At 46.2% G+C, this 144,179-nt stretch overlaps 1 protein-coding gene across 1 annotated transcript; it reads left to right on the top strand.

Annotated features, from left to right (window-relative positions):
- Positions 1 to 58,722: 58,722 nt before the first annotated feature.
- Positions 58,723 to 133,788, top strand: LOC132085299 (zinc metalloproteinase-disintegrin-like NaMP). The gene is made up of 24 exons (XM_059490675.1): positions 58,723 to 59,005; positions 105,144 to 105,244; positions 105,830 to 105,906; positions 107,359 to 107,437; positions 109,019 to 109,095; positions 109,595 to 109,790; positions 110,234 to 110,296; positions 111,316 to 111,387; positions 112,012 to 112,181; positions 113,593 to 113,677; positions 115,788 to 115,918; positions 118,245 to 118,422; positions 119,983 to 120,072; positions 121,278 to 121,473; positions 124,181 to 124,283; positions 125,242 to 125,398; positions 126,001 to 126,081; positions 126,600 to 126,678; positions 129,288 to 129,378; positions 129,706 to 129,805; positions 131,347 to 131,409; positions 131,640 to 131,717; positions 132,543 to 132,605; positions 132,919 to 133,788. The coding sequence occupies exons 1-24, from the start codon at positions 58,723 to 58,725 to the stop codon at positions 132,949 to 132,951; spliced, it is 2,646 nt and encodes an 881-aa protein (XP_059346658.1). The 3' UTR covers positions 132,952 to 133,788.
- Positions 133,789 to 144,179: the final 10,391 nt, after the last annotated feature.

Genomic DNA, 144,179 nt, shown 5'->3' with positions numbered 1-144,179 from the left:
CACCCTGCGAATATTTTATTATTACACCATTCAAACCTGTGTGACTTTCACGTTCTCATACAAAGCTGGCAACTTGCTCCAGGGGTCAAAATCAAATCCCCAGGTGCTCTGGGCAGCATTCCAGGGTCTCCAAGCCCCCTGACAGGGTCCTGGGCAACTCTGGACACCCAGAGGGATGCACTGAGTTCCGACACACGGGAAGCACTCCAGGATTTCCAGGGATCAAACCTGGCAGTGTGGAGGCCCTGGCCCGCAGCCAGCCGCCCTCGCAGCCCGCCGGACCAGCTCCCCGGCAGGTGCACATTAAACCCGACCACAGAATTCCATCCCCTCCTCCTCCTCTGCCTCCCGCCATGGCTGCGGCGCGTCCCCGCACGCTGCCGGGCTGCGATTCCCCATCCCGGGGCTGGGAGCCGGCAGCAGCTGCAATTACCCGCCAGGAGAACAGCAAAGTGAGGGAGAGGCCGAGCAGAACCTTTTAATTTGCTTAGCCCAGGTGAACAACCCCGGCTGCGCCGGGGCAGGGGTGTCAGAACTTGTTCCAAAAGGCAGGATGCAATTTCGGAGTTACCTGGGAGTCTGCCCCGACAGAGCCGCTTGGATCTGGCTACAGGCTCCATAAACCTGGCAGAAAACTGCTGCAAATCTGATTATTGCAGGGATTTAATAGCTCAGCTTTGTGTGCAGGAAGTCGTGGTGGGTTTGGCTGTGTCACAGAGGAGCTGCGATTGTTTAATGCCTGATGTGAGGTGGCAATTATTGACAGGACAATTGTTTAATGTCTGATATAAGGTGGGAATTATTGACAGGACAATTATGTAATGCCCGATGTCAGGTGGCAATTTTTGACAGGATGATTGTTTAATGCCAATATAAGGTGGAAATTATTGACAGGACAATTATTTAATGCCCGATGTCAGGTGGCAATTTTTGACAGGATGATTGTTTAATGCCAATATAAGGTGGGAATTATAGACAGGACAATTGTTTAATGTCTGATAGAAGGTGGGAATTATTGACAGGACAATTGTTTAATGCCCAATGTAAGGGGGCAATTATTGACAGGACAAGGGGAAATGGCCTCAGGTTATGCCAGGGCTGGACATCAGCAGGAATTCCCTCCTGGAAAGGGCTGTTAAATATAGGAAAGAGTTGCCCAGGGAGGTTTGCAGTCCCCATCCCAACTGGTTGTGGCACTCAGAGCTCTGGGCTGGGTCAGTCACAGCTTGGACTTGATGATCCTGGAGGGCTTTTCCAACTTTAATGATTCTGTGAACTTTTGTCTTCTGCTGAACTTGAATTGCCAACATAAATGAAGGCAAAATAAAAGATTTTTCATATTATTGTGATTGGTTTGCATTGCACAATTTGATTTTTTTCAAATAACAGGAATCCCACATTTCAGCCTCTTTTTGCTGGGCTTGTTCTGCATCTTGTAGCTGCAGAGTCTGATGAAAAGTGATTGCTAATAATAACCTGGAATTACTCATAATCCTGGGCTGGAAATCCCAGTGCCTGCTGCAATGGGATTTTGATTCAAACCAAATGTGCCTCGTGGATGAGACACATCGAGAACTTCCAGCACTCAGCTCCTGCTACACCAGGCACTGAAAACACTCCGAAAAGGGAAAAGTCCTTCAAAGGCACTGCTGGGAGTTTTGCCAAACACGGGGATCACTGCCTTGGGTGGGTTTGTCTCTTAAAATGGACTCAGAGGGCTTGTAATGCTTCCCTGCAGCAGGTAGAGCAGCCAGCCCCATTCCCATTCCCATTTCCTGCCTCATCCCCATCCCCATTCCCATTCCCAGCTCCATTCCCAACCCCATCTTCAGCCCTATTCCCTGCCCCATTCCTATTCCCATTCCCTGCCCCATTTCCTCATTCCCAGTCCTATTACCTCATTCCCATCTCCATTCCCATTCCCTGCCCCATTCCCAGCTCCATCTCCAGCCCCATTCCCATTCCTTGCCCCATTCCCTCATTCCCAGCCCTATTCCCTCATTCCCTGCCCTATTCCCTGCCCCATTTCCAGCCCCATCCCCAGCCCCATTCCCTCATTCCTAACCCCATCCCCATTCCTTGCCCCATGTCCTCATTCCCAGTCTTATTCCCTCATTCCCAGCCCCACTTCCTCATTCCCAGCCCCATTTCCTCATTCCCATCCCCATCCCCATTCCTATTCTCAGCCCCATTCCCTCATTCCCAGCCCCATTGCCATTCCCAGCCCCATTCCAGACCCCATTATCTCCTTCTCTGCCCCATTCCCTGCCCCATTCCCATTCCCTGCTCCACTCCCTTATTCCCTGCCCCGTTCCCAGCCCCAGGGCAGTGCCCAAGGGGAGGATCAGGACCAGGATGTGCCCTGTGGGGGTGGGGAATTGGCATTTCCAGGGCGGGAAAAGGCTTTGGAACTCACCCCACCCCCAGCTGGGGATTTTGGGGACAGAACTCCAGGATTTGAGTGCAGGGACAGAGCTGCTCACCCAGAGGAAAAGCAGGAAAAAAGATTAAAAGAGGAAGGAAAACCCCCAAAATCTCAGAGCGGTGGGGTGGGAGTCCCAGCAGCTCCAAAGTCTCCAGCAGGGAGATCCCAACCCCAAATTTGAGGTTGACGGATGGGAATGGGAGTAGGAATGGGAATGAGGCAGGAAATGGGGCTTGGAATGGGAATGAGAAGGGGAATGGAGATGGGAATGAGGCAGGAAGTGGGGCGGGGAATGGGAACAGGGATGGGGCTGGAATGGGGCAGGAAATGGGGCTTGGAATAGGGCAGGGAATGGGACTGGGAATGGGGCAAGGAATGGGACTGGGATTGGGAATGGGAACGGGGCTTGGAGTGGGAATGAGAAGGGGAATGAGAAGGGGAATGGAGATGGGAATGAGGCAGGAAATGGGGCTGGGAATGGGAACAGGGATGGGGCTGGAATGGGGCAGGGAAGGAGACTGGGAATGGGAATTGGGCTGGGAATGGGAATGGGGAGGGTGCAGGGAATGGGATTGGGAATGAGGCAGGAAATGGAGCTTGGAATGGGACAGGATCTCCAGGGACTCCCCCATGCACAGGGGACACCCCCAGAGGAGTTTCCAGCCCCTCAAATCCCGGAATTCCCCTCCCTGCTCCCAAGCACTCCTGCAATTTATCTCGGGAGCTTCTTGCAAAGGCTTGCCTGGAGCAGAGCAGGATCCCTCACCCTGCAGAACAAAGATCCCCCATGAATATGGAGATCCTGCCTCCCCCGCAGCCGCCCCGGAGTGGATTTGGGGCGGATTTGCCGGAGCTGGAGCAGCCTGGCAGCGCTGACAGCTGCGGGATCGCTGTTGGGATCGCTGTGATTCCCAAAGGTTAAAATAAACCCGGCCGTTCCCTCCGGCTGCCGGGCATTGCTCCGCGGGATCCACGGAACGGGCCCGGGAGAGGAATTCCCTGCTCTGTGTGCTGAGGGATGGGAATGGGAATGGGGATAGGGATGGGGATGGGATGGGGATGGGGATGGGAATGGGGATGGGAATGGGGATGGGGATGGGAATGGGAATGGGAATGGGATGGGATGGGAATGGGGATGGGATGGGATGGGAATGGGAATGGGAATGGGATTGGGGATGGGGCAGGGAATGGGAATGGGAATGGGATTGGGGATGGGGCAGGGAATGGGAATGGGGATGGGATTGGGGATGGGGATGGAAATGGGGATGGGGATGGGATGGGATGGGATGGGATGGGATGGGAATGGGATGGGAATGGGATGGGGATGGGGATGGGAATGGGAATGGGGATAGGAATGGGAATGGGATTGGGGATGGGGCAGGGAATGAGGCTGGGAATGGGGCAGGGAATGGGGATGGGAATGGGGCAGGGAATGGGGCAGGGAATGGGGATGGGAATGGGGCAGGGAATGGGGCAGGGAATGGGGCAAGGAATGGGGCAGGGAATGGGGCAGGGAATGAGGGATCCACTGGCACCAGCCACGGAAGAGGAATTCCCTGCTCTGTGTGCTGCTGGATGGGCTGGAATGGAGATGGGGATGGGAATGAGAAGGGGAATGGGAGTCAGAATGGGAATGGGGCAGGGAATAGGACTTGGTATGGGAATGGGAATGAAAAAGGGAATGGGGAATGGGAATGGGGATGGGGCCAGGAATGGGGCAGGGAATGGGAATGGGGATGGGGATGGGGCTGGAAATGGGAATGGAAATGAGAACAGGAATCGGAGTGGGAATAGGGATGGGAATGGGAATGGGGATGGGAATGGGAATGGGGATGGGGATGGGAATGGGGATGGGGATGGGGATGGGGATGGGAATGGGAATGGGGATGGGAATGGGGATGGGAATGGGGATGGGGATGGGGCTGGCTCCCCCACCTGCTGCAGGGAAGGACCAAACACCTTCGCTGTCTTTCCTGCTGTGGGAGCTGTGGGAGGATCCTTGGGAGGAGCTGGCTCCTCTCCACAGGCAGGGAGGAGCTTTCCCAGGTGGGGAATGGGGCAGGATTTGGGATTCTAAACAGCAGAGCAGCTCTCTAAAAAGACATTTTTAAAAAGAGGGAAAGAAATTAAAAAAAAAAAAAAAAGAAAAAAAGAAAGAATGGCACAGCAACCTCCTCACTCCACTCCTGAGAAAGTCCCTTCAAACTTTCCCAGCCTTGCTGGGATTTGTTTGCCAAGCAGGCCAATTTGTGGTTTTTAATTTTATTGAAGTAACAACTCACAGATCCTAAGGTTGGTATATTAAATACTCTCGTTGCTGAGCTGACAAAAAGCTGTTTAAGATGAGAATCCTTCTATCCCTGTGATTTTTCAGAAGATGGAATGATAATTCTCAGGGAATATTAATTGCCAAGGCCTAAATAACAGTGAGGTAAGAGGGGCTGAGTGAGTAGGGCATAATTAAAATATATCAGAGGAAATGGGAAAACTGCTGTGCAAGAGGGGGATGGAATCCCAGAACTGCACAGGCTGAAGATCCCTGGAATTCATTTGGTCTCCTGGGTTTTGGGATAATCAGGGAGCTTCTTGTCCCAGTCCCCATCCCAAAATATCCCCATGTGCCCCCAGCAAGAGCACAGACTGGGGAGTTTTAGAGGAGAATCAAGGAAGTTTTTTGTATGAAAATCCCAGTGAAATCCCAGTGAGGCCTGAGGATTTCAGCTTTTCCATTTTCCATCTGCAGTTCCTTAGTGTGTAACTCTGTGACAGAGGAGCAATGCCATGGCTGAGTCTCTCAATTAAAAGCAAATATCCTGTGTAGATGTTAGGAGAAGTTTTATAGATTTATAGTTATAAAATATAGTGATATATATATATATATATATATATATATATATATATATATATATATATATATATATATATATGTATATATATATAATGTTTATATATATAATGTTTATATATATACACACATAAATAAATTATATATAATATATATATATGGTTATACATATATAACTATAGTTATATATATAACTATATATAAATATAACCATATTTATAACTATATATATAACTATATATATAAATATAACCATATATATATTATATATAACTATATATATATAAATATAACCATATATATATATTATATATAACTATATATATGGTTATATTTTATATAACAGTGTCTGATGAATATAATATATATTTTAATAGTTATATTGTCATAATATTAGAATAATATAAGATTATAATATATATTATAATGATATAATAATATAATATTACAATATTATATGCCCACTCTGGGCAGACAAAACAATTCCTCTCCAGGATTTCAGCTTTTCTATTTCCCATCTCTCTGTAACCCTGCAGTTCTTTAGGGCATAACTCTGAACTCCACACCCAGTGTGAGCTGCTGCTCTCCCATTTTGGGGCAGACACAACAATTCCTCTGCAGGCCTGGGAATCAAGGACACCTCACTGCCTCAGGGCCCAGAGATGGGAGCAAAAGGGAGTTGGGGGCAGCAAACTTGGGGTCAATGACTTCATTACCTGCAGCTGTAATTGGAAAATTAACCCCAATATGGAAATGGATCAAACTTTTATAAAAGTGTGAAACCCGTCACCCATTTTGGGTGCAGGCCCTGAGTGGCTTTGTCAGCCCTAAATGTACCTGAAGGCCCGTCAATGAATAGAAATGCTTTAATTAATGAATTAATTCCCTTAATTTTGTCTGGCCTTTTCATTTTTGTCTTCCTCTGGCCAGGAATAGCTGGGAACTGCTCGTTCCCAACCCTGCTCTGCTCCCATCTGCTGCTCTGGGTGCTGCACCCTGAGCACGGGGCCCCTCTGTGTTGTCTGGCTGAAATTCCACGGGTTCCAGGTTGATTTATGTCCTTTTAATCCCCCCTTTTTCTCCCTGCTCCCTCTTTTTGATCCAAACTGAAATAAAATAGAGGAGGAAAAGGTGTGCAGGAATATCTGAGAGCCTCATGCAGGAAGAAGAGCAGGGAAAAGCTGATTTTTAGCTTAGTCAGAAGGGCTGTTCCAATTCATTTATTAGGAAAAGAGGCAGAAAAAGAAAAGAGGCAGGAAAAGTGTTCCCAAAGCAGCCACAGGAGAGGTCTGGGGATGGGAGTGAAGGAAAGAACCTGAAATCCTGGGAGGGGATCAAACCAAAGGGAAAAGGAGAAACGACACTGGGAGTGACAAAGGATCTGAGCTGTCCTCTCCCTCCAAGGACATTTCCTGAGGGGATTTTGGATATTTTCTGTGTTTCTTGAGGGGATTTTGAACATTTTCTGTCCTTCCTGAGGGGATTTTGGACATTTTCTGTGCTTCCCAAGGGAATTTTCACCCCCAGCTGTTTTCTGACAGCTCTAGGGTTCACATCTTTTAAAGCAGGATTTTCCTTTTCTGTGTGTTCCAGATTGCAAGGCAAGACATATTCTATTATCAACTGTATAGCAGATTGTCTTTTGTCAGGTGGGCTTTTTCCTTATCTCTCTTTGAGTGACCACACCCACTCCTCCCTCTGGGGAGACATCTGCTGATAAGAGGCCACTGAATGTCACTGCATGGCTGATAAGAACTACAGCATCCCATTGGGAGATGTGAGCCCAGAGGGAGGAGCCAAGCATTCCTGCCTGGATATAATCTGGAGATTCTGGAACACCAGCCAAGCATTCCTGCCTGGATATAATCTGGGGATTCTGGAACACCAGCCAAGCATTCCTGCCTGGATATAATCTGGAGATTCTGGAACACCAGCCAAGCATTCCTGCCTGGATATAATCTGGAGATTCTGGAACACCAGCCAAGCATTCCTGCCTGGATATAATCTGGAGATTCTGGAACACCAGCCAAGCATTCCTGCCTGGATATAATCTGGAGATTCTGGAACACCAGCACGGCTTCTGCACTGGATTTCCCAGAGGAGCAGCAGCTGCCTCTGCCCCTGGATCTCCAGAGGAGACTCCACCCTTGTCCAGGATCCCTGCTCCAGCAGAACCAGCCCTGACACTGCAGGAGGGCTGAGCCACAATTCCAATGGGACTGCTGCCAACACCCTGACCCACAGGGTGTCAGGCTGGGTTCTGGCTCTGGCAGGGTTGGTTTAGTTCACTGCATTGTTTATTTTATCCTTTTATTTTCTTCCCTATTAAAGAACTGTTATCCCTGCTCCCATATTTTTTGCCTGAGAGCCTCTTAATTTAAAATTTATAACAATTTGGAGGGATGGTTTACATTTTCCATTTCAGGGCAGGCTCCTGCCTTCCTTAGCAGACACCTGGCTTTCCAAACCAAGACACTGTGTTATTCCCCAAAAGCAGCAGCAGGGAAGATTTTCCAGAGCAGAATTTCAAATGCTCCAATGGTGTTGAGGCAAATGGGTGAAGTTTTTGGGAGCCTGGAAAGGGAAAGGAGAAGAGGTGGGATAAGAGCAGCAGTCACAGGATCCTGGAATGCTTTGGGTGGGAAGGTGGAGAGTCTCAACTGCTTTTTGCCAGGGTTGGGATTCAATCACGGGATAGAATTTCTTATCAGTTCTTATCTCTGTCACAGCATCACAAACCCTGAGTTCTGCAGCACTTCTCTCTAACAAGATAAAAAATGGAGCCCTGTCGCTCTCTCTCCAAGGCCTTTTAAGGATAAACTGTCCAATTAAGAGATGAAACCAAAATTATTTTTTACTTTTAACCCCATAACCAAACCATCTGTGCCCCACAATGTGAACTTTTAATCCAATTACACAAACCCACCCAAACGAACTGGGAACACCTTCGGGGTGTCAGATTGGTAGAAAAGAACCCCAAAATCACTCAATTTAAACCTAAAGCACCTGCCCTGGATACCAGAGACTCCATGGAGGAAGAAGTGGGAAGGGGGACATCCAACATCCCAGTTGTGGGAACAGCTTCCCCCGGGATTCCCAGCAGCCACAGATCTGTGGGAATCCAGCCTTTGTTACTCCCTGTGCTCAAGGAAATTCCCATTCCTGCCCCAGGAAGGAGCTGCTTCCTGCCAGCTGCCTTCCCACAGGGACTGGGGGTGTTTGGGGTCCTTGGAGCCTCCAGAGCTCCCTGAGTGCTCCCTCCAGGTCTGAATATTCCAGGGCTCCCTGAAATATATATTATTTATTTATTTATTTATTTATTATTATTATTTATTATTTATTATTTATTATTTAATATTTAATATGACTAATTTGTCTTTCTGGTGATGTTTAAAACAGGCTGGACAGTGCCTGAGGAAGCTGGGAACCAACCTGTGCCACAAAGGATGGGCTGATGGATTTTAGCATCAATTTGTCCTCTCAATCCACCTCAGCTTTTGGTGAGTTGGTTTGGAAATTCTTTCTCTCCCCCCGGTTAAACCCAGCCCTTCACTGCAGAAACCCCTGGCAAGGCTTGGAGATCTCAGCTGCTGCAGCAGAGAATTATCAAAAGGAAATTATTATTTGGAAAATATATTGGGAAATATCGTTATTTATATATATATTTATGTATATTTATTCCAATATATATATATATTGGAAAAATATATAATAATTATATAATTATTTGGGAAATATATTATTATTAAATTATATTATTATAGTATTATTATAGTATATTATTATTGCATTATATCAAATTATATTATATTATGTTATTTTATATTATAATGTTATATTACATTATATTATATTACATTATATTATATTATATTATATTATATTATATTATATTATATTATATTATATTATATTATATTATATTATATTATATTATATTATATTATATTATATTATAATATTATTTGGTGGTTTGATAATTATTGGGAATTATCAAACCACCAAATCCACCTCAAATTGAGGGAATTTCTCCCCAGGGGCCACTGGAGTAGCTACCGACCCAAAGAATTGACTCTGGAAAAGTTCTGACACTCCTACAGCAGGAAATTCCTGATTTTTCAGCTTTTCCCATGGAGAACTCCTCATATATGGGGATTTCCAGCTGTTATTTCCAGGGATTTCAGAGCTGGGAACCTCTGGCTCACCAGAGAGAGAAAAGGGCCTGGAATAATGACTGAAAATTGCTCAGATCTTCTCCAAAGAAAAATTTCCACTTGGAAATGCTTGCCAAGGTCTGGATTGGGGGTAGCAAACATCTCCTGGAGCTGCAGGATGAAGGCTGGCTAATTAACAGCGCTTAATTGCTGCCTGGAGGAATTGTGGGTACAGAAATGTAATTAAAGAGTCCAATCGAGAGGAATGGTGGATTTTCCCCTCTGGGGCAGGTAGGATTTCGGGATCACTCTTGGAATAGCAGTGAACAGCGAGTGGGGGAGGCAGGGAAATCGAGGCAGGAAGCTTTGGAGAATGCTCTGCCTCCAAAAATAGCCCCGGGTTTGGTTATTTCAGGGTACAGAGCCAGCAGGCAGCACAATCTGCACAATCACCCATCCCTCCAGCCGGAGGCAGCGGCTCCGGGAGATAAAGGGCAAATTTGGGCAAGGATGGGAGGAATGCGGGGCTGGGAAACAGGGAAAGGGCCTGGTTCAGGCACAAAATCCCATAAAATATCCCGAGGGACAGTGGGAACAGCCTGGGGCAGCTCCAAACCCTCAGGGATATCCTGGGGCAGCTCCAAACCCTCAGGGATATCCTGGGGCAACTCCAAACCCTCAGGGATATCCTGGGGCAACTCCAAACCCTCAGGGATATCCTGGGACAGCTCCAAATCCCTGGGAATATCCTGGGGCAGCTCTGATCCCCCAGGAACAGCCTTGGGCAGCTCCAAACCCTCAGGGATATCCTGGGGCAGCTCCAAACCCTCAGGAATATCCTGGGGCAGCTCTGATCTGCTGGAAATATCCTGGGGCAACTCCAAACCTCTGGGAACGACCTGGGGCAGCTCCAAACACCCAGGAACAGCCTGGGGCAGCTCCAAACCCTCAGGGATATCCTGGGGCAACTCCAAACCCTCAGGGATATCCTGGGGCAGCTCCAAACCCTCAGGAATATCCTGGGGCAACTCCAAACCCTCAGGGATATCCTGGGACAGCTCCAAACCCTCAGGGATATCCTGGGGCAGCTCCAAACCCTCAGGGATATCCTGGGGCAGATCCAAACCCTCAGGGATATCCTGGGACAGCTCCAAATCCCTGGGAATATCCTGGGGCAGCTCTGATCCCCCAGGAACAGCCTTGGGCAGCTCCAAACCCTCAGGGATATCCTGGGGCAGCTCCAAATCCCTGGAAACAAGAAGCTCTGGACCAGGCTGGGAATTTCTGGTGAAAAAAGCCCCAAATCCAATTTTTCCTGCACTTTCTGATGGAAGTGCCTCGAAGCCTCTTTGGGATGTGTCAGAGCCCAGACATTTGTCTGACAAATTCCTGGTGAACAAGGCACACGAAGATGGAACTCGAGGTATGTGCAAGGCTATTTATGTTTGTCCCTTTGCAAATTACTTCAGGTGAAGTTTCCTCTTTAAGAAATTCTGATTTTTTTTTAGGTGCCTGCAAGAAAATTCCCAACTCCCAAAAAGCCTCTCAGTTCCCAGGTTCTGCTGGGTAAATCCAGCCTTTCTCACAAATTACCCTGAAAATGCATTTTCAGTGGATTTTGCCTCCAAGAGCTCATTTTTTAACCAAAAAAGGCCTGACCAGGAGGTGCTGCTTTGAGATTTCCACGAAATCAAGGCATTCAGAACATGAAAATTAATCTCTCAAGCATTAATATTCCCTTCTAATTAAGAGATTACAGAAACACACCTCAGCTATGGGGTATGGGCAGCACAAATTCCTGCTGAACACGCAGGAAAATGGGATTTTCACTGACTTTCAGGCCAAAAAATTTCAGTTTCAGTTCAGTTTTCAGTTCAGTTTCGCTTCAGTTTTCCATCTTTAGTTCTGAAGAGGATAAACCCAACACCAGTTAATCTCAAGCACCCAGTGGAAAATTGGGGTGAACTCAGGGGATTTTCACCTTCCATCCCTCAGTTAATGACATCACCCAAACCTTTTCCAATGGGAGTGTCTGTCCTTGATGGCCAGCTCCAATGGGATGGGATGAGGATCCAGGACAGGCAGCCTGAACCCAGCAAGTGAATCCAAATCCTTTCCAGAGGGGTCACCGCAACCTCAGAGCCCCATTCCTGGTCCTTTCCATTGAATTGCTGCATCCCAGCCCTTCCAGGGCAGGAACAGCTCCTTGGGATCCCAATTCCTGCTCTGCTTCCCCCCAGGTCCTCGTGGTGATGCCTGAGGATTTCAGCTTTTCTATTTTCCATCTATTTTTAATTCTGCAGTGTATAACTTTATCAATCCTTAGTGCATAACTCTGAGCTCCATATCCATGTGAGCTGCTCCTCTCCCATTTGGGGCAGACACAAAACAATTCCTCTCCAGGATTTCAGCTTTTCTGTTTTCCATCCATCTGTAATCCTGCAGTGTATAACTTTATCAATCTTTAGCGTATAATAATCTATAGCGTATAAACTCCAAGTTCAATGTCAGCTCCTGCTTTCCCATTTGGGGCAGACACAACAATTCCTGTCCAGGATTTCAGCTTTTCTGTTTTCCATCTCTCTGTAATCCTGCAGTTCTTTAGGGCATAACTCTGAACTCCACACCCAGTGTGAGCTGCTGCTCTCCCATTCGGGGCAGACACAACAATTCCTCTGCAGGCCTGGGAACCAAGGACACCTCACTGCCTCAGGGCCCAGAGATTGGAACAAAAGGGAGTTGGGGGCAGCAAACTTGGGGCAAATGACTTCATGACCTGCAGCTGTAATTAGATTAACCCCAATATGGAAATGGGCCAAACCTATAAAAGTGTGAAACCTGTGAGTCCATTTTGGGCGCAGCTCCTGGGAGGCTTTGTCAGCCCTAAATGTACCTGAAGGCCCTTCAATAAATAGAAATGCTTTTTATTTTATTAATTTAGTCTGGTCTCTGTTTTCAGGCAGCCCCCAAAGCCATCAGTGGCAGCTCTGTGGAGCTCCAGCGGCTTCAGCCTTATCAGCCCCAAAGGTGATGTGATAACAGCCTGGGGGTCTCTGCAGCCTCACACATTTTCCTCTTGGAGCAGCTCTCCCAGAGGAGCTGTGGCTGCCCCTGTGATGCCTTGGGAAGGTTGACCTGGAACAGAGGCTGGACGGAGCTAAAGAATAAAGCAGAGATTTATTAAAAGGATCTCAATGAGATCCACCTTGGGCAACACAGGAGCCCAGCCAGGGCTGCACCCAAAATGAACCAAAATGGTCACAAAATGAACCCAAGATGAATGAAAATGGTCACAAAATGAACCAAAATGGTCCCAAAATGGATGAGGTCACAGGGTCTCTCACTTTTATGAGTTCTGCTCCATTTGCACCTTGTAGTTCATTGTCCAATTCCAGCTTTGGCCCATGCAGCCCCATCCTCATTGTTTTTCTCTCTTCAGTCCATGGTGTTTGTGCTCCTGGGCCTGAGATTTGGTCCTTTGTCCCCAGCTAGAGCAGGAATTATTTTGTCTCCCTGCTCTGTGCACAGAGCTTGCCATCCCATAATACGAAGCCCAGACCCAAACATGAAAGCAGCTCAGAATGTGAAAAATACAAAATCTCAAACCTGAGGCATCCCCTGGATCCCTGGAAGTGTTGGACAGAGCTTGGAGCACCCTGGGATAGTGGAAGGTATCCCTGCCCATGGCATGGGTGGCACTGGATGAAGTTTAAAATCCCTTCCAACCCAGCCCATTCCAGGATCCTGTGACAGGACCAGCCCCTCCCAGCAGCACTTTTGTCCCACAGCAGCCAAAATTCTGTCCTGTGTCAGCAGAGCCATGGGGAGCCACAGCCACTGCTGCAGTTCAAAGCCTTTCCCGGGAGCAGGGCCAGGAACATCCCACATTGAAAGCACACACTCGATACGAGCACCCTGATCAGCTCCAGCTCCAGCTCTGCACATCCTGGCTGGTTAAACAAATAAAATCTGTCCAGAGAGTCCGTGGGGCTCCTTCCTGAGGGCCCCGCTCAGCCGGTCACTCACCCCGGGCCTGCTCGGCTCCGGTGTCACTGCAACAACACAGCCTGCGGTGGTTTGTGTTGGAAGGGACATAAAACTCACCCAGTGCCACCCCTGCCAGGGCAGGGACACCTCCCACTGCCCCAGGGTGCTCCAAACTCATCTTGGACCCTTCAGGGATCCAGGGGCAGCCACAGCTCCCTGGGAATTCCATCCCAGCCCCTTCCCATGCTCATTCCATCCCAATATCCCACCCAAATCTCCCCTTTTCCAGTGGGAGCCATTCCCTGTGTCCTGTCCCTCCATCCTTGTCCCCATCCCCTCTCCAGCTCTCCTGGAGCCCCTTCAGGCCCTGGAGGGGCTCTGAGCTCTCCCTGGATCCTTCTCCTCTCCAGGTAAGCACCCCCAGCTCCTCCCTCTCAGCTCTCCACAGCTTCTGGATTTTCCCTTCCCCAGTGAAACAGAAACCACCACAGTAACTCAGCAGATCCTCCTCTCCATGAAAAATCCCATTTTTTCCAGAGGCCTCTGATCCCCCACAGTGACTGCACAGGCTCAGCCACCAGAGCTGATCCCACCAGAACCCAAATTCCACTCCAGCCTTGTCCTGCTGGGATCCCTGCAGCTCTACAGGACATCCCTCACCTCCAGGAGCTCCCCCAGCAGCAAACACAGGGTTTGTAACAAAGCACAGGAATTTAGAACCGGAATATTATGGAAATGAGCTCAGACAGGAGGGGGGAGCCCTGCAAAGTCAGGATTTTGTTACAATCAACTGGGCCTTGGAAATGCTGGAATTTAACACCGCAGAACTGAGATTATCAAGCAGGGCCTCAGTCCAGGCTGTGCCATCAGCACCTGGGAGTCTGGGAGGGCGAGGAGGCTGCCACAGAATTCCTAAAAATACAAAGAAAGACACAAGAAGCCGTGGCTGCCCCATCTCTGGCAGTGCCCAAGGCGAGGCTGGAGCCACCTGGGACGGTGGGAGGTGTCCCTGCCATGGCAGGGCTGGGGTGGGATGAGCTTCAAGGTCCCTTCCCACCCAAACCGTTCCAGGACTTTCTGGAACTTTCAGGACTTTCTCCGTGAGCAGCAGCCGGGGTTGAAGATGCCCCGAGCCGCTCACTGCCGGGCACAGCAGCAGCTCCAGCGGGGCTGGGAGCGCCCTCCCCTTCCCAAACCCCGGGCAGGGATCGGCAATGGAGCGAGCCCGTTCCTCCCAATAGATGGCAGCAATGCCTGGAGGAGACCGGCACTGCTCCAGCCCCGCTGCGCCCGGCGCAGGTGAGCCCCGGCCCTGGAGCATCCCTGGCATGCAGTGAGGGCTGGGATACACTGCCCGACCACGGAACATCCCTGGGATGCTCTGCTCGACCTTGGAACAGCCCTGGGATGCAGAGAGGGCTGGGATGTGCTTCCCGGAGCCTTTGGAGCATCCCTGGGATGCAGTGAGGGTTCAGATGCCCTGCCCACAGCCCTTGGAGCATCCCTGGGATGGGCTCCCTGACTTTGGAACATCCCTGGGATGCAGCGAGAGTTTGGATGCTGCTTCCAACAGCCTTTAGAGCCTCCCTGGGATGCAGCGAGGGCTGGGATTTGCTTCCCGGAGCCTTTGGAACGTCCCTTGGATGTGCTGCCCTCCCCCTTTGGAGCATCCCTGGGATGCCCTCCCCGCCCTCTGAACATCCTGGGATGCGCTGCCCGCGGCCTCTGGAGCATCCCTGGGATCTCAGCAGCCCCTCCTGGAGCATCCCTGGGATCTCAGCAGCCCCTCCCGGAGCTGCCCTGCTCCCTGCCCGGCTCTCCGTGCCCTGGAGCCGCTGCTCCCTCCCCCGAGCCTCCCCTGGCTCTGTCCTGCCTGGAGCAGGAGCAGCGCTGGGTTCTCAGCAATCACCCCAGCCCAGGAGAGGAGGATTGGTTTGGTGTGCTCTGAGTATCATCCTGGCCCAGGAGAGGTTTGGTTGTGTTTGGTTTTGTTTGGTTTTGTTGGGTTTTGTTGGGTTTTGTTTAGTTTTGTTGGGTTTTGTTTGGCTTTCTTTGGTTTTGCTTGGCTTTCTTTGGTTTTGCTTGGTTTTCTTTGGTTTTCTTTGGTTTTCTTTGGTTTTGTTCCCCCGTGTCCCGAATCGAACCCTCCAGGACCTCATCACGCTTTTGGCAGCAGCCCAAGGAAGCAGGGATGAATTGAGTTATTGTATTTCCTGGGTTTTCCCCCTGTTTGGGGGGTGTGAGCCTGGTGAAATCCTAATCCCAATTTTCCACTCCTCCAGCTCTCCAAAAGCGCTTTTTCCTTTGGAAAAGGAAATTTTGCTGATGATTTCAAATGGTTTAAAGCCCAAAATGGACAAATCCCTGCAGAAGGAGCAGGAGAAAGGGGAGATGGGAAGAGTTCAGACATGTTTGGAGCCAGGAAACCGGGAAAATAAAAAAAATAACCAGTGAGAAATGCCCTTCCAAATCCAGGCCTCCTACTTTGTGAACACATTTAAGTAATGTTAATTGCAGTGCACCGCAGGATAAAGAGGCATTTGTAATTGATTCATCCATGTTTGCCATTTCCTAATTAAAGAGAAAAGAAACCCTAATTATCCTGCCTGTCCCAGTCATTAGGGAATGAGCAATTTTCCTGCTTTGCACACTGGGCTCCCCTTTTCTCCCTGTTACATAAAACCCTCGGCACACACAGGCCAGCCTCTACTCCTTAGGCATGGCCAGGCCTGGGCTCAGCAGCCCTCGGTGGGAGCAGAGCTCAGCCCCAGCCCCAAACCCTGCACAGATCACTGGGGGAACTTTACCAGCACCCCTAGAAAATAGGATTGGTGAAAAAGGTGAATTTGAGGGTTTCAATGGTTTTTTTTTGGGTTTGATGACCCTGGGTCTGTGAGCACCCCTCATTGAGCAGGGCAGGGCTGCAGAGCTCAGGCCCAGCTCCAAACCCTGCACAGGATCACTGGGGGAACTTTCCCAGCACCCCCTGGCAAATAGGATTGGTGAAAAAGATGAATTTTGGTGTTCAAATGGAGTTTTTTGGGCAGGTTTGATGTCCCTATAAGCACCCTGTGTGGGAGCAGGGCAGGGCTGCAGAGCTCAGCCCCAGCCCCAAACCCTGCACAGATCACTGGGAGAGTTTTCCCAGCACCCCCTGGAAAATAGGATTGGAGAAAAAGGTGAATTTTGGGGTTTAATGGTGTCACTGTGTAATGGGGTTGGTTGGTTGAAAAGGAAACGAGGAGATGGGAAAAGATAAAAAAATCCCTGTCAGGTGAAAGAGACAATACCTGAGCTGTGCTGGTTCCTTCAGCCCCACCTGAAGGGCAGAGGAGGCAGAGAGGAATTCCTCTCCCTAGCTCTGGACCTGGGCTCAGCCCGACTCTGCTGCAGCTCCAGATCCTCTGCAGAAGGACAAAGATCCACCCTGACCCTCAGGACTCTCTGGGTCTGGATTGAAGGCACTTGAGATGATAGTTCATGTTCAGACTCAAATGTTTATTATTTCTTATCAGTATTCCTTATCACAACCATGAGTTCTGCAACCTTTCATTAGAAGGCACAAAATGAGTGACTGTCTCTTGGTACAAGGTGTTTTAGGACTAAACCATCCAATTAAGAAAGGGCACCTAGATTATTTCCCCTTTAACCCAATAACTGATCTGAAGGAGCACACAATGCAGAATTTTCTGTCCAATTACAAAATGCCACCCAAACCCATGGAGAAGAAGAAGAAGCATGAAGAAGTGTCTTGGTTTGGAAAGCTGGGTGTCTGCTAAGGAAGGCAGGAGCCTGCCCTGAAATGGAAAATGTAAACCCTCCTGCTCCCTCCAAATTGTTATAAATTTTAAATTAAGGGCGAAAAATATGGGAGCAGGAATAATAGTTCTTTAATGGGGAAGAAAATAAAAGGATAAAATAAACAATGCAGTGAACTAAACCAGCCCTGCCAGAGTCAGAACCCAGCCTGACACCCTGTGGGTCAGGGTGTTGGCAGCAGTCCCATTGGAATTGTGGCTCAGCCCTCCTGCAGTGTCAGGGCTGGTTCTGCTGGAGCAGGGATCCTGGACAAGGGTGGAGTCTCCTCTGGAGATCCAGGGGCAGAGGCAGCTGCTGCTCCTCTGGGAAATCCAGTGGAGACGCTGTGCTGGTGTTCCAGAATCCCCAGATTATATCCAGGCAGGAATGCTTGGCTGGTGTTCCAGAATCCCCAGATTATATCCAGGCAGGAATGCTTGGCTGGTGTTCCAGAATCCCCAGATTATATCCAGGCAGGAATGCTTGGCTGGTGTTCCAGAATCCCCAGATTATATCCGGGCAGGAATGCTTGGCTGGTGTTCCAGAATCTCCAGATTATATCCAGGCAGGAATGCTTGGCTGGTGTTCCAGAATCTCCAGATTATATCCGGGCAGGAATGCTTGGCTGGTGTTCCAGAATCTCCAGATTATATCCAGGCAGGAATGCTTGGCTCCTCCCTCTGGGCTCCCATCTCCCAATGGGATGCTGTAGTTCTTATCAGCCATGCAGTGACATTCAGTGGCCTCTTATCAGCAGATGTCTCCCCAGAGGGAGGAGTGGGTGTGGAAGAGATAAGGAAAACTGCCCACTGAAGAGAAGCCAGCTGCCATGCAGATGGGGAATAGAACACAATTTGCTTGGCAATCCAGGACAAGAAACCCAGGACAGCGCCTTGTGCTCTCCATCTTGCTTCCACCCACAACACACTAAAAACTCCAAACCAATTTCTCACCCAGTGACACACCCACACCGCTCTCCATAATCTATTTCACACTTTTGTGGATTCCAGTCTATCTTGAAGTCCAGGAAACTTTCTCCATGAATGAGGGGCAACGTCAGATCTCCCCTGGAGGTCAGGGCACCCCAGAGCAGACACAGAAATATTCCCTGTGGTGCCCTGGGTTTCCACATGGGACTGCTCCTCATCCTGTGCCATTCTCTCTCCCCAGCCCAGGCCCCTGCAGATCCCCCTTTTCCTGGGGAAGGCATGGTGGGCCTGGAGGAGAAGTGAGAGAGGCCTGCTGTGACCGTGTTCACAGGGGTTTTCAGATTGGGGAAGAGATGAGGATCTGACTCCATGTTTCAGAAGGCTTGATTTATTATTTTATGATAAATATTACATTAAAACTATACTAAAAGAATAGAAGAAAAGGTTTCATCAGTTGGCTAGCTAAGAATAGAATAGGAAGGAATGATAACAAAGGCTTGTGGCTGGGACAGAGAGCCCGAGCCAGCTGACTGTGATTGGCCATTAATTAGAAACAATTAACATGGGCCGATCACAGATGCACCTGTTGCATTCCACAGCAGCAGATAATCATTGTTTACATTTTGTTCCTGAGGTCTCTCAGCTTCTCAGGAGGAAAAATCCTAAGGAAAGGATTTTTCATAAAAGATGTCTGTGACAGCCTGCGATGATGATGGAGTGAGGCAGGGAATAAGGTTTGGGTTGGAAAGGACCTTAAAACTCATCACATTTACCCCTGCCATGACAGGGACATCTCCCACCGTCCCAGATTATCCCAGCCTGGCCTTGGGCACTACCAGGGATCCAGGGGCAGCCACAGCTGCTCTGGGAATTCCATCCCAGTGCCCCCTTACCCTCACAACCAGGTATTCCTGCCCAACATCCCACCCAAATCTCCCCTTTTTCAGTGGGAGTCATTCCCTGTGTCCTGTCCCTCCATCCCTTGTCCCCAGTCCCTCTCCAGCTCTCCTGGATCCCCTTCAGGCCCTGGAATGTGCTGGAAGCTCTCCCTGGATCCTTCCCTTCCCCAGGTGAGCATTCCCAGCTCTCTCTGGATGCAGCTGAGCATTCCCAGCTCTCCCATTCCAGCCCCAGAGGGGCTCCAGCCCCGGAGCAGCTCCAGGAGCAGCCAGGTCTCTGCTCACTCCAAGGCTGGTACAAGCCAAGAGCTCAGGGAATTCATTCAGGACATTCCCTGCAGGCACAGCAGGCTCCCCTTTCCCCCAAAGGAGGCAGGAGGGAACATTTCCCTTTATCCTGGATTCTTATCCTGTGCCTGTGACAGGGCCCCAGCTGGGAAATCACACAGGGCCCCGATTTGCTCCAACACCCCTGGCACACGGGGCTGCACCTCACAGCAAAAATTCCCTCCAAAAAAAGCGAAACTGCACCACCCTGCACTGAAAAATGCGAGTTCAGGGCAGGTGAGGCCACTCCCGGCTGGATTCCAGTTCCTCTCCTGCTTCCTCAAGGAGCAGTTGGATCAGGATCAGCTGCTGAGAGGGGATGGAGCTGCTCACACCCCCAGAGCTCCTTCCACTGAGAGTTTTCCTTTATCCAAGCCATGAAATGAATCTGTTCTCAGAAATGTCCTGAGAAAGCAAAAATAAGGCAGAAAATGAAATAAAGACAATGTCAGCCCTTCATCCCCAATGCTGAGGAGTTTGGAGTGTGGTTTGAAATCTCCTGAAAGTTTGATTTTTTAAAGTAAAACTGATTTCCTTCATCAGGGTTTTGCCAGAGCTAGAAGTGTTGGGATTTTTGATTGAGATTCCTCCTTGTTCTGCCTGGGTTTGTTCCTGCTCCCAACAGGAGCTGCTGAATATGAGAGGATGCAGGAAAGAGGAGGGAAAAGATCAGAATTAATGCAGGTTTGATGGCTTGGAGGGAGAGCTGAGCTCTGAAACCCTCCTGTTGCTCACCAGCTGATTCATCCCTCATCCGACACCTCTGGGAATTCAGGAGGATCCAACACTGCTGGGAATTCAGGAGGATCCTGCACCTCTGGGAATTCAGGAGGATACTCCAGCATTGGGAATTCAGGAGGATCCAACACCCCTGGGAATTCAGGAGGATCCTGCACCTCTGGGAATTCAGGAGGATCCAACACCTCTGGGAATTCAGGAGGATCCTGCACCATTGGGAATTCAGGAGGATCCAACACTGCTGGGAATTCAGGAGGATCCTGCACCATTGGGAATTCAGGAGGATTTTCTCCTGCTGGGGCCTCCTGTTCCAACCCAGGCCCTGCCTTCCCTCCTGAGCAGGTGCAGCCCCAGCAGGAGCTGCTGTGATTCCCTTTCCAGGACCCTGGAATGCCATCAGGATCCTTGGAATGTCAATAAGACCCCTGGAATGTCACCAGGACCCATAAAATGTCACCAGGACTACTGGAATGCTGTCAGGATTCCTGGAATGTCACCAGGATCCCTGGAATGCCACCAAGACCCATAAAATGTCACCAGGACCCTGAACTGGCACCAGGATCCAAACTGAGGGAACTCCCACAGGTTCCCAAACCCCAAATCACTGTGAATGATCCACTTGGTTTAAAAAAGGAGCAAAGAAAGAGAGGAAATTCATCCCAGCTCATCCCAGCTCATCCCAACTCATCCCAGTTCAGTCCCAGCTCAGCTCAGTCCCAGTTCAGTCCCAGCTCAGCCCAGTTTTGTCCCAGTTCTGTCCCAGCTCATCCCAATTCTGTCCCAGCTCAGCCCAGTTCAGTCCCAGCTCAGTCCCAGTTCAGTCCCAGCTCAGCCCAGTTTTGTCCCAGTTCAGTCCCAGCTCAATCCCAGTTCAGTCCCAGCTCATCCCAGTTCAGTCCCAGCTCAATCCCAGTTCAGTCCCAGCTCATCCCAGCTCAGTCCCAGCTCATCCCAGTTCTGTCCCAGCTCAATCCCAGTTCAGTCCCAGCTCATCCCAGCTCATCCCAGTTCAGTCCCAGCTCATCCCAGTTCTGTCCCAGCTCAATCCCAGTTCAGTCCCAGCTCATCCCAGCTCATCCCAGTTCTGTCCCAGCTCAGCCCAGTTCAGTCCCAGCTCATCCCAGTTCAGTCCCAGCTCAATCCCAGCTCATCCCAGCTCATCCCAGTTCTGTCCCAGCTCAGCCCAGCTCATCCCAGTTCTGTCCCAGCTCAATCCCAGTTCAGTCCCAGCTCATCCCAGTTCAGTCCCAGCTCAATCCCAGCTCATCCCAGCTCATCCCAGTTCTGTCCCAGCTCAGCCCAGTTCAGTCCCAGCTCATCCCAGCTCAGTCCAGTTCAGCCCAGTTCAGTCCCAGCTCATCCCAGCTCAGTCCAGCTCAATCCCAGTTCAGTCCCAGCTCATCCCAGTTCTGTCCCAGTTCATCCCAGTTCAGTCCCAGCTCACCCCAGCTCATCCAGCTCAGCCTCAGCCCAGCTCAGCTCATCCCAGCTTTGATTATAGCTGAGTGTATCCAGTGCAGCTCCACTTTTCCAGCTCTAGCACAGGAAAATAAGATTGGAGAAAAATGATTTTTAGGGTTTAAATGGGGTTTTTGAGGGGGGTTTGATGTCCCTGAGTCTGTGAGCACCCCTCATTGAGCAGAGCAGGGCTGTAGAGCTCAGCCCCAAACCCTGCCCAGAAAACTGGGGGAGCTTTCCCAGCACTCCCTGGCAAATAGGATTGGTGAAAAAGGTTAATTTTGGGGTTTAAATGGGGTTTTTGGGAGGATTTTGATGTCCCTGAGTCTGTGAGCACCCCTCATTGAGCAGGGCAGGGCTGCAGAGCTCAGCCCCAAACCCTGCCCAGATCACTGGGGGAACTTTACCAGCACCCCCTGGAAAACAGGATTGGTGAAAAAGGTGAATTTTGGGGTTTAAATGGGGTTTTTTTTTGGAGGGTTTTGATGCCCCTGGGTCTGTGAGCACCCCTCAATGAGCAGGGCAGGGCTGCAGAGCTCAGCCCCAGCCCCAAACCCTGCCCAGATCACTGGGGGAGCTTTCCAGTGATTTTCTCCTGCAGCTTCTTCCTCCTCGTTTCTAACCAAAGCAGGACTCCTGGCCATGGCAGGGGCTGTGGAAAATGAAGGAATAAAGACAGAAAAGGTGCCAGTCAGCACTGAGGTTTCGGTGTTGGGTTGGAGTATCTGCATTTACAGGAGGATGCAGCAGCTGGGTTGAAGGAAAGGGCTGGAGATGCTTGGGGTTATTGGACATTTAGTGAGAAAAATGTGTATTTTATGATTGGCTTTTTGCAAGTATTCAAATGAATATTATATGTGTTATGATAGAAAGTGATGCTGCATTCATTTTCTTAAGTACTGTGTTAAATATAGTTTTACAACAAAATGTTAAAATAGAAACTATGCTATGTAAGATACTTTTTTTAAAGAAAGACTTGCAGCTAGATAGCAGCCACAGGACACCTGAATCTTTCAGAGAAAGAGAATTTATTGCTCCATTATCAGAAGAAATGAACTTCTTCCCACTTCACTCAGAAGCTGAATCCTAACCTGAGTGAGAAGAACTGCCCAGACAGAATCCTGTGTTTGAATGGAATTTATGCATCATGGATGAGGTGCATGAATATGCAACAGCCTGTTGTTTTTAAGGGTTAATCCTCTGTAAACGTGAGTCCTTTTTCGGGCTTATTTTGCCCAGAAAGAGGGACCCAGACTGTCTGTAACTCTTTGTTTTTATTGTCTTGTATTGTCCTAATCCAAATTTTCCAAATTATTATTCCTCTAATTTTATTACTATTTAATAACCATTTATTACTATTAAACTTTTAAAATTTAAAAAAAACCCAAGTAATTGGCGTTTTTCACATTTAGGTTTTATATTTAAAGAAAAAGGATTTAATTATCCTGTGTTTCTTCAAAGTGAAGTCACCAGCAGGGCAAGGGGTGAGGAGCTCAGCCCCGAGCCAGGCCTGGTCCCACCCCTGGGGTTATTTGTGTTGGATAATTAATCTCTGGGATTAATTGTGCCGGGTAATTAACGGAGCGCTCTGGAAATCGGGGCCCCTGTGTGTAAACAGCGATGGTGCCCCAGGAGCTTCACCTTTCGCTGACAACGGGACAGACAATGGGACAGACAACGGGACACACAATGGGCAATCAGCCTGGGACAGGGGCAGGGACAGCCAGGCCCACCCTGACTTCCCAGAGAGCACAAACTGTTCCCTGCCTCAGCCCGAGGCCCAGGGGGATCCAAACCCTCACTGCAAGATTCCTAATACTTCCCTGAGAGATCCAAACCCTCGCTTCAGAATTCCCAATCATTCCCAGGGTGATCCAAACCCTCACTGCAGGATTCTCAATTGCTCCCAGATCCAAACCCTCACTGCAGGATTCCTTATCTGCCTCCTGAGTGATCCAAACCCTCACTGCAGGATTCCAAATTTCCTTCCCAGAGTACCCTAAACCCTCACTGCATGATTCCCAATCACTCCCAGAGTGCTCCAAACCCTCATTGCAGGATTCCCAATTTCCTGCCCACAGTACCCCAAACCCTCAATTCAGGATTCCCAATCTTCCTCTCAGTGTGCTCCAAAGCCTCAGTCCAGAATTTCCTTCCCAGAGTACCCCAAACCTTCACTAATTTCCCTCCCAGGATGCTCCAAACCCTCATTTCAGGAGTCCCAATTTCCTTCTCAGTGATCCAAACTCTCAATTCAAGATTCCCAGTCCCTCCCAGGGTGATCCAAACCCTCAATCCAGAATTCCCAATCTCCCTCCCTGAGTACCCCAAACCCTCAATTCAGGATTCCAAATCCCTCCCTGAGTGATCTAAACCCTCACTGCAGGATTCCCAATCCCTCTGAAGTGATCCAAATCCTCACTGCAGGATTCACAATCCCTCCCTGAGTGATCCAAACCCTCAATTCAGGATTCCAAATCCCTCCCTGAGTGATTCAATCTCTCAATCCAGAATTCCCGATTTCCTTCCCTGAGTACTCCAAACCCTCACTGCCGGATTCCCAATCTCTCCCAGGGTGATCCAAACCCTCACCTCAGAATTGCCAGTCTCTCCCAGGGTTTTCCAAATCCTCACTGCAGGATTCCAAATCTCCTATTCAGAGTGATCCAAACCCTCACTTCAGGATTCCCAATCTCCCTCCTTCAGTGCTCCAAATCCTTGAATTCAGGATTCCCATTTGCTCCCAGAGTGACCCAAACCCTCAATCCAGAATTCCCAATTTCCTTCCCAGAGTATCCCAAGCCCTCACTTCAAAATTCCTTATCTCCCTCCCTGAGTGTTCCAAATCCTCACTGCAGGATTCCCATTCGCTCCCTGAGTGATTCAAACCCTCAATCCAGAATTCCCAATTTCCTTCCCTGAGTGATCCAAACCCTCACTGCAGGATTCCTAATCTCCCTCCCTGAGAACCCCAAACCCTCAGTTCAGGATTCCAAATCCCTCCCAGAATGATTCAAACTCTCAATCCAGAATTCCCAATTTCCTTCCCAGAGTACCCCAAACCCTCACTTCAAGATTCCCAATCTCCCTCCCAGTGCTGGCAGTGGCAGTCCCCAAGGCAGAGTGACACAGGGACATTCAGAGGGACACAGGGACAGGCACAGGACACCGGAACAGGCAGAGGGACACGGGGACAGGCAGAAGGACACAGGGACAGGCAGAGGGACACAGGGACAGGCACAGGGGCATGGGGATAGGCAGAGGGGCACAGGGACAGGCACAGGGACACGGGGACAGGCACAGGGACACCGGAACAGGCAGAGGGACACGGGGACAGGCAGAGGGACACAGGGACAGGCACAGGGGCATGGGCATAGGCAGAGGGGCACAGGGACAGGCAGAGGGACATGGGGACAGGCAGAAGGACACAGGGACAGGCAGAGGGTACTCTCTGTTCCCAGGTTTCATTCCCTGCTGTGCCACCCAACCTCCTGCACATCCCAAACCCTCAGCCTGTCTGTGTGGGGAGCGGGATTCCCTTCCCAGGCACCCATCTGGGGGTAAATGTGGGGCTGTTATTGCCTGCTCCTAATTAACCACTGGCTCCAGCAGGAGCTGGGACTGCAGGTGCCCCAAAAAGGCACCCCTGGGGGGACTGCAGGCACCCTAAAAAGGGATTCCTGAAGGGACGGCAGGCACCCCAAAAAAGGCATTTCTGGAGGGACCGTGGGCACCACAACGGGGGCACCTGTGAAGGGACTGCAGGCACCCTAAAAAGTCACATCTAGAGGGGCTGCAGGCACCTTAAAAAAGATCCTATGGAAAGACTGCAGGCACCCTGAAAAGGCACCTCTGGAGGCACTGCAGGCACCCTAAAAAAGCACTTCTGGAGGGACTGTGGCCACCCCAACAGGACATTTCTGCAGGGAATATAGACACCCCAACAGGGCACTTCTGGAGGTGCTGCCCTTGTGTGAATGAAGGTTTGGGATGGAAGGACTCGAGTCCATAAAGGAAAGCTCCTGAATTAGGATTTGGTTGCCCTCAGCATCCCCTTGCTGGGAAAGAACCGCTCCCAGCACGCACCAACCCCAAACCCAGAGTTTGAAAGGCTTTTCCATTTCCTCCACCTGCCCCGATGCGTTTTGCCCTCTGAGCTCCCGGGATGAACTCACCCGGGGAGCTGCAAAGGTTCCCAGACAAAGAAAGGCTCCTTCCCATTCCGGCTGACACAGAGAGCGCTCCCGTCACTGTGAGTCAGCCCCGGCCCCACCCGGCCCCGCAGCCTGGGGAGGGTCTCCTGCTTTGATGTCCTTGGCCAGAACGCGTCACCCTCCCCTGCACCTGAGAAAACATCCAGAAAACATCCCTCCCTCCTCTCTTCCTTTCCTTCCCTTCATCCCTTTGTGAAAAATGTGTATTTTATGACTGGCTTTTCACAGATATTAAAATGAATATTATATGTGTTATGTTAGAAATAGAAATATTATATGCGTATGTATATTAATTATATGTATATATATAAAATATAAGTGTATGTATATATATTTTATCTTTATAGACATATATCCATATATTTTATAATATAAAAAATATATGTATATATGTATGTATATAAAAATGAATATTATGTGTTATGTTAGAAATAGGAATATTATATGTATATGCATATGTATATGTATGTGTATGTGTATATATGTATATGTATATGTATATGTATGTGTATATGTATATGTATACGTATACGTATACGTATACGTATACGTATACGTATACGTATACGTATATGTATATGTATATGTATATGTATATGTATATGTATATGTATAAATATAAGTATATATAATATATATTTCATATATATAGACATATATCCATATATTTTAGAAGATATAAAATATATGTATATAAAAAAGAGTATTATATGTGTTATGTTAGAAAGTTATGCTGTATTAATTCTCTTCTCTCCTTCCCCTCTTCCCTTCCTTCCCTTCATCCCTTTGTGAAAAATGTGTATTTTATGACTGGCTTTTCACAGATATTAAAATGAATATTATATGTGTTATGTTAGAAATAGAAATATTATATGCGTATGTATATTAATTATATGTATATATATAAAATATAAGTGTATGTATATATATTTTATCTTTATAGACATATATCCATATATTTTATAATATAAAAATATATATATATATGTATGTATATAAAAATGAATATTATGTGTTATGTTAGAAATAGGAATATTATATGTATATGCATATGTATATGTATGTGTATGTATATATATGTATATGTATATGTATATGTATATGTATATGTATATGTATAAATATAAGTATATATAATATATATTTCATATATATAGACATATATCCGTATATTTTAGAAGATATAAAATATATGTATATAAAAAAGAGTATTATATGTGTTATGTTAGAAAGTTATGCTGTATTAATTCTCTTCTCTCCTTCCCCTCTTCCCTTCCTTCCCTTCATCCCTTTGTGAAAAATGCATGTTTTATGACTAGCTTTTCACAAATATTAAAATGAATATTATGTATGTTATGTGAGAAATAGGAACATTATATGCATATGTATATAAAATGTATATGTATATATATAAAATATAAGTGTATAAATAATATATTTTATATATATAGACATATATCCATATATTTTATAATATATAAAATATATGTATATAAAAATGAGTATTATATGTGGTTTGTTAGAAAGTTATGCTGTATTAATTCTCTTCTCTTCTTCCCATCTTCCCTTCCTTCCCTTCATCCCTTTGTGAAAAATGTGTAATATTAAAATGAATATTATATATGTTATGTTAGAAATATTAATATTATACGCATATAAAGTGTATATATATGTATGTATATATGTATAAAATAAATATTCATTTATATATATATTTATCAAATATATAATTAATAAAATATATAGAATTCATAATATATATATAATTCATAGACACATATCATTCATTTTCACATATATGTATATAAAAATGAATATTGTATGTGTTATGTTAGAAATAGGAATATTATATTTATATGTACATAAAATGTATATATATGTATATATATAGTATATGTTCATTTATATATGTATATATAAAATATGTTATTCATAATATATATAATTAATAAGATATAATTATTAAAAAGATATAATTCATTTATATATATATGTATATAAAAAGAATATTATATGTATTCTGTTACAAAGTTATGCTGTGTTAATTTTCTTAAGTACTGTGTTCAATATAGTTTTAGGTTATAACAAAATGTTAAAATAGAAACTATGGATGTGAGATATTTTTTAAAGAAAGGAATGAGGAACTTCCACCTAGTAGCAGCCACAGGACACCTAAATCTTTCAGAGAAAGAGAATTTATTGCTCCATTATCCGAAGAAACTTCTTCCCACCTCACTCACATCAGGATTCAGAGGAAGAAGCTGACACTGCCCAGCCAGAATCCTGTGTTTGAGTGGAATTTATGCATCATGGATGAGGTGTATGAATATGCAACGGGCTGTTGCTTTTAAGGGTTAATCCTCTTTTAACGTGGGTCGTTTTTGGGCTCATCCCAGAAAGAGGGACCCAGACTGTCTGTAACTCTTTGTTTCTATTGTCTAGTATTGTCCTAACCTCAATTGTTCAAATTTTTATTACTCTAATTTTATTACTATTTTATAAGCATTTTATTACTATTCAACTTTTAAAATTTTAAAAACATGCGATTGGCATTTTTCACAGCATGAGTGTGCAAAATATACTTGTGAAAGTGCTGCTTTACTACTCAAGTGCACATTCCAGACTATGTCTGTAAAGGAAGGCAAAAATATTTGCCACTGTCATCCTTAACATTTGCCTGTTATTTTCCTTAGATGGAATGTTCATTCTCTGATCATCAATTGTTTCTGTCAGACCAGGGTTATTTGTCTGTGAACCTGAAACTTCATTTGCAAGGTTAAATATACTTGAAATAAATAAAAGAAATTACTTGAATTATCTGCCATTCCAACACGAGGATCACCTTTCTGTTTTTCTGAATGCAGCATTAGGCTCACAGTGGTGGGAAAGGCTTGAGAAGAAACTTCTGGGAAATGCTGGTGTCTTCCAGCACAGAGGAATTGAGTGGAAAATTTCGGGAGCATTGTGTGGGAAATGAATTTGTAGAGAATTCTCAAAGTCTGACAGAAGGCTCCCACAGGTGTGTATTTGTATGGAAACTTTGAGATAAGAAATGTTATCAGCGCAGCACTGGATGGACTTAAGGTCCTTTCCCACCCAAAACATTCCAGGATTCTGTGGTGTGATTAATTCCATATTATAATTCCATGGTATGATTGATTCCATGCTATAATTCCATGCCATGATTCCATGTTATAATTCCATGGTGCGATTTATTCCATGCTGATTCCATGCTATAATTCCAAGTTGTAATTCAATGCTATAATTCCATGGTGTGATTAATTTCATGCTACAATTCCATGTTATAATTCCATGCTATAATTCCATGCCATGATTCCATGCCATAATTCCATGCTATAATTCCAAGCCATGATTCCATGGTGTGATTTATACCATGCTATAATTCCATGGTATAATTCCATGATATGATTCCATGGTATAATTCCATGGTGTGATTAATTCCATGCTACAATTCAATGCTATAATTCCATACTATAATTCCATGCTATAATTCCAAGACATGATTCCATGCTATAATTTCATGCCATGATTCCATGCCATAATTCCATGCTATAATTCCAAGACATGATTCCATGCTATAATTTCATGTCATGATTCCATGCTATAATTCCATGCTATAATTCCAAGACATGATTCCATGCTATAATTTCATGCCATGATTCCATGCCATGATTCCATGTCATAATTCCATGCTATAATTCCAAGACATGATTCCGCGGTGTGATTTATACCATGCTATAATTCAATGATATAATTCCATACTACAATTCCATGATGTGATTAATTCTATGCTATAATTCCTTTCTATGATTCTATGGTATGATTAATTCCATACTATAATTCCGTGTTATAATTCCATGCTATGATTCCATGCTATGATTCCATGGTATAATTCCATGGTGTGATTAATTCCATGCTATAATTCAACACTATAATTCCATGCTATGATTCCATGTTATAATTCCATGGTGTGATTAATTCCATGCCATAATTCCATGTTATAATTCCATGCTATAATTCCACGTAATAATTCCATGCCATAATTAATAATCCTCATCCGAGGATGAGGGAAGAGATGAGGATCTGACTCCATGTTTCAGAAGGCTTGATTTATTATTTTATGATATATATTATATTAAAACTGTATTAAAAGAATAGAAGAAAGGATTTCATCAGAGGGCTGGCTAAGAATAGAAAAAGAAGGAATGATAACAAAGGCTTGTGGCTGGGACAGAGTCCGAGCCAGCTGACTGTGATTGGCCATTAATTAGAAACAACCCCATGAGACCAATCCCAGATGCACCTGTTGCATTTCACAGCAGCAGATAATCATTGTTTGCATTTTGTTCCTGAGGCCTCCCAGCTTCTCAGGAGGAAAAATCCTAAGGAAAGGATTTTTCATAAAAGATGTCTGTGACAGTTCTTTCCGCTTCTCTCCAAGGAATCCTTCCTGACCCGGTTGTGGGGAGGGGCTGTGTGGGTTTGCTTTCTGGAGGGGCTCCCTTTGGGGGTTTTCTCCCAAATTTGCCTTAAACATCCTGGTTTAAACGTCCAACTCACCAGGGAGCATCCCTGGGACTGGGAATCCCTTGGAAGCCGCCACAGCTCCAGAGCCGCGATCAGCTCCAGCGGCCGTGGCCTCTGCTGCTCCCCAGCTGGGAAATCACTTCCAGGCAGCTGGGGCTGCCCTCACCCTGCTCCATTCCCGTCACCTCGCACGTCAGAGGCTGCTGGAGCTCTCTCTTCCCACTGCCAGCAGAGGTGGGGTCCGTGGGATGCAGAGCACCCGGCACTGACCCATCCCCACCCTCGGGGCTGAGCAGCCCCTGGCCCTGACCCTGCAGGGCAAGCAGGGGCTCCTCTGTTTGTCCAGGCACTCCTCTCTGTCTCCTGCTCTGCCTCTGCCTCCCAGGCCGATTGTCGTTTCTAATTTCTTGGCATCGCGCTCGGCGTGGGAAAATAAAGGAAAAGAGCAAAAAAACCCAAAACCCCGATGAAAAAGTTGCTTGGAGTTGGCTGGGTCCCAGCTCCCTGGCTGCAGGGATGAACAGCTCTGCCCGATCCAGGGCTTCTGAAAATCCCAAATCTGCTGCAGGAAAGGTCGCTGGAAGGGAGTGGGATCATCCAAGGCACCCTGAGGAAAGGCTGAACCTGAGGGTCCCATTTCCCACCTGGGGATTCCATTTCCACCTGGAGATCCCATTTCCTACCTGAGGATCCCATTTCTCACCTGGTGGGCAGCACTCTGAGGATCCCATTTTCCACCTGAGGGTCCCATTTCCTACCTGAGGATCCCATTTCCCACCTGGTGGGCAGCACCCTGGGGATCCCATTTCCACCTGGGGATCCCGTTTTCCACCTGAGGGTCCCATTTCCACCTGGGGATCCCGTTTTCCACCTGAGGGTCCCATTTCCACCTGGGGATCCCATTTTCCACCTGAGGGTCCCATTTCCCTCCTGGTGGGCAGCACCCTGGGGATCCCATTTCCCACCCTGGGGACCTCATTTTCCACCCAGGGATCCCATTTTCCACCTGAGGATTCCATTTCTCACCTGGGGCTCCCATTTCCCCCCTGAGCATTTCCCACTTAGTGGGCAGCACCCTGGAGATCCCATTTCCCACCCTGGGGATCCCATTTCCCACCTGAGGGTCCCATTTCCCACCTGGAGATCCCATTTTCTACCTGAGGATCCCATTTCCCACCTGGGGATTACATTGTCCACCTTGCGATCCAATTTCCCACCTGAGGATCCCATTTCCCACCTGAGCATTTCCCACCTAGTGGGCAGCACCCTGGGGATCCCATTTTCCACCTGGGGCTCCCATTTTCCACCTGAGGATCCCATTTCTACCTGGAGATCCCACTTCCTACCTGACAATCCCATTTCCCACCTGGTGGGCAGCACCCTGAGGGTCCCATTTCCCACCTGAGCATTTCCCACCTGGTGGGCAGCACCCCGAGGGTCCCATTTCCACCTGAGGGTCCCATTTTCAGGAAGCTGGGGATGGACTTTTCAGGTTGCTGCCTGAATCTGTTTGATAACCCAGGAGGTTCCTCCTCCCTGAGCAGCTGCAGCTGGAGCTGCCACACACAAACCCTGCTGTGGGGCTGGGATGGGGCAGAGTTTTCTATTCTCACATTTATTTATTTATCTTAGTAGGAAACCACTTCCACTGGGACTGGAAATGCAGGGTTTGGGTTTTTTAAAGATTTCCTTTCCAAAAGGAAAGAAGAAGAGCACAGGAATCAAATATTTCAGAGTTCCACACTGAGTGCAGTGCTTTGATGTGTGAGAATGATGTCCTGAGAATGAAACCACTTATCCACTGCTTTGGGGAGTTAAACCAGCAATCCTGGGAAAACAGAATGTGCCAGCAGCTCTACAAGGTCCCAAAAACTTCCAAAAATCTTCGAGGAGGGACAGGAGGGCTCTGGTGGGACAAGTGCTGTTTGCACTGTGCAAGAGGAACCCAAGCCTTTAATTTGGAATTAAATCCCCTGTGGCTGCTCCTGGATGTGGAACCCACTGTGTAAAACCCCAATCCCTCCCCTGGGAATGGGAATGTTTGCAATGGGAATGGAGGAAAGGGTTTGCTGAGTTAATGTTGTGATTTGTCTTTCAGAGGGAAATGGACCTGCTGGAATAAATCCAGAGGAGGCCACGGAGAGCTGGAGCCCCTCTGGAGTCAGGGAATGGAAAAATCTGGAATGGGAATTTTCTGGAATGGGAATATTTGGAGCCTGGGTGTGGGTCCAAGCGAGTGTGATGTGTTTGTCACCTGCAGAGGTGACCACGACACCTCCAGACAGAAACATTCCCAACCAGGAGAATTTTCATCCATCTCCCATTTCCTGCTCCCTTTCTCACCAATTACTTCTCCCTTGGTGCAGCTGAAATCCTGGAGTTTGTAAATCCCCTGGTGGCCTGAGGTGTGCTCCTGCCTGGAGTGATATCCCTGCAGAATTCCATCCCTGCTCAGGGAGCTGGAAGGAACCCCTCACATGAGGGAAGGAGTTAATTAGGACATCCAGAGCTGCTTTTAATCCTCCCCAGTGCAGAAAGCAGAATGTGTAATGGGAATTCTTTCATTTGGTTTGGTTTCCAAAGCTTGGCATGATGTTAGGAGAGCCATGCTGTCAGTGCCGTCCCAGAGTCCAAGAACATGTCATCCCCCCTCCAGCTGCTGAAACCAAACAATGTGTGCGGAAAGGGAGATGGATTGAGGGGATCATCTGGTAGGAGGCATCCACAGAGGGAATCTGGGAAGGAAATTCCCTGCAGGTGGGTTCTGGGGAGCTGAATGCACTGTTTTTCCAGAGCAGCCACCACAGGACAGAGCCCTTTCCCTGCTCCCTTTGGCCATTTCCCTGCTTCCTTTGAGATTCCCCTGCTCCATTTGGGCATTTCATTTCTCCTTGGGGCATTTCCCTGCTCCATTTGGACACTGTCATGCTCTCTTTGCACATTTTTCTGCTCCTTTGGCCATTTCCCTGTTCCCTTTGGACACTGCTCTGCTCCCTTTGCCCATTTCCCTGCTCCATCGGGGAATTTCCCCGCTCCCCTTGGACATTGCTGCTCTGCTCATTTGGGCATTTCCTTACACCATTTGGGCATTTCATTTGGGCATTTCCTTACACCATTTGGGCATTTCATTTCTCCCTTTGCCCATTTTCCCTGCTCCCTTTGGCCATTCCCCTGCTCTTTTTGGGAATTTCCCTGCTCCTTTTGGGCATTTCCCTGCTCCTTTTGGACATTTCCCCACTCCTATTGGGAATTTCCCTGCTCCATTTGGGCATTTCCCTGCTCCCTTTGAGATTCCCCGGCTCCATTTGGAGATTCCCCCACTCCACTTGGATATTCCCCTGCTCAATTTGAGATTCCCTTGCTCCCTCTGGGCATTTCCCTGCTCCCTTTTGACATTTCCTTTCTCCATTTGAGATTCCCCTGCTCCCTTTGGCCATTTCCCTGCTCCTTTTACCCATTTCCCTGCTCCATTTGGACATTTCCTTTCTCCATTTGGGCATTTCCCTGCTCCTTTTGGACATTTTCTCCTCCATTTGGGCATTTTCCTTCTCCCTTTGCCCATTTCCCTGCTCCCTTTGAGATTCCCCTGTTCCTTTTGGATATTTCCCTGCTCCATTTGAGATTCCCCTGCTCCCTCTGGGCATTTCTCTGCTCCCTTTGAACATTTCCCTGCTCCATTTGGACACTTCCCAACTATTTTTGGACATTTCCTTTCCCCATCTTGACATTTCCCTGCTCCATTTGGGATTTCCCAACTCCTTTGGACATTTCCCTGCTCCTTTTGGACATTTCCCCACTCCTATTGGGAATTTCATTGCTCCATTTGGGCATTTCCCTGCTCCCTTTGAGATTCCCCGGCTCCATTTGGAGATTCCCCTGCTCAATTTGAGATTCCCCTGCTCCCTTTTGACATTTCCTTTCTCCATTTGAGATTCCCCTGCTCCCTTTGCCCATTTCCCTGCTCCCTTTGCCCATTCCCCTGCTCCCTTTGCCCATTCCCCTGCTCCCTTTACCCATTCCCCTGCTCCCTTTACCCATTCCCCTGCTCCTTTTACCCATTTCCCTGCTCCCTTTTGACATTTCCTTCCTCCATTTGAGATTCCCCTGCTCCCTTTACCCATTTCCCTGCTCCCTTTACCCATTTCCCTGCTCCCTTTGAACATTTCCCTGCTCCCTTTTGATATTTCCTTCCTCCATTTGAGATCCCCCTGCTCCCTTTGCCCATTTCGCTGCTCCTTTTACCCATTTCCCTGCTCCATTTGGACATTTCCTTTCTCCATTTGAGATTCCCCTGCTCCCTTTGCCCATTTCGCTGCTCCTTTTACCCATTTCCCTGCTCCCTTTACCCATTTCCCTGCTCCCTTTGCCCATTCCCCTGCTCCCTTTGCCCATTTCCCTCCCTGGTGTGCCACGGGACCCTCCCCAGGTGCACCCTGCAGGCAGAGGCAGCTCTGTGCAGCTGCCCCGTGGCTCTGCTCAGAGATTTGAGCATTCCTGGTGCTCATTCCAGATCCTCTCCCATTCCAAACGTCCCCAAAACACCCAAACCTTGCAGGGAATGCCTGAACCTCGCACCCATCCCAAAAGTGCAGCTTTTCTGGCCCCTGCTCCTTTCACCTTCAGCACCCTGGGTATAAAAGCAGAGGAGAATTCCCTCCGTGCCCATTAATGCCCTTAACGAGCCCGTGTTAATTGCATTTGCTGCCGTTCTGTTTCAAGGCCCCACAATCTGGTCGCTCTTATTCCAATCAGGTTTCTGATTCTCCACACTTGGCTGCTGCTTTTCCACCCTGCAGCCTCAAAATCAGCATTAGCACCTTGGGAAGGACATTGAGGAGAATACAAACCCCCTCTCTCTAAATAAATCTGATTTAATAAATAAAACTGATTTATTCCCCCTCAGCAAAGCAGGCGAGCAAACCCTTTTCCCCCCAGTGCATTTGTGGTTTGGAATTTTCCTGCACCACTCACTTCCCTGCAAGGGTTAAATCTGAGCAGGGAGAACTCAAAACGCTGGGAATTATCCCAGCCATCCCTCCTTGCCTCAGTTTCCCCCTGACAAAGATCACTGGAGCTGCTGCTCTGGCAGTGACACCGGACTTGATGGAAGAAAATGCAATTAAAGGAGATCAGCTGCAATTAAGCAGGATCAAAACAGTTCCCCTCCCACTTAAACAAGCAAAGTAAGCCAATTTTTTTGTGCATGTGCCCATTTATCAGCTGTTTCCATGGCAACCCTTGTTGTCCTCCGTGCTGTGTCTCGTTTGTGTCATGGTAACACCCTGGAATCCTGGTCCCATTGTCCTGGGTTCCGTGCAAATGTTCACAAGGGAGACCTTTAATCTGCAGATCTCTCAGCTCCTCACTCCAGCTGACACAAGTTTATTGTGGGCACTGTTCTTTTGGTGCTTCAGCCCAGATAGGCTGAGCTTGCTCCTTCCTGGCTCCATCTCACTTGGGTTGGAGTGGAAGAATCAATATTTACTCAGCAATTTGTAGCCCTTGGACTGAACCGGTTTAAAAATCTCAGCTCCAGCAAAGTGCTGGAACTCCCTGGAGTGGAGTGAAGCTGTTCCTTCATCAGCAGAGACTTTGTGGGGATTTGACTTTGAAATGCTTCTTTTGGTGTTCAATTCCAGCAGTTCCAAGGCCCAGTTGATTGTAACAAAATCCTGACTTTGCAGGGCTCCCCCCTCCTGTCTGAGCTCATTTCCATAATATTCCGGTTCTAAATTCCTGTGCTTTGTTACAAACCCCGTGTTTGCTGCTGGGGGAGCTCCTGGAGGTGAGGGATGTCCTGTAGAGCTGCAGGGATCCCAGCAGGACAAGGCTGGAGTGGAATTTGGGTTCTGGTGGGATCAGCTCTGGTGGCTGAGCCTGTGCAGTCACTGTGGGGGATCAGAGGCCTCTGGAAAAAATGGGATTTTTCATGGAGAGGAGGATCTGCTGAGTTACTGTGGTGGTTTCTGTTTCACTGGGGAAGGGACCTGGTGGGGTAAATCCAGAGGAGACCATGGAGAGCTGAGATGGGGGAGCTGGGGGTGCTCACCTGGAAAGGAGAAGGATGCAGGAGAGCTCAGAGTCCCTTCAGGGCCTGAAGGGGCTCCAGGGGAGCTGGAGGGGGACTGGGGACAGGGGATGGAGGGACAGGACACAGGGAATGGCTCCCACTGAAAAAGGGGAGATTGGGTGGGATATGGGAATGAATGAGGGTGGGGAGGGACTGGAAAGGAATTCCCAGGGAGCTGTGGCTGCCCCTGGATCCCTGGCAGTGCCCAAGGCCAGGCTGGAGCCCCCTGGGACAATGGGAGCTGTCCCTGCCATGGCAGGGGTGGCTCTGGGTGACTTTTAGGTCCCTTCCAACCCAAACCATTGCAGAATTCCCTGGTTCTGGGGTGCCAAAGCCTCTCTGCAGAACTCCTGCAAGGCTGGGCTGGCATTCTTTGGAAAGAATATCTCCTGATTTATCCACCCAGCCCAGAATCCATGGCATAAACCCCCAGCAGCTTTCCTGGAGATGTCCCAGGCCCTGGAAGCCCCTGGGGCACCTGGGCAGTGCTGGGGCCATCGGTGCCTGCAGGAGGCTGATCTGCCCTGCATTTCCTGCAGATTAGCAGGGATTGAAGGCCATTGTTGGTTCCTGCTCTCCCAGTGAAATGAAATATCCCAACAGAGATTCAGGGCTGCTTTTGGTAATTAATGATCAGCAGAGCCCAGAAATAGCTCTGTGCTCCTGCTGCTGCTCTCATGTGGGGAACACAAAGCTTGGAGGAGTTCTCTGCCACACAGACTTTTCCCTGGTGAGGGTCTGATGCCTGAGGATTTCAGCTTTTCTATTTCCCATCTCTGTAATCCTGCAGTTCTTTAGGGCATAACTCTGAACTCCATACTCAGTGTGAGCTGCTGCTCTCCCATTTTGGGCAGACACAACAATTCCTCTCCAGGATTTCAGCTTTTCTATTTTCCATCTCTCTGTAATCCTGCTGTTTATGGGCATAACTCTGGGCATAAATCCAGTTTAGGGCATAACTCTGAACTCCATACTCAGTGTGAGCTGCTGCTCTCCCATTTTGGGGCAGACACAACAATTCCTCTGCAGGCCTGGGAACCAAGGACACCTCACTGCCTCAAGTCCCAGAAATTAAATAAAAGTGAGCTGGGGGCAGCAAACTTGGGGTGAATGATTTCATTACCTGCAGCTGTAATTAGATTAATCCAAATATGCAAATGGGCCAAATTTATAAAAGTGTGAAACTCATGAGTCCATTTTGGGTGGCCCTGGGGGGCTTTGTCTGCCCTAAATGTACCTGAAAACTCTTCAATAAATAGAAATACTTTTTATTTTATTAATTTTCTCTGGCCTCTGTTTTTAGACGGCCCCAAAATGCAGCAGGTTGAGCATCTCCCAGCTTGAAAACCACAAAGTTTTGCTGCCTGAGAGGGTGAGGCTGTGCAGGCCCAGGCCCTGGGCGGCCTCTGCTCTGTTTTTTGTTTGGCTCTGGTGTTGCAGAGGTTTCCTTAGCAACCCCTGTATCCTTTTACAAGTCATTGTTAGTGACACACATTGACGTGGGGATGCTAAAAACGATGGCACCCAATAAAAATAACCCCGGTGATGACCCCGTTTCCTTAAGCAAACAGCACCAGGATCCACCAGGATGGGCCACAGGGATTTCTCTCTGGAACAATGATGCCTCAGCCTCCAGCAGCACCAACAGGAGCTCGCAAAGGTCACGGGGAAAATCTTCCATCCTCTGCTCTCCGGGCCTAATCCCAGCTTTTACAGGCACAGGGCTGGCCAAGACAGAGGGAAATGCTCACTGGAATCCCAAAAAAAACCCTAAAATTCCCTAAAAAATCCTCTACAAATATGCCTACAAAAATCCCTAAAAAAATCCCTACAAAAATCCATTAAAAAAACTCTAAAACATCTCTACAAAAATCCCTAAAAAAAATCCCTACAAAAATCCCTAAAATATCCCTACAAAAATCCCTTAAAAATCTCTTTAAATAAAAACTAAAAAAAACCCCTAAAAATCCCTACAAAAATCCCTAAAAGCCAAAATCCAATTTCTTACATGGTGAAAATATCACTTTGTAGTTTAGTGATGGGAGGTGGTGGAGATCTGGGTCCTTTCCTCACCCAGATCCCTCCTGAGGGGCTGAAACTGAGGCAGGTTTGGATTAAATGAGGGAGGTTTGGGTTAAATGAGGCAGGTTTGGGTTAAATGAGGGAGATTTGGATTAAACGAGGGAGGTTTGGGTTAAATGAGGCAGGTTTGGATTAAATGAGGGAGATTTGGATTAAATGAGGCGGGTTTGGATTAAATGAAATGGGTTTGGATTAAACGAGGGAGGTTTGGATTAGATGAGGGAGGTTTGGATTAAATAAAATGGGTTTGGATTAGATGAGGCAGGTTTGGATTAATTGAGGGAGATTTGGATTAAATGAGGCAGGTTTGGATTAGATGAGGGAGATTTGAATTAAATTAGGTGGGTTTGGATTAGATGAGGTAGGTTTGGATTAATTGAGGGAGATTTGGATTAAATGAGGCAGGTTTGGATTAGATGAGGGAGATTTGAATTAAATTAGGTGGGTTTGGATTAGATGAGGTAGGTTTGGATTAAATGAAGCAGGTTTGGATAAATTGAGGGAGGTTTGGATTAGATGAGGCAGGTTTAGATTAAATGAGGCAGGTTTGGATTAAATGAAGCAGGTTTGGGTTCCCCCCACAGGGATGTTGACAGCTCCATGGAAACCCAAGGCAAACCCCTGGGTCAGTCCTTCTGCTGATTCTCTGCTCTGGAAGGGACTGGGTGCAGAATTCAGCTCTTCAATGGGGTAAAAACTGTAAATTTTCTTCACCAGCTCCATAAAACCAGGAAACTCTGGGATGGTTTGGGTGGGAAGGGACCCTAAAGCCCACCCAGGGCCATCTCTGCTCCCGAGGCAGGAGGGGACACCAGGAGCTGCTGGGATCAGTGAATCCATCAATGCTTTTGGGAGGACATTGACCAGAGGCAAAGGAAAAGAGGGAGCAGAGTCATTCTCCAATGTGGCTTTAATAGGAGGCTGATTTGTGTCTAAACAAGGGCAGAGGAGTCAAAGCTGGGCTGATACAGCCAGGCCTGGCCCTCACTGGTACCGGTGTGAGCTGGTTTGGGGCTGGCCTGCATCTCCTTTCCCCAGCTGACATACACTGCCATGGAATTTTGGAGCTTTTCCCATGGAAAATTATGACTTTTTATCAAAACCTGATTATTTTCCAGTTCATGATTATGATTTTTTTTTTCTTTTTGACAAGGGGTTGATGGCCTTTGTTTACAGATCAGCCTGGGTTTGCTGTTCTCTGGTGAAAACACGAAAACCTCGAGTCAGGCAGGCCTGGCGTGCGTGGTTTCAATTTAGTGTCAAAACTCCAGTTTATACAAGGAGATGAGAGAAGAAAGTATCAAAGGAATTTTCTCCCAGCCCCACAGCCTGGAATTCTCTGGTTTAACCCACACAGGGGTGAGGAAATGTTGGATTTGGAACCAGATCCAGGTGAGGGGAGCAGGCTGGGCCTTGTCACTTCCCCCTCTGAATCTGGGGGTTGGTTTGGGTTCATCCCAGCAGGAATTTCATCCAAGGAACAAAACCCCTCCACATCCAAAGAATCTGGGATTCACTGGGAGGGAGCTTTATCTGAATAAATTCTTTATAAGCTGCACACCGACACCAGGTCTGGGCGCAGAGGGAATGTCTGATTGTCTGAGCCCAGTCTCACCAGTGACTTCTGGCTGGAAACCAGTTCAAACCAGCAGGGTTTGTCTGAATTTTAACTCTAAAGCTGGAGGAGGACAGTGACTGTAACTTCTACATGGGAACAGAGCTCTTGAATTAAATTATTGCACCCTTGGGCTGAGATTGTTCCTTAATGAGAGAGAACCACTAACACTGCCAGGGCCAGCATTCCCTCTGATTCTGGGATCTGTGAGTATTCTGATCCAGACCTGGACATTTTGAGAGCCTGAGGTAGAAAATAAGCTGGCTTTGATAAACTCTTGAACTGAAAGAAAATATTCTTTCAAATACATCTGAAAAATGCAGGGAAGCCTTGGATGAAGAGTCAGGGAAAGATTGGAATGAAGCCTTTATTTGCTTTTCTTTCTCTGCTTTGTTTATTTTCCCTCTTTCTTCTTGCCCCCCCAGAGAAGAGACCTCAGTCCCACTTTGCAGTTTTGCTTTGTGACGTTGGCCATGGCCTTTCCCTGCTCCCAGCCTTCGTTTCCCAGGGATAAATGGGGATATTCAGAAAAAGCTGAGCCAGAGGGGAACTCCAGGTCAACTCCAGGCCCCTCTTCCAAAATGAGAGTGGTTTTGTCCCTGTCATTTCCAGAAGCATTTTCTGCTAGGCCTGTGCATTCCTGCTGGGGCTGGAATTTGCTCTGGAGAGGCAAAAATTCACTGTAAACTTCTGTGAAGTGGAGCTTCTTCTGAAAACTTTGTTTCTTTATTGCTGGGATGTTTTTTCCTCCTCTTGAGCCTGAGTCACTCCTGCTGCAGCACAAGCTTTGTGAGAGAGGCTGTGGCAGGGATTTGTTGACAGAATTTAAACACAGAATCTTGGAATTGCAGAATGGTTTGAGTTGGGAGGGACCTTAAATCCCATCCTTAAACCCCATCTTTAAATCCCATCCTTAAACCCCATCTTTAAATCCCATCCTTAAACACAAGCCCTGCCCTGGGCAGGGGCACCCCTCACTATCCCAGGTTGCTCCACCATGAAATAATTTGCAAACATTTGGAGGAAGCCGTATCCCAGATCCTGGTATTAGAATTCAAGTTATTTCCATCAAAAGGCAGCTCAAAGTGCTAAGTTTGATGGATTTGAGTGCCCAGCCCCAAAACTGGACACCCAACCCTAAAGCAAGAGGGGATTATGGACTGGTGGCATCTCAGGAACACAATCTCAACTGAACCTCAAGCTCTCCCTGAGCTGCCCATGAGGAGAAATTTGGATTTCTTCTACTTTAGTGCCAAATCACAATTTTTGAGCAGGAAGGTGAGCACCTGTCCTTAACCTCTGTCAGGGGAGCCCTGCCAGGCTTATGAACATGAAATGTGGACAATTTCTAATTATAAGACAATTTTACGAGTGTTCATAACCCTGTCCAGTGGGAAGCAGTGCAGGAACAGTTTATTTTGGACATAAGTCACTGGTAAAGCTCCTGAGAGTCACTGCTCAGACAGGAATGAAAAAGGAGCTCTAAATCCTCAAATATTCACATCTCCTAGCCCTGGATTTAAAAGCAAACCCTTTCCATTGTCTAGAAGTTCTAAGGAAATAAAAATAGGGAGCTATTTCAGTCCAGACACAGAAATAAGCACTCTCAGAGAGCTGAGAGTAACTGAGGCAGGCAGCTGAGCATCCCAGGAAAATCCTGCTCGTGGCTTCCCAGCCATTGGTGACCACAGCTTTTAAAGTAAATAAAGCAATAAAATGTGCCTGGATAATCCACCCAACCCCCTCTGGCTGACGGGGAGTTTATGAGGATTTCCTTTGAATTGTTGGAGAAGTGGTTAAAAAAGATGCATTAAAAGCTATTAAAAATGTAGCTGTAGTAACAAAGACAAATGTAGCTGTAGTTACAAACACAAATGTAGTTGTAATAACACAAATGTAGTTGTAATAAGAAACATAAATGTAGTTGTAATAACTTTAGGGAAAGGGGAGAAACCCTAAAAATGCTTGGCCAAAATGCTGATGGGCAGGGGGGTCAGCCATGGGGTGACCGTTGTTATTTGGGGCGATGACGGCAGGGCCGGTTTCACAATGAAATATCTGCAAAGCAGGATTCTTTCTGGGCAGGATGTTTACAGCAGCCCCCAGGCTGTGTCCCCTGCAGCCCCTGCCTGTGCTTTGTGCGCTGATGTCACCACTGTGTCACCTCCTGGGCCTTCTGCATCATCCCTGGTTCCGATTTCCTCTGAGCCTGCTGCTTCCCAGTGCTCCCAGCTGGATCTCGTGGGATCCTGGAGGGGTTTGAGGGGAACAGGCCTTGGAGAACCTCTCCTTTATCCAGGGGCACCGCTCAATCCCGGCCATGGCTCTGTGCTGGCTGGGAGGGAATTCCAAGAGGAGCTGAGCCCAGCCCTGGATCCTGGCAGTGCCCAAGACCAGGCTGGGGCACCCTGGGACAGTGGGAGGTGTCCCTGCCATGGCAGGGATGAGTTTTAAGGTTCTTCCAACCCAAATAATTCCACATTTTATGCTTGATAAACCAATCCCTGGACCATTTGGAGCTGCCTTTGTCCCTCATGGTTTTTCTTATTTTTCTTTTCTTTTCTTTTCTTTTCTTTTCTTTTCTTTTCTTTTCTTTTCTTTTCTTTTCTTTTCTTTTCTTTTCTTTTCTTTTCTTTTCTTTTCTTTTCTTTTCTTTTCTTTTCTTTTCTTTTTTCTTCTTCTCTTCTCTTCTCTCTTCTCTTCTCTTCTCTTCTCTTCTCTTCTCTTCTCTTCTCTTCTCTTCTCTTCTCTTCTCTTCTCTTCTCTTCTCTTCTCTTCTCTTCTCTTCTCTTCTCTTCTCTTCTCTTCTCTTCTCTTCTCTTCTCTTCTCTTCTCTTCTCTTCCTTCTTTCCCTCTTTCTTTCTCTTTCTTCCTCTCTCTCTCTCTCTTTCTTTCTCTTTCTTTCTCTTTCTTTCTCTTTCTTTCTCTTTCTTTCTCTTTCTTTCTCTTTCTCTCTCCCTCTTTTTTTCTTTCTTTCTCTCTTTCTCTTTCTTTCTTTTTCCCGGGGATTCCTCACTCCTAACTCCCAGGAGGAAGGGGGAGGATGCACAAAGAGGCAGCATCCTTTGCTTTTCTAGCTTTGCTTTCTGAATTTTTCCTCTTTTTTTTTGTCGGTTTTTTGTCCCTTTAAGCTCTTGTTTTAAAACAAGGCTTCCTGCTGTTCCTGGAGCTGGCAGGGCTCGGGCCCAGGACGGAGGAAGGCAGCCCTGGGAAGGGAGGAAAGGGCTCTGATTCAGCAGGGCTGTGACTCAAACGCTGCCACTCTTGCAAAGGGCACTTGACAATGTTGGCATTATCGGGGATGAGGCAGGGGAGGAAATCACTGCTGAGATAAGGACGGGAATGCAAAGGGACAGAGCAGGCAGCAAAACCTCCCAGCCCCATAAAAAGGTGGAATCCTTAATGCTGGAAAAGGTTTTTGGGATCACAGAGTCCAGCCATCAACCACGGCCCCATGTGCCCCATCCCCACATGTGTGAGGGGGCAACTCCACCACTTCCATGGGCAACTCCACCTCTTCCCATCACCCCTAAGGGCCCTGAGCCCCCTCTCTGCAGCGCTGTGACCCCACATCTTTGGGGTAAGCCCCATCCCTGTATCCCAGACTTTCTCCCAGCCCAGCAGAGCCATCAGCTCCTCCTGCAGATCCCATGAACCCTCGGCTCCCACAGCTCCCACTGTGGGACAGGAGGACCAAGCTGGAACATTTACAAAGCCTGAAATAATGGAAAAGCTCCCGAAGCAGCTCCAATCCCGACTTTGCAGTCATCAAAGATTTACCACAGAGCCTTCAAATGTCACTCTGAGTGTAATGAACGGGGCTGGGAAGGAAGGAGCCTCTGGGATAATCAGCACAGCTTAGGCAGTGACCTATGAATCACTTTGCAGGAAGTCCATCCTCCTTCCCAAGAAAAACGTGCATTGAAGCAGCTGAACAGGAGCTTGGTTGTCCAGGCTGGATCAGAATGAATGGGATAATGAATTGAAATAGTGAATGTCCAAGGATTTTGTCAGGAATTCAAGCCTGAGAGTCCCCTGTACGTGTCAGGGTGAAGGGAGCTTTGAGAGGAAGTCAGGAATGAGGAAGAGAAGCAGGACTGGGGCAGCAAAATTCCATGGATGAGTCTGAAATGGTCTGTGCAGACAGAGATTGCAAAGGGGAGTGTCTGAGCCTGCTCTAAAATCACAAATACAACACTCACAAATCCAAAACTCACAAATCCAACACTTTAAACTCACAAATCCAACACTCACAAATCCAACACTCACAAATCCAACACTCAACACTCACAAATCCAACACTCACAAATCCAACACTCAACACTCACAAATCCAACACTCACAAATCCAACAGTCAACACTTGCAAATCCAACACTCAGCACTGCCACAATAATATCTGGTCATGTTTTTCCAAGGGGACAATAAAACCTGACTAATTCTGCACCCTCATACTCTGTTCCCTCTCAAATTTTGTTGTCCTCCCACCCCAGCACCTGAGCTGACAGATTTTGAGGCTCTGATTGAAAAGCACTGGGTTGGGCTTTGGGGGATCAGCCCAGTTACACACAGAGATTTTTGGCAAGCCACTTCCTCCTCCTCTGCCTGTTTTTCCATTTGTGGACACTAACTAACAATTCTTGCTCTGTCCAACTCCTTCCCTGGCCTGTTTTAGGCTCCTTGGAGAAGATTCAGGATCTTGCAAAATATTTATGCCGAGCTTGGCAGGAGGGAGCCAAGGTTTTGCCTGCAACCTATGGAATATCCCAGAAGCAGAAAATATTCCCTATAGAATACCCCAGAAGCAGAAGATATTCCCTATGGAATATCCCAGAAGCAGAAAATATTCCCTATGGAATATTCCAGAAGCAGAGGATATTCCCTATGGACTCTCCCAGAAGCAGAAAATATTCCCTATGGAATATCCCAGAAGCAGAAAATATTCCCTATGGAATATTCCAGAAGCAGAGGATATTCCCTATAGGATAGCCCAGAGGAAGAAGATATTCTCTATAGAATATCCCAAAAGCAGAAAATCTTCCCTATAGAATATCCCTGGGATATTCTGGAGCTGCTGGGAAATCACTGATATCCAGGTTATGGTTCAGTTCATTTAAAAACTGGGATCAGCTTGGCCTCCAGGTTTCCTCCTATAATTCCTGACATAATTCACATTACCCTACGAATAGTAATTATTATTTAGTAATGTGTTACTTTATCTAGTAAAAATTAATTAGTTATTTAATTATTTAATTATTTTATTTATTTATTATTCAATTATTTATTTATTGTTATTTATTAATTATTATTTTTATTAATCATTTATTTGTGCTCAGCAAAGCCCTGCAGGGAAAGCTGCATGCCCTGTGCCCTCCCTGGCACGGGTTGGGATGCCAGGCAGTGCTGCTGAGTCATGGCCATTCCAGCAGGATAATCCTGATGCTCACGTTGCTTTTCCTCCGTTTTGCACCAGTTGTGATGCAGATTTTGATGATCTCAAAGGCCATTTCTTCCCTCGGATGTCCCTGATCCTCTGACATTTAAACAAAAGGCAATCATCATCCCACGGCTTCTGCTGGGAAGAGCTGGCACCTTGCCAATCACAATATTCCCCTCCTCTTCCCAAGGACGTGGGAAGGAGGCCTGGGTGCCTCCACGGAGGGTCTGAGCAGGGCAAATCCTCAGGGCCGGGGGCTTAAACTGAGCTTTACTTCAGGCACAGGCTGGCACAGGGGTGGTGGAGTTGCTTCACCCACAGCTCCTGGCTAATAATCATTAGAGCTGTTAAAATAGTTCATTAAAAATTAAAAGTTCTAATGGGAACCACTCAGCTAGATAAAATCCCCTTCATAAACAAGTGCAGAGAAGCAGGGTATGATTTACAACAAATTGCATTTAAATACTTGAATAGGCAAGAGCTCTGCTGGGAGGGTGTCAAAATAACCCCCAAATTAGAACATTCAGACACGAGAACATTCAAATATCAGAACACTCAAACTCACCCATGGGAGGAGAAGGTGAAGAACTGCCCAAATTATTTCAGCAAATTACTCAGCACCTAACTTTGTGTCTTGCCTTGGGAGAGGAAGGAAGTCCCAGCTCTCAAACTCTCCAGTTTCCTTCTGCTTTGCCATTCCCACCAGCAATGCCACCAAGAGCTCGCTGGTGTCCCCAAATGTCCATGCTGGAGCACAGGATGGTGGGGACAGATCCATAAATCTGCTTTCCCTGGGATGGATGGGGATCCATGGGATTCACACACAGATCCAGCTCAGCCTGGAGCTTGGGGATGGATCAAGGGTGGATTTGGCCACCCAAGTGCTGGGTTAAAGGTTGGCCTCGATGATCTTAAAGGACTTTTCCAGCCTTAACCATTCTGTGACCCTGTAACTGCTCTCCCTCCCTGGAGGACTCCCCTCCCCTGTCCCAGGAGACCCCAAAGCCACTGATTAATTCCATTCCAAATTTTCATTTGTCCAAAGGAGAACAAAAGCCGTGGCGGGGCACTCACAGAAAAAGGAAGGAATACATTGTCATCATCCAACAATCAGGAATAATGAGAAAGGTCAGGAAAACACACAAAAGGCCAAGCTTTCAGCTGGTGGAAGCAGCAGAGCTCCACTGGTGACACTGGGTCACAAACTTTTGCTGCATGAGGTGCCTCTACCCCATCGGAAGCCTTGGAGCACAATTGCAGAGGAACAATTTGGGAATAGGAAAAAAAATAAAAAAGAAAACAAATCCCAAAGTGCAGCCAAATGCAGCAGATCCATGACCTCCATGGCTCTCTGTGCTGCATTCTCCAGCCTCCAGCTGGTGAGATTCCCTTTCAATCTGTTCCTATTTCCCTCTTTGTTGCACAACTGCTTTAAAGCCTTGCAGATTCCAAGGAATGCCAGGGCAAAATGCCTCGAATGCCTTATCCCAGAATCCTGCAGCATTAAACTGACAATTCCAGATGGCACAGATGTCATTCCCTTCAGCTGGATGCTGGGAGGCCTAAAGGGACATCCTGACAATCCTGGGGATTGCAAAAGGAAAATTCCTGCTGTTTTCTTGGCACCTCAAGCAGCACAAGGGGAAACGAGCCTCAAGCTGTGCCATGGAAGCTCCAGGTTGGATATCAGGGAACATTCCTTCCCTGGAAGAGTGGCCAAGCATTGGGACAGGCTCTCCATCCCACCCCTGGAAGTGTTGAACAAAAATTGAGCAGTTGTGGCAATTCATCATTAGTGGGTATAGTGGGATTTGGTCAATGCTTGGACTTGATGATCTTGAAGGTCTTTTCCACCTACAATGATTTTATAATTGTATGGAGATGTCAATAACCCCTCCTTGGAGGGAAAAAGACCCTTGGCTTGGATGTCTTTTCCACCCTTAATAATTCTTTAATTTTATGGACACATCAATAACCCCTCTTGGAGATCTTTTCCATCCTTAATAATTCTTTAATCCTATGGACACTTCAATGGCCCCTCTCGGAGGTCTTTTCCACCCTTAATAATTTTCTAATTCAATGGAGGTATCAATAACCCCTCTTGGAGGACTTTTCCACCCTTAATAATTATTAATTCTATGGACACATCAATGGCCCCTCTTGGAGGTCGTTTCCACCCTTAATAATGCTTTAATTCTATGGACAAATCAATGGCCCCTCTTGGAGGTTGTTTCCACCCTTAATAATTCTCTAATTCAATGGAGATATCAATAACCCCTCTTGGAGGTCGTTTCCACCCTTAAAAATTCTCTAATTCAATAGAGATATCAATGGCCCCTCTTTCCTTCCCTCCTCTTTCCCCGAGGGATCCCTTGGGCTCCGCCATCAATGTCCTCACCCTCTTTTAAAGACTTGGCATCTCCATCCAAGGAAACCCAAATCTCAGGACATTTCATCTTCCAAACCCTTCCCAATCCCTTGCTCCACACCCTCCACTGGGGGTTTTCCATGTGTAAGGGCAGAGATCTGAAGGATCTGGAGAAGTTGGCTCTGGATGCTCAGAGAATTCTTGTCTCCAGGACTGTCAGCAGGAGCACGCTCTCATTATTAATATCTTGATGCTGGATATTTTTCCAGGCCAAATTGCAGCTTTCAAATTTCTTCCCCTGGCATGAATTTGTCCCCTTTTATTTCTTGCATAACTGGGCCTGCAAAGAGGCTCCCAAAGGCTGAGAGTGAGGCAGGCTGTGCCGCTGGCACGCATGGGACGTTCCCTGCCGTGAGTCACCGAGCAGATGTGCCTCGTCATGCAATGCCTGCAGTGCCACTGGAGAGGGAAACAGAATTAACTCATCCCTCAGAACTGGAGAATCCCAGGGAGAATCTGCACACCCAGGCACGGGATTGATTTCTTTGTCCTTTGTTGTTAAAGTGGCAGAGGCAGAAATGAAATCAGCAGCGAGATGGTGAGGGGCCACTGTTCCTTCCAAGCAAGCTGGAGATCATCTGGAAAATCATCAGTGAGCTGGTGAGGGGCTGCTGTTCCTTCCAAGCAAGTTGGAGATCATCTGGAGATCCTTGGGAAAAAAGCTGAAATGTTTCTTTTCCTGAAAGGGGTCTTGTGATGGGAGTTGTTTCATAGGATCATGGAATGGTTTTGGTGGGAAGGAACCTTCAAGTCACCCAGTGCCACCCCTGCCCTGGGCAGGGACACTTCCCACTGTCCCAGGGTGCTCCAAGCCCTGTCCAGCCTGGCCTTGGACACTTCCAGGGATCCAGGGGCAGTCACAGCTCCTCTGGGAATTCCATCCAGCCCCTCAGCACCATCACAAGGAAGGATTTTTCTTTAATATCCTATCTAACCCTCTTTCTCAGTGGGAAGCCATTCCCCTTGTGCTGTCACTCCAGGCCCTTGTCAATATTCTCTGCTTCAGTTCTCCTGTCCAGTCTTGAAAATCATTTTGGGAGATGGGAAGTTGAATGTAGGTTTGGGAGAAGTCACAGAAGCATCAGCCCCACAAATTTGTTTAAAACTGATGAATTTTGTCAATCCCAAAAGCCATTTTTGACAGATGTTCCAGGTATGTCCCAAGTTCACCTTTCACACTTAGGCAGGGGTTGCCCTGACGTGTCCCTGGCTCCTCCAACCTTCTCCAGGCTGCACTCAGGGAGGGATGGTTGTGATTCCTGGCAGAAAGGGAAATGAGAAACAGCCCCTGGTTAGTCTGGAGCACTTGTTTAAATCCATAATGCAAACCAAGACAATGAATGTCTCAATTAGCAGACACTGCTGAGTGGAAGCAGTTGGATATTCCCCGCAGCTGGATATTCCCTGCAGCTGGATATATCCCTCCAGCTGGAGATTTACTGCAGCCGGACATTTTCTGCAGTCAGATATTCCCCACAGCTGGACATTTCCTGCAGTCAGATATTTCCCACAGCTGGATATATACCTGAAGTCAGATATTCCCTGCAGTTGGACATTCCCCGCAGCTGGATATTCCCTGCAGCTGGATATATCCCTCCAGCTGGAGATTTAACTGCAGCCGGACATTTTCTGCAGTCAGATATTCCCCACGGTTGGATATATACCTGCAGTCAGATATTCCCTGCAGTTGGACATTTTCTGCAGTCAGATATTCTCCACAGCTGGATATATACCTGCAGTCAGATATTCCCTGCAGTTGGACATTCCCTGCAGCTGGATATTTCCTGCAGCTGGATATTTCTCACAGCTGGATGTTCCCCACAGCTGGACATTCCTTGCAGTTGGATATTCCCTGCAGCTGGACATTCCCTGCACTTGGTTATATCCCTGCAGTTGAATATATTCCTGCAGCTGGACATTCCCTGCAGTTGGATATTCCCTGCAGTTGGATATTTAACAGCAGTTGGATATTCCCTGCAGTTGGATCTATTTCTGCAGTTGGATATTTAACAGCAGTTAGGCATTCCCTGCAGTTGGATATTCCCCACAGCTGGATAATTTCCCACAGCTGGATATTCCCTGCAGTTGGACATTCCCTGCATGTGGACATTCCCCACAGCTGGATATATCCCTGCAAACAGATATTCCCTACAGTTGGATATTTCCCTGCACTTGGATATATCCTTGCAGTTGGATATTTAACTGCAGTTAGATATTCCCTGAAGTTGGATATTTTCCTGCAGTTGGACATTTCCTGCAGTTGGACATTCCCCACAGCTGGATATATCCCTGCATTCAGATATTCCCTGCAGCTGGATATTCCTGCAGTTGAATATATTCTTGCAGCTGGACATTCCCTGCAGCTGGATGTTTCCCTGCTCCAAGACAAGTGTTGTGCTCTTATTTAAAACTAAGGAGTTGAAAAGCTGATTCCATTTCCACTGAGGGAAAAACCAGGACCTGTTCCTAGTACAGGTCTAAACAGACCTATACAATTTTAACTCTGTTTCCCCCCTTTTTCCATTCAAATGATCATTTCATGAGCTGCTGGGGTGTTTGTGTTTCCTCTCCCAGAGGAGAAAGTGGGCTGTGAACCTGTGAAGGAATGGAAGAACTGTCAGAGGTCATTATTGAAGTCACTCTTTCTTTCTCTACCCCAATATTTGTCCCTTCCCCATCAGAGCAGAAGCAAATGGAGCCCCTCTGCAGTGGAATTGATGCTGAAGCACACTAATTAAGCAGGATCCCAACGAGGAGGGAGGCTCAGTTTTACTGCTGTGCCATCAGCTCTGGGTGTTCTGTCCCTCCCTCTGCAGCTGAAGCAGCTCCCAGCCCAGCTACAGCCAGACAAGCGCAAGATGTTGGTGACAGATTCCCAGAATCACAGATTAGGCTGGAAAAGACCTCTGAGCTCATCAGTGCAGAGGCTGCAGCCCACTGAACTCCAGATCCATCAGAGCTTATCTCTTTATTCCAAACGAGCAGGGTAATTAGGCAGAGCATCCATCTCCTTATCAGCTGCAGGTGAAAATTCACCTTTAGTAGTTTTTAACTCAATAACCCCAGAGCTTTGATGAGCTCCAGTGGCTGCTCAGCTGGCCTAGTCACCATCACATCAGCAGCTCCTCTGGGGAGGATTTGTTCCAGATTCCCTTAATTGGCTTCTTGTGTCTCTCTGGAAGCCCCATCAGTGGCTGCTCTGTGTCACTCTATGTCATTCTGTGTCACCCCAGACATCCACTCCATCCTTTCCACAGCATCCCATAATGCCTGCTGTGATCCTTACTCCAAGGTGTAATTTAAAGGCAAATTGAAAGCCCAGCCATTAAACCCCAGAGCAGATGGTGCTGCTGGGGATAATTACCCGGTCTGGAGGAGCTGCAGGACCATGGAGCTGCCTCCAATGAGTTATTGGTGAAGGAGACCTGTCAGAACTCAGTGCACTCCTCTGGGTGTCCAGAGCTGCCAGGGGGCTCAGAGACCCTGGCACACAGCCCAGAACACCTGTGGGTTTGATTATGATCCTTGGAGCAAATGGCCAGCTTTGTATGAAGACTTGAAAGCCATAGAAGTTTAAGTAGTGTAATAATAAAATTATCACTAGGTGAAAAAGTAGATTTTGGGGTTTTTAGAATTGGGGTTTTGAGGACAAGATGGAGGGAACTGGGTGTGTCCAGCCTTTCTTCTTCTTCTTCTTCTTCTTCTTCTTCTTCTTCTTCTTCTTCTTCTTCTTCTTCTATCTTCTGCTGTGATGTTGGCACTTTTGGATTGGTTTTGAGTAGAAGCTCACTGTGTAACATAGGTGATAGGTGTTGGAAAGTAATTGTAAACATTGTACACGTAGTTTTTAGTATAAAGACATAACACTTCCCCAGGGGCAGGCAGAGTGCCTCTGACTGTCTTGCTGAGTGGACCTCAGCTGGACAGGAGAAAAATTTTGATAGATAAGATACAATAAACAACTGTGAGACTGAGAACTGAAGAACTCCGACTCATTCTTCAAACGTGCGGGCTGAAACAGAGACTTTTCAATAAACTGCAACCTCCCGAGAGAGACTCTGCTCACAAGGGCTGTGAGCTGCCAGAGAGCACAAATCCCAGATAAAGAACCCTTCCAGCCCAGAAAACAGGGATTATTCTCTTTCCAGAGGCAACAGCAAGGCCCTCACAGCCCTGGGAGCAGCCCCACCATGTCCTCCAGGGATATCACAGCACATGCCACTCGTGTCCCTGAGCTCCCAAGGACAGCTCTGCACAGCTTCACCCAGTGCTGGCAGCCAGGGGATGGCATCTGGAGGCTGCTGGGGCTCCAAGGGCAGCCACAAGGAGAATTTCCCAATGGGAAGGTGTCAGAGCGTCGGGGGGTAGGACGGTCAGGATGGACAGAGACGAGAGATCTCTGAAGCCAGGGCTTGGAATTTGGGGTTTATTGCAAAGGGCCCTGCTGGGAGCTGCCAGGCACAGCTCAGAGCAGGCTGAGAGAAGAGAGGGGGAGAGAGGATGAGAAAGAGAGTAAAAGGGCAAGAGAACAAAAGGGGTAAGAGAATAAACAGTGTAAGAGGCAAGAGCTAAGAGGAGCAAGTGAGCGAGGTTCCCATTGCAATACCATAAATCTTCTTCTGTGTTGAATATTCTGATTCTCACTAACCAATCCAGTACAAGATACAAATCCTACAGCATTTCCATACAGCCTAAGAATCATTACATTCCCATACTGTGTTACATTTTAAACCCTAAAAACTCCTCTTTGGGCCCTTCTGCCAAGCTGTAGGGTCTGCTCTGAGCCTTGGAGCTGTCTGCAAGCAGAGGGTGTTGTTCCATCAAAAGGGGATCACCTTCAGCCAGCCACACCATTGTTTTCCAGTTGTTCAGTAACTGAGGGATCTCAAAGCTTGCTTTCATTTCAATCTCGCTTATGGTTTCTATATTCTCAAAATCTTTTGCCAGACAATCATATTTATAAGGCTTTCCTGTTTCACCCTCCCCAACTCCTGGGAAGGCACTCCTGGGAAAGAGCTGCATTAACGAGCGTGCAGCTCATTAACACTGTGACTTCATCTCACCAGCCTGGTGCCTCCCCCAGGTCATGCCAACCTCAGTGACCCTGTCCGGTGACCACTGCCTTCTGTCACTGGGGCCTGATTTGAACTGGCAGCTCTTGGAGACATTTATAAACAATGTTCAAGTGACAGAAGTGTGTTTTGAAGAGCTTGGGATTCTGCAAATTCCTAAAAGTCGTGGTGGTAAATAATTCTCTCGGTATGTTTGTTTACAAAGCCAGACTTCAAAGCAGCTCACAGTTAACTTCACTAAACTTTCCAGCAAACAGGAAAATGATGGAGAGCATCCTGATCCCTGCTCAGCTTGGCTGGAGAGGGCAGCAGAATGCCCCAGGGAGCACAGCTCAGGTTGTTCTAGCCACACACTCAGGACCTGGTAGCAGGAACAAAGGTCCTGCTGGCCATGAGGTGATTTGGGCCGAGTTAAATCCACAGTTTGGTTCTGGACTGTGTCCCTTTTAAAAATAGGAGAAGGTTACAAAACAACCATCACAGGAACCTCTGCCTCCCATCCCCACTCCTGGGATGAATAATCCTGTGGAGGAGCAGTGGGCGAAGCATTAGGAGCTGACATTTCTGCCAGCCCTGATTATAAACAACAACAGGACACAAATGGAAGAGCTCTTGGTTCATTTTTCCCATTAAAAAACCACTCGGAATTTCAAAGGAATCTGCCAGGGAAAGGCTTGTTTGAAAGTTCCACGGATGGAGCTACAAATCAACTCATTAACAATCATCCCTGTAAATGGTGGCTGGGGGTGGGAAGGGGGCAGAGGAGGAAGGGAGGAGCTGTTTTCTCTCTGGTTTTGCTCTCTGTGCTGCACATGCCAGGCTCTGGAGGGGTGGCTTTCATCCTGACCTCCTGGTCCCTTCCATCAGCTCTGCCAGGAGCACTGGGAGAGGGTCCCAGGGACCCCCAGGTGGATCTGGCTCTGTGGTGTCCAGCCCTGCTGTGGATCTGAGTTTGCTGCTGAAGAGAGGAAAACCCTCATTAACCTCAATAAGACTCTGGGGATGCTCAATCCAAAGGGAGGTGAAGGGATAGGATCGGGTATTTATTTGGTTTAGGCTTTTGTAAAATGCCTATGGTCAAACAAACATCTGGATTGTGGAATAGAAGCAGCCAGACACAGCCTGAACCGGGCTGGAGACACCAACCACTCTCACATCCCACAGAGAACGGGCCAAGGAAAATCTGATCCACAAACAACAATTACCAAAGGCCAGGGGTTAAAATGACTGAGGACTGGCTGAGCCCCTTGGGAAGGCACGCCTGGAGCTCCATTCCATGGCACTCTGGAATATGCTGTGCCATGTGGAGCCTCTCAAAGGACAACATCCCTACCCTGAATCCAGGGCAGGGACAGGAACGAGGTTTGGCAGATTCCCATAACTCTTTGTGTGTCCCCAATAATTCAACCTAAACAATCCTGGTCCTGCAATCAGAAAGTCTTTGCCAGCTGGTTTGATGTGACCAGCAGGTGTCAGAACCCAGGAAATTCCTCTGGCTGCCCTGCAGGACTCGAGACCCTGCCAGAGGGTTCAGAGACCTTGGCACAGAGCCCAGGACCCCTGTGCCTTTGATTTAGCCCTTGGAAAAATGACCAACCTTATATGAGGATCTGCAAGCCATGAAAGTTTAAGTAGAATGATAGTGAATTTATCACAAGGTGAAAATGTAGAATTTTGGGGTTTTTAGAATGTGGGTTCAGGAGGAAAGATGGAGGAATCTGGGCGTGTCCAGCCTTTCTCCTTCTTCTTCTTCTTCTTGGCCTCCATCCTCTGCTGTGATGGTGGCACTTACAGATTGGCTTAAAGTAGAAACTCACTGTCTAACACATGGTGATAGGTATTGGGAAAATATTGTAAATAATGTACATGTAGTTTTTAGTATAAAAAGATAACACCATGTCCAAGAGTGGGCAGTGTGCCTCTGACTGACCTGCTGGACAGACCTCAGCAGGCCAGGGAAAGAATGTTCTAAATAAGAAACAATAAACTATTGGAATAATTACCAATATTGTGGATGGGACATGCCTGAGCTTCTCTGGCCTTGCTGCTGAACCAAACAGCAGCACTGTGGTGTTTCACCCCACAGACACTTTGGGCTGGCTGGGTGTGTGGTGTTTCACCCCACAGACACTTTGGGCTGTGGGTGTGTGGTGTTTTCACCCCACAGACACTTTGGGCTGGCTGGGTGCTGCACTGGGCCTGTGGGGACAAGTGCAGGCCTGCAGGAGCTCTGGTGGTGCTGGGATGGAGCTGCCCCCCATAACAGGGGCTGCTCCTCAGGTTTCCCTCTGTGGAGAAGCTTTGAGGCGATGGTGAAGGAAAGGAGTCGGTTCTGATGGAGGGTTTGGACCCAGAGCTTTATTCTGGCCCACAGGCCTCTGAATGCAGCACCAGCTCCAACAGAACTCCCTGAGCCCGTGGTTGCTGCTCCTTTGAACCCCAGGGAGAGGGGCAGGGAAGGGGCAGGGAGCCACCAGGCAGGGACAGGAGGGGAGGGACAAAGGGACAAAGGACACCTGGATGGCCCAATGCCCCCAGGGGTAGAGGGCATCCTTTGGATCTGCCAATTCTGGAATGCCAGGACTGACAGACAGTGCTGGGAGGAGGAAGGAGAGGTGACTGACACACCTGGGGAAGGAATCTTTAGGAGAAACCCTAAAGATGTCTGAGATGGGGTGTCTGAGGCAAACCCTGACATCACACTGCAACAATAAACAACCTTGAGAATGAGAACAGAAGAATCCTGACTCCTTCTTCGATTGCCAGGCTGGGAAAAGAGACCTGTACATATCTCAGAGTCACTGTGACCAGCAGAAATCCCAGAAGTAGGAAATTCCTTGTGCACCAGACCTGCAGTAAGGTGTTGCAGGACGTGGAAGAGGAGATGTTCTGCAGGAGCTTGAGATCCACCAGGAATCTGCTGCCAGTGATCCCTGGTGGAGATTCCAGCTCCAGGTGGAGCCTGCAGTGGGAAAGGCTCTGCCATCTGGTTTGATGTGACCAGCAGGAAATTCCTTGTGCTTCAAACCTGTAATGAGGTGTTGCAGGACGTGGAAGAGGATGTTCTGCAGGAGTCTGGAACTCGAGATCCGCTGGGAATCTGCTGCCACTGATCCCTGGTGGAGATTCCAGCTCAAGGTGGAGCCGTTCCAAGCTCTGTGTCTCCAGGCTGGGATGTTCATCCCACACAACACAAGGTTTCCTTTTCCCTTATCCTCTTGGTAATGGATTCTGCATCCAGGAGGGATTGGGAATTTAACCAAAGCCATCCCATAACACTGGCTGATCCCATTCTCTGAGTTACAGGCAATGGGAAAAGTCAGAGAGAATTTGAGGTTCCAAATTCAAGCTCAGAAATCAAACAGGGATTAAGCCCAAGGTTATGGAAATGGTCCAGTCTCATTCCTGCCCTGCCAGCAGAGCAGCCCCTCCTTGAGGGTGCCACCGTTGCCTTTGAGGAATGACAAAGGATTGACCCCACACCTCACTCCTTAAAAACAGGGATGGGTGAGTCGCAGAATCCTGGAATGGTTTGTTTGGAAGGGACATTAAATCCCACCCAGTGCCCCCCTGCCATGCCCAGGAACCCTCCCACTGTCCCAGGGGGCTCCAGCCTGGCCTTGGGCACTTCAGGGATCCAGGGGAGCCACAGCTCCCTGGGAATTCCATCTGGGAATTCCTTCCCACCCTCCCAGGGGACAAATGTGAAAGGTTTTAAAGGCTCTGGCTGGGTCCCAGAGCAGCCTCAGAGGGACGGAGGGGGCAGAACAGTCCCGGAGAGGATTTTGGACGGGCACTTTGGGCTCTGCTTTTATTGTTAAGAAATCCATTCACAGATTTCCACATGGCCCATCCCACTGGAATACATTGAATTACTCAGATATTTTAGCAAGTACCTGTGAAAACATCCTGCACCTCCGTGAGGAGAGGCAAGGCTGCAGGAGATTGAACACAAACAAGAGGGTGAGAGAACATCTCTCGCAGACTTTGTTGTGATTTTTTTTAGAAATCAGCTTGATTTTTTTTTGGAGATGAGGAAAAAAAGAGACAAAGAATCTATTTCAGCACTTAGCTGCGCTCCTGGGAGATGTAAAAGGGCTGGAATTAATCCAAATAAACACGAGGCACAACTCTCTTGTGTTTAATTAATTGGAATTAATCCAAATAAACACGAGGCACAACTCCTTGTGCAGAGGTAACAACGTGGAGAAACATCTCCAGTTCTTCAGGACACCAAATCTCCCCTCCAGAACCCAAGGGAAGATTCAAACAAGACCCAAAATGGAATTTAATGCCTGGAACTCCTGGACTGCTCTGTTTGTTGGTCTGACACCAACACTTCCAGCCCTTCAATCCCAAGGTACCCCAAATGAGCAAATGGCCCCAAAAAGCTGCAGAGATTTTTCTCAAATGCAGAGATTTGCTCCCCCTGCCATTCCCAGATTGTGTTGTGGTGCTGCCAGGTCAGAGGCAGAGAAGTGCTTTGTTCTCTTGTGCTTTGGGGTTATTTTTAGACCCCTGGGCTCCTTTCAGTTTGAACTAAATGTCAGTGGTAATTAGCTAAGAGAGAACGTCAGCTGTGGGCAGCACATGAGCAAACACACGTTGGATGCTGAAAGAATGGAAAGATTTCTCCTTTTTCAGGAACTGTTTTCTTTAAGGTCATGTTTTCTGCTCCTGTATTGTAGCAGAGAAACTTTGCAACATAAATTAATTTTGTGATTTTTCTCCTCTGCTCTCATTCCACTCCCCTAAGGAAGAAATAGATGCAAAGTGGATGTAAAAACAATCACAATAGCTCCACTCCAAAACCCTTTTTTAAACCTCCAGTAAATGTTTTAAAAGCTCCAGATCTGAACAGCTCCAAAATCCAATTTACAACTTCCCTTCCTCCCAGCCAAAGGAAGTGGGGAATTCTTTAAAAGCTCCATTTCACAGAATATTTGAGCTCATCCCAGGGCAAATGACAGGAGGTGATTCTGACTGGAAATTATCTCAGCCCTGTTTTATATTGCAGTGGCATGGAGAAGCGATTTGTAAAAGGTTAAAAACTGAGGAAGAGAATGTGAAAAATAGAAATATTCATTCCCTGGTTTGAGCACATCCTTCCCTAAGTCATTAATGCTCATAAACACATTGCTGGAAGCACTGCTAGGCAAGGAATTGCCTGAATATTGAAAATTAATCAATCAATTGTTGGCATTTCTTTCTAACCCCTCAATAATTGATATTTCCAGGCCCTGGATAAAAACACACACTGGAAGCACTGAGGATCACAAAGGTATGACATGAATTAACTCAAAATAGAAATGTGAAAGGTTTTAAGGGTCCCAGAGCAGCCTGAGAGGGAAGGAGGATGCAGAACAGGTCAGACAGTCCCAGAGAGGATTTTGGACAGGCACTTTGGTCTCTGCAGTGCATTTATTGTTGAGAAATCCATCACAGATTTCCACATTAATTTAATACACTGAATTACTCAGATCTTTTAGCAAGTACTTGTGAAAACATCCTGCACCTCAGTGAAAGAAAGGCAAGGCTGCAGCAGACTGAAAATAGCCAGGAGAGGAGGGAACATCTCCCAGCCTTCGTCCCCACATCTCTGAGACCTCCTCTGCCCTCACCAAAGGAGGAGATGGAGGAGATGAAGGAGATGGAGGAGATGAAGGAGATGGAGGAGATGGAGGAGATGATGAAGGAGATGGAGGAGATGGAGGAGATGATGAAGGAGATGACGAAGGAGATGGAGGAGATGATGAAGGAGATGGAGGAGATGAAGGAGATGGAGGAGATGATGAAGGAGATGACGAAGGAGATGGAGGAGATGACGAAGGAGATGGAGGAGATGATGAAGGAGATGGAGGAGATGGAGGAGATGAAGGAGATGGAGGAGATGATGAAGGAGATGACGAAGGAGATGAAGGAGATGACGAAGGAGATGAAGGAGATGAAGGAGATGAAGTTTTCCAGGCACACCAAGAAACGTTGGACACGTTTTCCTGTCCCTCTTTGGGATCTGTGAGAAAGCACCGAGAGCAGAGCCCAGACTGAACTCTCCACACTCAGCCTGGGCTGCCTGGAGCTCCATTCTGGCTGAATATTTAGAATATTCAGCCAAAATTCTGTATCAGGGATGTTTCAGCCCTTCTAAAGAGTCAGAGCTGCCCAGGGAATGGTTTAGTGAAATATTCAGCCAAAATTCTGGATCAGGGATGTTTCAGCCCTTCTAAAGAGTCAGAGCTGCCCAGGGAATGGTTTAATAAAATATTCAGCCAAAATTCTGGATCAGGGGTGTTTCAGCCCTTCTAAAGAGTCAGACCTGCCTTGGGGATGGTTTAGTGAAATATTCAGCCAAAATTCTGTATCAGGGATGTTTCAGCCCTTTCTAAAGACTCAGAACTACCCTGGGGAAGGTTTATTCCCTGGTTTCAGCCTTTTCTAAAGAGTCAGAACTGCTCTGAGGATGGTTTATCCCTGGTTTCAGCCCTTTCTAGAGACTCAGAGCTGCAATGGGATAGTTTATCCCTGGTTTCAGCCCTTCTAAAGAGTCAGAGCTGCCCTGGGGATGGTTTTATAAAAAAACTCAGCCAAAATTCTGTATCAGGGATGTTCCAGCCCTTTCTAGAGAGTCAGAGCTGACCTGAGGATGGTTTAATAAAATATTCAGCCAAAATTCTGGATCAGGGATGTTTCAGCCCTTCTAAAGAGTCAGAGCTGCCTTGGGGATGGTTTAATAAAATATTCAGCCAAATTTTGGGTGAGGGATGTTTCTGCCCTTTCTAGAGAGTCAGAGCTAACCTGGGGATGGTTTAATAAAATATTCAGCCAAAATTCTGGATCAGGGATGTTTCAACCCTTTCTAAATAGTCAGAGCTCCCCTGAGGATGGTTTACCCCTGGTCTCAGCCCTTCTAAGGAGTCAGAGCTGCCCTGGGGATGGTTCATCCCCTGGTTTCAGCCCTTTCTAAAGCAGTTTACCCCGGTTTTCAGCCTTTTATAGAGAGTCAGAGCTGCCCTGGGGATGGTACTGGTTCCTCTGTTCTTGTTCTCCAGGTTGTTTATTGTTTCTTATCCAGAACATTCTTTCTCCGACCCGCCAAGATCTGTTCAGCAGGTTGGGTTGAGGCACACTGACCACCTTGGGGTGGTGTTGGCTTTTTATACTAAAATCTACATGTACTTTATTTACACTAATTCCCCAATACCTATCACCTATGTTAGGCAGTGAGCTTCTACCTTAAACCAATCCAAAAGTGCCAGCATCGCCCAGAACATGGAGGCTAGGGAGAAGGAGGAGGAGGACAGGGCACGCCCAAATTCCTCCATCTCGGGACCTTGAGCCCCCATTCCAAAAACCCCAAAAATCTACTTTTCACCCCCTGACAAACTAACTATTATTCTACTTAAACTCTCTTGACTTGTAATTCTTCACACAAAGGTGGTAATTTGCTCCATGGGTCAAAATCAAGTCAGAGGGGTCTTGGACTCTGTGCCAAGGTCTCTGAGCCCCCTGGCAGGGGCTGGAGCCATTCAGAGCAGGCAGAGGAATGTCCTGGGTTCCCACAGGGGTGCTCAGCCTGGAGGAAAGGAGATTCAGGGGTGACCTTGTCATTCTCCACAGCTCCCTAGGGTGTGCTCAGCTGGGTTTGGCTTCTTTCTCTGGGCAGCACTGACAGAACCAGAGCGCGCAGCCTCGAGCTGCACCAAGGGAAATTCAGGCTGGATATTCGGGAAAAGATTTTATGGAAAGAGTGATAAAGTTCTGGAATGTTCTGCCCATGGAGGTGGTGGAGTCACCACCCCTGGGTGTGTTTAACAAGGCCTGGATGTGGCACCGGGTGCCAGGGTTGAGTTGAGGTGTTGGGGCTGGGTTGGACTCGATGGGCTTGAAGGTCTCTTCCAACCCAGTGATTCTGTGAATTCTGTGAATCTGTGAATTCTGTGATTCTGATTCTGTGACTCTGTGATTCTGTGACTCTGTGAATTCTGTGAATTCTGTGATTCTGTGAATTCTGTGAATTCTGTGACTGTGATTCTGTGATTCTGTGACTCTGTGACTCTGTGACTCTGTGATTCTGTGATTCTGTGAATTCTGTGACTCTGTGATTCTGTGATTCTGTGAATTCTGTGACTGTGATTCTGTGATTCTGTGACTCTGTGATTCTGTGATTCTGAGAATTCTGTGATTCTGTGATTCTGTGATTCTGTGAATTCTGTGATTCTGTGATTCTGTGAATTCTGTGATTCTGTGACTCTGTGACTCTGTGACTCTGTGATTCTGTGAATTCTGTGAATTCTGTGATTCTGTGATTCTGTGACTCTGTGAATTCTGTGAATTCTGTGAATTCTGTGACTGTCATTCTGTGATTCTGTGACTCTGTGACTCTGTGAATTCTGTGAATTCAGTGAATTCTGTGAATTCTGTGACTCTGTGACTCTGTGAATTCTGTGAATTCTGTGACTCTGTGACTCTGTGACTCTGTGACTCTGTGACTCTGTGACTCTGTGACTCTGTGAATTCTGTGAATTCTGTGACTCTGTGACTCTGTGATTCCCTGGATGCCGGAGCACCAGGAATTGGGTTGGTTCCAGTGCAGAAGCCGAGGGGAGAGGACGGGTCTGGCCCTGCCTCACAGACAGAGCCCCTTTAAACCAGAGCCAGGTTTCAGCTTTTCTCTCACCCCCAGGGATCAGAAATAATCTCATCCTTTGGATCCTGAGACCTTTTGAAAGAGCCCCAGTGAAACCAATTCCTTCCCAGGGATTCCGGCCTTCCGGGCCTGGGGGCCTTTGAAGGAGAGTCTGGTTTCAGAACTGGAGCTGGGTTTAATTCCCTTGTGGGGCCACACCTGGTGACACCTTCCTTTGAACCCCTGCACTCTGCAGGAGGGGATTAGCACTTCCCTATGGAATCTCCTGGGCCCAGCTGCTGGGCTTTGGTTTAAAAATTTTTTTAAATTTATATTTTATTTTATTTATATTTTTATATTTTATTTTTTGTTTTTATTTTGTATTTTTTCCTTAATTTTTAAAAATATTTTATTTTAATTTTATTTTATATTTTTTATCTTTAATTTTATATTTTTTCTTTTTTAATTTTCATGTTTTCTTTTTTAATTTTTAATTTTTATTTTTTATCTTTTATGTTTTATTTTCTATTTTTTATCTTTAATTTTTATTTTTAATATTTATTTTCCATTTATATTTCTTATTTTAATTTAAAATATTTTTATTTTTTATCCTTAATTTTAATTTTATATTTCCCTTTTAATTTTTATGTATTTATATTTTAATTTTTTTTATTTTCTATTTTTTATTTTTGTTGAGGTAGGGAATGAAGTTCTTGAGATAGGATTTTGTGTTTAGGTTTAAATGTTTATTTTTTTAAAATTTATGTTCAAATCCCACAGCAGTGAGTTTTCTAGTATTTACTACCAAGGTTCAAAATAGTTAACTATTTTTATAGTTAGTTGTTTATGTTTTTAAAATTTATGTTATAGTCTCACAGTAGTGAGTTTTCTAGTATTTTAACAAGGTTTAAAATGGTTAACTATTTTTATAGTCAGAGGTTTATTTTTTAAAAATTCATGTTATAGTCTCACAGTAGTGAGTTTTCTAGTATTTTATTAACAAGGTTTAAAATGTTTAACTATTTTTATAGTTAGAATTTTTTTTTTTTGGCTGTTTATTTTTTAGATATTTATTTTTTAAATTCATGTTAAAGTGTCACAGTTGTGAGTTTTCTAGTATTTTGTTAACAAGGCATAAAATGGTTAACTATTTTTATAGTTAACCATATATATGTCTATAGTATATAAAGTATTTGGTAATAGCATATATAAATATTTTTATTTTTATTAGGTTTTTAAAGGTTAAACTATTTTATTAAGAAATTACACTTAAAGTATTTTCACTTTTAACTCAATAACTAATTACTTGAAGTCTGCAATGCAGAATTTTTTATTTAATTATAAAATACTTTCCAAACCCAAGGAGAAGAAGGAAGAAGGTTAGGAAGAAAGACTAATTTTTCCTCTAAAATTTTTATGTTGCTTTGTATATATTACTATATTCTAAAACTTTAAACTCTAAGTTTTTTACTCTGTGACATTACATATTTTTAATTAGCTACACACTTGTAACCTTAGTGTTACTAATTAATTTTGGAAGCTTTCTCTACAGTTTTAGGTCAAATGTGGTGTTCTCTTGGGAGTCAGAGTTTGTTAGTAGAGAAAATTTAAAATGTAAAATCCAGCCCTGCAGGCTGAGCTTCCAAAGCACCAAATCTGGGCTTGCACTGGGAAAAAGCAAAGGAATGTTCATAAACCTGCAGGAGGTGACTCGGATTCACAAGGATTAGAGATTCCAACCTTGGGAACACAAAGGTGATAAACAGAATCAGAGATTTAGAGAATCCCAGAATCAGAGAATCGGAGAAACCCAGACTAAGAAAATGTCAGAATCCCAGAATCAGGAAATCCCAGAATCAGGGAATCAGAGAATCCCAGAATCAGACAATCGGAGAAACCCAGACTAAGAAAATCCCAGAATCAGGAAATCCCAGAATCAGGGAATCAGAGAATCCCAGAATCTGAGAATCGGAGAAACCCAGACTAAGAAAATCCCAGAATCAGAGAATCCCAGAATCAGAGAATTGGAGAAACCCAGACTAAGAAAATGTCAGAATCCCAGAATCAGGGAATCAGAGAATCCCAGAATCAGGGAATCAGAGAATCCCAGAATCCCAGAATCAGAGAATCAGAGAAACCCAGACTAAGAAAATGTCAGAATCCCAGAATCAGGAAATCCCAGAATCAGGGAATCAGAGAATCCCAGAATCAGAGAATCAGAGAAACCCAGACTAAGAAAATCCCAGAATCCCAGAATCAGGAAATCCTAGAATCAGGGAATCAGAGAATCCCAGAATCCCAGAATCTGAGAATCGGAGAAACCCAGACTAAGAAAATCCCAGAATCCCAGAATCAGAGATTTAGATCATCAGAGAATACCAAAATCAGAGAATCTCAGAATCCCAGAATCAGAGAATCAGAGAATCCCAGAATCTGAGAATCTCAGACTCAGAGAATCATAAAATCCCAGAATCAGAGAATCAGAAAATCCCAGAATCAGAGATTTAGATATCAGAGAGTCAGAGATTTAGGTAATCAGAGAATCCCAGGATCAGAAAATCCCAGAATCCCAGAATCAGAGAATCCCAGAATCAGAAAATTCCAGAATCAGAAAATCCCAGAATCCCAGAAGCAGGGAATCAGAGAATCCCAGAATCCAAGAGTCAGATAATCAGAAAATCCCAGAATCAGAGATTTAGGTAATCAGAGAATCCCAGAATCAGAAAATCCCAGAATCCCAGAATCAGAGAATCTCAGAATCCCAGAATCAGATATTTAGATAATCAGAGAATCCCAGAATCAGAAAATTCCAGAATCAGAAAATCCCAGAATCCCAGAATCAGGGAATCAGAGAATCCCAGAATCCAAGAGTCAGATAATCAGAAAATCCCAGAATCAAGATTTAGATAATCAGAGAACCAGAGTTTTAGATAATCAGAGAATCAGAGATTTAGGTAATCAGAGAATCCCAGAATCAGAGATTTAGATAATCAGAGAATCAGAGATTTAGGTAATCAGAGAATCCCAGGATCAGAGATTTAGATAATCAGAGAATCAGAGATTTAGGTAATCAGAAAATCCCAGAATCAGAGATTTAGGTAATCAGAGAATCCCAGGATCAGAAAATCCCGAAATTAGAGAATCCCAGAATCCCAGAAAGGTTTGGGCTGGAAGGGACCTTAAGGACCATCCCACCCCTCCCCTGCCATGGTCAGGGACATTTTCCAGTGTCCCAGGTTGCTCCAAGCCCTGCCCAAGCTGCCTTGGACACTCCCAGCATTATCACAAGCATTATCCCACTGTTTTCAAAGGAACTGGGATTTGAGGATGTGCTGAGAATGGCACAAGTTTCAAACCCTCCTCAGCTTCAGGAGAGGAAACCATTCCTAAACACCCTCATTTTTCCTGATAGAAGGTGGATTCATGCAGTGATTAATAACAGTCACTTGGCAATCAGAAATGCCTTCAGATGCTGCTAAAAAGCTCATTAATGTCATTGCTGAAACTGGAGCAGTTCCTGGCAGAGCAGAGCAACCCTGACCCCCACGTTTTCTGTAAAGCTGGGCCTAATCTAAAACTGATGGGCAGGATTATTTTTAGTTTAACCTTGGTATTTGGCTAAAAGGAATGCAAATGCCATTGCTGAAGGAGAAAGGGGAAATAAAAGAGGCACAAATAACAGCTGGGTGGAAAATGAAAGCCCAGCCCTGAGTGTGACCCCTGCAATTAGGCACACTCAGGTAATTGACCTTTAGTTGCTGATGTCACAAAAGGGACATTTGTGAAAGTGAAACTTGAACTCAGGTAATGCTCCAGCAGCCCAGATGGGAATCACCAGGTTTGAACCAAAATCCATTTTCTCTGTTTGGATTTGAAATCTCCTCCTGCAGTGCTTTATTTTCTTTATTTCCTCCCTCCCTCCCATCCAGCACCACTCTGCCCCAGCTCATTTCACTTCCACAAGGGAAGGTGGAAACCGCAAGTCCATGCTCTGGAATGGTGTGGCTGATCCCAGGGTCACCCTGGCTATTTGGGAATGATAATTCCATTTTGATTTGGGTTTTTTTTCCCTTTCTTGCTTCCTATGGGTTAATGGAAGAGGTGTCCCATCCCTGGCAATGCCCAAGGCCAGGCTGGACAGGGCTTGGAGCACCTGGGACAGTGGGAGGTGTCCCTGCCATGGCAGGGGTGGAATGGGATCATCTTTAATCCCATAATGATCTCCCTCATTGATTTCTGCCATCTGTGCTCATTTACCCAGTGTAACAGGACTGAAATTCCTGGTTTATGCAGCCAGGCAGATCCTTGGGAATTCTCCTCTGTCCTTCCTTTTTACCCATCTGGAAGGCGCCAGGGATTTGAATTCCTGGTTTATACAGCCAGGCAGATCCTTGGGAATTCTCCTCTGTCCTTCCTTTTTACCCATCTGGAAGGAGCCACATGAAAACCCCACTGTTTAATGGGGATTGAGGCAGATAAATCCCACTAATGGGAATGTATTGACTCCATAAGTTAAAGCTAGGGCAAAAGGCACCTGGTAACAGAAAACAAGGAAAAATCAAATTTGAACTTGAACTTGGAATTCCACCTGAGCAACTTGTTATTTATCCTTTTATGTGAGAATAGAACCCTGCACATGTCCCTTCCCACCTGGAATCCTCTGGTACTCTCAGCCTAGAAAACTCTGTGGAATTTGATAACCTTTAATTTATTAAAAATAAAAGCTTTGATCTCTCATTAACATTCTGAGCTCACCAACATCCCACCCCCAGATTTCACCCAAACACTCAAACCAAACATTTTTTCCTTTAATTTTAAATGTCTCTCTCTTTTTTCCTTTTAATTTTTCCAGGAGAACTTAATAAAAACCAGGTTTTGTTGACTGAACAGAGAAGCCGGGTGTGTAAACAAAGGAGATTCTTGTGTGAAAGTCAATTCTCTCTGGCTTCTAGGAATTCCACTGGGCTAAAATTAGAAAGACCTGGATCCAACCTTGGACTTGGGCTCGGGGGAAAATCCTGAAGGCAGTGCTGGGAACAGCCAGCGGGGAATGGGAATCACAGCAAATTCCTGGATTCCTCAAGGATTCCAAGGTCCCCCAAGGTAGATTTGCTCCCAGGGATAAAGTGGAAGAATTTAAATGATTTTATAGCAAAACCTGAGCTGCCAGCCAGGATGCTGCAGAGTCTGTGACCATAATTCACCCTAAGAACTTTGAACATTCCAATTAAATGAACTCCCTCCTTATTAATTGCTCTAATTTTGATTCCTAATTAAAAGTATTTTACTTTTTCATGGCATCAGCTCCACTGAACATGTGGCAAAACTCTTCTCCTGCTGTTGTACTTGAATTCTGAGCATCTCTCACTTTTTCCATCCTTTTCCTTTGGTCTCTGCCTCTTCTCTTGGTTCTTTTCCCCCTTTCCCGCTGCCTGCCCAGGGTTGGATTTCCCTCCCCATTTCCCTCTCTGTCACTTCCCCCCAAAAACGTCCAAATGCTGGAACCCAGGGCACAGGGGAGATTTTTCTGCCTGTCCTGAGGTGTCCTGACCTCCAGGAGAAAACTGCTTTTAACCTTCATCCATGGAGAAAGCCTCAAAACTTTGGGATGAATGGGAATCTGCGAGTGTGTGAAATGGGTTGTGGTGGAGTTTAGCACAGGGTGAAAAACTTCGGGTTTTTAGTATGGAAAAAGCTTTGTATGGAAGAAAAAGTTTAGGATGGAAGAAAAAGTTTAGTATGGAAAAAGTTTTGGGTTTTTAGAATGGAGGCGGGCAGGAGCCAAGCTGGAGGATTTTGGGCACTGTCTGATCCCCTTCTTGTTCTTCACCTGCTCCATTTCCTGCAGTGCTGGGGGCACAGGGGATGCATTGGAAAGAACCTCAGTGCAGATGTTGGACAGACAAATAATGAGTTATTGGTAGGGAGGTGGAAATAAAACACATCCAAGAGTTAATTGGACAAAACAGCTTTAAAAGAGCTCGAATCTGGGTCTGGTGACTTTTGGTGCCTTCTCTGTACCCTGAGGTGCAGACAGTGCTGAGATTTTAATAAGGGAAGAATAAACAACAACCTGAAGACCAAAAAATGCAAGAATCCATCTCTCATTGCTGGCACAGAACTTTTTAGGGGTCTCCCCATCAGGGGGACCCACAAGGGAGGTTTCAGCGGATTGGGCGCCCTGTGTGAGGATCAAACTCACCATCTTCAGATTAGGGGACAGCTCCATTTTTAAGGCTTTTGACTTGGAAACATGGCCTGGGATTGAGCTGAGGTCTCTGGGTTTGTTGATTCCACCGGAGAAATGCTGATGTACATGAGCTGATGATGAGATATTGGGAAGGAATTCCTCCCTGTGAGGGTGGGGAGGGAGGGATGGGATTCCCAGGGAGCTGTGGCTCCCCTGGATCCCTGGCAGTGTCCAAGGCCAGGCTGGAGCACCCTGGGACAGTGGGAGGTGTCCCTGCCATGGCAGGGGTGAATGGGATGAGTTTTAAGGTCCTTTCCAACCCCAACCATTCCAGAATTCCCTGCCCAAGGCCAGGCTGGACACGGTTTGGAGCAGCCTGGGACAGTGGAAGGTGTCCCTGGTTGGAACTGGGTGAATTTGAGGTCCCTTCCTACCCAAACCTGGGGTTCCACGAGCTCCCTATACATCCTGAAATGTGTATTTCTCCAGGAAATCTCTCCATTTTGCTTTCCACTTTCCATTCCTTATTCCTCCCAAGTCAGCTGCCTCTTCCAGGTTGGGAATAGCATGGACACAGATTTCTGTGGTGTTTTTAAACACCAAAAATTACCTGGGAATCCTGGCTGCCAAAGCACAGCAGGAATATCTGTGCTGGAGGGAAGTGCTGGACAGAGACACGGACAGGAGCTCCTGCTCCAGCTCTGCTCATGGGGAAGGGATGGGAGAGCCCCTTCCAGATGTTCCCAATTCTTGGTTTCAATCTCCAGATCCAGCTCTGGATTCTTTCCTCCTTCCCCAATCCTCCTGCTCAGAACTTGCTACAGGTGGCTCCGAATTTTAGCCCAGGGTATGTTCTGGAGCTGGAGATGCTGAGTTTGGTCATTTCTTTGACAGGAAGGAGGGCAGGGCCCTTCCCAGCCATGGATTTCTGCATCCCCAAGGCCCCAGCTCCCTCTCTTCTCACTGATACATACATGCTCTGTGCCCTGAGCATGGCACACAGGGAACCAAAGGAATAACCACAATCATTCCAACCTCACTTGTGTGGGAGCCACTCTCAGCCTCAGCAGGGACTCAAACAGACACTGGGGATGTCTCTAAACTGGGAATTGGACCAGGAATTGCCCCCTTGAGCCCTGAACCTGAGTCCTTCTCCATCCCAGCTCTCTCCTATTCCATGGAAGTGATGCCTCCTCCCCACTGGAGCTGCCCAGGTTACCTCTGTGCTGGACCATCCCCTCCTTGATCTCCATCCACACTTTGCTCTCCTGTGCACAGGGCCAGAGCTGTGCCCCAGATAATTTCATAATTCTGAATCCCAATTCCTCCCTTTCCTCTGGGAAAAATGCATTTTTTGCAATACCTATGTTGTAACTTTCTAGAGCACATGCTTCCAATTTGAGCGTGATTTTCCAAAGCTCCTAGCACGCAACCACACAAGTTCCTCATTTCTTTCCCTTTTTATTCTCCATTTAATCCATCCTCTCTTTTAATGCTTTGGATCATCTTTCTATCTCATATCTTGGCCTCCAGTAGAAAAGCTTTGAGTTGTAACCACGGACTTAAACCCCACAGAGAAGCCCAACAATTAATCTGGGGGATTTAGGCAGAACTTTTTCCTCTCCTTGCTGACTTCCCATTTTCCACCTCCTCCCAACCCCAAATTCTAAAGCAGAGGAGAAACTTCTGAAGAGCCTCACCAGTTTTAAACCAAAAAGGGAGAAAATGAACCCAAATTTAGTTGCTGTCACCAGTTTTCTGAGTGACTTTGGCTGTGTTTTATTCCCAGTCTCCCAACAGATGATGGGGGGGACCAGAAGCTTCCCTGCCTCCCCCTCATCCCTGAAATATCTGAGATTCCCAGGAGCAAAGAGCCTTTCAGCACATGGATGGACCCCCCACTCTGGAAGCACAAACCCCATTTCCAGCCAATTCCCTTCCCTCTGTAGCTCCAACTCAGATCTCTTCTTCAGCTGTGACCAATTTAGGGCCAATTCTTGAGCTCTTGGGGCATTTTGCCATCAACCAAAAGTTGTCTTTAATGTCCTTTATCATCCCCAGTTCTTCCATGGGGATGTTCCATAAAAATTGGACACTGCACAGTCCAATATCCAAAGCTGGGCCAGCCATGGTTTCGCTGGGAGAGCCTCAAAACCAAAGCAAGAAAGGGTTGAGCCTGGTTTTGTGCTCTAGAACTGCAATAAAAGAGTTATTTTAGGCCTGGACACACCTTGTTATTCCTTAAACTGGGAAAAAAGCCCAGTGTGGCTCTCCAGCTGATGACTTTTGGGATTCTGGCTCTGTAGAGTCAGGATAAAAATTAATCTTGGTCTTATTGGTGCCTCGAGGGGACAGGACGTTCCCAGTGCCTCACACAGCAGTGCGAGTGTTTGCTTTTGCTTTGGGGAGAGAGAATAAAATGAAAAAAGGAGGGCAAACAAAGCCCAGAACAATGAAGCAAATGAATTACAGCACATTCTAGCTGGCTTCAAACAACAAACATGACCCTGCTCAAAGGAACACGAGTCCCTCTCTGATTTGTGTCTCCCTGGAAATCACAACAAGATGGAGACTCCTGGACCTGGGATTTACTATCAAACCTGAGCTCAGCCATCCCAGAATTTGGGATGGGATTTGAGCTTTTTTGGGCCAGAAGGTGCCATTTCCCTGAAACCTTCTGGTCCAAAGCGTTTTTTGGACAAATCAACTCGGCCAAAAAGTTCCCAAATCCCTCCTCCTCTTACACAAGCTCCTTCTTGTAAGGCTGCTCACTCTATCTGCTGTCAGAGCAGAGGCTCAGGGTTGCACTTCTGACTCAGGCAGATGATTAATAACAAGTGAGGGGCAGCACAGCACAGTTTTCTCTCCAGAGGGGATTTTAGCCCAGGGGTGCATCCAGACCTCGCTGGAAAATGTGGATTCCCCCTCCAGAATCCCCACCACCACAGAGCAAACTCCAGGGGCACAGGGATGGATCTTGCACTGCTGGGGATGGCTGGAAGTACCTGCAGATCAACACCACCTGTGCCACCCTCAGCACAGAGCGGCTTCCAGCAGGGACCTGAAAGCAAAATCATTGAGATTTAGGAAAAAAGTACAACCAAACCCATGCAAGGGGCTTAAAACCCCTTTTCCTCCCTCCCAGTTAGAGGGGAGGACTTTGGGGCTCACAAAATGTTTGTAAAGAGGGTTTACTCCAGGATAAAGCTGCAAACAGGAGCAGCACAGGGGACCTGGGCAAGCTGGGCGGTCTGGCCTTTGTGGAGATGCCCAGAGCACCCACACTTTCCTAAAAATTGTCCATTGATGTCCATTAATTGTCCATTAATAATGTCCATTGATGTCCATTAATTGTCTTTAATGTCCATTAGGAATGTTTAGAAAAATAAATCAGTGGCCAAGTGCTGGTGTCAGAGTGGGATACAAAGAGTGGAGATGGAGCTCCAAGGCAAAGCCACCACCTGTGTGGCCTCCCCTGGCTGGATCTGAAGATTGAGGCTCCTGGGGAAGGATGGGGCAGCCTGGAACCTCTTTCAGTCTCAGCAAAGGAACATCATCTACAGCAAATCACCCTTGGGCAGCACTGAATTGGTAAAAATCTGGTGAATCCAGGGCTTTTCCTGGGGCAGCAGCAAGGCCTGGATTTACACAGCTCCATTTTCACCTGGGATGGATCCGGGGGCAGCTGGGGGAGCCCCCGTGCACATCTCAGCCAGGGCACAGTCGTGTTCCACCACCCAGCCTGAATTCTGGAACTGAGGGAGCAAACGCCACACTCAGCACCCAGCTCCTCCACACTGCCCAAACCACCCAGCTGAGGGCTGGAACAGGCAGGAAAACCTCACTGCACAGGGGTGGGGGCAACAGCCTGGTCAGAGAGTGAGCAAACGGCTTTGTGTGCTCACTGTGGGCTTGGGAGACTTTTTAGGGAGTTGTAGAAGAACAATGATAACTTGTTAGTATAAACAACCTGTGTTTTCCTACTCTTTCTGTTCTTCTCCAGGACTGTTTGTGAGAGAGTTTTTGTTAATTAGCCAATCAAGTAGAAATCTAGTCAAATCTATCTATAAAAGAAGAGAAATTTTGTATTAAAGCTGCTCTTTTGCAAACCAGCCTTGCAGTGAATCTGTGTCATTTCTTGCTCAAAGGTGACACACAGGCTGTGTGAGGAGCAGGATCTATACAGATCCTCCTTTTATGTTGGATCTGTCAGTTCATTCTCCAGCACGCTGGGAGACTGAGGGAGTTGATGGTGGGGGTTTGGGGTGGGCTGGTGGGCAGTGACAGCCCCTGAGGGAATAGCTAGGGATCAGGGAAAAGCTGGATTTTGGGAAAGGCTCTTCCCCCAGAGGGAGAAAATGCCACACTCAGCACCCAGCTCCTCCACACTGCTCAAAAACTCCCATCGGAGGGCTGAAAACAGGCAGGAAAATCTCCTCACTGCACTGCACAGGCTGTGTGAGGAGCAGGATCCATATCTCCCTTCGTGTTGGATCTCTCAGTTCTCAGGGGTTGCCTCTTGTGCCACAGCTTTTATTGCCAGGAGAAAATGGCCAACCAAAGGGCTCATTTCTGCAGGGTGGTGGGAGATTGAGGGAGTTGATGGTTTGGGGTGGGCTGGTGGGCAGTGACAGCCCCTGAGGGAATGGATGGAGCTGTGCCAGGGGGTTTTAGGTTGGATTTTGGGAAAGGCTCTTCCCCCAGAGGAGCCTGGTGAAATTTCCAATAGGAAAAAAAAACTTGCTCTGGGTGCACTGGGTGATTAGAGCTCATTTCAACTCACTCCCTCTTCTTAATTAAAGTATTGGAGCACATTTTGTGCAGGCTGAACTCGTTGCTGCTCAGAGAAAAATCAAATTTGGCTCTTTAATGTGTCTTTAAAATAAAGCAACTCCCTGTGGATTCATTTCTTTGAGCAAGAAGCACCTGCTGCAGGACAGTCCTCAGATCCCTGCAGTGGCAGCTTGTGACACTGCTGAGGGGACTCTGTGCTCAGGGATTTGGGACATGAGAGCTCCTTCCCCACCCTGCTGAGAGCCCCAGACAGGGGAGACCTTGGAGCAGCCAAGGAATTCCTTCTGTGGGGCAGGGACAGGACCAGGGATGGCTGGGAATGTGCCAGGGAGGGTCAGGCTGGATTTTGGGAAAGGCTCTTCCCCCAGAGGTGCTGGCACTGCCCAGGCTCCCCAGGGAATGAGCACGGCCCCGAGGCTGCCACAGCTCCAGGAGGGTTTGGACACTGCTCCAGGGATGCCCAGGGTGGGATTTTGGGGTGTCTGTGTGGGATCAATGAGCCCAGGGGTCCCTTCCAGCTCAGGATATCCCACGATTCTGCCATGAATGATGCCATGTGTTCCATGGAATCCCAGCCCTGCTGTTCCCAGAATCCATCCTGCCACTCCTCCAGAACCTGAGGGTAGAGCAGAAGGATCCATCAGTCCTGCTCAGAGGATTAAATCCTCACCCCAGAATGTGAGGGCACAGCAGGAGAATCCATCAGGTCCTTTTCAGAGCGTTGAATCCTCGCTCCAGAACCTGAGGGCAGAGATGGAGGATCCATCTTGGCCTGTTCAGCGGGATGGAATCCTCACTCAGATCCTGAGGGCACAGCAGGAGGATCCATCTTTTCCCATTCAGGGGATTGAATCCTCACCCCAGAATGTGACGGCACAGCAGGAGGATCCATCTTGGCCTGTTCAGGATTGAATCCTCACTCTAGAAACTGAGGCAGAGCAGGAGGATCCATGAGGTCCTGTTCAGGGGATTGAATCCTCACCCCACAAGCTGAGGAGAGGGCAGAGGAGGAGGATCCATCTTGTCCTGTTCAGGGTTGAATCCTCACCCCAGAACCTGAGGGCACAGCAGGAGGATCTCCCTGGTCCCTTTCAGGGGTTTGAATCCAAACCCCACAAACTGAGGGCAGGGCTGGAAGATCCATCAGGTCCTGTTCAGGTGGTTAAAGCCTCATCCCAGAACCTGAGGACACAGCAGGGGGGTCCCTCTGGCCCCTTTTAGGGGATTGAATCCTCACCCCAGAACCTGAGGGGAGGGCACAGCAGGAGGATCCTCCTGGTCACTTTTAGGGGATTGAATCCTCACCCCACATCCTGTGGGCGCAGCAGGGGGATCCATCTTGGCCTGTTCAGGATTGAATCCCCACCCCAGATCCTGAGGGCACAGCAGGGGGATCCCCCTGGTCCCTTTCAGGGGTTTGAATCCTCACGCCAGAAGCTGAGGGCACAGCAGGGGGATCCATCTTGGCCTGTTCAGGGGGATGAAATCCTCACCCCAGATCCTGAGGGCACAGCAGGGGGATCCATCTTGGCCTGTTCAGGGGGATGGAATCCTCACCCCAGATCCTGAGGGCACAGCAGGGGGATCCATCTTGGCCTGTTCAGGATTGAATCCTCACCCCACATCCTGTGGGCGCAGCAGGGGGATCCATCTTGGCCTGTTCAGGATTGAATCCCCACCCCAGATCCTGAGGGCACAGCAGGGGGATCCCCCTGGTCCCTTTCAGGGGTTTGAATCCTCACGCCAGAAGCTGAGGGCACAGCAGGGGGATCCATCTTGGCCTGTTCAGGGGGATGAAATCCTCACCCCAGGTCCTGAGGGCACAGCAGGGGGATCCATCTTGGCCTGTTCAGGATTGAATCCCCACCCCAGATCCTGAGGGCACAGCAGGGGGATCCATCTTGGCCTGTTCAAGATTGAATCCCCACCCCAGAAGCTGAGGGCACAGCAGGAGGATCCATCTTGGCCTGTTCAGGATTGAATCCCCACCCCAGAAGCTGAGGGCACAGCAGGGGGATCCCCCTGGTCCCATTCAGGGGTTGAGTCCTTGGCCCTGTGGGGTTTGCTGGATCAGAGCACAGGCACAGCCAGGCTGGGCTTTTAGAGCCTGATGACCTTTAAGGATGAGAAATAATAAAAGGAAAAACGTGAACCCTGACAAATTCATAACTCCAGCACAGGGGAAAGGAATGTATTCCTTGTACATATGAAAAAACATTGCCCAGGACATGTCTATTTTCTTTTCCATCCCGTGGCTGTTCTGAATTATGTACAGAATATTCCCTGGTTGTTTGTTCTGATGCATTTTTGTGTGGGGGTACTTTGGCTGTCCCAAATGAGTTCATTATCACTGATCAAATGGATGAAACACCCTTTGTTTTGTCTCCCCAGCATCCCGTGGATGTTCCTGGAGGAGCTGGGATGCTTTTGCTGCTCTCCAGTGAGAGGCACAATCCCATTTTCCATCCACTTCAGGAAATATGGATTTGGAATTCAATCCCACTGGCATTACTCAGGGAGATGGGAGGGAAGGGGGAGATTTGCCAACTTCCAGCTCCAACCACCTCTTTAATGGTGACAGCAAACAAGAACAGGTCACTCCTTGTGGTTATCCCAGCTGGGGCTGAGGGATGGATGGATGGATTGTCCCTTGGTGTTATCACTTTGGGATGCAGATAACAGGGATCAGCTTTTGAGCTGGGAAGGTCCCTCCAGCCCAAAGCAAAAGCAAGTGTGTGCCCAAGCTCTTGTTGAAGATCCCAAGGCAATGTCAGATATCAGCCAACAGCTGAAAAACTCATGGCATTCAGCAAATAAAAAATAAAAACAAATAAAAAATTGTGGATTTCTTTTAATATGGAAAAGTTGTGCCAGTGTTTCCAGTGAAGCTGAAGAAATCCCATCCTTCTGTGAAATATTCATTAAAAATGACAATAACAGAGTTTATTTTTAGTCTGTTGAAAGCTTTCCTTGCTCTGTACTTTCCTCATCCAGCAACAGCCACAAACCAAACTGGAGATTTGTTTAGAGGGAAAAAATCCAAACAAGGCCCAGGAGGAGGTTCCCAGATCCCAGGCTGCTTTCCTGGCCTCTGGCACAGGGGAGGTGTTCCTGCCCATGGCAAGGGTGGCACTCAGCAGGTTTAAGGTCCCTTCCCACCCAAACCATCCTGGGATTCCATGGTTCCATGATGTGATTGTATAAAATATCTCAGGGTGATCTTTTGTCCCTGAGTTCTTTCAGGTTAATCTCCAGGAGAAATCTGAATTCCCTCCACATGAAGCTCCACGGATGTTTTTAAAAGTTGCCATCACTTTTCCCTTCTTTTCACCTCTCAACACGCGATGAAGGCACCGAACACAAAGGTGATTTTCTTCTTCCTTAAGAACAAAGTATTTGGCTCCCTCCTGTGGCTCTGGCGTTGTGAATTCCCCAACACTGATTAGACACGGCAGGAGGAGTAATTACTGCTGGATCTCCCCTCCCTGGCAGAGCCGGGGCTCGCTGGGTCCACAGGGATTTCCTGAGCTCCAGGATTGCCAGGAACGCCACAGGAACGTGCACAGGGCACCGTGAGGACAGGGGCACATGCAGGGATGGAGCAAAGCACACCAGTGTCATGGAATGACACCAACAGTAACTCTGGGCTTCCTTCCCTTCCCTTCCCTTCCCTTCCCTTCCCTTCCCTTCCCTTCCCTTCCCTTCCCTTCCCTTCCCTTCCCTTCCCTTCCCTTCCCTTCCCTTCCCTTCCCTTCCCTTCCCTTCCCTTCCCTTCCCTTCCCTTCCCTTCCCTTCCCTTCCCTTCCCTTCCCTTCCCTTCCCTTCCCTTCCCTTCCCTTCCCTTCCCTTCCCTTCCCTTCCCTTCCCTTCCCTTCCCTTCCCTTCCCTTCCCTTCCCTTCCCTTCCCTTCCCTTCCCTTCCGCCACAATTAATCCTGCTTTTCATACATTTCATAAGAAGAGACATTTAATTTACATTTAATAATAGGTTTTATAATAACGAGACATTTAATAATAAGGTGATAAAAATGCAAGTCTGTGAGCAGGGATCTCCTGCAGCTCTTTGATGAGATCATGTTGCCCTCATTGAAGCCAGACTGGGGGAGGACAGAAAATACAAAATGAAACCATTCCTGCTCCAGCTGTGGCTGGGAACTGGAGCTTTTTGGAACCTCATTTATGGCACCTCTCATTCCCTGCCTTACCTGGAGGAGCAGCAGCAGCAGAGCCCGAGTGCAGCTGAGCTGAGCAGGCTCTGGATGGCAGCAGCGCCCAGCGCACAGCTCGGACGGATGCCATCCCTCCTTCCCTGCCCATGGGACAGGGACAGCGACAGGGACCAGGGACAGGGACCCGGCACGGGGACAGCCTGGGGACAAGGCTGGGACAGGGACCTGGCATGGGGACAATGATGGGGAAATGGCAGGACAGGTCCCCAGCACAGGGACAGCCTGGGGACAATGCTGGGACAGGGACCTGGCATGGGGACAGCCTGGGGACAATGCTGGGACAGGGAGCCAGCATGGGGATGATGATGGGGACAATGCTGGGGCAGGTACCTGGCATGAGGACAATGGGGAGACAACAATGAGACAGGTACATGGCATTGGGACAATGATGGGGACAGTGCTGGGACAGGCACCCAGCATGGGGATAACCTGGGGACAGCAGCAGGACAGGTACCCAGCACAGGGACACTGAGGGGACAATGCTGGGACAGGTACCTGGCATGGGGACAATGACTGGGACAAGGCTGGAACAGATACTTGACATGGGGACAATGCAGGGACAATGGTGGGACAGATACCTGGCATGGGGACAACATGGGAACAAGGCTGGGGCAGGAACCCAGCACGAGGACAACGGAGGGACAACAACAGGACGGGTACCTGGCATGGGGACAATGATGAGGACAATGCTGGGCCAGGTCCCCAGCACAGAGACACCAAGGGGACAATGGCAGGACAAGAAGCTGGCACAGGGACGCAGAGGGGACAAGGGCAGAACAGGTCCCAAGCACAGAGACACCGAGGGGACAATGGCAGGACAGGTCCTCAGCACAGAGACACCGAGGGGACAATGGCAGGACAGGTCCTCAGCACAGAGACACCGAGGGGACAATGGCAGGACAAGGAGCTGGCACAGGGACACCGAGGGGACAGTGACAGGACAGGTCCCCAGCACAGAGACACCAAGGGGACAATGGCAGGACAGGTCCTCAGCACAGAGACACCGAGGGGACAATGGCAGGACAAGGAGCTGGCACAGGGACGCAGAGGGGACAAGGGCAGAACAGGTCCCCAGCACAGAGACACCAAGGGGACAATGGCAGGACAGGTCCCCAGCACAGAGACACCAAGGGGACAATGGCAGGACAGGTCCCCAGCACAGGGACACCGAGGGGACCCAGCTGTGCCCTGCCCTGCCCTGCCCACACCCTGGGCCACCTTTCTGACACTGAAGGGCCAACGGACAGAGGAGGTTTCGCTTTGTTATTTGTCCTGTTCTTCCAGACCTGCTGGAAGACACCAGCAGCAGGTGGATTAATTAACCCATACCCTCAATAATTAATCCATACCCTCAATAATTAATCCATACTCGCATTAATTGATCCATACCCTCATTAATTGATCCATCAAAACCAGACCTTACAGTGAGGGCAGCCTGCACCCCTTCAATTCCCTTCCACAGGCATGGACAGACAGAAAAATGCATTTTCAAGGCATGTCTGAAAGTAGGAGCTCCAGTGCTCCCCTCCCAAGCACCTCACCCGTCCCAATCTACCAAAACTAACATGGAAAAATGGAATTATTGAGGTTGAGAAAGACCTTGAAGGGGTTTGTACAGTAATTACACACTAATTGCTCAAAGGGGGTTTTCTCTGCTCCAGTATCCCCTGTCCCTCGAGGCAGCTGAGCCAAACACAAAAAAGAAATTATTTATTATTAGCGATTTAGTTTGATATTATTATTTTATATTTATGTATATAATTTATTTTATATTATTAATTTAATTTGATATTCTTATTATTTTATATTTATTTTTATAATTCATTTTATATTATTAATTTATTTTTTTCACACGTTTCCCAAACGTACTCCAACGGCTGTTGCAGGGAGGGTCTGTGGAACATGGATTATCAGGAACAGCATTTCCTGTCTAGCCCTAATTAGCAGGTAATAAAGATGCAGTTGGAACTGCAGCGACAGTGACACGGGACACTCCCACGTGGGACACAACGGTCCAGAGCGAGGGCTGGGTCCTGATCTCTGCCCTGTGCTCTCCTTTATCTCTGATTTATGGGCCCTTGGAGTTATAGGATACAAAATAACACGACACAGCTCTTTCAAGGTAAAAAGAGCATTTTTTATTTTTGATTCTAACATGCATACATTTCTGAAAGTAACAGTAGATTGGAGGGTGACAGTGCCACCTCTCCAATGTCACTAAACAAACAGTCTATCACATTTCTCCTCCTCCATAAAAAATACAAAACAGTAAGTTATTTACATAAAGTGTGTAAAAAGTTTGTTACAAGAATGTAAACATCAAAAAGCTTAAAAAACCTTAAAAAATCAAAACAAAAGGTGCTGGCACAGCTTTCCCACAGGAGCTGTGTCACGGACATATTTTATTAAAAAATCCTTTTGCTAGGGTTTTTCTCCTGAGAAGCTGAGAGGCCTCAGAAATGAAATGCAAACAATAATTATCTGTTGCTGTGGACCGCAACAGGTGAATCTTCGATCTCATGTGGTTGTTTTTAATCAATGGCCAATCACAGTCAGCTGGCTTAGACTCTCTGGTCAGTCATAAGATTTTATCATTCATTCCTTTTTATTCCTTCTGATGAAATCCTCTCTTCTGTTCTTTGAGTATTGTTTCAATATATAATTTTCTTTTAATATAATATATATAATAAAATAATAAATCAGCCTTCTGAAACAAGGAGTCAAGATTGTCATCTCTCACCTCGTCCTGGGACCCCTGTGAACACCACGGAGCTGCCCCTGATCCCTGCAGGTGCCCAAGGCTTGGAGTGCCCTGGGACAGTGGGAGGTGTCTCTGCCCATGGAGAGGGGAATGGGATGAGATTTGAGGTCCCTTCCTGTTGATTCTTTTGCTTCTTTTCTCTGCCAGGGTTGGGATTCAATCAGGACGGTTTTTCTTGTTGGGACTCAGATGTTTATTAGTTCTTATCTAAATTACAGTCTCACAAACCCTGAGTTCTGCAGCACTTCTCTCTAACAAGGTAAAAACAGAGCCCTGTCTCTCCCTCTCCAAGGCCTTTTAAGGATAAACTATCCAATTAAGAAATGACACCGAAATTATTTTTACTTTTAACCCAATAACCAACCACCCATGGCCTGCAATGGGGACTTTTTATCCAATTGCACAAAACCACCCAAACCCAGGGAGAAGAAGGTGAAGGAGAAGAAGAAGGAGAATGTGGGATCTCAGCGCTTCAGGACTGATGTGCAGAGTGACCGAGACCACCCTTGGGGGGCTCGGGAGTCCTGGAATGTTGCCAGAAGTGTCTGGTGGCTGGACTTTGATCCTGCACAGGAGACGACACCTGTATGAGGATGGGAGGATCTCACTGGGTGAATGGTGAAGGGATGGGTTAATTAGAGTGTAAAACACAGGGTTTAGGATTTTGGTACAGGGGGGTCTAAAGAAGTAAGATGGAGGAATTGGGGCGTGTCCTGTTCTTCTTCTTCTTCTTCTTGGCCTCCATCTTCTGTGGTGGTGGTGGCACTTTGGGATTGGTTATTACTAAAAGTGCACCGGTTAATAAGGGTAGAAGGTATTGGGGAAAAATGATAAATATTGTACACGTAACTTCAGGTATAAAGATAAGTGACCGCCCCGGGGGCTCTCAGTGTGCTCATGGCTGGCTTGCTGTGCAGACCTCTGTTGGGCTGAAAGAAAATCTTTTAGATAAACAATTAATAAACACCGAGACCGAGAAAAGATCAGAAGTCTCTTCTCGTCCTTTGAAGCGTCGGCTCTTCAAGGCCATCCCTGGGCCTTTCCAGGCCACCTAAACAGCCGAGAAACCGACAGGAGAAGAAGGAAAAGAAGAAAGTGAAGGAGAAGGTGAAGAAGAAGAAGGATAAGGAGAAGAAGGAGGAGGAAAAGATGAAGAAGGAGGAGGAGAAGGGGGAGAAGAAGGAGAAGGTGAAGAAGAAGGACCAGCCTGTGCCCCAAAACCTCCATCTTGCTTTATATACATCACTATATTCTAAAACTTTAAATTTTCCACCATGTGATGTCACACACTTCTATCCAAACTCCACACCCACAATCCCATTTCTATTCCGTTTCGGAAGCTTCTCCACAGCTGTGGGTCAAATGCAGAGTTCTCCTGGGGGTCAGTGCCTGTCAGCACAGAAAATCTCAAATTCTCAACAACCAGGGCTCCAACACCTTCCAACCCAAACCATTCCAGGAATCCAAGATTTTATGCTTTAAGGTAAACCCACTCTCCACAGAACCATGGAAGTTTGGAAATTTCTCTGCTTAAGTTTTAGACTGTTATGAAATGATCCAAAGTTTGCCCTCAGCCAATGAATCCCTCCCTCCGTGCCTGAAATATCCCAGGGAGGAGAGACCTTTCCAGGGGCTTCAGATCCCCTTGGATAACGAGAAACCAGGAGCACCTGGGAAGTTGGGAAGTGACTTCTGTGCCATCAGCTGTCCCTGCTCAGCTCTGAGCACTGTCATAGGGCACAGGAGCTCGGTGATGCCTTTTGGGGCTAGCTGAAAACAGAGACCAGACAAATTAAGAGAATAAAAAGCATTTCTATTTATTGAAGGGCCTTCAGGTACATTTAGGGCAAACAGGCCCCCCAAGGCCACCCAAAATGGACTTATGGGTTTCACACTTTTATAAGTTTGATCCATTTGCATATTGGGGGTTAATCTAATTACATCTTCAGATAATGAAGTCATTGACCCCAAGTTTGCTGCCCCCAACTCCCTTTTGTTCCAATCTCTGGGCCCTGAGGCAGTGAGGTGTCCTTGGTTCCCAGGCCTGCAGAGAAATTGTTGTGTCTGCCCCAAATGGGAGAGCAGCAGCTCACACTGGGTGTGGAGTTCAGAGTTATGGCCTAAAGAACTGCAGGGTTACAGAGAGATGGGAAATAGAGAAGCTGAAATCCTGGAGAGGAATTGTTGTGTCTGCCCAAAATGGGAAAACCATTTTATTGCCAGGAGAAAATGGCCACCCAAAGGGCTCATTTCTCCAGCATGGTGGGCGATTGAGGCAGTTGATGGTGGTGGTTTGGTGGGCAGGGACAGGATCTGAGGGAAAATACAAAACCTGAAATCCTCAGGCATCATTTGGTGGCTCTGTGGCTTTTTCTAACGGAACTGATTCACCTCTCTCCAAACCTGAGGGCACAAATCTCCCTTGGATTGACTCATCCAGGAGGTGCTCTCACCTTCTGTTGTGCAGGGTATTTACAGCTCGTTCTCAAAGCCTCACTAAAAGCTTTGAAATAATCTCTCTTTCATCTCCTTTCCTCCCACATCCTTCCTCTCTCCCGACTGCTCTATTTTTAGCAGTCATTTCTCAGTGTTCCTGTTCTGTTCTCTCAGCCCTGCAATGGGTTTGGTGTCAGAAAATTTGCATATTTAAGGGTGAGATGTGCATGAGATCTGCTTTTCTGGAAGCAATAGGAAAAATATGATTCAAGGGTTAAAACGTGGCGTCCATTGAGATTTATGGATACAGTGGAGCCCAATTGCAATTTTGTTCTCTCATCCTTGCAATAACTGACACTCCTAGAGTTTGCTACCATAAAATCTGCAATATTTAAGAGTGAGATGCGGAGGAAATCTGCTTTTCTGAAAGTGCCACAACAAATATGAGTAAAGAGTTAAAAACCTGGCATCCATTGAGAGTTATGGATACAGTGGAGTACAATTACTTGGTAATGGGTACTGGTATAATTACAATTTTGTTCCCTCATCCTTGCAATAACTGACACTCCTAGAGTTTACTATCAGAAAACCTGCAATATTTAAGCGTGAGATGTGCATGAAATCTGCTTTTCTGAATGGAAAAATATGAATAAAGGGTTAAAAACCTGGTATCTATTGAGAATTATGGATATAATGGAGCACAATTACTTTTGTTCTCGCATCCTTGCAATAACTGACACTCCTAGAGTTTGCTACCATAAAATCTGCAATATTTAACAGTGAGATGTGCAGGAAATCTGCTTTTCTGAAAGGAAAAATATGAATCAAGGGTTAAAAATCTGGCATTTGTCGAGAGTTATGGATACAGTGGAGCACAATTACTTTTGTTCTCTCATCTTTGCACTACCTAACACTCCTAGAGTTTGCTATCAGAAAATCTGCCGTATTTAAGAGTGAGATGTGCATGAAATCTGCTTTTCTGAAAGGAAAAATATGAATAAAGGGTTAAATCCTGGCATCTGTGGAAAGGGACAGATGAAATTGAGCACAGTTTTGCTGGCAAACAACAGCAATGGGATCTCCTGCTGTTCTTACAGCACAGCTGAGTTGTCAACAGCAGAATTTCTCCTTGCAGGACAGCAGGATGACAAAGAAGAGAATGAAACGTCCTGTACCTCTTTCCTGCCCCCCCAGGAAAACGGGCAGCACTGTCAGACACCCAAAATGAGGAAACCAGAGACAATTGCCCAAGACGCAGGGAGGGTGAAGTAAACAAGATTCCTCTTGCCATAAGTGCTGACTTCAAAGGGTATTAAAGGAGCCATTCAAGGCCAGTTCCTCGTCTCTGCTCCAGAGGAATGGAGATGTTCCAGGAGCACACAGGTGTCCCTTGTTCTCCTCTCAGCAGGGACAGTCCTGGGGCTGGAGGTGGGTCTGGGCCTGTGGGTGTGGGAATGGGGGCAGATAAATAGAGCTGAGAGCAGCAGAGCCCTGTCCTGACACAGGGAACGTTCCGGCTGCGGTTCCTCCGCGCTCGTTGGGACTCAGAGCCTTTGGTGACGCAAATCTGGAGCCACTGGCTTGGAACCAGCGAGGGGAATTAGTCAGCAACGTGAGAGCTGGCACAGCTCAGCCCACAGCCCGGGCTGCAATCAATCCTTATCTTAAGGACTTGATAAAAATGTTTGGGGCTGTGGAGAGTGGGGGCCTGGCTTCGTTCACTCTGTGCCATCGCTTCAGCTTCTCCGCCTGGGCTTTTCCTCTGTTTCACCTTGGCCTGGTCCATGGTGAACAAAGAGAAATTGGAGTCCAGAGTGGTGTTCAAAAGGGTAAATTTCAGTTTAGCAAAACCTCTCTGAAGTGCTTCAGCCACACTGAAATCTTCAAATTACATTAATTTCTAAGTTTTTAACAGCATGATGTGCTGAAATGCCACTTCCACTTTGAGGCATGAGAAGGATGAAGTGGCCTCTGAATCACTCCTAATTCTCCTAATTTATGCTTTAATGTAAACCCACTCTTCACAAAACTATTGAAGTTTGGGAATTCAACTTCCTCTGCTTCAGTTTTAGGCTGATACGAAATGATCCAAAGTTTGCCCTCAGCCAATGAATCCCTCCCTCTGTGCCTGAAATATCCCAGGGAGGAGAGACCTTTCCAGGGGTTTAGATCCCCCTGGGTAATGAGAAACCTCTGTTTTCCTCTGTTTCACCTTGTCCTGGCCCATGGTGAGCAAAGCCCCGTGTGAAAGGGAAGTTGGAGTCCAGAGTGATGTTCAAAATATCTGCAAGGGATTGTTTACCAACAGGTGATTGTTTCATTGGATTCTGGTGAGTTGTTTTCACTCAAGGCCAAGCTGTGTCGAGAATCTGGAGAGAGTCACAAGTTTTCATTATTATCTTTTTAGCCTTCTGTAAGTATCTTTTCTGTATTCCCCTGGGACCTGCCCCCAGAATTCAGCACCAATCCCTGGAGCTCTGACATTGCTTGGCTCTTCTGTTTCCCACCTTGTAAAACAGATTTATTAATATTTATGCAGCTTTTAAAATGCCTTGGCCAGCCTCATGCAATTTCAGCTTTGCAAAATTTCTCTGAAGTGCTTCAGCCACACTGAAATCCTCAAATTACAATAATTTCTAAATTTTTAACAGCGTGATGTGCTGAGAAGCTGAAATGCCACTTCCACTTTGAAGCACGAGAGGGATGATGTGGCCTCTGAATCACTCCTGATTCTCCTAATTCCTCCCCCAACTCACAAAACTTGTTCTTCCTTTTAGGCTTTGTATTCCCAGGGAAGTTGGGGAGTGATCCCTGCAGATCCTCACTTCCAGATCCCCCCAGGACCTGCCCCTGGAATTCAGCACCAATCCCTGGAGCTCTGACATTGCTTGGCTCTTCTGTTTCCCACCTTGTAAAACAGGTTTATTAATATTTATGCAGCTTTTAAAATGCCTTGGCCAGCCTCATGCAATTAATCATTTACTAAACTGCTAATTGAGGCAGCTCAGCCTGAGCGCTCTGGTGTCACAGGGAAAATGTCAATGTCTCCAAAACTGCTTTAAGGGTCTTTAAAAGCTGCAGCCTGGTACCAAAGCCTCACATTTGGAGTCTCCTGGGTAAAACATGGAGTTTGATGCTCAGCTGGTTGACTCAGAAATGCTCACAGAAAGGATTAAACACACATTCCTGATCAGAAAAAAATTGCCTTTTATTCTATTTTTGCCCTAGAAATGAGAGCTTTCAGGTTGAAAATGATGAATCCCTTCTCTGTGTGCACCTGTTCTTGTCCCTGGGCACCTCCAAGCACAGGTGTGTGTCCCCAAGGCTCCCTGCCACCTCAGCTCTGTGCCAGAAAATAATTGATGAAATTCAGATGTTTCCTCTCACAGACTGATGAACAAAGCTCAGTTTATGTGAGAAACAGAGCAGAGTGTGAGTGAGGAAGGTTGGGAAGGTGCCTTTGTGTGTCCCTGCTGTGTATGGGAGTAAGGACTGGGAAGGAAACATTCAGGAAGTGCATCCCAGCCCCCAAAAATGGATTTTAGGGACCTGTTGTTGCCATCTGGGTGGGTGTGCCCATGGGCAGTGGTTGTGAGGACAAGGCAGGAGCACAGGACACCAGACTGGAACAAAAAGTTCTTTAATGCTTCATCCCCTACAATAACTCCACCCATTCCTTAAAGTTTTGGAAGGATAAAATCCTGAGGTTCATTCTAAAAAGGGCACAGAAGTGGGGGTTAAAGTTTAGGATTTTAACAAAAAGAATGACAGAAACTGACCTCCATGACCTCACTATTTCTTGACAAAACTTCTCCAGGGAATTATAAATCCAAAGAAACTCTAACAAGTGCCAATAACAACGAGGTGGCAGAGAAGTCGAGGCCCGAATTTCTGGCCAATGCTGCTGTCATGGCAGCTTGCTCTCAGCACTGATTTTCTGAGCTGTGCTGAATAAATTCCAGATATTTCAAAAATCACCTCCTGAGGCTCAGGTTTGCTCTGGTTCAACCAGGGGCACCCGTGGCAGCTGGGGACACGCTGCAAGCTGTGATCCATATCCCATCACTTCCATTCAGACAGGGCAATTTGCTGATAAATTGCAGGACAAACAGAGCTGTTTGGAGAAATCCTTATCTTGGCAGCTCTCTGGGTGACCTGGCTGCTCATTTCCCTCCCATCACAGGGGGTTTATCAGGGAAAGCTGACAGTGGAAATGAGGTTTCTAGGATAACTCCAGGCTTGGTGAGTTCCACTGCCTGTCCATGGCTCAGGACAGGCACTGGTGTAAGTAAAAAGTGCCAGAATGCTCCAAGAAAAGCCACTGAGGGCTGCAGCATTCCCTGGAATGCCAGACTACAGGAATGCATCTGAACAACTCAGTGTGCACCTGCCATTCCATGTTGCCACATTTCTCTTCACAGAGAAAAGCAAGGCACAATTCTTCCCAAGAATATTTCTGGGATTCACATTCTCTGAACATCAGAGAAAGAAAAAACAATTCTTATCATTTGCTGTGCCTGTGTTTGTGCAAAAGTAGAAGGCAATATGGAGATTTTTTACCCAGAGTGATGGTGTTTGGTTTCTTTGGCCTATCAAGGCCAAGTGTGTGTGTGTGTGTGTGCGTGTGTGTGTGTGTGTGTGTGTGTGTGTGTGTTGGGACTGTCAGCTGACAGTCACGAGATTCTGGGCAGTTGTGTGCAGAGTAGAGTGCTTGGAAGATTCAGTTAAAATGTAATACAGTATAGAATATTATAGTATAATAAAGTAATTAACTTCTGATAAAATGAAGTCAGATGCATCATTCTCTCTCCCCTCATTGGGGATTGCCTGCAAATTCAATAATACTGTCTATGACTGTTCTTAATCAGAATCTTCTCAGGGGTCTGTGGAGTTCATCAAGGTTACTAAGACAGAATCTGTGCTAAAATCAGAATGACGAAGCTGAGAAAGCAAATACCAGGATTGCAAGAACTGGATAACAGAGGTCTGTGAAAGACCTGGACTGTGACCAATCACAGATGCTGAGAATGGAGGCAGAGAACGAGGGGGCAAAATAAAGGCAGGGATCAGGAAGTGTGTGTTGTATTTGCAGGGATCCCTGTGGCAGGGAGGAATGATGAATCTGACTCCATGTTCTAATTAAGGCTAATTAATTACTTTATAATACTATACTATATTAAAGAATGCTATACTAAACTATACCATACTATACTATACTATACTAAAGAATGCAGAAAGGATACAGAATGCTAAAAAGATAATAATGAAAACTCCTGACTCTTTCCAGAGTCCTGACACAGCTTGGCCTTGATTGGCCAAAGAGTGAAAACACAGCAGAATCCAATGGAACAATCACCTGTGGATAAACAATCTCCAAACACATTCCAAAGCAGCAAAACACAGGAGAAGCAAATGAGATAAGAATTGTTTTCCCTTTCTCTGAGGCTTCTCAGCTTCCTAGAGAAAAAAATCCTGGGTAAAGGGATTTTTCACAAAATGTGAATGCCACAGTTGTGATCTTAGTAGTTTGTAGAACCTATTAAAAATGTGGATAATGTAAACCATAAATGGCTTCTGCTTGATTCTGTTGGTCAGTTGTTCAGGAGTCCTGGATTTCCCACACCAGATCCAGCTGCACAAGGTCAAGAATGGGGGAAAAATGATCAATAGTGCCCAACCTGCCCCAGTCTGAGGTGATATTCAGGTCAGCTTGGAGCTTGGAGCACCCTGGGCCAGTGGGAGGTGTCCCTGCCCATGGCAGGGGTGGCACTGGATGGGCTTTGAGGCCCCTTCCAGCCCAAACCATTCCAGGATTGTCACTGTCATATTTTCTGGAAAAATCCTTTGCCAGGATTTCTTCTCCTGGGAAGTTGAGAAGCTTCAGAGAAAAAGGAAAACCAATATTATCTTGTTTTTATCTCCTGTGGTTGCTGCTTTGGAATGTGGCCTGGAGATTGTTTATCCAACAGGTGCTTGTTTGATTTGTTTCATCTGAATTGTTTTTACCTAATTACCAATCACCATCAGCTGTATTGGACTCTGAGGAGTCAGTCTTGAGTTTTTAGTTGGTATCTTGTGAAGCCTTCTGTCTGCATCCTTTCTCTATTCTTTAGTATAGTTTAGTATAGCATTCTTTTATATAAGTACATAAAATAATAAATTAGCCTTCTAAAAACATGGAATCAGATTCTCAATTCCTCCTTTGTCCTGGGCACCCCAGCAAATACCACACAGGATTCCCTGACATTTCTGCCCTAATGGGTGTAAAAAAAGATCAGGAGCAGCCAGTGTCACTGCAGGGATGTTCCTGCTTTGTTATGGGATAAACTGCCACAGGTTCACTTTCCAGATGTCACCACGAGCACAGGGCTTTCCCACACCCCTCACACAAAAGCTTTTGTTGGAATTTTCCAGCCCTTACAGAGATGCTGAGCACAGACAGCACTTGGCATTGCTCACTCGAGCTCCTGTTCTTCCAAGGAGAGGCTTTTCCTTTCCTCAGGATAAAGGTGGGGTGCCAGGGCAGGAGATTACTCAGAACATGACAGTAACACCAACAAAAAGCTCATTATGTGAGGTTAAAGGGAAATGTTTAACCCTGGGCTCTTTCCCCTCTGTGTCTCTGCTGGTTAGGGAATGACAACAGAGAAATCAACTCTTAATTCAGGTTCATTCCCTGGAATAACAAGAGAGAAATCAACTCATAGTTCAGGTTCATTCCCTGGAATAACAAGAGAGAGATCAACTCGTAGTTCAGGTTCATTCCCTTGAATAACAAGATAGAAATAAATTCTTAATTCAGGTTCATTCCCTGGAATAACAAGAGAGAAATCAATTCTTAATTCATGTTCATTCCCTGGAATAACAAGAAAGGAATCAACTCTTAATTCAGGTTCATTCTCCCTTCCCTGGAATAACAAGAGAGAAATCAACTCTTAATTCAGCTTCATTCCCCATTCCCTGGAATAATGACAGAGAAATCTGTGGCATTCACATTTTCTGAAAAAAAATCCCTTCACACAGGATTTCTCTCCTGGGAAGCTAAGAAGCCTCAGAGAAAAGGAAAACAATTCTTACCTCATTTGCTTCTCCTGTGTTGTGCTCATGTGGAATGTGTTTGGAGATTGTTTACCCACAGGGGATTGTTCCATTGGATTCTGCTGTGAGTTGTTTTCATTCTTTGGCCAATCAAGGCCAAGCTGTGTTGGGACTATGGAAAGAGTCAGGAGTTTTCATTATTATCTTTTTAGCATTTCTGTATTCTTTAGTATAGTTTAGTATAGTATTCTTTAATATAATATAGTACCAAAAAGTAATAAATTAGCCTTGTGAGAGCATGGAGTCAGATTCATCATTCCTGCCTTCACCAGGGCATCCCCCAGCAAATCCAATAGAAATTAATTCTCAGTTCAGGTTCATTCCCTGTTCCCTGGAAGCAGGAATGTCCTGAGAGCTCTGGATTGATCCAGGCTGCTCCCTGCAACCAGATTTTGCTTGAGGTGGGGGTCAGGCTCTTCTAGGAGATGAGGTGTGGGATACTTACACTTATAGTGTATTGTAATTAGGAAATAGTTGAATTATAACGCCTGTATTGTCTCATCCTTCTCATGAGACTGAAAAGGGAATAAAAGTGTTTAAAATGCCTCTCAGTTGCTCTATCTCTGGGTCAGAAAAGGGCTTAGTCCAACAAGAATCAGCCTCCAGCTGTGCCAGGGGAGTTCAGGCTGGATATTAGGAAAAATCTCTTCACTGAGGAGGGGTTAGGCCTGGTCCAGGGTGGTGCTGGAGTCACCAAAGGGAGCAGATGTGGAGCTTTGGAACAGGGATTTGGCAAAGTTTGGATGGGATGGGACCCTGGAGGTCATTTCCAGCCTTGGTGACTCCGTGACCCCAAACTGCTCCTCCAGCAGTGATAAAACACCCCAAAGAGCAGAAACCAGAGATTTTAGAGAACTCAGTGGTTGGGAGTGACACATCTGGCTGCCACAGAAACGAGTGGGAGTTGGGGATGAAAACTCACACCAGTTTTCCCAAATATGGATATAAATTACCCAGAAGTTTCATTTTTCCCACCATCCCTTGGCTTTTCCCACTTCAGTTCCATCGTGGCCCAGCCCCTTTTCCAACATGACCAAAGTCCTGTTCTTGGTGCTGGGTTATCTCTGAGCTCAGCCACAGCAATTCCCCTGAAGGATCCCAGTGCCACAACCCAGTTTCTGAGGAACTGCCATAACAAATCCCAACCTTTGATTGCAAATTCTCCTGAATGTTGGCAGCCATGACGGTTAAACACACAGAGGAACTTTTGGTGATGCTGTTTCATTACATGCAGTAAAATTTCATACTGAGGAAATTTAAAAAGTGGGGTTTATTTGCTTTTAAAATGCAATAAAAATATAAAAAGTTAAATGTAATATAAATATAAAATTAAGTGCAAAATAAATCAAAGCCTATAGTGAGGAATAAAGTCCTAGGAGTTATTTATGTATTAAAGAGTAAGAACCCATTGCAATTCAAGAAAATAGAATTTCCTCTGATATTTTTCTACTTTTATTCATGTCTTTATTGGACTCACCCTGGAATCTATCAGGAAATTGGGTGCCTGTAACATGAATAAACAATATAAAATTTTTATTCCTTTTTTTTGTGTTCCATAGCTGACAAGAGTCCTTAAAAGTTACAGGGTTGATTTAGTAAGTACTTGGGCAATTTCATCTCCAAACATCTTATTCCTTAATATTTCTTTCTCATTAACTCTGTTTTACCACTTCATGGCACCAGTAAATGTGGAAATACAACAAAATCAGCTTTTCTTGGAGCATTCTGGAACTCTTTAGCCCAGGACTGCCCAAGGCCAAGATGCTCAGAAGAAAACCAAAATATTCTTTTAAAAAAATATTTGCATGAAGTTTTATGAAATTTAAAAAAATAAAAAGTCTAGCTTCAGATTCATAACTTGAAAAGCTTCCAAGGTCACCGTGCCCTTCTCACATTTTTATGATTGAAAACAAGAGGAAAAAAAAAACCCCACATTAATTTTGGTGGGAATCAGATCCGAGCTCAGAAATCTCTTCCTGATTTATTTCAAGAAAGGAGCTTGGAAATGTTTAACCCAGAATGGCCAGAGGCACAAAGGCAGAGACTGCCCAGGGTATTTGCTCAGGGGTTTAATCCTCTCAGGCCATTCTCCTCCTCTCTTATCAACACAGACACACCAGGAAGGCTCCAAATGTTGGCTCTGCATCCAACGAAACCAAGAGTCAGGTGAGAAGCCACAGGTTCAAGTTCACAGCAGAAATTCAGGGTTTTTTTTGGGGGTTTGTTTTAAAGTTTCTTTGCTTGGTTTTGATATTTCTTTGGTTGGTTTTGATATTTCTTTGGTTTCTTTTGATATTTCATTCTGTCTTTCGGTACAAGTCAAAGCCCATTGAATCGTGGAATTGCTGAGGCTGGGAAAGACCATTAAGATGATCAATTCCAGCACCACATCCCCCAGTGCCACATCCACACATTTTTTGCAGCTTCTCCAGGGATGGGGACTCTACCACCCATTCCAGGGCTTTCCAGCCCTTTTCGTGAAGAAATTTCCCCTAATATCTATCCTGGGGCAACCTGAGGCCATTTCCTCTTACCCTGACACTGTTCCCCACCCTTCCCCTGGAATGTTCTCCATAATCCTTCCCCTGCAGGGGCAATGCCAACAGAACCAGTTCATAGGCTGTGTGTGAAAAATGTTCTTTGTGGATGTGAGAAATTCATCCTTGGCAGCAGGAAACCCTTAGAAAGCTCCGTTTAGGGACAGCGGTGGCACCAAGGGAAGAAGTGTCCAGAAAATGCCCAAAAAGTGTCCACAACTCAAGCAAAGTTCTCACGAATGGTGAGATTTGGTTGAAGGTTGGGATTTGGTTGAAGGTTGGATTTTATGGTCTTGGAAGACCTTTCCAACCTTTTTGATTTGATTCAAAGTTCCACATCCAGCAGAGCCTCTGGTGTTCCTCCTTCAGAGCGGTGCAAATTCAAAGCCATCCTTGCTTTGGACTGGGAGCAGCAGGAAAGGAATTCCTGAGGTTTTCTCTCTGCTTTTTATTCATGCTTTTGTGGCTGTGTTAGGATTAGCAAACACCCCAAGAACTTTGCCACTTTTGCCGAGCCAAGTGCTTGCTGACAGCACCTTCATCCAGAGCAGGGGTTTGGGAACCTTTCCTGCTGCTGTCAGAGCCTCAAACAAACGAGCTGAGGGAGATTGGTGGCTTTACAAAGCCACAGCCACGAGCTGGGATAAAACAAGGAAAGACAATGACAGCACGAGGCACTGACCTTGGAATTCCTGCCATGGAGCACATGGAATATCCCCTGCAGTGCTGGTGAGATGTGTGAAGCTGGAGTGAAATTCCTGCTGTGCACTGCCTTTTCTCTGAAATCCTTCATTAACTCTGCCCTCTAAAAATGGTGTTCATTGTTTTCTCCAGCAAAACAGCAAAAATAACAGGAAAAAATGGATTTACAGCTCAAAAGTAACCAGATAATAAATGTGATATTCTGTAAAACTGGCCAAATTCAATTAAATGCTTTTAAAAGTTTGTTTTACTCCATTTAATTTTCAGAATGTTGCCTTCTGCAGGTAATAACTGGGGAGGAGATTTTCTTTGGAAGGTGCCTGTGCACACTTGGGCTGGCTCTCAGCACAGGCACTCTGGACAGGCTGGTTAAAAACTGCTCCTGTACCCACAGCCCTTTAAAACAGTCTTTGCTTTGCCTCCAATTAAAATACTCCAACTGGCCAAAAGTCACAGGGAAAGCAGGAAAAGCTGGTGAATAGATTTTGGCTGAATGGCATCCATTAAATCCTGGCTTTGTTCCAGCTTAGAAAGCAAAATGAAGGCAAAAGCTGCAAAGTTTGTGTTTCTCTGACAGGGCAGGTGAATGGAATAACCTCCTGCTCCTCTCTGGATGTGTGGCTGTAAAAAGCCACCACAGGATTTTGTCACCTGCCAGTCTCCAGCCCCCAGAGTGTCCCCTCAGGGCTGGCTCCTGTCACCTGTAGCCCTCCCACATCTCCTGTCACGGCAGTTCCAGAGCCACAACTGGGCAGGGGTGGCTTTTCCTCCCAGCACCCAATTCCTTCATCCCTCTTTGCCAGTTTCACAGAATCAGAATTCACAGAATCACTGGGTTGGAAGAGACCTTCAAGATCATCCAGTCCAACCCAGCCCCAACACCTCAACTATACCCTGGCACCCAGTGCCACATCCAGGCTTTGTTAAACACACCAGGGATGGCAACTCCACCACCTCCACAGGCAGAACTTTCCAGAACTTTATCACTTTTTCAGGAAAAAACTTTTCCCTAACATCCAATCTAAATTTCCCTTGCTGTTTCCCTTGCTTGTGCTGTTTCATGGGTAAAATCCTGCCGCAGGAAAATGCACCTGCAGCAAGAGGCACAGCCTGGAGCAGGATGGAACCAGAAGGCTCCCAGTGCCTGGGAATGGCAGCCTGGTCCCCATCATATGACGGGAACATTCCTCAGACAGATGAAACTCGAGAGCTCTGCTGTTTGTCTGGCAGTCTCACTTCTTTTCTGCCTGATTTGGATCTGGAAATATTCCATCCTCTGGCCAGGGGCTTATCTGATGGAAGACAACAGTGCGTGGAGTGAGCAAACAGGGCTGAGCTTGGCCTTTGTTCCTCCTCTGGTGCCCGGGGCCTGTCCTGCTCCAGGGCACAGGAGGTGGCCCAGGAAGGTGAGCCACAGAAACCAGTTCTGATCACAAGGTGAGGGATCACTTTCTGTGGGAGTTTGGAGTCCAGGAGCTGTCCCTGTACAACTGAGCACTCCATGGCCAAATCTCTGGGCTCAACCCACTTACCTTCATTTCTCAGCTATTCCACTCAAGGATTTCCTTCCTTCCTTCCTTCCTTCCTTCCTTCCTTCCTTCCTTCCTTCCTTCCTTCCTTCCTTCCTTCCTTCCTTCCTTCCTTCCTTCCTTCCTTCCTTCCTTCCGACACTTCCTTCCTTCCTTCCGACACTTCCTTCCTTCCTTCCTTCCTTCCTTCCTTCCTTCCTTCCTTCCGACACTTCCTTCCTTCCTTCCGACACTTCCTTCCTTCCTTCCGACACTTCCTTCCTTCCTTCCGACACTTCCTTCCGACACTTCCTTCCGACACTTCCTTCCGACACTTCCTTCCGACACTTCCTTCCGACACTTCCTTCCGACACTTCCTTCCGACACTTCCTTCCGACACTTCCTTCCTTCCGACACTTCCTTCCTTCCGACACTTCCTTCCTTCCGACACTTCCTTCCTTCCTTCCGACACTTCCTTCCTTCCTTCCGACACTTCCTTCCTTCCTTCCTTCCTTCCTTCCTTCCTTCCTTCCTTCCTTCCTTCCGACACTTCCTTCCTTCCTTCCGACACTTCCTTCCTTCCTTCCTTCCTTCCTTCCTTCCGACACTTCCTTCCTTCCTTCCGACACTTCCTTCCTTCCTTCCGACACTTCCTTCCTTCCTTCCGACACTTCCTTCCGACACTTCCTTCCGACACTTCCTTCCGACACTTCCTTCCGACACTTCCTTCCGACACTTCCTTCCGACACTTCCTTCCTTCCTTCCTTCCGACACTTCCTTCCGACACTTCCTTCCGACACTTCCTTCCTTCCGACACTTCCTTCCTTCCGACACTTCCTTCCTTCCGACACTTCCTTCCTTCCTTCCGACACTTCCTTCCTTCCTTCCGACACTTCCTTCCTTCCTTCCTTCCTTCCTTCCTTCCGACACTTCCTTCCTTCCTTCCGACACTTCCTTCCTTCCTTCCTTCCTTCCTTCCTTCCGACACTTCCTTCCGACACTTCCTTCCGACACTTCCTTCCGACACTTCCTTCCGACACTTCCTTCCGACACTTCCTTCCGACACTTCCTTCCTTCCTTCCGACACTTCCTTCCTTCCTTCCTTCCGACACTTCCTTCCGACACTTCCTTCCTTCCTTCCGACACTTCCTTCCTTCCTTCCGACACTTCCTTCCTTCCTTCCTTCCTTCCGACACTTCCTTCCTTCCGACACTTCCTTCCTTCCGACACTTCCTTCCTTCCGACACTTCCTTCCTTCCTTCCGACACTTCCTTCCTTCCTTCCGACACTTCCTTCCGACACTTCCTTCCGACACTTCCTTCCGACACTTCCTTCCGACACTTCCTTCCGACACTTCCTTCCTTCCGACACTTCCTTCCTTCCGACACTTCCTTCCTTCCTTCCTTCCTTCCTTCCTTCCTTCCTTCCTTCCTTCCTTCCGACACTTCCTTCCGACACTTCCTTCCGACACTTCCTTCCGACACTTCCTTCCGACACTTCCTTCCGACACTTCCTTCCTTCCTTCCGACACTTCCTTCCTTCCTTCCGACACTTCCTTCCTTCCTTCCTTCCTTCCTTCCTTCCTTCCTTCCTTCCTTCCTTCCTTCCTTCCTTCCTTCCTTCCTTCCTTCCTTCCTTCCTTCCTTCCTTCCTTCCTTCCTTCCTTCCGACACTTCCTTCCTTCCTTCCTTCCTTCCTTCCTTCCTTCCTTCCGACACTTCCTTCCGACACTTCCTTCCTTCCTTCCGACACTTCCTTCCGACACTTCCTTCCTTCCTTCCTTCCTTCCTTCCTTCCTTCCTTCCTTCCTTCCTTCCTTCCTTCCTTCCTTCCTTCCTTCCTTCCTTCCTTCCTTCCTTCCTTCCTTCCTTCCTTCCTTCCTTCCTTCCTTCCTTCCTTCCTTCCTTCCTTCCTTCCTTCCTTCCTTCCTTCCTTCCTTCCTTCCTTCCTTCCTTCCTTCCTTCCTTCCTTCCTTCCTTCCTTCCTTCCTTCCTTCCTTCCTTCCTTCCTTCCTTCCTTCCTTCCTTCCTTCCTTCCTTCCTTCCTTCCTCTCTTTTTTTTCCTTTCATTTTTCCCTTTTCCTTTATAACCAGTTTTCTCTCAGATGTCCAGAAGCAACACAAGATCATCAGAGGAGGCCTTAGGCTGCTTCATTGAAGAGAAGACTTTGGGCCTCAGAACAATTCCTTATGCCTCTACAAACTTCCTGGGAGGCTTTGAGGCTTTAGTCCTGAGCTCTCCAAAGTCCTGTTACAGTAAACCAGGATTAACTCACTCACTCAGTAAACCTGCTTTAATTCCCCTCCTTTAATTCCCTCTTCAGACAGCTTGCAGCCTCTTTGGGGAAAGAAATATTCAGGTCAAGACTCAGGACTGCCAACTCCCAGTCTTCAGCTGTCAACCAGGCCACAAAAATAATAGGGACCAGGAGATTCAAATAAATAAATAGATAAATAAAGAAATAATCAATTTGGTTCTCTTTGCTTTCTCAGTTTTACATTTCTCATGTTTTTTTCAACATTTATTTTGCTTTCAATAGATTTGCTCTCACTGAAACATCAAACCAGCAGCTCAGTAAAGTGGCAAACCAGCAAACCCAGCTGGGAAATGCCTCCCTAAGTCTGTGTCCCCTCTCAAGGGGTGAAGCTCATCCTGAGCTCTGTTCCACATAGCCCAAAGCTCTCCTTCAGGATTTCCACCAGGCTGGGTGGGCACTGCAGAGAACCCCACCCCATCTGAACTCCAGTTCACTCATCCCTAAGATGGGAATGCTCCAACAGGCCAAAATATTCAAATTTACCCCATTGTCCAAGTGGTTTAAGTGCTGCTTTTAAGTGTATAAAGCTTTGCATTAAAGGTGGGTACTGTTAGTCTGGGGTCTGGTTTTTGTTAATAAGAGGGAGGTGCAAGGGAGGCCTAACTGCATTTGCACCTGCTCAGTGCAAATGATCTTGAAATCCTGGAACATTTGGGTTGGAAGGGACTTTAACATCATCTCATTCCACCCTGTGCCATGGGCAGGGACACCTTCCACCATCCCAGGGGGCTCCAAGCCCTGTCCAGCCTGGCCTTGGACACCTCCATGGATCCAGGGTCAGCCACAGCTGCTCTGGACAAGCTGTTCCCAAGATCTCACAGGACGGTGTAAAGGAATCCCTGGAGCCACTCAGGGGCTGTCCCACCCCCCCATGGACACCTGGACCTGTAGGGCTGTTTTCCTCAAGCACCTTCTCAGCTGGTCCAAGCAGAGCCTGGCTGGTGGCTCCTTGTGCACAGGGGGCTTTTGGTCACTGATTGCCATGGCAGAGCCTCAGGTTTTGGTCACTGACTGCCATGGCAGAGCTTCAGTTTTGGTCACTGATTGCCATGGCAGAGCCTCAGGTTTTGGTCACTGACTGCCATGGCAGAGCTTCAGTTTTGGTCACTGATTGCCATGGCAGAGCTCAGGTTTTGGTCACTGATTGCCATGGCAGAGTCTCAGGTTTTGATCACTGACTGCCATGGCAGAGTCTCAGGTTTTGGTCACTGACTGCCATGGCAGAGCCTCAGGTTTTGGTCACTGACTGCCATGGCAGAGCCTCAGGTTTGGGTCACTGGTTGCCATGGCAGAGCCTCAGGTTTGGGTCACTGGTTGCCATGGCAGAGCCTCAGGTTTGGGTCACTGGTTGCCATGGCAGAGCCTCAGGTTTTGGTCACTGGTTGCCATGGCAGAGCCTCAGGTTTGGGTCACTGGTTGCCATGGCAGGCAGAGCCTGTGCTGCAGAGGAGCCCAGGCTGGACAGTCGCTCCTTTGTTCTGCTCTGGCCTTGAGCATGGGCAGGGATGACTCAGTGAGGTGATCTCTGTTTGCTCTCCGTGTGGGAAGAGCAGATTCCATCGGGCTGGAGACTGAGATTATCCAGGTGAGAGGGTTCTGCTTCCCCTTTCTTGTTTGCCAGGACACAAAACACGCTGGGCTGCTCTCCCTGAGCTCCTGTGAGGGGTCAGAGAGGAGCTCAGTGCCTGGCTGAGGCAGAGCCACGTGAGGGGAAAAGGCAGCTGCAAAGCCTTCCATGGCAATGTGGGGGTGAGAGAGGGAGAGCATGGGCAGAATGGTGGAATAATTTGGGTTGGGGTGACATTAAAGCCCATCCAGTGCCACTCCCTACCATGCCAGGGACACCTCCACTGTCCCAGGGTGCTCCAATCCCGTCCAGCCTGGCCAGATTCACCTCATGGAGGCCGAGGGTTGGATCCACTCAGGTGATTCCCTGTGTCTTGTCCCTCCAGCCCTCCCTGCCCAGCAGATTCCCAGAGTTCAGGGCTGTTCCTGCAGCATCTGCTGAGAGATGTGAAAACAGAATTATGGGATGGTTTGGGTTGGGAGGGACCTCAAAGTCCATCCCATTCCACCCCTGCCATGGGCAGGGACACCTCCACTGTCCCAGGGTGCTCCAAGCCCTGTCCAGCCTGGCCAGATTCTCCTCATGGAGGCCGAGGGTTGGATCCACTCAGGTGAGGCCTCACCTGCAGAGCTGCTGCAGCCCTGGGCCCTGCACAGGAGGGACCTGGAGGTGTTGGAGAGGTCCAGAGGAGGCACCAGGGTGATCAGAGGGATGGAGCAGCTCTGCTGGGAGAGCTGGGATTGCCCAGCCTGGAGAGGAGCAGCTTTGGGGTGGCCTCACTGTGGCCTCCCATGATTAACTGTAGGGGCCTACAGGGTGAGGAGACACTATTGACAAGGCCCTGGAGGGCAGGAGAAGGGGAAATGACCTCCAGCTGATAGAAAGTAGGTTTAGATGGGATATTGGGAAGAAATTCCTCCCTGTGAGGGTGGAGAGGGGCTGGGATGGAATTCCCAGAGGAGCTGTGGCTGACCCTGGATCTCTGAAGTGTCCAAGGCCAGGCTGGAGCAGTCTGGGTCAGTGGAAGGTTCCCTGCCCATGGAAGGCGGTTTGGGGCAGGATGATGGTTAAAGTCCCTTCCAGTCCAGGCCATTCCATGATTCTGGGTCTGCCCACACCCCTCTGAATTCTGAGGACAGAGCCCTCGTGCCTGGCCAGCAGAGCCCTGGTGGACTCCAGCCAGCAGAGAATTGTGCTCAACCCCACGTAGGAGCAGGCAGAATTCCCCGTCCCTTGGGAAAAGGGAGCCAGCCCTCACGTAGGACCAGGATTAACAATACCAGAAGCAACACCTGCAAAAAAACAAAAAGGCTCCTTAATTCACCATGATCTGCTTTGTGACTCGTGCTGTGGAGAACATTAAACAGCTCGGACGTGTGCACACAATTACACAACAGGCGCCACTGCCAGAAATGGGCTGCAGGTGTGTTCTGAGGAGAATTCAACCTTCAAAAATCACTTTAATCCAGTTAAGGACTTACAAGAAGTTCGTGACTCTTGAGAAATCCATGACAAGGTCCCGTGCCTTCAGTTAACTCCTCGCAGCCTGCAGTGGTTGGAGCTGCACAGCCTCCATCACCCTGGGGCAGGCTAATTAAGCAAAATGGAGCTAATGAAGGGGGAAGATGAAGTAACTGATTTTTGGCCTTTCATTTCAAAGAAAAGGGAAGGAAGGAAGGAAGCCACACACTTGTAACACCAAACATGTCTGTGATCTTATAGCAAAAAGTGCTGCCAAGACGTTAAATATTTGTGATGAGGTTTCATTAGTCAGGCTCAGATGACAGACTGTGACCTGATTAAATACACAGCAAAAACAACTCAGCTGCTGCTTACTAAGGTAGTTTCAATCATCATTTCAGTGAGAAAAGATTATATTTACTTTATATTAAAGCCTGGTAGTACAAACATTGCATTTAAGCTGAGGAGCTGGTAATGAACAGCTGCAAGGGAGAGAACTTTTCCAAACATTCAGGTCAAAAGCAACAATTGGATCATTTCCTTCAACAAAACACCAGAAAGCAAAACACTGAGGGCTGGTCATTGAGGAAGAGGAGGATTATTCACTTTGGGAATGTGTGAGACGACAGAGGCAAGCACAAGGGAAAGCTTTATACAAAGAAGAGCTTTTAAAGAGGAACGGAGCTTATCCAAGAGTGGATCCAAGGTCCTGAAAGGCCACAGAAAATGTTCTGTTGACTCCAATGGGTTTTGGATCCCTCTGGAAGTGGAGAGGAAGGGATGGGGCTCCAGGGAGAGGCAGGTTGTGGGGACACTGGAATGCAGCTGGGAATAGATGGAGGAAGCCAAGGGCAGCGAAGGTGTGGAACACAGAGGTGAAGCCGTGTGCTTTTATTTGTATTCTGGAGAAAAATAACCTGCAGGAGGCTTGGGAGAGGGGAATGGAGGCAGGAGGAAGGCAGGTGACTGAGCAGTGATACAATAGAGCCGTGGCTGCCTGTGCAATCCCCCATCCCTTCCCTGCTCCCAGAGGACAAGGATGTGGTCCTGGGGTAGATGGGGACCAGGAAAAGAACCAGGAACAGAACCAAGCACAGTCCTGGCCCTCAGCTGCTCAGCTCTGTCTCAGGGTGGCTGAACGTGGGTCTGCTGGAGGAGACTCTGGTTACTCCTGAAAATCCCTGTTTGGTGCCTCAGTACCTTTCCAAATCTTGTTCACCACGAACTTTGGGACGAGGCAGAAGCAGAGCAGTGATTCAGGCCTGGATTTGTCCTGAGCTCTGCCAAGTGCTGCCCACACAACTCTCCTTTTACTTCCAACCCAGGCAGGACTCGTGCAGATCCTCAGTGTAGGGGTGACATTCACATTTTGCTGCTTCTTCTTTAATTGCACTGGGAGCATTTGTGTTAAATCCACCAATATTCAACTACTAAATGTTGAGACAAACTTGCCATCCAGTTTTACCCCCTAGGAACATGAAAACTGTTCACTTGGACTTTGCCCAGTTGTTTAGTGGATTCAAAAATTCCCAAGCCATCTGAGACCTCAAGGACAGCTCTGTGAGCACCTCCAGGGGAAGAAGCCAGGATCAGATTATTCCAGAATCACTGAAGCGAGGGCAGAAACATCAAAAGCTTCTCCAGTCACTAAAGGAAATTACATCCCATTCCCTTTCAAGTCTCCCCAAGACCTTCATCCCCTCACATTCCCTTCTTCCTGCCAGCCCTTTGTTGGGATGGAACTCTCTCTTCCATCCTGCTGGAAAGCAGAGTTTATTAAGAGCATTAACTCTGGAGATGGAGGGGTCACACATCATTTTCACGTGCGTCATGCTGAGAGAATGAGCTGAGATCAATGCTTGGCCAGCAGCCACTTGTTTTTAAAACCAGTTGTTCACAGTAATTTCTCTTAATTATTTATTTTTTTGCGAGGCAGGGATGCAGTCCAAGAATGCCCAGCTTATTTTTATTCATAGAACATTTAAAACACTGAATTGTCCTCCTTTCATCTCCACAGAGTTTAAAAGGCACCGACCTAAATTTAATGACACAGCTCCTGTCTGATTTTGAGCAACTCAGATGAGCACCTGGGCAGGGAGATGCCCAAACCCTGCATGAATTCTTTCCCTGGAGGCCTCTTTCCTAACCTGGGGTGCCAACATGAGTTGAAATATTTGACTGAAGTGTCGCAAACAAGCAGCTGCCAAAAATTGTTATCAATTAGCACCATCCTACACTTAATAAAAGCCCAAACCCATCTGTTTGCAGCTCCCAATCTGTCTCAGAACGTCTGGAGATCCGGCAAAAATCTGAGGGGAAAGTTTGGCCTAAAAATTTTCAAAAAATCAGAACTTTTCAACAGAGAAATAGTTATTTACTAATGCTTATGTGATAAGAGTAATGGCAGTAAAATTCTCCTGTGGATTTAATTCCCCTGGAGATTTATGCAGATATATTTACTCATTTATAAACTAATATAAATTATGAATATATAAATTACCTTGTCATGTTTATTGCTGGCACTGCCATGTATGAATATAAATTTATATCCAGATGATCCACTCCAGTTCTCTGTACTCTGTAACCCCTATTTTAACCCAGAAAAAGTTCAACTTCCCTAAAGCAGTTCTGCATTGACACTTGTAGCCTGAGCAATTTTGTCACTCCTTTATTACAGCTGACTGAGTCAGTGGGGTCCTTTTCTGGCAGAGATTTTTGGATTATTATTGGACAGATCCTCACCTGGATCATTCACTGCTCTGCCTCCTCCACTGACTCACCTGAGCCTGAAGCAAACATTACTAACAGAGGTGACAGGGCAGCAGAGGCTCTGCTCAGTGTTTATTCTGTCAGTGATTCACTGAGCAGATTCTGGGGTAAATACCCAGAATTAAAGCACAGCTTTGCCCCCAGCCCTGCTGACCTATTTTACCCCAAACATCCTGGGAATTCTCCCATTCCTTGACATTCCACTGGTTTTATTTCAGCTTTTACCAGTCAGACCATGAACAGATGGAACTAGGACCAGCCCAACCATTCTATAACTCAATGACAGCTCCTATCTCCCTATTTATTGATTTATTGATTGATTGGTGTTAATCATTTCCTTTTCCCCATTTTCAGGGAAGCCAATCCAAGCAGCGGTCGATCCCTGTCCCGATGTTTGGGGCAGGGACCCAGCAGCAGGAACTCCTCTCGCCGTAACACTCTGTGCCTTGGGTGTTGTGCAACACCTTGAGCAAACACTTCCTCCTGCAGGAGCAGGAATAAAGCTGAGCCCGTCCCTGCCTCTCACTCCCAGCCCAGAGCAGCTCACGGACAGGGCCACGCTGGGATCGCCACATCCCCACCCCAGGAACCCCAGAGCATGAAAATCCTCCTCATTTCTGCGCTTCTGCTGCATCTCCTCCAACAAGGTACTGCACTTTTTGTTTTAGCCCTTCACCAGTTTTGTTATGGATAATGCTGTATGAAATTTTAATTATTAACTGGGAGATAATAGGGAGCAATGGCGAGTGAAAGCCTTTGGGAAATGGAGTTAGGGATATTTGGGATTTTCTGCTTGTAGCAATTCACTGTAATTCTTTACTTAGAGCAGCATTTACTTGTTTGAAAGGTGACCATAAATTGCCTGAAGACCCTCAACTGGTTGGTTTTGTGAGCCACTAAAGCAATACTTACCCTGAAAGTGAGAGGCCAATTTATCCAATTACACCAATTTATCAGCATTTTGGCCATAAAATAACAGATTTCTGTATGAATTCAATTGCAATTACCTGATTTAAAGTATTGATCACCCTTTATTTATATGATTCTTCAGGTTATGTTCAAATGACTCCACCTGAACAGATCCCACTTTTTTTCCCAACAATTTCTTTTGATTCCTGTCGACAGGGAATGGAATTTTTCAGGGCTTGGCCTGCACAAACATGTACAGCATTTATATCCATAATTAAACATAGAATTAGCATTCAGGCACAAATCTTTAATTTGGTTTTTTGCACAGAATATCCAAAAATGTGCACACCATTAAGGTGTTACCATTTTTGCCTTGACAAAACCACAATTTCATTGTCAATAAAATCCTCCTTAATGATTTTTTGTGCTGGTTGAAGCCCTTGGAAAAGCACACAATTATGTTTTCCTTATTACAAGTTGTTGTAGGAGGCCCAAGGAATTTCCTTCCTCCTTCAAGCTTGAGACAAAGCCTGAAGGCAGCAAAGACAATGCACTGGTTAAGAAACTCGAAGAAAGGATTCATTCCAAACAAAACCAACCAGTTTTCCTCGAAATTCTGTCTGGATCAGACTGCAGGGAAGGGATGAGTTTAGTCCTGAGCCTCCCTTTAAACCTTGCCTTAACTTGAACTCTCTGGGCTGGAGTTGCACAAAGGGTGTGGAGAGATAAAATTGGGGATCTGTGTTCCAAGAGGCCTGAAACATTCCTGAGATTGCTGCACAAGGACACACTTGAGGCCTGTGCAGAGAAATCTGAAAAGCAGCAGATTTTTTTTGGAAAATAAACATAATTAGTTGCTTAAAAAAAAAAAATAAACCACTGTTGTGAGTGGCAGGAGTAAAGTTACACCTGGTAGCTGCTCCCAGCACGTGCTTGGTGCAACAGCTCAGCTGCCACAGGATCCCTGTGCACCATTAAATCAACAGCTTTATCAAGATACAACCAGGTTTGCTCTGCAATTACTTTTGGAAAGGGTTGAATCAAATAAATCAGTGATAAAAGAATGGATCCGTTTGTTTTACTGCCACAATTTGCACGAGGGTGTGCTCTCCTGTTCCAGAGAGAAAATTACAGTAATTGGAGGCCTCTCTCCTGGAAAAACCTGGCCCTGGGGCAGGAATTACCATGGGAGGTGCTTTGCTCCTTTGTTTTTGTGGGATTTCATTGGCTTTCTGGGCAGCTGAGGGGGGTTTTTGTTGTTGGTTTATTTTTGAAATACAGGCCCTCAAGGATTCACCAATTCAGATGAAATTCCCATTTGTAGATTAAAGAGTTCAGGGGTATCCAAAAGCTGCTGTTGCCTTGGTGCAAACCAACCATCCTTTTCCTGACTCTGTTTTACCAAAACCTGGCCCCAGCTGCCAGGATGGACTGCAGGGTGTACCCAGGGCAGGCCCCAAATTGACTTTGCTCCACATTTGCTGAGCTTCAGAGCAGAAAACAAAAAGAAATGATTTATATCAGCCTTGCATTTCCTCACCCAGCTCTTTACAACTCCTCCAGACCTATAAGACCACTCAAAATGATGTTAAGGAACCTCCTGGATTCCTTGCACCATCAAGATTTTCCTGATTTCCTCCCTATCTCCCATTATTTTACCTGGCCATGTCCAAATGTCTCACCCAGCCTTCTGCTGTCCCTCCTTCAACCCAATTCAAGAGGTAAAAGTTGTAATTATTTATTACCAACCTCTCTTAGAGTTCTGCCACAGTTATTTATGTGCCAGAGCCTTCCAAAGCAGGAATCTTGTTGCAGACCTGGCATTGTGTAAGTTTATCTGCTGGTGCAGAGGCAGTCTGGGCCTGTCTGTCACGTGCTGAGATTTGGAGATTGCTCATTCCACAAACCCAAATCCATCCATTCATGTCACTGGGAAATGCAGAGGGAAAGGCTGCACTGGCATGGCTGGGCTGGCCTGTTGGGACTTGAACGGCTCAGAGCTGGGGGAAGAAACACAAAGGGAACTGCAAGAAATGTTTGGACACCTGGAAGTTGACAGGGAGGGCAACTCCTCCAAAATGCACCGAAATTGTGTTGGATCAGGCGATGCAGCAAAGCAGGGGAGCACAAGGTGCTGCAAGAACCCAAAGAATCACCTGGCCAGCCATAAAATTGGGTGTTTAATAAATTAAAATGGTGTTTTCATCAATCCCCAGGGAGCAGCAGGGAGAAGTTCTCTGGAGCTGAACATTATGAAATCGTTTACCCGCAGAAACTGCACGCGGTGCACAGGAGAGCTGCAGGAACCAGCTCAGAGGTAGGCGATCAAATTTTGGATGATTCTGGGAGATGGGGAAGGATTTCTGGAACGAAAACACCCTTGGGATTCAAGGGTAAGAGAATTTGGACAAACATTTGCTCTTCCAAAAGACGAACATGGAGAAGCGATGTGGTGTTCAGTGAGGATGAGCTGAGGTGTCCTCAGAGAAGAGAACCCCTAAGGCCATCTCTGAACTTGTGTCTCTGCAAAGATGTGGGGTTTGATACTACTCAGAGTTTTAATTACCTGTGGGCACTTGAATTTGGCTTAAATGAAACCAATAATTAAAAGCAGCAATTCTGTGCAATTCCAGAAGGTGTTGTGGAAGTGTCTGAACCCTCAGCCCTTTCCCAAGCACGCAGGATTTGTGCTTATGGAGGCAGAAATGAATTTGCAAAGTCAAATTTGCTCCTCTAATTAAAACCCCTCAAACAGAGCGACCTCCTGCTTATCCTGCTCCTGGCAGAATCCTTGTTTTTGGTGAGAGGAGGAGGAAAAGAACACGGCTGGCATTCCAATAACACCACTGCTGAGGCCAGGAGCTGCAGCAGAGGATTTTCTGACACTTGAATCTGTTTACAGAGCAAATATGATGACATAGTGAAGTATGGGATCAAAGCCAATGGAGAGGAAGTGGTGCTGCAGCTCCAAAAAAATCGGTAGGTTCAGCTCAGCTCTGCCCTTATTCCTCACTGGGAGCCACTGCAGGGTGTTCCTGCCAAAAACCAGCAATCAGGGCCCTGTGAAACAGAAGGGGTTTGGTAAATGCAACATTTCAATGGCAAGGAAAGAAAAGGGGAGGGAAAGAATCCTGTCACTGTTTTGGGAATGTGGAAGAAGTGCTTGGGATGAGACATTGCCATGATGGAGGGACTTCACCTCCTGCTACCTCTGCTCCCCCCATTTCCTTCCTAAATTGTTAAATCCAATGCATATTTGATATTTTTCTATTATTTCACAAGTTTTCTGTGATCAGTCTTTGGGTTATAGAATTGTGGCCTGAAGTGACAGGACAAGGGGGTTGGTTTTAAACTGAGACAGAGAGGGTTTAATCTGGAGATTAGGAAGAAATTCCTCCCTGGGAGGGTGGGGAGGGGCTGGGATGGAATTCCCAGAGGAGCTGGGGCTGCCCTGGATCCCTGGAAGTGTCCAAGGCCAGGATGGAGCAATCTGGGACAGTGGAAGGTTCCCTGCCCATGGAAGTGTAAGAGCTTTCAGGTGCCTTCCCACTCAAACCATTCCATGATTCTAGGGCAGACTCAATGATCTTGGAGGTGTTTTCCAACCTTAATCATTCTGTGGCTCTATATTTATATATCCCTATATTTTAGACAGATATATAGAGAGTTAAATTATAGATGGGTAGATAGATAGATAGATAGATAGATAGATAGATAGATAGATAGACAGATAAACTGATACAGATGTTTACCTTAGCACTACTTCTCTTGAACCTGGAGTTACCAAATATAACCTGGCATTGACCGAATCTTCCTGGAAATGGAAAGTCTGGCTCCAGCAGAACATTAACACACACTCCAACAAGTCTGGGTTAATGGGTGCTTTTCCAGAGGCTGTGCAAATACAGTAGTGCCATAATCAGTTCATGAAAGATAGTCTATAATTAACTGCTCGCCCCTGTTTTAATCTAATCCAAATATTTGGAGTGGGGGGAGGGAGGGAAATGTGTTGTACTAAATTCCGTTCTTTGAAGAGAAATGGGATTGTGGCAGTGGAAGAGAGTTGCCCAAACAGGAGTCACTGCAGATGTGCTGCTTTTAGGAAGATGTAAAAAGGGCCAAAAAAAAAAAAATAAAATCAATATGTAATTATACATTTGTATCCAGATCTGCCAGGAGATGAGTTCATCCCAATGCAATCAGCAGACTTTAATTGCTTTCTTCTTTTAGGAAAGTCTTTTTGTTTGAGTAAGGATTATGAGCAAGCAGAATTCCCCTCCCTGCAGCTTTTGCTTCCCGAGTTTCTCCGATACTAAGAATAACCTGAGTAATTGTTTGAATTCCCCACATACTCGCTGTGCTGTGTCATCACCTCATTTCTACATGGCAACAATTTATTTCCTTGGAGTAATGACTGCTTGGCTCTTGCAGGGATCTCCTGGCTGGGGATTATTCTGAAACTCTTTATTCTGCTGACGGCCGACAAATAACGACAACTCCTCGCATCAAGGTAATACAGGAAGGGTTTCTCCCTTTTGCTTCCAGTCTTGAGGTCCATGAGATTCATGGATCTGTGAAATAATGGGAGACATGAGACAGAAAGGAAAGGTTTGAAATCCAGGTTTGAAGCCATTTAGGATGAAGGATGGGAAAGTTGGGGTTGGTCACCGGTGCCTGTTGGGAATCAGCTCCACGGTTTGGCTTCCAAGAAGGCACCACTCCGTGGCTGCTGAACAATGTCTGGGTTGAATTCCAGCCTTTGATTGGGAGCCAGGGCCATCCCAAAGCTTTCAAGCTCCCGACTCTGCCACGCACACTTGGGTCCACCTGCCAGCCCCGTGACTCCATTTCTGCCCCGATCCCAGGGAGATCCCAGCCCGATAAGGCCCCGTTTCCTCCTGGCTCACGTTTCCAGCCACGCTCTGTGAGCCCAGCTGCCTTCTCTGAGCCCTGACAAATCACTTCTGCACCTGCACACAAACGGGGCTTGCTGCTGAAGGGATTTTTTAATTCACTGCACACTGATCTTCCCCAAAGCTCCCACCTGAAGTTCTCCTCCAAGCTCATGAGATGGGTTTTGACAGCACAATATGGAATTCAAAGCTCAGTTTTCTCTGTTAGGTGCAATTAGGAGGGTTCTGAATGAAATAAATGTGCATAAAGAACTCTGGGTTGATTATTTTGGGTTATTTTTTTCTGAGTGCTCCAATTATTTCCACGATGAATCCAGTGCAAAACCTGGATAAAGACAAACTCGAAGAGCCCTACCTGGGCTGAACAGGGAATTCCTACCCTGGGGATGTTGGATTGTGGTCAGGAGTTTTTCCTCTTGTATCCCCAAAGGATGGAGATAAATCCTCCTCTTTTCCCCAGTAACTTTCCCTTTGAGGATGTCTTTTTCCCTGTAACAAAGTTGGCATTTTGTGGTGGAAGACAAAGAAATTACAAAGTTAAATCAAAATCCACACAAGAAAGCAAAAGGCACAGGGAATGAAGGCTTGGATACAGATTCTTAAGAATTCCATTCAGGAAAACACTGGGGTAAAATTCTCCTCAAGCCCTCAGTGACTTTGAAGTCTCTTTGAACACAGGAACAGAAACCATAAATCCTTCAGCCAATTAAGTCCCAAAACAATTTCTCCTATCCATGTTTAATATAATACCTGTATTTTAATCTCACTGAAATGAATGCATTTAATTGATGGGTAATTAAAAAGCCTTTCCTTGAAATTTGGGCTCAAGGAAATAATTTGACATAGCCTTTAATTGAGCAGAGCCCAGCAGTGTGTGCTTAATTTGGAGCAGGGAGTGGGAATATTCTTATTTTTCTGTGCTGTGCTTTGCCCAGAGCCCAGAATTGTTGGTTTTTGTCACAGTTTGTGTGTTGAAGGATAAAAATAATGAGTCCACAGCCAACATGGAAATGGTCATGAACTTTTAAAATTCCTATTAAGCATTTCCTAATGGGAGACTTCTTCAAGTGGTGCACTTCATTGTAATTTGTAGATGGTTTAATTTGTTTTCTGAACTCCCTGGATCCAGTGGAGCCCATGGACACCCCAAGCTGACTCTGAGGATTTTTTCCCACCAGGATCACTGTTACTATGGAGGCCACGTGGAGGGTGATGCTGAGTCTGTGGCGAGCATCAGCACCTGCACAGGCCTCAGGTGAGAGGGGCTGGGTCCCAGGAGCAGAATGTGCAGCTTCTGGGGTAAATGTTCCCATAGGAGAGGATCAGCATGGAAAGAAGTCATGTGAGCTTTTATTCAGGCTTGGGAAACTTGTTTCGCAAAGAAAAACAGAGGGAGAAGGGAGAAAAATAATTACTGTTAGTTCCTTACAATATTTCAGCTTTTCACTTCAAATCAGGATGAAAACATCTTTGAATTTCCCACTGGAATGAAATCCACTTTTCAACCACTTCTGTCAGCACAACCCCCCCCCCCCCAAATTTAAATCAAATTAATAAAAATTGATAAAATTAATAAATCAAATTAATTCCAAACCCAGCTTCTCTTTGACTGAGAGCACCCAAATCTTCCATAATTAATTTCTGTTTCTAAACTGTTGCATTCTGCCTCAGGCTGCTGGAATATTCCAAGGGTCTCTGTGCTTGGGCTAAATGCTCCCTTGATCCAAAACCTCACATTCCAACCCATTTTTTAGTGGCTATTTTGAGACCCGTGGCCAGAAGTTCCTCATTGAGCCCCTGGGAGCCTCGGACAGGGATGAGCACGTGGTTTATAAATACGAGGCCCTGAAACAAGAGCCCATCAAAACCTGTGGGCTGGTCAACAACTCCTGGGAACAGGACTCCAGTGACCCCATCAAGGCCATCTTCAGGTCCAGCAACAGCCCAGAGGTAAGGACATGGCTGTCCCATCACAAAAAGGGGACTTGTGGCCACTGGAAAACTCTAAATAGCCCAAATCCCACTTGGTCTGGTGGCACCTTCACAAAGGAGCTGTTTAAACACAGGGAAGTGGGATCAGATCTAAAAACCTGAACAAAATGTTCCAGATCTGAGATTTCACAGTCACCAGCTGAGTTAAACCTTCCTGCCTTTATTAACAGGTGCCCAGTGCACCTTTAGCACCTAAATACCCATTAATATCTATTTTACCTTCTATATCTGAATAAAAATTTAAATATCCAACCTACTTCTTATCATTTAAACCCAAACCAGTCCCTTCTGAATGACCTGGCCAAAGAAATCCCCTCAGTAATTAACAAACAGCTTTGAAACTGCAGAGGTTGGGATAGGAAAAGCTCTTAAAAGTAATTTTTAATCCATGATTCCTTTAGATGAAAGCCTACCTGAAATCAAAGAAGTACCTGGAGCTCTATGTTGTTGCAGACAATGCTTTGGTGAGTTTTGGAATTATTATTTCATGTTTGATCAGCCCCACAGGAGCTTCCCAGGGCACCCCAACTCGTATTCCTGGGCTCCTACAAGAGCTATGAGGGCCTGGCTGGGAAATGGGATTTCTAAAGGGGATTCCATTTGAAATTCCCACCTGGAGATGGCAGGAATTCAGAAAAGACCTTGCAGTGCTTGTCCTGCTGGAATATCCTGAATTGAAGGGAATATCCTGAATTGAAGGGAATATCCTGATTTGGAAGGAATATCCTGAATAGAAGGGAATATCCTGAATAGAAGGGAATATCCTGATTTGGAAGGGAATGTCCTGATTTGGAAGGGAATATCCTGAATTGAAGGGAATATCCTGATTTTGAAGGGAATATCCTGGTTGGGAAGGGAATATCCTGAATTGAAGGGAATATCCTGATTTGGAAGGGAATATCCTGATTTGGAAGGGAATATCCTGAATAGAAGGGAATATCCTGATTTGGAAGGGAATGTCCTGATTTGGAAGGGAATGTCCTGATTTGGAAGGGAATATCCTGATTGGGAAGGGAATATCCTGGTTTGGAAGGAATATCCTGATTTGGAAGGGAATATCCTGATTTGGAAGGGAATATCCTGAATTGAAGGGAATATCCTGATTGTGAGGGAATATCCTGAATTGAAGGGAATATCCTGATTTGGAAGGGAATATCCTGAATTGAAGGGAATATCCTGATTGGGAAGGGAATATCCTGAATTGAAGGGGATATCCTGAATTGAAGGGATAATCGTGAGCTTGAAGGGACCCACAAGGATCATTGAGCCCAACTCCTTCTCTGCACCCTGCACAGAAATTCACATTTTGGAAGGGGCTGATACTGAAACCCAATATCTGATAAAATCCTACATCAAACATAAAATAAAGCATGAGATTTTATACATGGCATGGTTTGCAAACCAATCTTCTGCGGGATATTTATTTCCTGATAAATCGCCTTTTCCCTCTCCTTTTCCTGACATGCTGTATTTGCCTTTTCAGTACAAGAAATATGATGAAGATGCTAAAAATATAAGACAAAGGATATTTGGAATAGTCAACTACATCAACACGGTGAGAGCAAACAAGTGGCAATGAAATCCAAGTGTTTTGTAATTTTTTTCTATTGAAAAAGATTGAAATACAAATTATTTATGTTTTTTTCTATTGAAAGCCATTGAAATCCAAAATATTTAAAATATTTTTCTATTGGAAACCACAGGATCCAAGTGGTTTATAAATTCTTTCTAATGTAAGCATCATAAATTCCCATTGTTACATGTAGGAATGAATGAAAGCTCAATTTCATGGTAATTTATTCTCCTGTTCTTTGCCTTCAGAGATGAGATTTTTAATAAGAATTATTTCTACTCCTACTTTAATTATTTATACTCCTATTTCAATTATTTCTATCAATACTTTAAGATGCTTTTTAATCACTTCTCAAGTGAAAGGTTGTTGCAAAAGAATAAATTGATTCTTCATTTCTTTTGCAAGTCAATTATTTTTAACCCCATTTTAAAGTTGAAATGTGATGACAAATCAGATTTTCAGTTTATTTGGTGAGACTTTTTTGGAATTCAGAGCTTGGAAAGGCTTTGTTAGGTCTGGAGTGGATATTGGAGTGGAAAAATGACCAAGTACCAGGATGAGGCTTTGTTTAATTTTTATTAATTTTTAATTAATTCTCTGCTGCAGGTTTATAAAGCCATCAACACCCACGTGGCTCTGGTTGGCCTGGAGGTGTGGACAGATGGGGACAAGTGTCCCCTGACCAGGAATGCAGGCTTCACCCTGGAGGCCTTCTCCAAGTGGCGCCGGTCGGATCTGCTCAAGAGGAAAAGGAACGACAACGCTCAGCTCATCACGTGGGTCCCTTCCCTTCCCTTCCCTTCCCTTCCCTTCCCTTCCCTTCCCTTCCCTTCCCTTCCCTTCCCTTCCCTTCCCTTCCCTTCCCTTCCCTTCCCTTCCCTTCCCTTCCCTTCCCTTCCCTTCCCTTCCCTTCCCTTCCCTTCCCTTCCCTTCCCTTCCCTTCCCTTCCCTTCCCTTCCCTTCCCTTCCCTTCCCTTCCCTTCCCTTCCCTTCCCTTCCCTTCCCTTCCCTTCCCTTCCCTTCCCTTCCCTTCCCTTCCCTTCCCTTCCCTTCCCTTCCCTTCCCTTCCCTTCCCTTCCCTTCCCTTCCCTTCCCTTCCCTTCCCTTCCCTTCCCTTCCCTTCCCTTCCCTTCCCTTCCCTTCCCTTCCCTTCCCTTCCCTTCCCTTCCCTTCCCTTCCCTTCCCTTCCCTTCCCTTCCCTTCCCTCCCCTCCCCTCCCCTCCCCTCCCCTCCCCTCCCCTCCCCTCCCCTCCCCTCCCCTCCCCTTCCTTTCTTCCCCTTTTTTTATTCCTTAAAAATTGGTCAACAACACATTCAAGGTCGTTTTTATTCCTTAAAAATCACTCACCAAACTCATTCAAGACCCTTTTTATTCCTTAAAAAATGGTCGCCAAACACATTCCAGGCATATTTTATTCCTTAAAAATCGCTCACCAAACACAGTCAGGGCATTTTTTATTCTTTTGTCACCAATCAGTGGCACAATTCTGACCCGGATTTCACCCATTCCAGGACTACCTTGTACCAATTCCAGGACAAAAAAAAAATAGAAATAAGTCCAAGCTGTCTCTCTCTCTTTTTTTTCTTTTTTTTTTTTTTTTCTTTTTTTTTTTCTTTTTTTTTTTTTCCTGGTGTGCAAATAAATTCCTGCCAGGACACAGCATCCAATCCTTCCAACAGAATCCCTGCAAAAACAGGGAAGGGGAACTTTTCCCTTATCTAAGACACTTCTGGTTTTGCTCACTCAATAAAGTTGAGTGCCTGTGGACTTCAGCAAAGTCTGACAACTTAAAGAGTCATAACATGAAGTTTACCAGAAAGATGATGAATTAAATTTCCCCAAAAATGTAGGGAATGCCAAATTAAACCAGCATTGACCTCACTTTTCTGTCTTGTGTCCAGAGGTCCTGACTCATCCCAGCCCTTTGCTGCTTTTGGAGCTCTTTGCACTCCCACAAATGCTTTAAATCTGATGAACCACCACGGAATTTAAGTAAATATTAAAACAAAAAGTGCTTCAATTGTTTTGGTTTTTTTTATTTGCAGGGATATTAAATATTTGATTAGATGTGAGAATCTGTCTGGAGGTGGGGATGGAACCTCCAGCCTGGTTTGGAGAAGATCCCTGAGGTCAGAGCCCATCCTGGGCACCCTCTGATCTCACTGTGTCTTTGTGCTTCCTTCCAGAGGCCTGGACTTTGAGGGCACCACGATTGGATTGGCCTTCATGAAATCCATATGCAGTGATGCATTTTCTGCAGGTATTATTCAGGTCTGATTCATTTTTATTTCATTTTTTAAAGCCTTTCCTATGTTTTTTACACTCTGCCAGTGAAAAACCTTTGTGAATATTGTTGGGTTTAGGGCACTTTCAGTTCTCTGGTTCATTATTGGACTGTAAAAATTCAAAATCAGAGCCCTGGAAGTGTCCAAGGCCAGGCTGGACAGGGCTTGGAGCAGCCTGGGATAGAGGAAAGTGTCCCTGCCCTGGAACTGGATGGGATTTAAGGTCCCCTCCAGCCCAAACCATTTGGGATTCTGAGATTTTATTTTAAATTAAGTGCGGGGGGGTAAAGAAAGCAAACACGTGATATACACACCTCCAGGGTGTCTATTTTACAAATACATATATTTTAAATAAATATATTTCTATTTATAAATATCTTTAAATATTAAATAATAAAATAGAATCCAAATAGATGCACAGATGGGGTGAGCACCACGTGACCCCTCGTGCATCATGAGGATAATTTTGCTTGTGTTGGGAAGGATGAAAGTTTGACAAGAAATACATATATTTTATAAATACATATATTTTAAATAAATATATTTCTATTTATAAATATCTTTAAATATTAAATAATAAAATAGAATCCAAATAGATGCACAGATGGGGTGAGCACCACGTGACCCCTCGTGCATCATGAGGATAATTTCGCTTGTGTTGGGAAGGATGAAAGTTTGACAAGAAAGTCTCACAGGTATCTGTGCTTGGCAGAAAGATTTTTAAATGTAGAATCTGAAGATGGAATAAAGTGAAAGCAAGTTTTGATATAGAAGAAAAGAATTGCTGAGCCAGTCTTACTGGAGGCAAAGGGTGTGTTAGATAGAAGGGTTTTTATGGCTTAGAGCAAAGGATAAACCCACCTCGGACAAGATGTTTTTACCAAGCAGAAAGAGAGCACAGGCAAACAAGGCAGCAAATGTGGCAAGCATAAAAAGTCTCAGAATTTTCCAGTGCAAGAAAACTGAAAAACAACTTCTAGCTTAAACTGTAATGTACTGACTTTGAGTGACTGGAGAACAGTAACATGAATATGGTAATTACAGTAGTTATGATAGGCTATAGGTAAAAGAAAAACTGTCGTTTTTTTTATTGTAAATGAAAGGTGACTCTGACCTCTGGTGCTGGTGACAAGAGAGAATGATGTATCCTACTCCATCATCAGAAGGCTCATTTATTACTTTATGATACTAATCTATGTACATTGTATCTAAACTGAAACTGCCATGCCCTCACTCTTACTCGCAACTGCTCAGAGCAGAACTCACCTCTGATTCTCTCCTGACTGTCCCGTGACAGTCTGACACACACACAGAGACACACACACAGAGACACACAGACACACACACAGACAGACACACACACACACAGACACACACACACAGACACACACACACACAGACACACACACACAGACACACACAGACACACACACAGACAGACACACAGACACAGACACACACACACACAGAGACACACACAGACACACAGACACACACACACACAGACACACACAGACACACACACAGACACACACACACAGAAACACACACACACAGACACACACACACAGACACAGACACACACACAGACACACACACACAGACACACACACAGACACACACACACAGACACACACACAGACACACACACAGACACACACACACACAGACACACACACATGCACACACACACACACACAGACACACACACACACACACACACACACACACACACACACAGACACACACACACACACACACACACAGACACACACACACACACACACATGCACACACACACACAGACACACAGACACACACACACAGACACACACACACACACACACGCCTGGCCCTGACAGGCCAAGGGAACAAAGCATCCTCACTGTGGCTAAACCATCTCCACATTGCATTCTACTTTAGCACAGCACAGGCACAGCAAGTGAGATCAGAATTGGGTTTTCCTTCTCCTCTGCTCGTCTCACAGCTTCTCTCTGTTCTCAGGGTGTGTGAATACCACATTTTTTGTTTTCTCTGTTGTTGCTGGTGCTGTAAAACACACATGGGAATGACAAGGAGCTTTTCTTGCTCCCCAGGACCACAACAGGAACGAGGTCGCGGTGGCAGCCACGATGGCCCACGAGATGGGGCACAACCTGGGCATGAGCCACGACACCAAGGCCTGCTCGTGCAGCGATGACATCTGCATCATGACCGACACCGTCAGGTGGGGCCGGGGCAACTGCGGGGCTGACACGGGGCTCTGGGCAGGCTGCCAGCCCCGGGCTGGGGCACGGCTGCTGTCCGGGGAGATTGTTCCATGCAGTTATTCCAACCAATCGGTTTTAAAAAATGGGTGAAGTCCCAGGCCATTGTCAGATATCCCCAGACAGAAATCCCACAAAAAACCCAACCTAAAACTACTTTAGTCCCTGTATATTTAGGAAAAAGTTTATATTTATTTACATTTATTTATTTGCATATATTTCTTTATTTTAACATTTATTTCTTTACATTTCTTTATGTACATTTAATATTTAAAATGCTAAATTATTTAGATATATATCTAAATATATATATTATATTTATATTTATATTATTTACTTTTATTTCATTATGTACATTTAACATTTAAAATGTTAAATTATTATTTAGATATATCTCTCTAAATATATATATTATATATACTTATATATCTCTAAAATAATTTCTATTTATAATATATCTTTATATAAATATATTATTTAATAATAATATTTATATAATTAAAAATATATTATTAAATTAATATATATTATATATATTTATAGATATATATCTAAAAGTAATTTGTATGTATATAATAAAGATATATTTTATATATAAATATATTATTAAATATTATTTTTATATATAATTGAATATATATTTGCATTTTTATATATCTAAAAATATATACTATATCTTTATATATCTAAAATAATTTTCATAAATCATATATAATATATTTCTATATATATTATATAGAATATATTCTATATATAATACATATATTCTATATATATAATTATATATGATATATATAATCTAATCTAATCTAATCTACTATAATATACTATAATATACTATAATATACTATAATATACTATAATATAATATAATATAATATAATATAATATAATATAATATAATATAAGATATATACTATTATATATAATAATAATATATATTCTCTATATAATAATATATATATTCTATATATAAATATGTTATTCAATATTAATTTTTATATATAATGTATATAAATGATTACATTTATATAGAAATAATTTTTAGTAGTATATATACTATAGTATACTATATAGTATATATATATATAGTATACTATATAGTATATATACTATATTATATATAGTATATATTGTTTATTTAATATAGAAATATATATTAAATATTACTTTTATATATAATTAAATATATATTATTAAATTTATAGATAGATAGATAGATATAGATATATAATGTTATGTATATGTATATAATGTAATATGAGATATATACTATTATATATAATATATATTCTCTATATAATAATATATATATTCTATATATAAATATGTTATTCAATATTAATTTTTATATATAATGTATATAAATGATTACATTTATATGGAAATAATTTTTAGTAGTATATATACCATAGTATACTATATAGTATATATACTATATAGCATACTATATAGTATATATACTATATTATATATAGTATATATAATATATTTAATATAGAAATATATATTAAATATTACTTTTATATATAATTAAATATATATAATTAAATTTATAGATAGATAGATAGATATAGATATATAATGTTATGTATATGTATATAATATAATATAATATGAGATATATACTATTATATGTAATAATATATATTCTATATATAATAATATATAGAATATATATAATAATATATATTCTATATATAAATATGTTATTCAATATTAATTTTTATATATAATGGATATAAATGATTACATTTATATAGAAATAACTTTTAGTAGTATATATACTATAGTATACTATATAGTATATATACTATATAGTATACTATATAGTATATATACTATATTATATATAGTATATATAATATACTATATACACTATATAGTATACTATATAGTATATATACTATATTATACATAGTATATATAATATATTTAATATAGAAATATATATTAAATATTACTTTTATATATAATTAAATATATATTATTAAATTGATAGATAGATAGATAGATAGATAGAGATATAAAATGTTATGTATATGTATGTGTGTATAGATATAGTTATAGATATAGATATAGATATAGATATAGATATAGATATAGATATAGATATAAAATGTTAGATATATAATAAGTATATATAAAACATTATATGTCAAATGTGTATTTAGAACAATGTTTCCCCCAAGAGCAGTGGGGACAGTCTCATGTTCAGTTCTCCCCAAGGATGTTTCACTCCCTGCCCGGGCCCATCCCACCATAACCCCTCCTGTGTCCCCGCAGCTCGGTGATCCCCAAGGAGTTCAGCTCGTGCAGCCTGCAGAGCTTCGAGTCCTTCATGCTGGCCGACATGCCCCGCTGCCTGAGCAACGTCCCCGAGCAGGGCAGCATCATCGCCCCCGCCTCCTGCGGGAACGGCTTCGTGGAGCGCGGCGAGGAGTGCGACTGCGGCACCCCTGAGGTACCTGCGGGGGCACGGGGCTCTGCCCACGCTGGGCTGCTGCTGGCTGGCTGGCCCTGCGGTGGACGCTGCTGTTTGGCAACCCTGGTGTATCCCTGAAGCAATTGAAGTCCAAAGATAAACATAAAATATATTGTTTCAGTGAGCTCTTCTAATCATCAGATTTTTTTTGAATGAGGGCTTCCAACTGTTGCTGCAAAATTTGCGTCCCAGGGTGAAAAACGCCAATCACTTGTTTTTAAAATTTTTAAAAGTTTAATAGTAATAAAATAGTTAAAAAGAATAGTAACACAATTAGAGTAATAACAATTTGGACAAATTGAATAAGGACAATATGAGACAATAAAAACAAAGAGTTAGGGACGTCCGGGTACCTTTTCTGGGCATCACGAGCCCGAAAAAGGACCCCTGCTAACAAAGGATTAACCCTTAAAAACAATAGCCCGTTGCATATTCATACACTTCATACGTGATGCATAAATCCCATTCAAACACAGGATTCTGTCTGGGCAGTGTCAGCTTCTTCCTTCTAATCCTAACAGTGCCTCCAAGGTGGGAAGAAGTTAGTTTCTTCTCATAAGAAGTCAATAAATTCTTTTTCTCTGAAAGGTCTAGGTGTCCTGTGGCTGTTATCTCTCTTCTTGTTAAACAAAGCATCTTACATAGCATAGTTTCTATTTTAACAATTTTTATAACCTAAAACTATATTTAACACAGTACTTAAGAAAATTAATGCAGCATTATTTTCTAACACAACACATATAATATTCATCCTAATATTTGCAAAAAGCCAATCATAAAATACATGCATTTTTCACACCAGTAAAACTAAAACAGGCTGAATTTTGGCTTCACATGTTACTGCATGTGATTTGGAGCTGCCCAATGTTTCAAATAAAAAATACAGACTTGGAATGAAAGTTCCTGCTCAAGTAAATGTTAAGTCATCTTTCTCTTTTCTAAACTCAGTAGGCTCATGACTACTCTCTGTTGTGTATAGATCTCAATGCCATTAATAACACCATGATCCCATGGCCACACTGGCAATGCCAGCCTGGTAAAATGGACATTAACAGTAGGATTCACAGCTACTCAATTAACCCTGCTGCTGAGCCATTGCTAATTGCTATTGAGCCATTGCTCAGCAAATCCAGAATGGCTGGCAAGACCCTTTGGGGTATATAAAAACAGTGCCGGGCAAAGGAGTTAGAAAGCTTAAACTCTACACAGTCTCTCATTATTCTAAATGAATTCCTTGTAATCTGAAAGCTCTTGCTGAAGCAGAAATTGTGGTCATCAAACTGCTGAGCTGGGATGACTGGGGATGTGCTGAGTGCTGGGAAGGATGAAGCCCTGTTTTGTCAGGAGGGTGGCAGAGGAACTGAGAGTGGACAAAGCCATCCCCACAGCTCAGCACAAAGCCCCAGTTCCCTGCAAACCTAGGCATTTTAGGGAAGGTGCTCCCCAAAAAAGCCAAGGGTGGGTGCCAGACTTCCGTCCCAGCCAGGGACAGTGGTGTGGGGTCCCTGTCCCCAGCTCTGACTTCTGCTTCTGTCCCAGGAGTGCACCAACGACTGCTGTGACCCTGAGACCTGCAAGCTGAGCTCGGGAGCTGCCTGTGCCTCCGGGGAGTGCTGTGAGAACTGCCAGGTGAGACCCCTCCCCAGTGAGAACTGCCAGGTGAGACCCCTGCCCTCCCCTATGAGAACTGCCAGGTGAGACCCCTCCCCAGTGAGAACTGCCAGGTGAGACCCCTGCCCTCCCCTGTGAGAACTGCCAGGTGAGACCCTTTCCCTGTAAAATCTGCCAGTTGAGACCCCTCCCCTCAGAGAACTGCCAGGTGAGACCCCTGCCCTCCCCTGTAAAATCTGCCAGGTGAGACCCCTCACCTCCCCTGTGAGAACTCCTGGGTGAGAAACCCTCCCTCTGCAGATCCTCACCCCTGCTGCAATAAAGCAGGAACTCACCTTGCGCTGGTCCCTGTGTTGGACAGCACTGCCAAGGGCACTGTCATGGAGTCATGGAATGGCCTGGGCTGGAAGGGACTTGTGGGATCACTGATCCAACCCCAGGCCCGGCACAGACACCCCAAAATCCCACCCTGGGTATCCCTAGAGTGCTGTCCAAACACTTCTGGAGCTCTGGCAGCCTCGGGGCCATGCTAGCACCCTCTGGGGAAGGAGCCTTTCCCAAAATCCAGCCTTTCCCTGATCCCCAGCCATTCCCTCCCTGGCACAGCTCCAGCCATTCCCTCACATTCCCTCAGGTGCTGTCACTGCCCACCCCAAACCCCCACCATCAACTCCCTCAATCTCCCACCACCCTGCAGAAATGAGCCCTTTGGTTGGCCATTTTCTCCTGGCAATAAAAGCTGTGGCACAAGAGGCAACCCCTGAGAACTGACAGATCCAACACGAAGTGAGATATGGATCCTGCTCCTCACACAGCCTGTGTGTCACCATTGAGCAAGAAATGACACAGATTCACTGCAAGGCTGGTTTGCAAAAGAGCAGCTTTAATATGAAAATTCTCTTCTTTCATAGATAGATTTGACTAGATTTCTACTTGATTGGCTAATTAACAAAAACTTTCTCACAAACAGTCCTTGAGAAGAACAGAAAGAGTAGGAAAACACAGGTTGTTTATACTAACAAGTTATCATTGTTCTTCTACAACTCCCTAAAAAGTCTCCCAAGCCCACTGTGAGCACACAAAGCCGTTTGCTCACTCTCTGACCAGGCTGTTGCCCCCACCCCTGTGCAGTGAGATTTTCCTGCCTGTTCCAGCCCTCAGCTGGGTGGTTTGGGCAGTGTGGAGGAGCTGGGTGCCGAGTGTGGCGTTTGCTCCCTGCGCAGTTCAAGAAGTCGGGCTCGGTGTGCCGGCCGGTGAAGGACGACTGTGACCTGGCTGAGATGTGCACGGGGCGCTCCCCCAGCTGCCCCGAGGATCGCTTCCGTGTCAACGGGCACCCCTGCAGATTTGGAGAGGGCTACTGCTACATGGGCACCTGTCCCACCCGTGACAGCCAGTGCAAACACGTCTTTGGGCCAGGTGAGTTCCCCGTGGCACCGAAAATCGGCTTGGCTCGGGCACGAGAGACAGGAGAGGGAATTCTGCATCACATCCTCAGATCCACTGCACCTCAGGAACTGTGGGTCTGCTCTTCAGCTCAGGCTTTGTGGTATTGGCAGGGGTCCCCAGGACGAGGTGAGAGATGAGTGAATCTGACTCCATGTTCTTAGCAGGCTAATTTATTATTATATCACATTACATTACATTGCATCATATCATATAATATCATATAATATCATATCACATTATGTTATGTTACATCATATCATATATCATATATCATATATCACATTGTTATATTATATCACATTATATCACATTATATTATATTACATTACATTACAGTACATTACATTATATTACATTATATTATATTATATTATTACATTACATTATTATAATATAATAGTAATTTATTAATAATTTATTATATATTATATATAATATATAACTTATATAATAGGTATTATAATAATATATAATATATAGCAACATCTATACTATTATTAATATAATATAATATAATATAATATAATATAATATAATATAATATAATATAATATAATATAATATAATATAATATAATATAATATAATATAATATTTATAATAGAATATAATAATATGTTATGTAATGCTATATATTATACTATACTAATGTATAGTATAATATATATACTATATATATTATATATAGTATATATATTATACTATATATACTATAGTGTGTATATATATATATTCAAATTATACTATTTTATATATATATATATATATATATATATATATATATATATATATACTACAGAATAGAGAAAGGATAGAGACTGAAGGCTTAACAAGAATGATAATGAAAAACTCATGACTGGCTCCTTAGTCTGACACAGCTGGCGGTGATTGGTCATTAATTAAAAACAATTCACACGGAACCAATCAAACATGGACCTGCTGGTAAACAATCTCCAGCCACGTTCCAAAGCAGCAAAACAGGGAGAAGCAAATGAGATAATATCGTTTTTTCTCTGAGGCTTCTCATCTTCCCAGGAGAAGAAATCCTGGCAAAGGAATTTTTCAGAAAATATGACAGTGACAGCCCATCCATACAAATAATCTCCATTTTGTAGCATAATTAATGATGATTTTTCTATTTCCTACTGTCAGTGGTTGTAGCTCATGAGCCAGACCTCAGGGCATGGCGTGCTCTGTGCTTTCAGGGAAACGGGAAGTGGGGAGCACATTCCTCTTCTGCAGAACACGTCTGAGTTAGTTGGAATGGAGCTGGGGAAGTGGTTTTGGCCAGATAGGAAAAGGAAATGACTGTCCTTCAAATTAACAGCCAGATTTGGCACATCTGGTGCTTCTGAAAGCAGCATTTCATAGAGCTGGAGAATGGCTTGGGCTGAAAGGGGACTTAAATCCCATCCAGCGCCACCCCTGCCATGGCAGGGACACCTCCCACTGTCCCTGGGGGCTCCAGCCTGGCCTTGGGCACTGCCAGGGATCCAGGGGAGCCACAGCTCCCTGGGAATTCCACCCCAGCCCCTTCCCACCTTCATGGTGTTATAAATGAATACTCCAATTTAATAATTAAGGAAATTTATTAAATAATCAAAGTAGAATTTTGGTAAAAACCACAAGCAATTCGACTCTGAGCCAGGCAATCAGAGTCGGGGAAACCCAGGATTTGGCCTCTATTGCACCAAAGTCCCATGGGTCTCCAAATATCATTTATTTCTAAATGATATTTAGAAATATCATTTAGAAATAAAATAAGTAAAATTGAGAAATAAATATCATTTAGAAATACAGCATTTTGGGCTCTGGAAGGGGCCCTTCTTTAGCATATTATCACAGTTTTCTTTCTTGCTGCCCCGTTTCTCGGAACTGGTGAATAACTGCTGAAATCCTGTCAGGTGAAAATCTTCTGAGATAAACTTCTGGTGTTATTATCTTATATATGGTGCCTATCAAATGCCTCTTGCTGGGGTCTTGTCAGAGGAAAAATCCCTTGAAATATCCATCCCTGGAGACAGTGTCCTCCTGGTGTTTGAATCTCCATCCTCATCACTTAGCCTATTACTGCTTGGTGCACGACACTGCCTTTAGTGCACAAAATGCTGTGGTTTTTTATTTCCTTCAGCACGAATTATTTTATAACATATATCACAACAGAGAACAATTCCTAATTCCCAACATCCCATCCATTCCTGCCCTTTGGCAGTGGGAGCCATTCCCTGTGTCCTGTCCCTCCATCCTTGTCCCCAGTCCTTTCCCGGCTCTCCTGGAGCCCCTTCAGGCTCTGAGCTCTCCGTGGAGCCTTCTCCTCTCCCTTGGGCACCTCCAGGGATCCAGGGGCAGCCACAGCTGCTCTGGAATTCTATCCCAGCCCCTCCCCACACTCATTCCTTCCCAAAATCCCACCCCAATCTCGCTTTTCCCAGTGGGAGCCATTCCCTGTGTCCTGTCTCTCCATCCTTGTCCCCAGCCCCTCTCCAGCTCTCCTGGAGCCCCTTCAGGCTCTGGAAGGAGCTCTGAGGTGTCCCTGGAACTTTCTCTTCTCCAGAAACTCATTTGTGCCCATGACGTGGCTGGGAAAGGCCATTTCCAGAGCAAAGGAAGGAGCTGGAATATCCCCGGTTCTGGTTTGGGATCCCAAACTCACCCTATTTATTGTTTTCCTCCTGCAGAGGCCAGAGAGGGCGAAGCCTCTTGCTACAATGTGAACGAGATGGGGAAGTACTTCGGGTACTGCAGGAAGGAGCAGGGCACTTACCTCCCCTGCAAGAGAAAGTAAGCACTGGGCTGTGGGATGTGCTGGGATTTGGGAAGAGAGGAGGCCATTCCTACTCTAATCAGGAGACAGAAACAAGGAATGGCACAGCCCTGTGTTCCCTCTTGTTCTGTCTGAAAACTGGGGGAAGTAATTTCTAAGAAAAGTGGATTTAAATCATGAGGTGAGAGAGCAAAGGTGTGCACATTATGCCATATCATATCATATCATATCATATCATATCATATCATATCATATATTATATTATATTATATTATATTATATTATATTATATTATATTATATTATATTATATTATATTATATCAATTATATCAATTATATCCTATCCTATCCTATCCCATCCTATCCTATCCTATCCTATCCTATCCTATCCTATCCTATCCTATCCTATCCTATCATATATTACATTACATTACATTACATTACATTATATATTATTGTAATGTAATGTAATGTAATAATATAATGTAATATAATGTAATGTAATATAATATAATATAATATAATATAATATAATATAATATAATATAATATAATATAATATAATATAATATAATATAATATAATATAATATAATATAATATAATATAATATAATATAATATAATATAATATAATATAATATAATATAATATAATATAATATAATATATTATACCTGGGCAGGGCTGCTTGGGAGGATGAGTGTGAGGGTGTGCAGGGAACTCCAGGGATTTTGGGATGGGGAATTTGAGCTTCAGAAGTGAAGGAATATGAGTTAAATGCTCATTTCTGTGAATCAATTTGTGTTCCCTGCTAAGCTCAGCAGGATTTAAGAACCTGCCACCTGCTCCAGCCAAGGTGCCACACCAGCATTCCCTGCTGCAGCATTTCCTTGGAATTCAGGCTGCAGGAGAGCCCAGCTCGGGGGGTTTGCTGGGCCTTGTCCTTGGGGTGACAGCTCCTGTTGTCCTTGCAGAGACAAACTGTGTGGGAAGCTGTTCTGCTCTGGAGGCAGGGAGATGCCTCGGGACGGGAGCCTGCTGTCCTTCAGGGCCTGCAAAGGCAGCTTCTCCAGGGGTGGGAGGGACGACCCAGGGATGATCCTGGATGGAACCAAGTGTGGCAATGGGATGGTGAGTGGAGAATCCTCTCTTCCTTTGTTCTTCCCCCTCTTTCAGCCTTGTTGATATAATTCTGTCCTGTACAGGGAAGATTTTAAACAGGGAGGACTGAGTGGACCCCAAACTTCTGCTGCTCTGTTTTCCCAACTTTTATCCCAACCCAGCAGCAAAGCAAACAGCAATTGGCAGCATTCCCATTTCCTTAGGCTTGGCGGCTGCCTCGTTCCCTTTACTGACACAAAGATGTGTGGCAGCAGAAACGCAGCTTTGTCTGAGAGGTTAGGAGATCATTAATATGTTACTGCATTTAATTATTGCATTTAATTATTTCCATAATGGCTGTCCCTCATCACTGGGTGCTCTTTTCCAGTCACTCCCTTGAATATTCCTGCCTGGAAGGGAGGGATGAGGGATTGAGTGGGGAGCAGTGATGTCTGCACATCTCTGTCACTCTCCTTTCTACAAAACACCCAAATGGAAAATCAACCCCTCATCTCCCACTCCTAAAGGGGTCTGAGGGATTTCCAGAGCTGTTCTCCATCCCCTCCCAGGATAAAGTGCAAACTCTGCCTGTCCTAGAAGCTCCAAATCCCTGTGGTTTGCTCTCATTTCAGGTGTGCAGCCGTGGGGAGTGTGTCCAGGCTGAGGATGTCTTCAGATCCACCAACTGCTCTGCCAAGTGCCCTGGCCATGCTGTAAGACACCAGCATTTGATGTTGTTCACTTTAAAACCCCAAGAAAATGATGCAGATCAGGCTCAGACCTCCTTGCTGACAGTGTTTAAGTCATTGATACAAATCTGTCAAATTTGAGGAGTCAGAAACTTTAAAAATTTTTATGAAAACACATCTCATCTGAGGGAACATCAATATTTTTGCCCAGAAGATGGACACAGCCCCTGTGTCTGACCCTGCCCCTGAGCCATGGTATCACAGCTCTCCTCTTTTAGGTTATTTTGGTTTGGGGAGGAGAATTCTTCTCACATTTGACCATTCAGAGACCTACAGATAAATAGATTAACTCTATAGTGAAGCTTTCCCTGCAGAAGCAAAAGGTGCATGACATCAGGACTGTCCTTTAACACCCCAAACTGCTCCTTTTTGTGCTAAATTTTAGCTCAGATAAGTGAAGAGATTAAAAAAACCTCTCAGCATCCTCACTCAGAAACTTTCTGAGCCCCCAGACTCACTGGTGTCCCTGTTTGTGCCCCCAGGTGTGTGACCACGAGCTGCAGTGCCAGTGTGAGGAGGGGTGGGCACCCCCCAACTGTGACAGCTCCTCAGCCCTCACCAGTGAGTGCCACACTTGGAATGTGTCCTTTCCTGCCTGCAAGGGATCCCTGAGCATTTCAGGTTTCCTATTTTCCATCTATCTGTAACCCCGCAGTTCTTTAGGCCATTATTACTGTGCCTGAGTGGGTCGCAGCTGGTGAGAGAGAGACGGTGAATTTTGTATTTTGATTAGAAGGTTGAATTTATTTATATATCATATATAATACATTAAGACTATACTAAATAGAATATAGAGAGAGGTTTGCAGAGCAGCTAGGCTAGGCTAAGAATAGATAGAAAGAATCTACAACAAAGTTGTGGCTAAGGACTCAGTCTCTTAGCTTGCACTTTGTGATTGGCCCTTAATTATAAACATAGAAAATGAGCTAATCAGGAAACTCTTGTTACATTCTACAGCATTTGATAATAATTGTTTACTTTGGCCTCCAGAAGACACAGAAATCTGAAAGAAAGGATTTCTGTGAAGAAATGTCTGCGACAAGGCCATAACTCTGAACTCCATATTAATGTGAGCTGCTGCTCTCCCATTTTAGGCAGACACAATTCCTCTCCAGGATTTTAGCTTTTACATTTTCATATATTTGTAATCCTGCAGTTCTTTAGGGCATAACTCTGAATTCCACACCCAGTGTGAGCTGCTGCTCTCCCATTTTGGGGCAGACACAACAATTCCTCTGCAGGCCTGGGAACCAAGGACACCTCACTGCCTCAGGGCCCAGAGATGGGAACAAAAGGGAGTTGGGGGCAGCAAACTTGGGGTCAATGACTTCATGACCTGCAGCTGTAATTGGAAGATCAACCCCAATATGCAAATTGGCCAAACTTATAAAAGTGTGAAACCCATGACCCATCATCCATTTTGGGTGTAGCCCCTGTAGGATTTAAAACCAGCCTGGATGTGGCATTGGGTGCCAGGGTTGAGTTGAGGTGCTGGGGCTGGGTTGGACTGGATGATCTTTGAGGTCTCTTACAACCCAGTGATTCTGGGAATTCTGTGAATCTGCCCCAAAAGGCACCAGAAGGAGCTGGGGAGCTCCAGGGGAGCAGCCCCGCACCAGAGTGGCTCATACAATTGTTAATTGGAATAATTAAGCTCATCAAGCCCAGCAGCACTGAATCATGTCCTCAGCTGCCACAGGCACAGGTTTTTTGAACAATTCCAGGGCTGGGAACTCCAGCCTGTCCCAGAACTGCACAACCCCTTCCATGAAGAAAATTCACTTCATATCCAACCTAAATCCCAGCACTGTATCCCAGGGAGCTGATTTCTGAGCACCCCTCAGTCCTGCAGGGAGGAGTAGAGAAGGTGTTTTCCTCTCTAAGCTGACAAGTGATTCCCCCTGGAGATGAGACCAACAGGCTTCTCCTGTTTATTCTTGGAATAATGAGTTCTCTGTCCCTTCAAAGTGGAGCCAGGATCCCATAGGCTTTGCTGTGAGGGAGCTGGACAAGTTCATTTATCATCAGCATGGTCCTTAACTGACCCACCTCTGAGGGAAAATAATTTGTGTCCAGATTTTCACATGTTAAGGGGAAAAAAAAAGCCTTTATTTAATTTATAATATGGAATATTTTTGTTCTCTCTTCACCCTCTCCAGAGCTGTTAGCTCTGAACCTCTGACTTGGTTGAGGCTTTGGAGTAGTTTTGTTGAAAATTGTGGAAGAAACTTTATTTGAGGGCAGTTTGAAGGTCTGCACCCTTCTGTGGGTAACAGTCTCTGGGACAGAGGAGAGGAAGGACAGGGGAGGATCTTTGAGTGTCAATGGAAAGGGCAGGGATGGTTTAGGGTTTGTTCAAGGTTTGTTTATCCCAGGGACAACTCAGGGAACAACTGACTTCAAACATGGCAAAACCAGCAGGAGTTCTCTCCTTTCCATCACCATTTGTGTGCAGGAGAAGAACCCATAGAATGAAAACAGAGATAATAAAATTCCTTCATCAGTGGTGATGGGAAACTTCTTAATAATGGTGAATCTTGCTGGGTGTCTCCCACCCTCAGTGGTTCTGGGATGTTCTAAGAACTGTTTGTGTCCCTGCTGATGTTTAGGAACTGTTTCTGTCCCTGCTGATTTTGCAGGAACTGTTTCTGTCCCAATGCTCAGTGATCCCTGGTGTTTCAGAACTGTTTCTGTCCCTGCCCTCAGTGATTCCCTGGTGTTTAGGAACTCTTTCTGTCCCCGCTCATGTTTAGGAACTCTTTCTGTCCCTGCCCTCAGTTATTCCCTGATGTTTTAGGATTCTTTCTGTCCATGCCCTCAGTGATCCCTGGGGTTTCAGAACTATTTCTGTCCCTGCCCACAGTTCCTGATATTTAGGAACTGTTTCTGTCCCTGCTGATGTTTAGGAACAGTTTCTGTCCCTGCTGATTTTTTAGGAACTGTTTCTGTCCCTGCCTTCAGTGATTCCCTGATGTTTTAGGATTCTTTCTGTCCCTGCCTTCAGTGATCCCTGGTGTTTTAGGATTCTTTCTCTCCTTGCCCTCAGTGATCCCTGGTGTTTCAGAACTGTTTCTGTCCCTGCCCACAGTGATCCCTGGTGTTTAAGGGCTGTTTCTGTCCCTGCCCTCTGTAATTCCCAGATTTTTAAGGGCTGTTTCTGTCCCTGCCAGGCATTGCTGTGGCTGCTGGCGTGCTGGCTGTCCTGGCTGTCACTGCAGTTGCAGCCGTGCTGCTCACCCGCTTCCGAGGCTCCCACAAGAGGTAAATCCTTCCCACATCCACCTAAAACCCACAAACCACAGCCAGGAAATCCCTGCAGAGTTTGCACTGGGGGTGGGGGGAATTAGATCCTGGGAGGGAAGGAAGATGGTCCATGAGATTTGTGGAGGCATCAGAAATGCCATGGCTGGGAGGGGATGGAAGAGTTGAAATGGAGCTCTTGATAAATCCTTAAGAATCCCAATGAATAAAGGGAAGAAAGAAATCAAAGACATGGGTACAAAACACCAGCAGGAGTAAGGCAGGGCCTCAGCTGTGAGGTTTTTCTTCAGTTACCTAAAATTGAGCATGATTTGAAATCTTTGACAGCCACCAGACCAGGAGGGGACCCGGAGCCACCAACCAGGTGTTTGTGGATCAGGAGCAGAGCTGCAGGGAACAGCCTGTGCTGGTGCCACCTGCCCAGAAGGTGAGAGCAGGGACAGCTGGGGACTGTCCCCAGGGCTCAAACCATCAGCCCAAGGGACTGCATTTCCACAGGATTCCCAAAATGCTGAGGGGAGGAATCCCAGGATGAGATTCCCAAAATGCTGAGGGGACAAGGTTGGGGACCTCAGCATGAGATTCCCGAAATGCTGAGGGGAGGCACAGCGCTGGGAACTCCAGCACGAATTCCCAAAAATGCTGAGGGGAGGGACAGTGCTGGGAATGCCAGTTTGAGATTCCCAAAATGCTGCAGGGACTGCGCTGGGAATGCCAGCATGAAATTCCCAAACTTATGAGGGGAGGAATCCCAGCATGAGAGATTCCCAAAATGCTGAGGGGACAGTGCTGGGGATCCCAGCACAAGATTCCCAAAATTATGATGGGAGGAATCCCACCATGAGATTCCAAAATGCTGAGGAGAGGGACAGCGCTGGGGACTCCAGCATGAGATTCCCAAAATGCCGAGGGAGGAATCCCAGCATGATATTCCTAAAATACTGAGGGGAAGGACAGTGCTGGGAATGTCGGCACGAGATTCCCAAAATTATAAAGGGGAGGAACCCCAGCATGAGATTTTGAAAATGCTGACAGGGCTGCACTGGGGAACCCAGCACAAGATTCCCCAAATTATGAGGGGACAGTGCTGAGAATCCCTGCACAAGATTCCCAAATTGCTGAGGGGAGGGACAGTGCTGGGAATGCCAGCATGAAATTCCCAAAATGCTGAGGGGAGGAATCCCAGCATGAGATTCCCAAAATGCTGAGAGGTCAGTGCTGGGGATCCCAGCATGAGATTCTCAGAATTATGAGGGGAGGGACAGTGCTGGGAATGCCGCCATGGAATTCCCAAAATGCTGAGGGGAGGAATTCCAGCATGAGATTCCTAAAATGCTGAGGGGGCAGTGCTGGGGATCCCAGCACAAGATTCCCCAAATTATGAGGGGACAGTGCTGAGAATCCCTGCACAAGATTCCCAGATTGCTGAGGGGAGGGACAGTGCTGGGAATGCCAGCATGAAATTCCCAAAATGCTGAGGGGAGGAATCCCAGCATGAGATTCCTAAAATGCTGAGGGGGCAGTGCTGGGGATCCCAGCACAAGATTCCCAAAATTATGAGGTGACAGTGCTGAGAATCCCAGCACAAGATTCCCAAATTGCTGAGGGGAGGGACAGTGCTGGGAATCCCAGTATGAGATTCCCAAAATGCTGAGGGGTCAGTGCTGGGGATCCCAGCATGAGATTCCCAAAATTATGAGGGGAGGGACAGCACTGGGAATGGTGGCACGAGATTCCCAACATTATGAGGGGAGGAATCCCAGCACGAATTTCCGAAATGCTGAGGGGACAGCGCCGGGAACTCCAGCACGAATTCCCAGAAATGCTGAGGGGAGGGACAGCGCTGGGAATGCCGGCATGGGGAGGGCTCTGGGTCCCCAGTGAGCCGGGGCAGGGCAGGGACAGCCGGAGATAAGGCAGGAGGTGAGATAAGGGCTCCGCCCCATTTGTGACCGTTCCCGTCCGCAGGTAATTGATAAGAAAGTTCTTCCCGTGCCTCCACCTCAGGAGAACAAACCGCACCTTCAGAGTGTGAGTACTTCTGGGAACGTCCCTGCTTTCCTGCGGGATTTGGGAACATGACAAACCCCTGATCCCAAAGGGACATCCCTGAGCTCCGGAGTGGGCTCTGTTTTCTCAGTCACCATCCCTGCACCCCCAGCCCCTTAAAGCATTTTCATGTCCAGCTCCAGGCTGCACATCCCCAAGGAACACGTGGGTGCACACAGAGGGTTAAATGGTTCATGTTCTGTTTTTTCCAGCCTGCCCTGAGGCCCAAGGGTCCCCCACCTCCCGTTCCTGCCCCCAAACCTGGCTCTTCCCACCCCGAGGAGAAGTTTGTGAGTACAACCCTGCAGCTTCACACATCTCTATCAGATCCCAATTCATATTTGCAGCTTCTGATTTAAAGTGAAAATTTAAAATCACAGCTATTCAAAGCACAGGTTTTTAGGGTAGGAATCAATTTTTGGCTGTGTAATCCTAAACTGCACAAATATTCCTCATCAGCCAGGGGGTCCTCCAAGGCATCAGAAACAAACTCAGTAGCTGGAGTTTAAGCCAAGAGGCATTTCAGGTGTAAACACAAAGTAAATGATGAGTAACTCTGCTGCTGCAGGTGCCTGTGAGGGTCCCTGTGTGGCAGAGATGTGCTGGGTCTTACATTTGTAAGAATTCAGAGGAATGGTTCTATTTCTCATTAATAAACCCAAACCATCCTAATTAAAAGGAAATACCTGCCTCAAATGTTCACCATTTCAGCATTTCAGGCCCCTGCCCCCCTGGCAGGACGGTGTAAAATCCATCTTCACTCTGGTCACAAAACTCTGGGGTGGTGCCTGCACAAATACTGGGTCAGGACAATATAAAATGTAAATACAAAGTATAAGATATAAAATATTTCCATGTATCAGTTATAAACCACATTTAAATCCCACTCTGTGAGCTTGGATATCAATATTTAAATATTGGGAATAGCTCAGTGTCTTCTGAAACAGACCTGGCCCCCTTGTATTTGTATTTTGTTGCCCCCTTGCACATGGACAGGTGGGAATTCCTGGGATTTTGCAGCAGGAAAATGCTGCAGGGTGAGGGTGGCTGGGGCTGGGGAGGTTCTGCAGCTGCTCAGAGAACCCCAGTGACATTGAAACCCCATTTTGTTCCAGGCTCCAGAGAGAACAGCTCCTCCTGTGCCCCTTCCCAAAGGCAAACCCCCTCCTCCACCCCAGGTAATTCAGGTGGGAATAACAATTCCCTGGGCATGGAATTCCCATAAATCCCCTGGGGATGGAATTCCCATCAGTTCCCTGGGCATGGAATTCCCATAAATTCTCTGGGGATGGAATTCCCATCAGTTCCCTGGGGATGGAATTCCCATCAGCTCTCTGGGGATGGAGTTCCCATCAGTTCCATGGGGATGGAATTCCCATCAGTTCCATGGGGATGGAATTCCCATCAGTTCCCCGGGGATGGAATTCCCATCAGTTCCCTGGGGATGGAATTCTTTTACTGCTGGGATTTAACTGCTCCTTTTCCCTGCAGGCTTTAAAGCCCCCCATGAACCCCAGAGTCTGAGGCTTCCCAAGCAGAGCTGGCTGGGCCACCTGAAGTTTCCAGGGACAGTTCATCCCTCGATTCCTCCACTTCTGGCAAAGGCATCCTGGACCATCTCCCTCTCCTCCTTGAGAACTGACTGGAAGGATTTGGGATTTCAGGCAGTGAGGAGCCCTGGTGGTGACATGGAGCTGCTGTCCAAGGGAAGCAGAGCAGAGCCACCACTTGCACTGAGGTGTAAACTGGGAGTAAGTTACAACAGCTGCTGAACACCCCCAGCACTGTGGATGAGGCTGCTCCTCCTCTGCTCCTCTGGGGCCAGAGCTGAGGGCAGCAGGGACAATGTGGCTGCTCCAGGTTTGGGAATTGCAAACTTTTTTTTTGGCTCCATTTCTGGATCTTTTCCAGCCCTCTCTGCCCTCAAAGATTTCTCCCTCATGTGCAAGTTGTGGAGAAAAACAAACTCTTCCTGCCCTGGGGAGAGAAGTTGTGTCCCCAGGGTCTGAGCTGGACGTGGAAAAAGCAATGAGACACACTGGGAATGGTTCTGGCAAGATCCTTTGCACTGGATTCTCTCCACAATCCTTAAATTCCCTGTTGAGGATGCCATTCCCTGCAAAACATGGATGTGCTGGAATTTCAGTTCTTCCTTTGAGGTTGTGTTGGATGAGGATGGATGTTACTGGAAGAGCAGAGCTTCCTTCCTCTTTGGATAATTGCTGCTTTATTTGAGCCAGGAACAGATTGGAATCTCCACCTGGGTTTGACTGGGGTGTAAAAATCCAGAAGTTATTTTTTATGAGCTGTAATTAATGTATTTACAGAGATTTCTGTATTAAAGTTCTGTCTGAACAGGAAGCAATTGTTGTGTTCTTTCAAACCCATCATGAAGCACAGGAAAACCAGGGTGAAGTGGGGTCATTTCTGACATTGCCAGAGCCCTAAAATTCCCAATTTGCAGTAAAAAGATCATTCCCAGGTGTTGTCAGCCCTGCCAAGTCAGCCAGGAAAGCTGAATTCCATTTATAATGAGGCTTGACAGGATATACCAACACAGCTTTTCTGCCACCTTCAAATCTGTTTCTTTCTGATTTCCAACCTTTGGGAGTATGCCAGAATTTTCTAAGAATAGTGAGATTTGAAGCAAACCTAGACATTTCTTTTTTTATTAATTATCTTCTGAGATTCAGCTCCAAACCGGGAGCCTGGGCTGCCTTTTCCTGCAGAAAACCAAATCCTCACCTGCTCATACCTGAACTCTCATTCCAGCCCTGAGCAGAGGGTGAGCCCTGGACAGGGATCAAAAATCCTCCTTCAGAGTGACCTGGAGTAGAAAAATATTCTATTTCTCTGTAATTTATATATAAATTTATATCTGATTTATTCCACCCAGAGCAGGTTCTGATTTCCAGCCCCTCCTGCCCCGGGACGCCCGTGGTTACTCCGTGTGCAGCTACAACCTCTCGTTGTGTTGTACAAATGTGACATCTGCTGCTCAAAAGGCTCCACTGCAGGAGGAACAAATCCCCAAATCAGCTGGAATTTGCTGGCCAGGAGCCATGAGCTGCACCTGTCCCTGCTCTCAGCCCCCCAAAAAGCCATTTATTGACAGGTTTTTGTGGTATGAGTGAATATTCCACTCCTCCTCCTCCCTCACTCCACGGGAAAACAAAAATGTCTTTTTTTCCTGTTTCTTTTCAACCTCTGAATTCACAGAATCCTGGAATGGTTTGGGTTGGAAGGGCCCTGAAGGATCCAATTCCAGCCCCAACAGCTCCCACTGTCCCAGGGTGCTCCAAGCCCTGTCCAGCCTGGCCTTGGGCACTGCCAGGGATGGGGAATCCACAATGTCTCTGGAATAACCCAATTTTCCAATTTCCCACCTTTCTTCACCCCACTTTTCCTCCATCTGCAGTGACCCCACTGCCAGGGCTGGCCAAACCTTTCCACAATGGATTTCCCCCTAAAAATGGCAATATCTGGGGCCGTTTCCATGGTATTCAGCTGGAATTTGCTGGCCAGCAGCTGTGGGCTGCACCTTTCCCTGCTCTCAGCCCCCAAAAAGCCATTTATTGATAGGTTTTTTTAGTTTGAGTGAATATTCCACTCCTCCTCCTCCCTCACTCCACAGGAAAACAAAAATGTCTTTTTTCCTGTTTCTTTTCAACCTCTGAATTCCCTTGCATCCCAAACCCAACCTTCTCTGTGAAGGTTTTCAGGGAGTTCTGGAAATCCAGAGCATCCCAACAGAGTGAATTCCTCTGGAATTCCTCTCCCACCCTCAGAATTGCACACTTTTAAAATTCTTCTTCTTGGGGACTTATTTTTTAAGGGTTTTTCATGGATTTTGTCCCCAGGAGGCAAAGCCCTTGACATCTTTAGTCTTTTACTTCCTCTCTTTGCTTGTTCTTAAAAACTGTCAGGTTCCCTTCCTTTTGGGGGCAATTTCTCTTGAAGTGTCCATTTTTCTTACAATTAAACCAAATTTTTCCTCCTCTAATGGCAGTTAACATCCCTCTGGCCTTTTCCTTTGTTTTCTCTTCACCCCTCCTGTTGTATACTTTCTGTGCTTCTCTTAAGAAATCCTCCAATCCCCTTTCTTGCCAATTGTCTCATTTCTCCAATTTTCTCTGTATATCAAACCACACCTGGGTGACAAAATATGGTTTTTGTAAGATTTGTCTGGCTGCTGTTTCAGGGTCGATATTTGAATATTGCCTCATGTTTTCCCTCAATCTTTCTTGAGTATTGTCTCATATTTATCCTCAATCTTTCTTGAGTATTTCCTCATATTTTTCCTCAATTTTCCCAGCCACTCTGGTGGGGTTTCCTCCCTCTTTTGTTGTCCATTAAATGGTTTCTGAGGATTTTGGCCCTTCTTGCTGCGCACATTCCGTGCTGGCCGTTAGAGGGCAATGGGATGTGGGGAAGGAGGAGCTGGGGGATCAATTCTGCACTTCCAGCACCTCCTGCCCTTGGGCTGCGTCCAGGGAACGTTGGATCTGCAGACACAGAGGCACCAGACAGGGAATGAACTGATCCCAGCCCTCCAAACGTGACTCCAGGCCAGGCTCAGAGCTCCTCACAGCCAGAGCCAGCTCTGACTGAGTCAGGTTTAACCCAAGCCTTTTCCTAGCAGCCTTGTCCAGGTGAATAATTCATGTAGTAACAACGTGAAATTAAGGATTTTGCTTCCCTGTGCCAGCAGATTTTCTGCAGCCTTGCAGCAATGCACAAATCATCACCTTCTGCACAAAGGAGGAGATAAAAGGCAGCAGGACGAGCCCACTGATGTGAAAACTCACAGGGAAAATTCACAGGGAAGGTTTTTTCCCTGAACTCACACCTTGCTGGTTGTCTGCCACCAAACTGGGCTTCATGGTCCCCAAAAAATGCTGCCAAAAATGGTTCCAAAAAATGCTGCCAAAAAATGGTTCTAACCATGCCAGCCTGTGCTGGTAACATCAGAAACAATATCAGTATTAATAATTAATATCACTAATAATAATGTCAGTAACAATAATATCAGTAACCAGGGAATCATGGAATATCCTGGGCTGGAAAGGACCCACCAGGATCATCAAGCAGCTCCTGGCCCAGCACAGACACCCCAAGAACCCACCCTGTGCTGAAATGTGAACCTCAGCCACTTCAGTTTCTTTAATAACGGCTGAGAAGTGCCATTAATCATCCCTTTAATGATAATTTCCCCAGTATGGCACTGCTGGATGCTTCCAGCCTCCTCTGGGGCTGAGCACACAGGAGGCCCCAGCGTTCCTCCAGGCCCTGCATCCCTCCAAAGCCACCCTCAGGAGAGTGGCAGAGATTAACAGGCTGCTCCTGACACGAGATCCATAAATAATTCCACAAAAAGCGTGGCCCCGGCCTTTAGAAGGTCTCAGGGCAAAATAGTAGAGGCTGAAATATTGATGGATGTGTCTGCAGGAGCCATTAGGGGAGGGAAAGTGGTTCCATGGGGCTGGGCTGAGCCAAGGCACCGGGAGGACAAAACACATCTGAGTGCCCAGCCCAGGTAACAGGAGAAATTACAAACCCCACACAATTTCAGCAGGAGTTTAGAAATGGAATAAAAAAGCTGCTCCTCCAGCAGGGACAGAGGTGCTGGGAAAACCTGGAGGAGATTTCCAGCCAGAACACGTGAGGACAGAGCTCAGGTGCCTGCTTGGGGCTGCAGCCACACAGAACATCCCTGCTACAGCTGTTCTTACATGGACACAGGGATGAGCTGCTCCACATCAGGGTCTATTTTTGCCTGTCCTGGAGTGCTCTGCAGTAATGTGCTTTTCATGTTCCATTTTGCAGCCATCACGGAGAGGAAAATCCCAGGATCCCAGCGGTGGGAAAGGCACGGTAAAGAGCTGCTGAGAATTCCTGAACGTGCTCCTCAATTAGGTCACCCCAAAAACCCCTCCTGCCCAGCTCCAGAGCGTGATGGGGCTCAGAGCACGAGGTGATTTAGCAGAGAATGAAAAATCCCCGTGGTGGGGTCTGCCAGTGAAGTACTGGGACAGGACATGATCCCCTTTGGGACACCATTCCCTTTGGGACACCATTCCCTTTGGGACACCATTCCCTTCAGGACATGAATTTCCTTCAGGACACAATTCCCTTCAGGACACCATTCCCTTTGGGACACAATTCCCTTTGGGACACAATTCACATCCTTCAGGACACAATTCCCTTCAGGACAAAATTCCCTCTGGGACACAATCCCCTTTGGGACACCATTCCCTTCAGGACACAATTCCCTTCACAACACAATGCCCTTCAGGACATGATTCCCTCCAGGACACAATTCACACCCTTCAGGACACAATTCCCTTCAGGACATCATTCCATTCAGGACACAATTCCCTTTGGGACACAATTTCCTTTAGGACACAATTCCCTTTGGGACACAATTCCCTTCAGGACATGATTCCCTTCAGGACACAATTTACACCCTTCAGGACATGATTCTCTTCAGGACATGATCCCTTTTGGGACACGATTCCCTTCAGGACACAATTCAGCCCTTCAGGAGGCCTTCCCTCCCCAAACACACTTGGGAACAGCAAAACCCCCCCCTGCCCAAGGGACATTGCTCCTGTGGCCAGATCCAAGGCCACAAACCTTTTTCCTGGTGGGATGGTGCCACAGGAGTGGCTGACTCCCAAATTCCAGTGCTCCTATTGCTGGCAGCTGCCAGCAAGGCCTGGATTTGCACAGGAACCCAGCAATTCCCACCCCCAGCACGTTCAGCTCACTCCCCTGGAATCTGGGAGCTCCATCCCAGCCTCAGTTCCTCAGGACTCACCTTGGAGTGTCCACAGGGAGGATTTGGGCTCCTCTGCCCCTGGCCCAGGTCCAAGATCTCAGAGCCCTCTCTGGGCTGCTCTGGCTGCACAGGGGATGCTCAGCCCCTTTTTTGGGTTGATTTATTTGATCCCTGCTCTGGATCAGGTCCAAGATCTCAGAGCCCTCTCTGGGCTGCTCTGGCTGCACAGGGGATGCTCAGCCCCTTTTTTGGGTTGATTTATTTGATCCCTGCTCTGGATCAGGTCCAAGATCTCAGAGCCCTCTCTGGGCTGCTCTGGCTGCACAGGGGATGCTCAGCCCCTTTTTTGGGTTGATGTATTTGATCCCTGTTCTGGGGGACCTCCCCCTCCCTTCCCTGAGCAGTGTCAGAGTCTGGGATGTGGGTTATGGGCATGGTGGGATTTGGCCCAACCTGGATTCGCTAACCCTGGAGGGCTTTTCCAGCCTCAGTAACTCAGTGATTCCATGATAGGGGCCCATGGTGGTGTTTTTAGGCTGTAACAGCAAGAAGGACTCGCAGGAACAGTCCCAAAGCACATTCATTACCCCCTGATGTCCACACCTCAGCCAGTACCTGGTGCTTTGCTGGATTTGATCTTCGAGCACCCCTGAAGTGATCCCTGCAATGGGAAACCAAGAACCTGCCCAGCTCCAAGGACTCTGCAGAGCCCAGCCCCCAAAAAGGGGGAAAGAGAGAGAATTATAAAATCACTGGGGCTGGAAAAGCCCTCAAAGTCCATCGAGTCCAACTGCCCCCAGCAGTGCCACCCGTGTCCCCAAGTGCCACATCCACTCCCACTGCAGGAGGAACAAATCCCCAAATCAGCTGGAATTTGCTGGCCAGCAGCTGTGGGCTGCATCTTTCCCTGCTCTCAGCCCCCCAAAAAGCCATTTATTGACAGGTTTGTTTGGTTTGAGTGAATATTCCACTCCTCCTCCTCCCTCACTCCACGGGAAAACAAAAATGTCTTTTTTTCCTGTTTCTTTTCAACCTCTGAATTCACAGAACCCCAGAATCCTGGAATGGTTTGGGTTGGAAGGGCCCTGAAGGATCCAATTCCAGCCCCAACAGCTCCCACTGTCCCAGGGTGCTCCAAGCCCTGTCCAGCCTGGCCTTGGGCACTGCCAGGGATGGGGAATCCACAATGTCTCTGGAATAACCCAATTTTCCAATTTCCCACCTTTCTTCACCCCACTTTTCCTCCATCTGCAGTGACCCCACTGCCAGGGCTGGCCAAACCTTTCCACAATGGATTTTCCCCTAAAAATGGCACAATGGCACGATTTGGGGCCGTTTCCATGGTGCTGCAGCTCGTGAGAAGAGGAGCCTCAGTGGAGCCCAGGTCTCCATCAGCCCAGCCCGGGATTGCTGCACTTTGAATTTTTCATGCTGCAATCAGCTGGTGCTGCAGGCACGCACGGATGGAAGAGAATGCTGAAATATTTATGACCCACTGCAGAGCACAACAGCAAGAGAGCTGCAAATGAGGACAGGCAACCTCAGGCAGCCCCGTGGAGTCACTGCCCCTTTTTTGGCCAAAATTCAGGTGGGTTAAAATGGAGGAAAACAGCCAGACTCCAGGTTTGGGGTGTCCAGAGGTTGGGTTTAGGCCACAGCAGGAGCCTGGGTGAGCTGAACCTTCCAGGATCTCACTGGAGCTTCTGGGCCACAATTTGTCTGGATGAGCATCCCTGGGCCAAATTCCTGAATTTCCTTCCTGTGGGTCTGGGCAGGACAAAGCCCACTGGGAATGGGCAGGGAGGGGGATTTAGAGGTGCATTTATCACTAAATCTCAGCATCCATCCAGACACCACAAAGCAGCAGCCAGACTTGCCTCCCTCACTGATGAAACCTGACACCAAACTCTTTAAATTCAGCCTGAGTGGGGACAGAAATGAGCAGAGCTCCGATTCTCACCAACACCACGGGTTTGGTTTCCCTGGAATGATCACATTTCCCACCTATTCCTTATTCATGTCCCATTTCCTTGCCTTAAAAGCCGCCCTGACCCGGGTTTGGAGTGGTTTCCTTAATCACTGCCATCATTAGAGACGCTGCAATCAGAGCAGTGGGGGCTCCTCATCACTAATTTAAAACGAGATGTTTGTGAAAGACATTCCAAATTATGTCCAAGTGGAAAAGAGAGGGGAGGATAAAATCCAACACTTCCACATCTCCATCTCCTGCCCATCAGCAGAGCCCCCCACAGCACAGAGGAGGAGAAGAGAGGCTTCAATATTGGTTTAAAAAATTCATGGGCCTCTCTCCACCTGAAATAAACCTGTGAGGAAGCTGCTCTGGGTTGGGGAAGGAGGGAATTTCTGGCCACTGCTGAGGTTCTTCCTGGTGTTGTTGCCCTGTTCCTCTAAGTCCTTCTAAGCCTTCTGATGTTTACATTCTTGTAATGAACTTTCTCACAGCTTTTCTCTAAATAATTATGGTTTTACATTCTTTTCTGGAGGAGGAGAAATTTGATGGACTGTTGGTTTGTCCAGCGTTATTGGAGAGGTGGCACTGTCACCCTCCAATCCACTGTCATTTTTGAAAGTCTATAAATGTTAGAGTCAGAAATTAAATGTGAAAAATGTGTATTTTATGATTGGCTATTCACACAATGAATATTATGTGTTATGTTAGAAAGTTATGCTGTATTAATTTTCTTAAGTAGTGTGTTAAATATAGTTTTAGGTTATAACAAAATGTTAAAATAGAAACTATGCTGTGTAAGATACTTTAAAGAAAGGACTTGCACTGAGATAGCAGCCACAGGACACCTGAATCTTTCAGAGAAAGAGAATTTATTGCTTCTTTATCAGATAAACAAACTTCTGCCCAACTTGCTCAGCCCTGAGGACACTGTCAGGATTCAGAGGAACAAGCTGACATTGCCCAGACAGAATCCTGTGTTTGAATGGGATTTATGCATCATGGATGAGGCTTATGAATATGCAACAGGTTATTGTTTTTAAGGGTTAATCCTCTGTTAACGTGGGTCCTTTTTCAGGCTTATTTTGCCCAGAAGAGGTACCCAGACTGTCCCTAACTCTTTGCTTTTATTGTGTCATATTGTCCTAACCCAAACTGTCCAAAGTATTATTACTCTATTATATTACTATTTTAATAACCATTTTATTACTATTAAACTTTTAAAATTTTAAAAACAAGTGATTGGCGTTTTTCACATTAAACTTCCCTTTATTTCACCTTAGAAGTTCCAGTGTCCACATCGTTTTATTTCGTGTCCTATTGCCACATGGTGTTTTTTCAGGGAAGGCAGGCTGGGGTTTTTGGGTGTCTCTCGCGTTGTTATTTTTGTTCAGATGGGCTTTGACAGGTTGAGCAGATTATTTGTACAAACTCCCCTCAGGAGCTGCAGCCAGGCAGGGAGTGGGAGGCTCAGAGGGAATCTGAGGCTCTGGAGCTCCCCGATGAGGTGGGAGGTTCTGCCTGTGCTGGATTTGGGATGGAGCCACCCCAGCTGGCACAGGAGCCATCCAGGCTGGCACTGCTCATCCTCCCGGAGCTGTGGCTGTCACTGAGGGCACCTCCCACACCCCAGCCAGGCTCTGCTCTGCAAATCCACCCACCCTGAGCAGCCTCACCTGACCCAGATCCCTGCCAGGAAGGGCTGGAGCTGGGCTGGGAGAGCTGGGAATGTTCTCCTGGAGAAGGGAAGGCTCCAGGGAGAGATGGGAATGCTCACCTGGAGCAGGGAAAGCTCCAGAGAGAGCTCAGAGCCCCTCACAGGGCCTGAAGGGGCTCCAGGAGAGCTGGAGAGGGGCTGGGGACAAGGGATGGAGGGACAGGACACAGGGAATGGCTCCCACTGCCAGAGGGCAGGGATGGATGGGATACTGGGAAGGAATTCTGCTGTCTCTGTTCAGGGAATAAAGTCATGGAATGACACATTTCTCTTGGAAATCGTAAGTATTGCTCTGTTCTGGAGAGCCCCAGGGTTTGAAAGGTTCAGATTTATGGGTTGACATGGATTTAATTCCTGTTTGTGCAGGGATTTGTGCAGAGCACACAAAGGAAGCTCTGAGGTTTCTGGAATACTTTGGTGAGGGAGATGAAGGTGCACCTGTGTCACACAGCTGGAAGTGCCACAAACAGCCAGGAAAGCCTCACAGGAACAGGGAAAGTCCATGTCCAGCATCCCCATTTCCCCAGAATCAGGTGAGGAACACTGGGGAAACCACCAGGATCCTGTTCCACATCAAACCTTCAGCAGCAGCAGCAGGAATATTTGCAGCATCCATTGCTCCTGGCCTGGCCACATCCCTGCTGGAGCCAGAGGCAATAATTCCATGGATTTATGTGCCCTTGACAATCCCTGTTTGTCCCCCAGCCCCAGCCTGTTTTCTATTTTTACTGGAACACTAAAATTCCATTTTCTGCCCAAGCTGCCTGATGGCCAATAAATACAATCCCACTTAACTGGATGGGCAGCACACCAAACCCCAAAGCTTTTATTTTCATTAAGCATCGTTAGCAGTGGCATGTCTTTTATCAAATCTGCCTCTGATACTCACTTTATTAAAGAGTCCATCAGCCCCAGACTGCTTAATGCAATCTGCAAGGACAGGCAGGGAATTTGTATTGAATTTGAGCAGGTGGGGACAGAACTCCTGAAAAAGAAAAATATTCAACCCTTCCTGAGAAAGGAACTTGAAAGGACATGAAGAGGAATAAATAATTCAAAGTGTATGGGGATTATTTTGTGAGCAATAAGAAGAAATGTCCTATTTTAGCTGAAAAACAAAATACTAAAGTCTTACAAAATCCAAATCAAAGGTGTTTGGATGAATCAGAATATTTATGATGGTGTTTAATCATTTAGGTGTTTTTGAATACCTGACCACAATGAGGAGGGTTCAATTTGGTTGGTACCACCCACCAAGGCACATCCCAGGGCCACAGGGATTTCTCAGGGAAATACAGAAATATGGGAATTAAAAATGAATATTTACTTTAAACTAAACTCATGTTTGGAGGGTTTAAACTGAGGACAGGAAAAGAGTGAATGTGGGATTGTGTGTGGATTTAGGATTGTGTGAATTTGGGACTGTGTGTGAATGTGGGATTGTTTGTGAGTTTAGGATTATGTGAATTTGGGATTGTGTGTGAATTTGGGGTTGTGTGAATTTGGGACTGTATGTGAATTTGGGGTTGCGTGTGATTTGGGATTTTGTGAATTTGGGGTTGTGTGTAAATTTGAGACTGCATACAAATTTGGGATTGTTTGTGAGTTTGGGGCTGTGTCTGAATTTGGAATTGTGTGAATTTGGGATTGCTCATGAATTTGGGGTTGTGTGAATTTGGGACTGTGTGTGAGTTTGAGACTGTGTGTGAATTTGGGTTGTGTGTGAATTTGGAACTGTGTTTGAATTTGGGATTTTTTGAATTTGGGGTTGTGTGAATTTGGGGTTGCGCATGAATTTCAGGCCTGTGAGTGAATTTGGAATTGTGCATGAATTTGGGGCTGTATGTGAGTTTGGGGTTGTGTGTGAGTTGGGGATTATGTGTGAATTTGGGATTGTGTGTGAATTTCAGGCCTGTGAGTGAATTTGGGGGTGTGTGAATTTGAGGTTTTCCGTGGATTTCAGGACTATGAGTGAATTTGGGGCTGTGTGAATTTGAGGTTTTCCATGGATTTCAGGCCTGTGAGTGAGTTTGGGGCTGTGTGAATTTGAGGTTTTCCATGGATTTCAGACCTGTGAGTGAGTTTGGGGCTGTGTGAATTTGAGGTTTTCCATGGATTTCAGACCTGTGAGTGAGTTTGGGGCTGTGTGAATTTGAGGTTTTCCGTGGATTTCAGACCTGTGAGTGAGTTTGGGGCTGTGTGAATTTGAGGTTTTCCGTGGATTTCAGGCCTGTGAGTGAATTTGGGGCTGTGTGAATTTGAGGTTTTCCGTGGATTTCAGGCCT

Source organism: Ammospiza nelsoni, chromosome 30, assembly GCF_027579445.1.
Source record: "Ammospiza nelsoni isolate bAmmNel1 chromosome 30, bAmmNel1.pri, whole genome shotgun sequence".
In the NCBI taxonomy this organism is placed as follows: domain Eukaryota; kingdom Metazoa; phylum Chordata; class Aves; order Passeriformes; family Passerellidae; genus Ammospiza; species Ammospiza nelsoni.
The sequence above is the reverse complement of the archived record's forward strand: the minus strand, read 5'-3'. Positions and strand labels throughout refer to the sequence as shown.

What these genes read in the sequence shown, in the direction of transcription:
- LOC132085299 (XM_059490675.1), top strand. Translation starts at nt 58,723, where the DNA reads ATGGAGGAGATGGAGGAGATGATGAAGGAGATGACGAAGGAGATGGAG. An exon ending in CCAAGTGTGGCAATGGGATG is followed by an intron (nt 125,399 to 126,000) that starts GTGAGTGGAGAA and finishes CTCTCATTTCAG; the next exon opens with GTGTGCAGCCGTGGGGAGTG. An exon ending in ACAAACCGCACCTTCAGAGT is followed by an intron (nt 131,410 to 131,639) that starts GTGAGTACTTCT and finishes TGTTTTTTCCAG; the next exon opens with CCTGCCCTGAGGCCCAAGGG.